Here is a 144,179-nt window from a genome sequence, read left to right on the forward strand (position 1 = left end):
GTTACCTGCCAAAGTCTTCTGGTGATAGCGAGGTAGTCTGTGATAGTTGTAAGCTTAAATCCCCACCAATTAATGAAGCAGAATGGTGTTATATGCCTGCAGAGACTTAGAATGGAAAAGAGCCAGACATTCGCTGCCAAACAACAAAACACTAGGGAAAGGCTGTTGTGCATTATCTCCAAATTCGAGCTGACAGATGCTGCTGTTACATTACTTATCTGAACACTCTGTGGTATCTGCATGCAAAATTGCTGCATGAGTGTAGGTGAGGCACTCACTCCTGGGAAGGAACTGGAGCCAATCTGGCTGAGAAATAAGCATCTTAATCTTGCTACTTTGGAGAAGCAAGTGCTAGGCCCCCAGGCACAAGGAATCCCCTAGCAACAGTATGGAAGTGCGGTGCAAGCTCAGCTGCTATTATCTGTGAGCAATGATAGCAAGTCTATTTTCCTTGCTTGTTGATACCTCGGAGTTGGCAAAGACCTCACATTCTCTCCAAATGCATATGTAAACAAAAAAAGAAGAATCAGGATGTGCCACTGAAGAAGCATGGAAGAAGGTATGGGAGCAAGGTGTGAAGTCTCAGGGTTCTACTTACTGTGGTAGAGCTTTTGTATTCCAGTAGGTGTAGTTTGAAGTTGCTGGAGTGATCTCTCAATATATGTTGATACAAACTTGCTAAGCTGAACATGAAGGCCAAGCGGAGCCTTCTTTGCTGCTTTTAACCCATTCCACGTCAGCTTTACATGGGGAAAAGCTCAGCATGCCTGAGACATCTGGGGCAAGGGGCAGGGAAATAAAGAAGCTATTAGTCTTCTGTCCACACTGTGGGAGGGTCACTGCTCTGTAATGGCACTGGAACAGGTTAGCCAGAGAAGTAGTGGATGCCCTGTCCATGGAGATTCTCTAGGTGATGTGGGACAGGACTTTGAGCACCTGATTTAGCCATAGGTACCCTGGTTCAATTCAAGGGAGTTGGCGACTAAGGGTCACCTCCAGCTCAAACAGTTCTATGATTCTATAACAGCAGAGAGGCAGGGAAGGTATGAGCCCTGTAAGGCTACAGGGTTTAAGAAGGTTTTTGCAGCTATCTGTATACAAGTGTGTTTTAGCACCTTAACTCACTTTGTCACTGCAGTGCTGTCCCTCATCCATTATGGTCATTAACCAGATAATAGTGATATGACATGCTGGGAGGAAGGCCCTAACTAGTAGGGCAGTATTTATTCCCAGACGTCAGCTAGTGCCATGTCTGAGACCTTGGGATATTTTATCCTTATATTAAAGTTCTTTTTTGTTGTTGTTGTTGTTCTTGTAAATCTGCACTTCTGCTGGCTTACGTGGGGAATCTGATCTTAAATGGAAACTTCTGGTCATTTAACTGAGTGTGACAGGAGGGGCAACTGGGGATTAGGAAAAGGTCCCGCACCAGGGTTTGGTGGGCATGGAGTGGGCTGCCCAGGGCAGTAGGCACAGCCCCAGTGATGGAATTCAGTTGGACACCGCTCTCAGATACAATGTTTAGATTTTGAGTATTGCCATGTGGAATCAGGGATTGGACTCTGTGATCCTTGTTGTCTCTTCCAACTGAGGATATTATATGATTCTAGGATCCTATGACTAAAATACAGAGTAAATACTAAATAGTTCAGAGAACTTTTTGATTTGGAAGAACAGCTCGCTGTGAGATTCTTTACATACTGTCCCTGGTTGAGGGCTGGTTGAACACCTATGTAACATCTGCAGAGTGTCTTGATCAGGCAAGAATGTCTTGCCTCAGTATCCGAGAAAGGAAATGAGATCAAATAGAGATTTGTTGACTACAAAATACTTGCAGACTCTGAGAAGAAGGAACACGAAATGGCTACTCTATATCCTAGCTTTGAAGAAACTTAGGTCAGTTCATGTGGGGAAAAATAAATAAATAAAGCATCAGCAGATACATTTTACCCTCCCTGAACATTTAATTGTAGTGGAGTGGTTATGTCTCTTCTGTTTGCTAAGCTGCTTAGAAGGCAGTTAGCTGCTTAGGGAGGCATGCCATGTGCTCCACTTATGTAAGTGTTTATATCAGTGTTTATATCAGGCAAATTCATTTCCACCTGAACACTAAACAAATGTCTGACTGTCTCTTTGGCTGCTCTAATTCTTTGTTGGTGTCATAGCCTTTCATTAAGTCACACCTTTTTCATTTGTTTCACCTCATTTCCAAGAGTCAATCTGCCATGCATTCCTTAGGTAATGTTGAGATGTGGGTTGCAGGAGTCTTCGGGGAAGGCTGCAGAGATAAATAACACACATAATTTTGCAGTACCATTCATTGGGAGGTCTCAAAAAAGCATCAATATCATTATCCTCATTATCCTTACTTTACCCTTGAGGACAAATGAGGAGCTCTGTAGCTCTGACTATTTCTTGGGTAAGTGAATGGGAAAATAATAACTAGACAGTGTGCTCCCTTATTATTTGCATGAGGTTGGCTCTCCACAGCCTGTTCTTGTGCATGATTGTAGTGTTCCTGTGGTTGTGAGCTGTTCCTCACAACCTTGATGAATGAGAAAATTTGTATCCCCTGCTCAGGAAATTTCCATTAAAATGTTCTGTTCTCATTTCCCCTCCTGTCATGGTTTTGCAATGTTGTAATTTTGCTATCAGTATTCCACATCATAACATCATGTTAAGCATAGATAATTTTGACGAATCTGCTGCTCACAGAAAGAAGACTACATGTCCCAGGGAGCACCACAGTCAGTCATATGACCAGGACTATATAATCTCACTTCAGTGCTGGACTCGCTCTCTCGGATCCTGCCAGCCATGGGGGAGTGTGTGGAAGCGTTCCAGCCGTTTCGCCTAGAGTTACAGTAGGCCTCTCAGTTTCGGGACTCACTTTCTCTTATTTTACTTGATTCGTTAGCCTTAATTCCAATTATATTGCATTATATTGTGTTATTCTGCATACCGATATAGTATTTAGTAAAATAGTGTGCCTCCTTAGATCGTTGCCGCTGTATTTATTTTCTCTTTCTCTATTTTCTTTTCCTCTTGGGATAGCGGCCCTGCAGGCCGTCTATACCCCTGTCATGGGTGCAGGTAGATTTTAGGGTAACCTATGACACCTCCCTTGAATGTAGAGCAGTGCAGTGCTGAGCTGACCTTAAAAAGCAAAACAAAACAAAACAACACCAAAAAAATAAAAAAACCAAACCAAAACAAACAAACAAACAAAAAAAACAACAATGAGCAATCACCATCTGCCAGCCCATGATTTTAACTGAGTAGTGGTCATTTTATTTTTCCTCTCTTTGTCAGAATCTGTTAAGCTTGTCTGGCTCATCTTCTCACTAAAAATGGCTGCAGTACCACAGAGGATGAAGAATATGTCCTACAGGGAAAAACAAGAGATCACTAAGAGCTTCCTAATAATACTCTGTAATATTACATGAAAAACCTCCACATTCTTTGTGCCTCATCCTCATTTAGTACTGTAAAATCCAGTTGTTTATTCAGTCATCTAAATAAGGGCTCTCAGTCTGCAGCCTGACTGTCCAGAAACAGTCAGTAATAGACATGCTAGTGTGTCTTTAACTATGACTGAGGAAAAAAACAAAAAACAAAAAACAAACAAACAAACAAAAAAACCACAAACAAAAGTAGTTGATTTTTCTTCCCAGTTCCCAGTTTTTCTTCCCAAGCAAGGGGAAGGTGTTCTTTTGGCTGAGGAGTGAATATAATATAGAGAAATCTGGAAAGGTTTTTCATTTTCAATGAAAATGAGTTAAAAGCCCAAATGCTAGGTATTGGGTCCTTCTACACAGAAAATTCACAAATTATCTACTTAAGAAATCAGATTAATGAAGAGTCCCATAGCTGTCTTGTGTGAGCTTCAGACATCTTGTTCAGTGATTGTAAATATACTGTGATTATTTTCAGCACTGGTCAAGTGGAAATTAGAAAAAACCATAATGTTTTATACCTAAATTCCATTTCAGAACATACTTTTCCTTCCAGCATAACCTGGCCTTTGCTTTGTTTTGACTTATACCAGAATCACTAGTTGAAAAGGTTGAAAGATTGAGTTCCATTTCGTGTAAATTTAAAAATAATTTTTGACTAAAAAAGAAATAAACTGAAATACATTTTTGATCACACAGTTGTTGCATACTGTGCTCTAAATCACTCTCAGTCCATCTGAAACATTTGACACATAAGTTTTAAATAAGAACTTTTCTGACTCAAAGCACCCTTAGTTTCTGCAGCTGATGTCCGAACTTGCCTATTATTCTGCTGTCTATGCCTGACCCCCTCACAGAAAAACACTGTTTTAAAGGAAAAAAAATAAATCTGGAAAAAAAATAAAATAAAAATTGCAGTCCCACAGACTAAACAGAATTCTGTTCCCCTTTAAATACTGAAGGCTTATGAAAGCATGGATATTTGACATTACATACTCCAGAAATTTGTACATCTTAGTTATGGTTTCACCACCTATCTCAAACCATCTGTAAAATCACTAAGAGAGGGTCTAGCAGGGCTATCTTAAACAAGGAATATCTCAATGGAATTGTAGCCTTTTTTTCACCTGAAGAGATGAGGAAGAGTTTGGAGGGAAAAAACAGAAAGTCTTGGTTGAGAATTTTTAACTGGCATGTTGTAACTCATGGTAATAACCACAAACCTCCTGGGGTGCTGGTAGGTAAAACACATCAGTACAGTCCAGTAGCCTTCATTCAAGTCCCAGTTTCAAAGACAGCATTATGAGGCCTAGATTGTCTGTGGTACTTCATGAAATGAATCTGTGCAATGATCTAAGACAACCTATCATGGGGATTATTGCACTCAGCTTTTCATTTAGTAGTTGGGTATGTTCCCCCAACATGTGGTCTGTGTCTCCATTGTTGTGAATGTTGGAAGCTTATAAGAAGGCCGATCCTTACATCCTGAAATGCAACGATACCTAAAGCAGAGATCATGACTGACACCCTTGTAACTGTTTTGTTTGTTGTTGTTGTTTTTTTTTTTTTCATTATATGAACTCATGATGTGCATGATGATTTCTTTGTCTCATTCCACTCAAGAAAGTTTCCCCTGACACAATATACTTTCAAAGAGGAAAAAAGTAGAATTATTTTATTTTTAATAATAAAAAGTAGAAGCTGGTTCCAGAAATAATTCACCCCTATTACAGAATGAAGCCTGTCAGAATCCTGCTTTCTTTCTTTGACATCCAAATCCTTTCCTGTAACACACATGTCTGATATGGTTATTGTGACTCCACTGATTTCACTGCTTCATAGGGGAGTCATTGGAAAGTCCCTTCTTCCCTTGTTACTTTCTTTAAACACAGGTCATGAATTGTGCTTAGAGCAAATGAAAAGCCTGTCCCTGAGCACACAGGTGACAGTGACATTGGTGTGTACTCATTATAGCAATGCTGGGCTCAAAGTCTGGGTAGGTATTATGGGATGTAAATAATGTAGGTTGGTGCCCTGTAAAGCAGCCTTGTGCTTGCTTTTCCTGATAAAAATAAAATAAAATAAAATAAAATAAAATAAAATAAAATAAAATAAAATAAAATAAAATAAAATAAATAAAATAAAATAAAAATTGTCGTATATGCAGTAGTCTCAAAGGAGAGCTTTCCCAGGGGAAAGACTATCAACATTTCTTACATGAGATGTTTATTTCACTTTCTTTTTCTGTTATGATGCAATGCATTTATGTACAACATCTCAGATTCTGACTCATCCCTGAGGAAGTGAAATGAGGACTAGCTGTGTTCAGTTTGTCAGTCTGTGAGTTCAGTGTATACCACATGTTCTGGATCCAATGATAAATTTGATGTCACTGCAAATCAGCTTTTTACTCTTTTGCTGTTAAGATTCAAATATGTTTGCACATTGTTAGATGCCTGTAGTTTGTTCCAAGGAATGGTGTTCTGTTCTGTTCCTCATATAATTCCTAATAGCAAAACTTAACTAAACTTTATGGTAATCGTCTCTGGATGTCAGCTCTTACTGGTATTTAAATAATCATAGAATACCCATTTTTTTCTCCTCAGATAGGTTTCCATTCTACCTGTAACCTCAAACAGCATTACTTCTGTTTCCCAGTGTAGGAATTCCATAGGAAAGCATTGGGAAAAAAAAAAAAAAAAAAAAAAAAAAAAAAAAAAAAAAGTATGAAATCATATTTTTTTTTAATTTATTGTCTGTGACTCTATTTTAAAAGAACATTAAACCATTTACCTACATCATGCAGGAAAAGTAGCAGGCAAATAACAAAATTTACATTCACAAAGTTTCTACTTTAAATAGTCTTCTGGCTGGTCAGAGAGTACTGCATGCATCTTAAAGAACACTGGGAAGCATTTCTACTAGAAAATGCATTGTTAGATTGAGTTTTGCTCTGTACATGTGTGTGGGCAACAGTGGAGAACAGAGAGAGAACACAAGCAATATTTTAATGTCAGTATTGAAACATTTTACTAACTCAGCACATGAAAAACAGAATCTTGATAACATACTCAGATTGAATACAGACAAGTTTCAGAAGCATAAGACATTACTTTGAGGTCACAACAGCAGATTTCTAACAACGCTTATTCTAGCACAGTAAGCTTGGCAAAAAAGATGTACTAAGCAGCATTGGTATGGTTTTTCTTGACGAGGCAAGGGGGTGAGGAGGGACATAAGCCAACGTATGGTACTAGAAACATAGACTGAGGAACTCCAGAGTGATCTAGCACATGATCTTGTATCTCATTTTATTTATTTTAAACATGAGTATCATTCATAATTAATATTGCAGTCTGATTTCATATGGCTTTCTCTAAAGATAGGTATGAGTTTGCAAAGGGCAGTGGCAAACTAATTTGTCCTCCAAAAGGTGGAGGCCCTTTGGCTTTTGTTGGTAACTAGAAAGGTCTTGGAGCTGCAAAGGAAAATGGCTGCAGTGTCTAGCCACCAACCTCTCTGTGTAAATTAAAACTAATCCACACCTGCCACCTGAAAAAAACCAACCAAATAAATTAATAAATAATTTTTTTGGGGGGAGGAAATGGCGGGAGAAAAGGAAAGGAAAAGGAAAAAAAGAGGAGAGGAGAGGAGAGGAGAGGAGAGGAGAGGAGAGGAGAGGAGAGGAGAGGAGAGGAGAGGAGAGGAGAGGAGAGGAGAGGAGAGGAGAGGAGAGGAGAGGAGAGGAGAGGAGAGGAGAGGAGAGGAGAGGAGAGGAGAGGAGAGGAGAGGAGAGGAGAGGAGAGGAGAGGAGAGGAGAGGAGAGGAGAGGAGAGGAGAGGAGAGGAGAGGAGAGGAGAGGAGAGGAGAGGAGAGGAGAGGAGAGGAGAGGAGAGGAGAGGAGAGGAGAGGAGAGGAGAGGAGAGGAGAGGAGAGGAGAGGAGAGGAGAGGAGAGGAGAGGAGAGGAGAGGAGAGGAGAGGAAAGGAAAGGAAAGGAAAGGAAAGGAAAGGAAAGGAAAGGAAAGGAAAGGAAAGGAAAGGAAAGGAAAGGAAAGGAAAGGAAAGGAAAGAAAAGAAAAGAAAAGAAAAGAAAAGAAAAGAAAAGAAAAGAAAAGAAAAGAAAAGAAAGGAAAAGAAAAGAAAAGAAAAGAAAGGAAAAGAAAAGAAAAGACCTCATTTACCTGAGACTTAACAGACCAGCAACACAAATGAAACAATGGCATGGAATGACAAAGAGAAATTCAGAATCCAAACAATGAACCATACTTGTCTTTGGTCTTGTTCAAGTGCTTCAATGCCTGCTTGTGTGCTGAGGGGGACAGTGTCTGTGACATTGCTTCTCATACCCATACACCAGCCAAAGGTGTTGCACTATGTTGGCAGTGCAGGGTGAGATGGGGAAAGAATGGGTACAAGGGAGGGGGGAGTGCCTGCTTTCGAGTCTGTTCAGAGTGGCTTAGGCACTTTGGAGATAAAGGAATGACTCAGGGAGAGGCCCAGAACTCATGCAAGGTGCCAAAGGTTATCTGAGACAAAACCAAGAAAAATCTGCCAGTACCTGTGATAGGTCTGTCATGTTTCTTTATTGAAAGAAATTGAAAGTCAAAAGGAAAATTCATATCTGGCAGCTCACAACTGGCTGAACTCTACTATTCATGGAGTAAGGTTTACTGTGGGCTGGGAGTGCTGAGGTACAGAAGTGATGACATGGCTGGGCTGGAAAGCTCCCACAATGAAAAATGCTCAGCAAGTATTATTTAATAAACCACTTCCCCTTTTGATCCTGCTCTGTGAGCCTCGCTTGTAACAAACTCCACACAGTGTTCCCACAGCATTTTTCAGATTTTGGATCTAGATGTACACACCATTCAGGGGCTCAGCTCACAAAACAAAATACCTTTTATTATTATTATTATTTTTCTTCTGAGCATGGGGACAATACTACCTGCTTATAACATCAAAGCATAGGCCACACAAGATCCTGACTTACACCAGTCAGTGATGCAGCTGTTGAGGCACAAATAGAAAAAAAAGATACCAAATATCCATCTGTTCTGACCCTCTGTTGGCAGTATTGTCCAACATGGGGGACAGCATGCAGCAAACCTTGCTTCTGCCCTATGGACAGTATTTGACTGGATGAAGAAATGAGTCCGTGGTGGGAGCTAGGGATAGGTCAACAAGCAAACCTTAGAGAAATCCAAAGCAAAGCAGTATGTGTTCATCCTCTTGTCTGCTTTTTTTGTAGACTCCTCCAAGACGAGAACAAGGGAGAATATAAATGAATGAGCATGTCTTTTTTAGCATGGGAGCTTTTGAACTGGTTTCTCTTATGCATTAGGGAACACAGACCAACTCCTCACATCAGTCAGAGTGTTTCAGATGTGGTGGTAGTATCAGCAGATTTCACTGCCATTGAATGGCTGGAGCAAAGAACCAAGCTTTCTGTCTTTTAGCTTTCAGGAGTGTTGAATCTAATTCTCTCACAGAGCATCCAAAAAAGCTGCCGCCTTTGTGACAGGAGAGTTTTCAGTTTTTTGATATCTACTTAAATAAGCTTTACTTAATTTACTTAAGCAAGTTTTACTACCTTAGTAGTTGCTGAATTTGCATGGAGTGAGTAGGACACTCTCCCCAGAAGATGATAATTGCTCAGCACTACCCAAGCATTGATACAGAGTTAAAAGAGTCTTCTGGGTCATTGAAGTCTTAGTGGGACAAACTCATCTCACTCTAAATGAAAGAGCAGAAAAGTTCTGATATTATCTGAAAGACTAAAACCCGTCTTCTTCTCTTGCAAAATCAAGGCATTTTGCACTAGAATGAACATATCTTGTCTGTAGATCCAAACCAGAACAAGTTCCCTTTGTATCAGCTGGTTTTGACTTGTAGATCAGTTAAACATCTTCAGCTTCCACCCTAGATGAGGTAGAAGCTTGCCACTGAAGTTACTTGAGAAGAAGCAAGGACTGCTGATATACCTGAATAATAATTGGGTGAATAGGACAAAATGGATACATTTATTTTCTTTCACAATATTTTTTTTTCTACTGTATGAGATGCTGCTAAAAAAAACACAGAATTCATGTTAGTTTACATAGTTTAGGCCTGTTGACTTAACTATGATGCTTATACTTACTTGAAATGATGACAGATGTCTTTTTAAATTCCATACCCGGAAAAGTACAGGAGCATTTGCCTAAGGTCAGTTATGCTGAATAAGTGAATCAGATAAGTTTCAACCAATTAAAATGCTTAATCTTAGGTACCTGATATCTCAGATTGGTTTCCTTTCTGTTGTTGTTTCCACTGTTTCCATGACAGGGACAAACTTCTGTGAGACAAACCCTGATTACATGGAGATGGTACCTTTCCACTGTATGCAATGCATGCTGATGAACTACAGATTCTACACCTGTTTTACTCAGTAGATTTATACTACTTTAATATGGGCTTTGAAAAGGGGGAGGCCAAGATTCACCCTTAAGGAAAGGAAACTACCTTTTCTAAAAAGAAAAGCCATGTTATTGAATTATTATGTTATTGAACCTGTTTAAATGTAAGAAAAACCTGGGACAATAGTGGAACAGGAGCTGAACTCGATGATCCCTTAAGGGTCCCTTCCAACACAGGATATTCTATGATTCTATGGTTCTGTGATTATCCTACAGTATTGTTGAGACTGAGATGGCATGATGCTCTTACAGCAGATACTACAGTGATGTAGCCAAATACAAAAATTCTGTGATCAGCTTTTCAGATGACAGTCCAGAAAACTTAGCAAGGGATTGTGTTCAAAACAAATCTGTTGAGTGTGTGTGTACTAGCAAATCAACACCTCCAGAAGAATTTGCCTTTTCTTATTTAGTTACTTAATGCTTTCTGTGCTGTAGTGGAAAATATCTGTGCCTATGTCTGGCTAAGTTATTAAGGACAAGGTTGAGAGAGATTTTGTCGTACTTTTGTAGAACCAACAGATACTACATACTGCTATATTATTATCTCCTGCAAATGACTGAAAAAGAATTGAGCAATTCATCCTTACTACATCTTTTTACAGTAGGTGTAGACTGAGAGCTCAATTTAACATCTGGAGGAGCTGAATCAGAAAACTAAATTACCTCTCCAAGGCAGCAGAGCAACTTAGTATGAGACATAGGAAACTTAGAATTTCTGGCTCTCCAGAGTCACGTCTAACTTTCACTTTCTCTCACAACTGCATTGAAGGATGGGTAGAAAACAGCAGTAATAATATACTGGAAACCAAATGCCTATCCTGCAAGCACTGCTGGGAATGAGACTGTCAAATATGGCACTGGGCAGAAAGAGGAAATTTAGTTAATCAGAGAGGCCAACATTCTTAGTCACTGTCTTCCAAGGAGTGGAAAGGTCCTCTAACAGTACCATGTACCGTAGTGTAGTTCTGGTTCTGTGCATGGCACTGGTCAGACCAAATCTGCTCTTTCAAGTTAAGTGTATGGCTAATTCCCAAAGTGACATGACTCTTTCTTAGATTCTGAGGCATTTAACTTCTATCAGCATCCGAGGGCAAATGACTCACTTCTTCTGAGTGATGTCAGCTGTGTAAGTCATGCATGATTTAGCTTCCAAATGATTATTTTATTTATGCCAGTGATGGAATTAAAACTGAAAACCTCTGCTTCCATGGGAGAACTGAGATATTCCTTCCAAGGGTAGATGTGCTCAACAATTGGCTAGTGTGACCCAATCAACAAGAATGTTAATAAAAATAACTAATAATTATTATCGGTAACAATAATTTAAGAAAGCTGAAAAGGATACTGTTCACACTTAGTGAACACTTCTTCCTGCTTTGGGTCAAAATGCATGTGAGGTTGTTCCTTTTCTATGCTCAATGTACAGTTGCCTTATTTAACATACATAGTACTATGGCTTATAATAAAAGTTGTGTAGTCTGCAGCTTTTTAATCTTTACATCCATTCAGAGGCATCTACTGGATGTGACTATGTACAAAAAAAAGGACTGATGAGTCTTGGGGTAGAGGCAAAGGGAAGAGGCAGTAGGGAATGGGAAGCAAAAGGACTCCTAGTGAGCATTAGAGGGCAGAGGTGCATGATGGATGGCAAGATTGTAAATCCCCATTGGGCAAAAGAGAAATCCTTTGCAGTACTGTTTATGCCCATCTAGCAGTCTGCAGTTATTACTTCTTGAACATGTCCTGCAGGGGACCCGGTAGGTATTTGATGACTGTGTCTAGAATGCTCTCTTCTTCCTCCTCCTCCTCCTCCCCACAGCCAGGAGGAATAGCCTTCTTTGGACGAGTCAGGCTTCCTTCAGCATTAGCTTCCAGTGCAGCCTGGGCCTCTGCTTCTTTTTCCTCCTTCTTCTTTATCCCATACTGTAGGGAAAAGATAACACATTGTCAGTCACCCACTCGACATGTTGGCCTATTAAGGGAGCCATCACATGTAGTGCCTAATATTTTATAATATGCACACCACTGCAAATGTTCTGCTTTTGCTGTTCCACAGATACTCAAATTACCATTCCTAACAGCTCTCCCTTAAATACAGCCCAGTGGATAGATAGCTCTCTCAAGACAAGATGATCAGATCTTCGGATCATTCAGAATCTGGGAGATCTGGGAGAGGATCTGAGACCACAGAGCCAAAGGCCTAGCAACGACAATACCGGTTCTGTGTTGTCAGTCTCTGAATGGTATTCTACTGTTGTTAATCCTACCCTTTTATCTAATAGGTCTGATGCTCAAGGTCATCATCCAGTACTTGAAGGGAACATATTAACAGTAGGGGCAATGGCTTTTTATGAGGGTGGATAGTGATAGGACAAGGGGAAATAATTTCAAACAGAGACAGTGGAGATTTAGGTTAGATATTAGGAGGAAGTTTTTCACACATAGGATGGTGACACACTGGAACAGGTTGCCCAAGGAGGTTGTGGATGCCCCATCCCTGGAGGCATTCAAGGCCAGGCTGGATGTGGCTCTGGGCAGCCTGGTCTGATGGTTGGCTACCCTGCACATAGCAGGGGGTTGAAAATAGATGATCTTTGAGGTCCTTTTCAGCCCAGGCCATTCTGTGATTCTGTGATCATCTGAAATGATTTTGAAATTCCATCTGCAACATTTTATAATAAAATAATATGGATGAGGAAAAACCTCAGGAAAAGCTAATTATCAACAATGTAGAGTAAAGTGGTTAAGACAGACAGGTAGACTGAAATGAGAATGACAGTTTTAGGCAGTCTGTGAGCAAGTAAGACCTCTCTGAAAATAAACCTCCATAAAACAGCCTATACATATTGAAATAAAGCTGACACATACTGTCTGGAGAGAAACATTCCTATGCCTGCAAGCATAATGGATACCTGAAATTCACCACTTCCATTAAGAACTGGAGGCATGGAACTAAGACTTAATGTGAATAACCAGAATTCCATTTTATTACTTTGTATTAAAATTTTTAGATTTAATAGGGGAGTAAGAATATGCCTGAGTGAATGAGAATGAAGAAAGAAGTGCTGTAGCATTTCTACTCCCTCAGTGATTCAGGTTTTCTTTCCAACTTCTATTTTGGAGGCATGCCCAAGGAAAATAATTCCTGTACCTCCAGCTCTTATCACTCCTCAGCCCTCATACATTTCAGCAATTCTCATTTTTTACTGGTATTTGCAGAAGTCTTTGCATAAAAATTGTTGAGATAATAGTGATAGTTAACAAAACCAAAATCAGTTCAAACTGTCACATGTAAATCTTCAGCAACAAGGATATCTTCAAGCTGCCTTCATCATTACATAAATCATTTCACTTCAGCTACAGTAGAGAAGCATTTAACCTTTGTGACTAAGGGGAAGGGCATTCAGGTTTGCTGAAGCAGTGGTCAGCTTCAAAATTCCTGCTGTGTTAGAGCCCCTCCCTTACTTCTGCTTAAACTTTAACTGAAGTACCAAAGGGAATTAAGATTACTCTCAGCACATAAGAACTGTAAATTAACTAACCAACTTAAAATCCTGCAGAGGAGAGCAAAACACTTGTCTTTCTGAAAAGAAAATTAGGTATGATTTCAAAAGGATCAAAGAATTGTGTGGGTACAAATTATCCACTATTTTCTCAGTATCAATAATACAGAACTGCTGAACAGACATGAAGTAAATGTCTTTTTCACAATTTTCACTTTTCACTTCTCCCATAAAGAAGGGCCCAAATCATTTACAAGTGAAGCTAAGAAAAACCCTTGCTGCTGTCATGACTTTCTGACTTCAGATACTCTGGGTTTTAACAAGAAACTTCTAAACATTTCTGAACAAATACAATATTTTTGGTTCATTTCTCCATCATCATTCATATTTGGGATGACAGTCTGCAAGACTGAAGCCAGTAACTTCAAAAATATCTAGTGAATCTCTAAATCAGTCCTTCAAAGGCAAAATGTTCACTAATGACATCTTATGATTTTTATGCCTAGTGGATGCCAGTCAAACCAGACTTCCTGGGAGAGATGTTCACAACAAATGGTGATCTGAGGCTAAGGAAGTATTTGACTCACAGCCACAGGGTTGAACTGGAAAAGAAGATCCAACATAATGTAGCTCGCACTACAGGGAAAATGACTCACATCAGTGTTCCTCCTAAGTTACATGTAATGTCTGCAGGTATTTCCCTCCATCTTTTATCTGCAGACCTGACCTTGCTTTGCCAGTCAGAGGAGACGAGCGGTAGTAAAGACCACACAGATCACAGTAACCCACCAGTCATCTACAACTCTTTCTTACTACAAGTATCATCTCATGTCTGGTGGATTCCGTAGCTCACGAACTCACTGAACAAACATCCAGAGATAAGGGATCAGAATCTATGGAACAAAAGCAATCACTTTACTACTGTGTCCACTGACCAAGGGAACCCTAAAAATTTATGAAAGAATTAGGACTGTACTTGTCAGCCTGTTTTTCTGCCTTTCCTTGGGAAGTTCTTACTGATTGTTCTCTCTGAGTTCCACAGTGTTAGACTGACCTTAGATTTTTACAGTGTATGGCCAACTGTTGCAGTACAGGGCAAGAGAGGGCTGGGAGAGAAATCTTCACTTTGAAAGAGCATTAGAGAAAACTAGATTCCATTGTACCAAATTACTGGCAGAAACTAAAAGTACAAAAACGTGTTTTTCTTGTTTTCTGCTAGTCATGATGCTATAACATGAAGAAAAGCAGCTATTAATTCCCAGTTCCTACTTAATATCCAAATGTAATTTTTGTTTTGGAAAAAAAAAATATATATATACATATTCTTCCTTGTAGAAAGATGTAATTTCAGCAAAAGCATTTATTTCCCAGGATGGGTCAGTTTTGATTATTCAGTGTTAAAATTTACATGCTCTATGATCAAAATGTAATGCTGTAATGTTTTACATTCTTTAGGAATGAAACTGCTTCAGATGAAGCTGAAGTATGAAAAGGAGTCTTAAAGTAAGAGGAACAAAATAATGAAAACAAGCATCTTAGTTTCTTCACATTAAAGTTTTGCATTAAGTCAATTAAAAACTTTAAAAATATGTACGTAACTGAAAACTATAGTGGCTCTTTTTCATTCTATGGCTTTGCTGAAGATGGGAGAACAAAAACTGCATTACATCCAAAAGATGTGAAGGATGAGAACTATTTCATTATTTTTTTTTCCTCAAAGTCTAGCTCCACAACATTTAGTATCTGAGGCTGTGTTTGTGTTTGCCAGCTCACCTCTCCAATTTGTTGAGATCTCTAGGGGTGGCAGCATGAACAACTGATGAGTCGGTTATTCCCTCCAGTTTTGGTTTGGTTTGCATTTTTTACTCTTTATTTATTTATTTATTTTCACTACCCCATCACCCAGATCACTACTGAAAGCATTGAACAGGATTTGGTCCAATACTGACCCCTGGGATACACTGACCACTGCCCTCCAAGTCCAGCTTTTCTGTCAATTTTTGATTCATCCCACTCTGCTCATCCTGCCTTTACTTCAACAGCTTCATTATGATGAACTTGTAGGATACAGTGTCAAAGGAGTTACTTAAGTCCAGGAAGACAATAACCACTGCTTTTCCCTCATCGGTCAGGTTCATCTATCCATTTCATTACAAAAGTTTATCAGGTTGGTCTGGCACGACTTCCCCTTGGTGAATCCATGCTGGCTACTTTTGATTATTTTCTTCCCTTTCAAGTTCCTGGAAATGATTTCCAGGATTAGCTGTTTCATCACCCTCCCAAGCATCAGTGTGAGTTCTTCTGGTTATTCTTCTTGTTCTTTTTGAAGATAGGAATGATACTTGCTTTCCTCAAGTCTTTGGGCAACTCTATCCCTTGCCATCTTTATTATCCAGATAATAAAGAGTAGCCTTGAAATTACATCAGCTTGTTCCCTCAGAATTCATGAATACATCCCACAAAGGTCCATATACCTGTGAATGCTCAGTTTGTTTAAGTACTCCCTGACCTGCTCCTCTTCCACCATTCAGCCTGGCCTCTGGGACCTGGGTCTCCCAAAGACCAGTTTTGCCGTTAAAAACTTAGGCAGATAAAGCATTCAGTACTTTGATCTTTTCCTTGTCCCAGGTAACCAGGTTTACTCTTTCCTTTGGGAGAGGGCCCACATTTCCCCTACTGCTCCTTTTATTAATGAGATACTTGAAAAAGCCCTTCCTGTTGCCCTTGGTGTCCTTGGACAAATTCAGTTCAATCTGGTCTTTAATTTTCTCAACTTGATCACTAGCTGCTTGGACAATGTCTTTGCATTCATCCCACGATACCTGTCCTTGCTTCCACCCTCTGCAGGGTTCTTTTTTAAATTTTGAATCTGGCCAGGAGTTCTGTGTTCATCTATGCCTGTCTCTTGGTGTATTTGCCTGACTTTCTTCCTTCTTTACTGGGATCTTTGAATATTAACCACGTTGGTTAAGCCTCTCTTCCTTCCGCAGCCTTATCCCACAGTACTCTACCAAGCAGATCCTTGAAAGGGTCAAAGTCTGCTCACATAAAGTCCAGAGAAGTGATCCTGCTTGTTGTCTTTCTCATTGTTTTAAGGATCTCCACCATTTCATAATCACTGCAACCAAGATTGCCTTAGAGCTTCACGTTCTCCCCAAGACCCTCCCTGTTGGTCCACCACAGAACCCCTCCTCATTGGCTATTCTGTCACTTGGGGAAGAAAATTATCATCAATGCATTCCAGGACTCTCCTGGATTGCTTATGGCTGGCTGTGTTGTCTCACCAACACATGTCTGGGTGAACAGAATTCCCTCAAGTTCCTACACTGTGTTTACATCTGGAGGGTTGGTATTTGGAGACATGCATAAAGACACCCCAGAAGGCAGTGGTAACCCATGTTGTTGAGAATTGTTCATGGCTGCTTGCGGTCACTGAGGATTACTGGCAGTGTTGCTATTCTCTCATTGAGTAAATAGCTCTTCTTTCCAGGGTTCTCTGAGAAGCCTGAATTTTTTTATTTTTATTTTTTATTTTTTATTTTTTTTAATTTTCCTGAAGAAAAAATGCTGCATATCAGCTAACAGTTTCAGTTTATAGGAAAAGTCTGGCATATGACTAATGAATGGTTAAATTACTCTTTTAGGGGATTTTTCTCCTCACTGGTTTTGTGTCGCCACAAGGTGGAACTGAGCCTGTGCCTGAACTTACATAACAGATACAGCCATCTCTGGAATTATTAATTTAATTAGAAGGTGAGCATTTAAAAGTAATCTGAGAATTTTCAGTGCCTGTTTCTTACCTGCTTCATATGTAAGTTACACGATACCTTTTCTTACACAGTCCTGTCTATTAAATTTCATTCGCATTCCAAACCATAGCAACAACAAAGGAAAGTATTTATCAGCCAGATTTGAAAATATACATTTAGAGAAGTCACTGAGAGCACCTTGCCCACCTTAATATCTCAGTGGCTGGCTTGACATTAACAAGTCCTCTACTTAAAGATTTTTGCAGTGAAGAATTCTCACCTACTCTTGAAGTTTACAATTTAGTTTTCTAACTATGTTATTCACTTCTACTCAGTTATTCATGAGAAATAAATTAAACTTTCCTCCTGAAACTAAATCTGTTTTGCTTGTGATGGTAATTAAACGCATGAACTCCCCATCCTAAGGTCAGCCCGCAAGCTTTTTCATCTTATTTTCTCCTCATCTTGTTGAGAAAGGGGAGCGAGGTGAACACCTGGTGTCTAGACAAAATTAATCCACCACACTAGGCCTAATACAATTTAGAGTAAAGTCCAAGTCTTAGAATTGGTCTTTAACTCCACAACTTTGAGAGCTTGGGGAACAGAAAATAATTTCTTTTGAAAACAGTGGAAAAAATAAGTGTTCTTCTGGCAAAATTGAGTAAGTGTTCCAAAGAAGGCTACAAGATCTTTCAGACAGTAGAAAAAAATGATCTCCTTTGCTTCACCTTCAAAATATTCTATGTACTTTGGGGCAGTCCCTTTCATTAACACAACATTTGGTGATTTTTCTTAAAAAGCACTTATGAACTTTATGAACACGTCAGCAATGTAAGTTCCAAGTACACCAGGTTAAAATGAATATAATACTGATTTAGTTATGCCTGAGAATCTCCGTGCTGATTTCCCTTGCCATGATTATATCAAAGATCTTCACCCCTTAGCATCTTTTCTATTTTGTTGTTAAACCTAATTTGTAGTTCATAGCTTATGAAAAGCAGAAAGCTAACACTCAAGATATTTGTCTCCACAAAGCAGTGAGCAAGTTCCTTTTAGAATTTCAGAATTATAGCACATCCCAAGTTGGAGGTGATCCTCTTGGAAGGGCATATTGGCATGTGGTACATGGACACAGTCTGAGGAGGTCCTGGTTGTGACATACTAATACTAGCAGCTTACATTACAGGAAACCCAGCATTTCTCATGTCTTCCCTATGTAAACTTGAGCTGGCTCAATCACATAAGTCATCCTGAACATTTCTGCATTTTCTTAAGAACACAAAATTTCATATGTTTATTTTGTTGAAGAAAATAAATATGTGTTATCTTTGGTATAAATAAAACTATTCAAAACGTCTTTGACTTATTGTCTTGCTTTTCAATCTCACAGCATTTTATGAAAGGTCATTAATTAATCCTCAGGTAACTCTTGTGAAATTGTTGTTTTCCTTAGGCTACATTTCCTCCAGGTAATGGCATTGGAGCTCATAGATGTATCCAGAGAAGAAGTAAGGCCAAGCTTATTCAGGCAGTGGCAGAATTCTCAGTAGATTATCACATCCAACACCCAAGGCTCTAACCTGCAAAGATCCCCATCATACTCTGAATATGCTGACCCCTTCTTTCAATGGTGCCAATGCTTACTACTTTGTCACAAACCTGCTGTTCACTCTGATCTTTATGTTCCTCACTTTTTCATTATAAATTGCTACGCTGAAGTGAACAGTGAAAAATCATGTCTCCTCTTATGTCAGAAAGGCTTCCTTTCTGAGTGGGATACCAGGTAACACATTTATATAGCTTTGGTGAAGGCAACATGCAGAAGAGTGCTCTTACACAGACAAAAGTTACCAATCCATCTACCTCAAAAAAAAGAGGACACTAAGATATTCTTCACTTATTCTAGTCATGATGTAAATGTTTTGCTCTTTGCTGACCCATAATATCTTTTGTGCACAGATGGGATGCGTACAGCACTTCTCCAAATTTTTTTTTTCTTTTTTTTCTTTTAATTTTAATTGACTATTCATTAGCACAAAGGGAGGCTGTTTGCAAAAAAGATGTTTATGCTTCATGCTTTCGAACATTTTTGGAAATGGGAAGTGAAAAAAAAAAACAACAAAAAACAGGATATGACAGTCCTCTAGATCAAATTTCAGTTTTTATTTGAAATAGTCTCTCACATTTTTTACTTCATATACAGTAATAAAAGATGCAACTTTTCAACTGAAAACATTAGAATCATACATAAAAATTTAAACAAATGTTGCACATTAACCAGTTTGAAGATCTTCTCCCTTGACAATCAAATTATATTAGATACATTATTGTCAGAGTTGAGATTCCTGAGAATTTTATCCTATGCCAGGACATGAAATTTTTCATGGACAGAATTAAGAGAAAAGAAAAAGAACAACTTTTTCTGTTCTTAAAAGTTATTTCATGAATTGTTAGTGTGCTGTCTAAAGTCAAGAGTCAAGATGAAAACTAATTGAGGGCATTTGTTGTAGAACTGAGGGAGCACTCGGGTTCTCTCACTCTTTTTTTAATTTATTTTTATTTTATCAGTGACCAAGAAATTGCTTGACCAAGTAATTCAGCTTGTTCAAAAGATTTAGTAGAACTGTCATGAAGGGAATGGACATGCTGAGGGGATTACTGCAGGCAGGTGTCAACTATTGTACATACTGGCGAGCTGCCTCAGCAAGCAAGGCTAATGAATGACACCATGTTTGCAATTGTTTCTGTGTTTTGCAGAGGCTAAAAGACCTGAGCAGAAGCTGTGCAGAAAGGCTGTTAGGATGAATTTGGTTTAAGAGTCCAAAGCAAGAAACGTAAATGACAGCACTCCACAGATGCCTTTAAATGGTAATGACAAAGTTCTTCTATCAGTACACATTGCAATGTCTGAAGGAGACAGGTTTGTACTGCTGAATACCTGCTTTCCCAGCTTGCTAGGGAAACAGAGCTGACAATTGCCTGTGTTCACAGCAGGTGAACTGAAATAGTCTTCCTAAGGTTATTTCTTCTGTACTGTGTTCAGTCCCAGATGATTCTCTGTGCTATACAACAGCGTAGATGAAAAAGATGGTTCCATTGGTCATAATGCATACACAACTCTGTAACTGTGTAGAAGCTGAACCGGGCAATAGATCTCCAAATTATACTTAACTCACCAGACTCCCAGTATTATAATATGTCTCCATTATTTGCCATATCATAAACTGTTAAGTGTTATCCCCAGCTCCACTTGCACAGCAAAATGTTCAGAAAAACACGGGTCACCTTGGAGGTACGCAAAGGCCTGCTGCAATATTATGGCCATGCAGTCCTTGTATAAAGCAGCTTACTGCTGTTTTCTCCCATTATTTCAAGGCTGACTCAGCAAACAGAAGTAGAAGAATGCAGAGGTCATAGAGCACAGCAGGCTGGCCACTCAGCAGTCTGCAGTGTATCTAGGCAAAACAGGGAGAGCATGATTTATGTATTGTTTTTTATATAGACTGTGTTTGGAGATGACAGAGATAGAGGAAGATATAAGCCGAAACAGGCAAATAGAGATAGTTGCACTGCTTCTAGAGCAGGGGATACATATCCAGCATATTTTCCTCCTCAGCTGCACAGTCCTCTCAAAAAAACAACTCTGTAGAAAGCCTAGGGCAATGACAGAAGAACTGATCAGGGTAACAGTGATGCATAGACTAAGCAGTGGTAAAGAAACAGACAGGTATGTTTTATGAGATTGTTTCTGTCCTAGTAAGATGAAGTAAGAAAAGCTGCTAGCAGCTATAAACATGATAGTCTTTCATAAGGCCACATTTTCAGTGGTGTAATCTGGAGTATCATTCTGTTTTGTGTAGAATATTATCAGTGAGGGCATTTCAGCCTGCTGAACTTATTTCCTTTCCCCTCTCCTTTCTTACCTTCCCTTCTCCTCCTCTCTCTTCTCTTCCCTCTTGTCTGCTTGTCTTTCTAATCAATTCATTTATCTCTGGCTTGAGGTTGAAGGAGTTGCTATGGTGAAGGAGAGAGATACAGCCTCCAGAAAGCTTCTGGGGAGGTCTTTTAACACACTTGAAAAGAGAAGACTATTTTTCCCCCTCAAGCAATCCATTTAAGTCTAAGCTCTGTCATGCAGTGTCAGTTAGCATGGGCAGCTCAGGCAGCACACCCATCTGTCTCTCTGTGCTTTATGACTGGTGATACAGAAAGCATCATAGCCTGACACACAGAGAGCAGTGAAACCTCTGCACTCTGAGAAGTAAGAGAGGAGTGCTGGATGTCTCAGTCTACAGGATTGTGCATCTCTATGTGTGCATGCATGTATCCAAGTATTCTTGTCACATAGATGTGCTGCTGCACAACTATGATAACTAGGGCTTTATCACCATAACAGTGGAAGAGGGCTGATGAGTAATGGAAGAGAACAGAGCAAAGTCAGGAAACTTCAGTTTTCTTTGTTTAGCTGTGTGTGAACCACACAGGAAAAGAACCAAGAGGAAGGAGGCACACAGAGGAAGGGGAATAAAATTTTTGGAAGGGAGCACTTAAGAAGAAATGTTGACCTGTTAACAAAACCTCAATTCTTCTGGAGCAGATCTACTCAGGCCACGTCTTTGAGATGCAGCAGACTCCTTCAGCCAGCTTTTCCAAGAACAGAGTATATTTGTAGACATAACTTCTGTGAGTTGACTGCCTAACTTTCTCCAAGAGCACCATTTCTCCAAGAATTCCTTGTGGATGCACTACCTTGCTCCACTCAGCTAGCTCAGGTGTTCAGCTATGTAAAAATCACAGCAACTCTTCATTCATACCTCAAATAATGTCTTCCACCACAAGTTCAGACCCATCTTTCTCTCATGGCACTCAGATGTGCCTATACATCAGGGAGCTCCCAGGACAGATACACAGAGGTGTACAGTTTTCAGCTTCCACCACATGCACAGAACAGACATGGATGTGGATTTCAGAGTTCTCCCTTGATCTTTATAGTGCCCCATCAGCACCTCCTGGATATTCTAACAGCAGGGTGACCCTGTGGTGATCTGATGGTCACTTCCTTCTCCTTCTCTGCACAAGTTTCAACTTGATCAGCGGTGGGTGCTTACTGTATAACAAAGTGAACTGGCCCTTCTGCTTAGTAATACACTGCCTGGACTATGCTACCTTGTCCTAGCCAAAATACTTCTTTTATGTTCTCACTCTGAGCTGGTATGAACTGCAATTTGTGAACAAAATTATTCTTCTTTAGGAAAAAAAGAGGAGCAGGCATAAATATCCAAAATACATATAATGATGTTTTCTAAAAATACAGCAGGAAACACTTTCTTTTTCCTTGTGTCTGCAAACATATTAACTTGCTTCTTCTTATATACACAATGCCAAGTATAACAATACCTTTCAGTAACAGTGAGAGGGAATGAGATGTAGAAAGTTTCAGAAGTGAAGGTAATTAAATTAGTGTTGAATAGCAATGAATTCCATATTGTAATCAGAGAAGAAATCTCCAGAGTAAGCAGAGAATATCTGACTCACGAAGAAGAATACAGGTCTCCAAAATATTGAGTTTTTGCTACCTGGATTTTGCTGAAATCAAAACAATGACTCATGAACACAGGGCCAAGATGAATACTGTACATTTTCTTATCCTGAACCTGTTAGGTGTTTTGGAAAATCTGTCCTCCAGAACCTACCTTGGGGCTTCCATGTAAAAAAAATCTAGTTCTATTATATCTTTCAAAGCAGCCAAGATAGGATAAGAAGGTACATATTCCGTGCTGGAAATTATAGGCAGTGACTGTAAAGCACTGTCATAGATGAAGCATTATGAGCTGACTGCAGCCTCCATACCTCATTTCCCTGTACCACTTATGTTGGAGGAGGTAGAAAAAAGTGGATGTGAGGAAGGTGTTTGCAGCTTGCTCTTTTTCTTCTCACTGTTCAAGCCTGTTAGTAACTGGCAATAAATCAAATTAATTCTCCCCAAGCAGTGTCTATTTTGCCTGCAGTGCTAACTGATGAGTGATCTCTCTGCCCTTAACTTATGAGTTTTTCCATTGCATTTTCTCCCCTGTCCTACTGAAGTGTAGGAGTGAGAAAGTGGTTAGGTAGGCACCTGGTAACTAGCCAAAGTTAACCCACAACAATAAGACATATACACATATATGTTTACGTGCTCAATATCAGGATGTGGTGTAGAAGATGTTCCTCCTTCTTGCCTCTTGCAATTTTTTGTTTTGCCAAATTAAAGCTTTCCTTTTAATAAAATCATATAGAATCATACAATGGCCTAGGTTGAAGGGGACCTTAAAGATCATCCAGTTCCAACCCACTGCCATGGACAAGGCTGCCACCCACCAGTTCTGGTTGCCAAGATCCCAGTGCAGGCAGGCCTTGAACAGCTCCAGGGATGGGACACCCATAGCTCCTCTGGACAGCTGTGCTAGGGCCTCACCAGCTTGAGTACAAAACAATGCAGCTCATGATATATTTGGCCTTCTGGGCTGCAGGTGTACACTCCTGGCTCATGTACACATTTTTGTCCATCAGAAATCCTAAGTCCTTTGCCACAAGGTTGCTCTCAAGTTCTTCTCCTTGAGTTCTTCTGTGCTTATATCTGGGATCACCTCAATGCAGGTGTAGCACCTTGAGCTTGGTCTTATTGAACCTCATTAGATTCTCATGTGCCCATTCTGAGCCTGTTCTAATGATATTCCTTTCCTCTGTTGTGTTAACTGCACCACTTAGCTTAGTATCATCAGTAAACTTGCTGAGAGTACATTTGAACCAACTGTCTATGCTGTTGATAGAGGTGTGGAAGAGTACCAGTGCCAAAATGGATGCCTGTGGGACACCACTTACTGTCACCAGCCTCCAACCAGACACAGAGCCACTGACAAGGCCTGTAAATTTAATGCCTCAGGATCCTGCAGTAATGTGAATTAGATAAAACTATTTACTAACCATAGCTTCTGTTTATTGTGTGCAAAAAGCTATTTGCATGTGTGCTTTTTTTCATTGTTTCATTTTATTTTCAGAGCTCTAGTCCAGTCAAGGTAAGCACAGGCTTGGGTTTCTACAAGAATAAGTGCCCCACTGGATAAAAACTGGCTCACTGTATGATGTCAACTTTGTCTTTCTGTGAAGAATATAATGAAAATGCGTATAATGAGCAAAAGTATTGCTTATTCTTTTCAGAGGATAGGGAACTCACCCACTGTTCATGAAGCTTCGATAAGATTACGATTCCATGTTATTGGCTTTGTGCTTGCTGGGCCAGATCTCATTGCCTTATTCATCACAAATACTTTGGCAAACCAAAGGTTGAAGCCAGGTAAAATTCAGAAGCTGAACCAGAATCTCAAGTTCAACTCTAAATAGATAAAACACTTAAGCTCTTTACATCAGATCTCTAGAGTGCAACTAAGCACAGCTTATATTTTCTGAGAGCTACTTTTATTTCTGGCATACTATATTCATTTTTCTGTGCACATCAACTTTGATTGAATGAAATTCAATCTAAACAAATACAATAGATCATAAACTCGTGGCTTAATAACTGTTACACAAGACTAAAATTTAAAAAATAGTAATTCAAAACATTAGGAGCAAAGATATTCAGAGGGCCAACTGACAGTCACAGTTTAAAAACACACACTCATATCAGCACTGCAGAGAATCCTGGCTGCTAACCTGGAGGAAAGACAGTCCCCTTGACTAACCTCTAGGCACTCATCTGTATTTTTCCTAGGTTTCTAAGTGGCATCTAAGACAGAGGATTCATTCCTTTTTCGTGGACAGAGAACTCCAGTAAGATTTATCCTACCAAAGGAGCTGCAATGAGATTCTGCTCAGAAACAGTGTCACAGCTTCTAGTGAAGCCACACTAAAATACAATAAATAAATAAATAAAATAAAATAAAATAAAATTAAATTAAATTAAATTAAATTAAATTAAATTAAAAATTACTTCCACACTATATTCAAAAGGTTATTCTGTCCTAACAATGTCCCCTGACTGAAAGGACAAGATTTACAGGACATTAAGCTCCCCAGATTTTTCACTTTTTTTTTTTTTTTTTTCCTTTGGTTTCCTATGCCAATCTTTTCAATATTGACTGCACTGAAAGCACAGGAAAATGTAACTCTGCAATAGTAAAATCTCAACAATGATTGGTTAGATTATTATCTTTAGTCCTTGCCGTGAGACTGTTTTGTCACCAACTCTTCATGTATTCTGTGTAGAATAAATCCTGTCACACGTGCTGTTGCTAGGATGTAATTAGTTCACACACCCTGACAGTTTATTTGTGTGACTCCAAAGTAATGCTCTAAGGTAAGAGTCAAGATCCAGAAAAATCAAAGGTGGTTAATAGTTTCAAGCCATCAACTAACAGTCCTGTTTGAAATACAAGAAGTACTTCTCAGACCTCTCAACAAGCAATAAAGAAGAGAACTTCAACATGAAGATGCTTTAAAAATGGGTCAAACATTTCTGCCATCTAAAAAGAGCAAGAAAATTTAAGTGTTTAGTCACAGGGACACTTTCCACCTTTCCTTAGACCTTTTTCTTCTGTCACCACAGTCTTCTTGCTCCTCCGTATGCTACTGAAGTCATGTTTGTAGCGAATGGAAGTTAGTGAGAGAGAATACCTAGTGCATCCTTAACAATGAACTGAGTAATATGAACAATGTTCCACTTCTAGAAAGACTAAATTCTATAGTGCTGCGTAGCAGGGTTGCTATTGCAAATTCAGAAAACTGATGTTACCTGTGATCAGCTACTGCAAAATAAAGCTCCCACCATTCCAAGAGCCTGCAAACAGTGTAGACTGGTATCTCAAAGACTGCACTAGAAATCAGGTGCTTGTTCATCTATTTCTTCTGGTGGAATCACCTGCTGACCCATTCTCGTCACTTCTGTTATTTGGCCATGATCAGAGAACAGAAGTTTCTCACCATAAATGCTATGTAAGAGCAGGTCCCATGAAGCTCTGTCACTCACATCAAACTAAGAGTTGTAGAGCTAATTAGAGAGAAATCTGTCAAAGAACTTGCTGGTTTGCTCTGATGACTGGACCCCCCTTTTCCCATAGAAATGCTTTGTTGTATGTCATTAAGGCAAAGGAGCTTCCTCTCTCTCCAGTAACATGAGGAAGGAAAACACTTCTGTGGAAGAACAGCTTCTGTATGTATTTTCTGGGGCTCTTTAGCTCCTTTGTGGTCCCTCCCCTTTTTATTGGGCTCTCTGTCTGTTCAAGACCTCACAGTAATCTAGAGAAAAGGGCTACATCTCTAAAATGCTTCCTTCCTGCTGATTTGAGTCATTCATCCTGTAGACGGTGGATCAGGACAAGAGACATAAGCTTATTTCCCTTCTCTTTCTGCTTCCAAATAGATGTTTGTTTGTTTGGTTATTTTGTTTTGTTTTGCTTTGTTTTGCTTTCTGGCCCAGCAATGAATGAGATCTCTTGTTGTGACACTTAGACTTTTTTGGTTTATCAATTTCAGAAAACAGCGGTTCTAAGAAGTTCTCACTTGTTGGATATCTATACCTGGCCAAGCTCATATTACATCCTCCTAAAATAGAAAAATGAAAACTAGCTCTGTCTTTTAGGGACTTCCAGTACTCCTGAAGGATGTGGGGGCATGTGTGGGAGAGACTGTACAACCAGACAGAAATGAAACCATGCATAACATAATGTGGGAGTATGTGGAAAGAAACACATCAATAATCTAGCCTACATTCACAGCATGACCATGCACAACAAAAGCATGCTTAGCTAACCATGCTATTTCATGTCTTCAATTGCTATTTAGTACTTTCCCATAGTTTTCCCTTCATAAAGCATTCATCTATGCCTAACAGAGTAATGAACCAATAGGAATGCTATCACTTCAGAAATTGTCTTTCCATCTCTTCAGGCTATTAATGAACAGTCATAACAGTCATTCTTAAAATGCAAAAAGAATAATTAAAAGAAAAACGTGCTTTTGGGGATCAGCTGAGACTTTTTTTTTTTCTTTCCTTTTTTTTTTTCTTTCCTTTTTTTTTTTTCTTTTCAAATCCTCACTATTATTGAGTAAAGGCCCCGGTAATTCAATCTGCTCCTTAAACTTGGAATCTTTTCATGAATGGTGTTTACTGAGAAGCAGGAAGAAAACCTCTTTAAAATCTCAGTGTCTTCTGCTACAGAAGAAGACATTTGTTCATGAAAGAGATTTTTTTTTTTTTATTTATTTATTTTTTTACTGCCAGTGGAGTATTTTGGAAATTACTACCATGCAGGTACACACAGAAGAACTAGAACAAATGGAATGAGGAAAACAGAAACTAATGTCAGTAGAAGAAAAATCATTGTCTCTGAGAAACACTAGAAAGGAAAGGACTCTAAGCACCAGAAGTCAGCAAACAGCTTAGCCTGGTGGGAGCCATAGAATTGAAAAAGTCAGGGCAGGACAAGTAAAATAGACAAATAGAAAGCAATAGAAATAGACAACAGATTATCAGTATCTGAGCTGGCTGGATTTGCAGGACTGGAAAGAAGATGGTATGTCATGCCCTTTGATGAGTGGCTCCTACCACTCTGTCAGCAGGTTGAGCAGGTATGTTACCTCTCTGATCTTGCTTAGCAAATGCTGAGAGACATGTGTTTCTCTTTTGGCACTTGTTACTCTTGACTTGACAGAGGGACAGAATCCCTCATCTACAGGATTTTAGCCAGATTGCTTGGGTTGGGTGTAAGAAGGCAGTAGGAAGTTTGCACATTGACAAAAAACTTGCGTGTAGATTGCTATGCTGGGCACAAGCTTCTAACTCTGAAGTCTTTTCAAAGAGAGTGGGAAATGTGGTGTGCATTTTCTTGCTGATAGAAAATTTCCCTCCTATTTATATATTCATATGTTCTGGGCACCCTTACCAGTAACAGCTTGCCTGTCACTTTTCCAATGTGTCAAGTTCCTCAGTCCCAGTTCCTGCTCACCAGACTCAGTTCCCTCCAAGACATAATCAGCCTCCCACAGGTGTGCCAGGAGAAGAAAGTAGGAGCTCTGGAGATGCATAGTCTTTTACTGTCTGAAGACTGAGTATTTCCCTGACAGCACGATCATAGCTGTCTCTACACTACCTATCAGCATTCCATTTCACACCTGCTTTCCAGCATGGCACAGCAGGCCTGAGCACACTGTGTTATTATACAGTATTGCTGTGTGGAAATGTTATTTGTCTAACTGTTAAGGCTGTATTTGGAAAATGACTTATCTGGGGTACTAACTTTATCAGCATTTATCAGAGCAGGCATGGAATTCTAAAGAGGAGGTGCTGGCTCATGCTGAGGGTGGGACAACAACACTACAGTTGAAGTATACAGAAGAGCATGAACAGCAGGAAGCTGCTTTGTTTCAATGAATTTAGTTAGCTGACATTAACATTTTTTCCACTTTTCCCTGTGGCTTTCCCTTCTGGGATATGAATATATGATATTGAATATATGTTCAAAACAAAAGGCAAGAACTCCAGGCAAAAAAAAAAAAAAAAAAAAAAAAATTCACCCCTGCACTATGATTTAAAATTGAGGGACATTTCCAAAGCCCAAAGGAGAAAGGCTGGTAAGTCACAATGTATTTGACAGTGTTTTAATAGTAGAGTGGACTGCAGGAGCAGGGCGGGAGGCACTTCAGGCACAGAGCAGCATCTTCCTGCAGCCCAGGAAAGGCTCATGGAGGAATGGGCCTTCCAGCTGCACTCTATGGCAGATAAGCACAGTGGAGCAGAGGAAAACTCTGAGAAGGAAAGAAAGGAAGAGAAGAACTGTTAGGGACTGCCTGCAACACCCCTCACCTCATCTCTCTGTGTCAGTCTTGTTTGAGGAGATAAGAAGAACTGGTAGTTGAAAGAGAATGGCTGAGAAGGAGTGAGTTGTGAGGAAGATGTCTTTAGTTTTGTTGCTGTTTCTCACCATCCTACTCTTATTTTCAATTGGCAATACATTAAACCAATTCCCCCAAATGAAGTCTGTTTTGCCCATGACAGGAAATGCTCGTTCTCCTGTCTCTGCCTCAACCAAACAGCTTTCCTTGTTTTTCCCTCCCGTCTCTCAAGGAGGCCTTGCACCATGCCCAGCCAAGGTTAAGCTCACTACACAAGCCAGTGAATCAGAAGGAATAATGTGGAAAGATAGACACAGATTGCAAACCGGTGGTTAAAGAAGCCGTGATTCTTTAAGAGGATTAAGAACTAAGGAACTACTTTTTAAGATGTTCTTCCACTTGAGGCTCTGCTCTCCATAAAGACTTTGCAATTAATCTGGTAATATTAGAATGAGCTCTCTTAGTAGTATAATATAACTTGCTCGGTTAGAAGCAGCTGTGAGTTAAACATCTGTTCTGAGATTTTCTAGTCATTGAGAGAGAAGGAGAGTGCAGATAGCAATACATCCTGTCCCAGGGCAGGTAACTAGGACATTGCCCTTTGAGATGCATTCCTCCCTGCTGAGTACTTAGGAAGCATTTGACCACCAGCTTAGGTGGAGACAAATAGATAGCTACAGCTTGATAAGGCAAGCTCCTTAATGAACTTGTTTATCTCTAAAGTGATAACAAAATACTCCCAAGGTTCACTTCTCAATTGATTTCATTTCCCTCTGACTCCTAACTCTGTGGGTGCCCCTTGTGAAGTTCTTATTCTGACTGATTCACTAAAATTAGAAAGCAGCAAGGTTCCTCTTCTTTTCTCTCTCCCCCTTCCTCATGTTACTTGTAATCAATTCCTTCTGCAGAAATGGAAACAGCCTGGGAATACACTGGGTTTCTCCTAGTGAAAGCTGGCAATAGCTGTGAGATTCACAGTTATCCCAATTGGATCCAGTGTACATTACAGAACACATCATTTCACAGCTAATAGCAAGCACAAAGAAAAAGAAAGAGAGAGGAGTCTTACAAAATCAAGAGCAATCTACATTCATTTAACGCTGATTTAGTAAATTTCTTGGCGTACTCACACATGGATTCATTTTCAGTTCCAGGATTGTCTTCAAGCAACCTTCATTTCTATAAAACATGACTTCTTGCTGCTTGCCAGCTCTTAGCTCTTTTTAAATGCAGAACCTATTCCTTTGAGGAAGCATAAATCAGCTTTACTAGATTCTGTTCTTGCACTCCGACAGAAAAAGGAAAATGCCTCCCCTCACATTAAATATCTCCTACAGAGTTCATGGTTTCCCAGTCAGTCTAATAATATTTGTTACCTTCCCCTCAGGTTAAGGGATAATGTATGGTATGATCATTTCAAGGTGCAGCAGGAATAAATAACATCTTGAGATGTCAGGCTTGATACCCCACCTCAGTAACTCAATCTATCGCCAGCAGTGGCCTGTGGACCTTTTTTCAGTGATGCTGTTAAGCAAGAGAGCTTCTAGAGGTAAAAGCCCAGGGGAAAAGCTTGAACTTTCTTTTCCTCTGCACATTCTGAGTCACACAGAATCACAAAATCACAGAATCATAGGGTTTGGAAGAGATCCCTAGTGATCATCCAGTCCAACCACCTGCTAAGGCAGGTTTCCTATGGTAGGTTACACAGGAAAGCATCCAGGTGGGTTTTGACAGGGACTCCAGGTCTGACTCCCTGAGGACAAGTCAGTTAACTGTCTTTTCTCTTTTAAAGCTTAAGAGCAGAGTTGTAAGAACATATTGTTAGAGGAACACTTTTGTATATGATCTTTCCATTCTGTGCCATTTCAGTTTTCAAAGCTCTGAAAACAAACAAACAAACAAAAACACACAAAAACCACAAAAACCCACCAAGTGATTCGTCAATACTTTGTGAAATCCATTTTTTTTTCCCAGAATTCTTTTTTAGTGACTGTGTCTTTATTTTTTAAGAAAAACTGAGATGTGCTATGAGTATTTTTCCAATGTGTGCTCGTAAAGCGCACTGCTCATTTAGTATTGGCATACAAAATGCTTCGAAGTCAGAAACATATAAACTCTTTGCTGTGTTTTTGGAATATGTAAATAAAGAATAGAGAAAAGCTCTTAAATCTTCCTAAGATGCACATCAGATAAGTATGAAAACACTCTATGTTTTACAATCGTATTCCTTAAGATAAAGTGCTGTCATCATGAGACTTAACTGAGATTAAATACTGATGTGAGCTTATTGATCTAGACATACAGATAAGAGATGACTTCCTAATTTTCCATTCTGGGTAAGACCAGATGTGCATATTTCCAGTTGATATGCTTATCCTTTTGTGTGTCAACCACTTCAATGCCCTTTACCGATTTACATTTTATAATTCACAAAGGCACTGGAATCGTTTAAAAGGTATTATTTGGAAGATGAGAGAGAAGATTGGTCCATTACTTGGTGAGGAGGGTCACTTCACAAATAGGGATGCAGATAACGCAGAAGTATTTCACACCCTCTTCCCCTCTGTCTTCAAAACCACGATGGACCTTAGTACCCCTGAAGCCCTAAACTGGAGGACCATGGCTGTAGTAATAAGTGCTCATACTAAGTAAGTTTGCCACTGCTAAATTAGAAAGAGTTGTTGACATCTTCAGAGGCAGAGAGGCTTTACAGAGAGACTCTGGCAAACATGACAGTCACAAGATCAAGTGCCAGATTCTCCATCTCAGATTATGCTACCTTGAATACATGTACAGACTGGGGTATGAGAGGCAGGAGAGCAGCCCTGCTAAAAGGGATCTGCAGGTTCTTGCTAGTGGCAAGCTGAACATGAGCAGCAGTGTGCTCTGGTAGCCCAAAAGGCCAACTTTACCCTGGGTTGCACCATCAGATGAGGGAAGGGATTGTCCCCTCTATTCTGCTCTGGTCTCACTTCCTGTGCTGGTGCAGTGCATAATATAAGAAGGAAACAAAACTATTAGGGAGAGTTCAAAGACTTTAAAGGGTCTGGAGGGTAAGATGTGAGAGCACCTGAGGTCCCACTGTGCACTCAGCACAGAGCAGAAGAGCTGAGGGGGCCCCTCAAGGAAGCTGCAGCTCCTCATAAAAAGCAGAGGGCAGTGCTGAGCTGTGCTCTCCTGTGGCAGCAGTAGGACCCCAAGGGAATGTCTCAGAGTATTTGCACAAAGTAGACTATTTTGCCTAATCTGCCAGGGTATAAAGCTCATGACTGTGCTTTGCCTTTGTTCATACCAATGAATAGTGTCTCCACTGGATTTCTTGTTTTCAGTATCGGAAATCAGTAGGATTATCTTCTAGTGTTGAAAAGCCACACAGTTAAACAGATCCAAAAACTCAGAGAACTTGTATTTTTATGAGCTTCACCATGAAACTGCTGTGTCACCTTGCTGATCTCATTTAACTTATTTTGCCTTCTTTCTTTTGTCTTCTCTCTGTTGTCTTGACCTCTTTATGACCAGCTGTTTACATTCTATGCAACACCAAAGAAGTCAGTGGCAGTTTTACTATTAGTGTTAATAAAAAATCAAAGGGTACAATAATTTGCTGTTTTGGAATAAGCTCTGCACATTTCATTATTTTATCCCTCAAAGCAATTGCTCTTTATTAATAAAAATGAAGCTGTACTACCTGGAAATGAGTTCCAAACAGAGGTTGAATCAATCTGTCTTACTAAAATTAAGGCATTCTTCTACAGAGGTCATTTTACTTGCTCTCAATGATGAATCCTCTTTTGAAGAAATGTTAAAATATTAAAGAAAAATACTGCCTGAGAAAGGACTGTTTCATCATGACAGAAACATACAGTTCTTCAGTAACTCAGTGAAATGTCTTTCAAACTAATGCATTTTCTTCAAAAGTCTTCAACGTCAGTGTTTTCAGCAATGCTTTATTCTCTGACAGTCAGTAGATAGGACTTTCAGAGTCACACTGACCAAAACAGAGATGCCCTTTAGGCACTCAGCATGAAATGTATCTTTACAGATGAAAACTCTTTGGGAATAATTTGGTCCATGGAGTTTCAAGCTCTTATATCCTTCCCTCTTCTTACTCCTCGCTGGAGAGAGGAAAGCACGCTATCAGAAATCCATTTGTATTTCAAATTTGATAGTTCAATTCTGCTATCACCAATGGTTTAGGAGTAGTTAGGTGCAGTGGAATCATGAGCAAGCAAAGCAATTTTCCTACCCTACCACCATCCAAAGCACAATTAAGTGTTTCTTTCCTGCCTGTAATTGTGTGAGAATGCAGAGCAATTCATGACTGTACACAATATATTTTTACCATGAAATGTCTTTTTTTTCTCCTTTCTAAATTTAAATTTTATTATTTTAATAAATTTCAACAATGGTTGTTAGTAGAGCTGCAGTTTTTCACCACTGAACTACAGGCTTATTGGCTGAAATGAACTCTGCCTACAGCATTGTGATTCATGATGATTCATTGCATTTTTTATGGTATGTTATTTCTTGCTCTTCATCTGATGTGTAGTAAAGAGGTTTGCTGTACTTTCTATAGCCATGGCTCTCCTTATCTCCTTAGTGTAAACATTCACTGGTCTTGACTAACCATTCACAAGACACAGCAAGAAATACAGCTTTGACAGTGATACTGTTGGTAATGTATATTAAAGGCTAACAATTCAAATGTAATATTGTGCCAAGCTTAAGAACATCTTGTAACATTATGAACTAGACTTCTAACCACATGTAAGAATCAGTCAGCCTTTCATCCTAAGACTGTCAAATACTGACTCACTGGTACTATCTTACCTACATTTCTTTCTTGAATATATCAGTCTCACTGGCCCAGTTCCTAGTATCTACAGCATCAGTTATCTAAGTGTTGTGGGTTAACCTAAAATCTACCTGCACCCATGACAGGGGAAATAGACGGCCTGCAGGGCCGCTATCCCAAAAGGAAAAGGGAAAAAGGGAAAAGGTAAATACAGCGGCAATGATCTAAGCAGGCACACTTATTTACTAAATACTATATCGGAATACAGAATAACACAGTATAATACAATGGAATTAAGGCTAACGAATCAAGTAAAATAAGAGAGAGTGAGTCCTGAAACTGAGAGGCCTACTGTAACTCTAGGCAAAATGGCTGGAACGCTCCCACACAGCTCCCCCCTGGCTGGCAGGATCCAAGAGAGCGAGTCCAGCACTGAAGTGAGATTATATAGAGTCCTTGTCATATGACTGACCGTGATGTTCTCTGGGACATTCAGTCTTCTTCTGTGAGCAGCACATTCGTCAAAATTATCCATGCTTTATCATGATGTTATGATGTGGAATACTGATAGCAAAATTACAAAATTGCAAAGCCATGACATTCCACCCCTTATTCTACATCATTACATTATGCTTATTACACACACACACATATATATAGTTGTGAACAATCAGCAAACTTATTGTTTTAACAATTTATATCTATTTTCATGCAAATCCCTAAGCATGAAAATAAAACTTCATAACTTAACACACTATTATTTACTAAGTCGAGGAAATGGCAAAACTGCCGGAAAAAGGGAACATGACAGTGGTGGAGGGAAAGGCAGAACTAGCAGGGCGTCCCCCACACCAAGGTGCATTCATCCTTTCCCAACCGCCACGGATTCCCTATGAATTATACTTCTTTCCATGTGTGCTCTACAGATGCATGGCCAGTGCACGATATAGAGCCCAGATGGAAAACTTGCTTATTTTATATTATATATAAAACTAGCATATATTATGTTATATATGCTAGACATATTTATGCCTAGTTTAGGTATATGGAAAATGTTTTCTTAAAATTAATCCATCTATCTTAAGTTCTGCACCATAATTGGACATTCATCATACATCTCTGAGGCTCTACTTATATATACAAGAAATTATTGGCTGCACTCCCCCAACATCGAATTCCCTTGTGGTACACATTGGACATTCCCATTTTTGTGCATCACCCACCAAGTGCATCCAGGTCCCTGGGCAAAAATAGTACCTCAGAGAGGTTTGCCCTTTTCAGACGCTGAAAGGACCCAAACTGCTTTTCCCAGCACGCTCTTTACTTGTACTACAGGAACCTTATCTCCCTCTATGGTACGTAGGGAGCTGGATTGGTTAGGACCATCATGATTACTAGATGCTCGAGTGTTGACCAACCAGGTGGCTTCTGCTAAATGGTTTTCCCAATTTTTATATGTTCTGCCGCCCATTGCTTCCAACATAGTTTCTAACAATCCATTGAACCGTTCAATTTTACCAGACGCCGGTGCATGATAGGGAATATGGTAAATCCACTCAATGCCATGATTTTTGGCCCAAGTATTTACAAGGGAATTTTTGAAATGAGTGCCATTATCTGATTCAATTCTTTCCGGAGTGCCATGCCGCCACAGGACTTGCTTTTCCAGTCCTAATATGGTGTTTCGGGCGGTAGCATGGGGTACTGCATATGTTTCAAGCCACTCAGTGGTCGTCTTCACCATGGTGAGTACATAACACTTACCATTGCAGGATCGTGGCAAGGTGATATAATCAACCTGCCACGCCTCCCCATATTTATTCTTTTGCCATCACCCTTCCCCCTAAAAAGGTTTCATCCTCTTGGCTTGTTTAATTATGGTGCATGTTTCACTGTCATGAATAACCTGAGCAATAGCATCCATAGTTAAGTCCACCCCTCGGTCTCTGGCCCACTTATATGTTGCATGTCTTCCTTGATGACCTGAAGTCTCATGGGCCCACCAAGCTAGGGATAATTCACCTTTATTCTGCCAGTCCGAGTCCATTTGAGCCACCTCAATTTTGGTTATTTTGATGTTCTTCAGTAGGCTTACTTTTAGGCACATGAGCATCATGACGCACAACAATATTCCTTATTTGGGCAGCAATGTCTTTTAATGCTCTTTTAATGTATCAGAGCTGCTACTGTTGTTGGTTGTGACTGACTTTTTTTTTTTTTAAACAAACAAACAAACAAACAAACAAAAACCACTTTATATACACTGTTTGTGTCTCCACTTCCCAGGAAAAGAAATAAAGAAAAAAAAAAAAAAAGTATTGACCACTGCTGGTACTTTCCAGTATTACTAGTAGTTTTACAACATTCACTTTATGGCAAATCAGTAATAATGTTGTTGGGGTTATTCTTGCCCTATATATATATAGATATATATATATATGTGCATGTATTTATTTATTTATTTATTTATTTATTTAATCACCTTATTATTGCCCAATTCTACCAATTCTAAATTTCTGCTTCTGCTCTTTTTCCCTGTTGGTAAAATTTGGCACATTTTATCACATTATTCTTTCTCAGTTTCTTCACTATTATTCCTTAGGCTAGGAAGATTTTTCCTATAATGCACGCAAACTCTCAGTAAAACTTTTTTATTAGTTTCAAATGGTTATGTTTCCCTGCTCAGATTGTGATCTTTCAGCTTATTCATTCCATTACTGCTTTGGACTTTCTAAAGCCACTCATCGAAGGTAACAAATAATCACTATTTGTTTACTTAAAATTAGCATTGTTAATACAGTCTAAGCTCTGCTAGTAGCACTTAATTCCTGCATACAACAGAACCCAGCAGCTCGTACCAGATGTACCTGCTGTCCAGGAATGCACTGAGAACTAGGAGTGACCAGCAGCTGCTGGCCTCAGAAGTAGTTGCCAGGTGTCTACCACCCTTTACACACACACAAGTTTTCTTTTTTTCTTTTAAAGGAATGCCTTTAAATCTTAGCTTTTTATTTTTTTTATTATTATTATTTGATTTTTTGTGCCTTGCATAGATAATGCTTTTTGTAGTGAATGTTTCTGATCATGTCAGATATAATAGAAAGTTCTAAAATTTTCTTTGAACAATGATGCTGTTTCAAGAGCAAAAAACAAAATGCAAACTTTGAAAAGCAGAAGGGCTGACATCTTAGTTAAGGAAACCAGAGATGACCAACTCATCCACACAAATGCACACAGAAAGAGTTTAAATATTTACATGGAAAGTAATGCAAACCTTCTTTGCAGTGTGTGCAATATACATGGTAAAACAATGCTGCATTTTTTTTTCCAGAAGGACACTTTCCTTGGTTAAGAACAAAGAATCGGAATGCTCCAGATGGAAAACCATCTTTTAGTGGAAAACATGAAAAACGTTGTGATTAGCATAACAATATCATAGCTCCTGTACTAATCCATAAATTTGCATTTAAATAAATTAGATACTGTAGGTCACTTCTCTGAAGTTTCAGATTTCTAAATAAAAATGTAAGATACTCTAATCTGTAGCTAGTATAATATGTTATTTGCGTTTGTTTTTTCTTTATATTTGTTTCTTTCTTTTCTTTTCTTTTTTTTTTTTTTTTTTTTTTTTTAAGTGATAAATCCATGCATAATCATCTTGTTTGTGCTTGTAATCAGCAACCTTCTGTGACTTTGAATTAATTGGGATTCTACATTTTTTTCCTCTAGGAGTGGGAGGCAGGGGCTGCTGTGGGATACAAAATTGATAAAGGACATGGACTCAGAAGAAGCTTGTATTTGTTCTTGCTATGCTCCAGTAGTCTTCCCAATGAGATAGCTCCTTAAATGAACACTGTGTGCATGCGAGTGATGGGAACTGTGACAAACTTAAGTTCTGCTATCTCCATTAGGACAGCAATCTGTAGCAGAATCAATAATGACACTTCTCTCACACAGAGTGCTTTGCTCTTAGTTGTAGTATCATCTTCCAAAAACGTTCTGCCTCCCAGCTGAAAGCATCTGACTAAGCAAAGGAGTCAGACAAGTCCTTGCAGTATCATAAACCAAATTTTCAAGGAGAATGGAGGAAGACAAGTTCTGCATATAGCTAGTCCACACCACACCTCTTCTCTGTATCTTCTCCTTTCACTTTGGCACACCTCTATTACAGTGCCATCATGACAGGGATAACACTAAAACCAAGTGTATGGTACACTTCCCAGGTGGGACCAAAATTCTCCTGCTCACTCCTCATAACTGAATTTCTTGCCTTTGAGTTCTGATTTTGTTCTGATTTTGTCTTATGTTTTTGCATGGTGAAGAGAATATTGCAAGCAACACTGACAGGTTTTACAAGAAGGAGAGCTGTACTTGAAATGATGATCACTAGAAAATACATAGATTACAAATTTCATCGTATTTATGAAGGTAAACTGTGTTTTTTTAATTAAAATCATGACAAATCAATCCAATGCAGTCTTTTGTTAGTTCTGAAACATTTATGAATTAGTCTGTTTACACAGGCATCCCATGATGCATCCTCCAGTTCAATTTTTCATTCATCTAGTGAAGTTGTTCACTGTGCCTTTGATTACAATAAAGCTTCAGAGACCTGAATTCTCCTAGCAAGACCCAGGTGCTTTAATAACTATTACTTTACTTTGTCAATACTTCAGAGCTTTCAGGTCTGATTTTAATTAGAGGAGCTGTGACATTTTTAGTATCTTCCAAGAGATCGTTTTACTTTGCAATCATGATGCTCTGATTACAAAAGGCTTTGGGAAAGTGCTGTTGCAAGACAGCTTCACTAGGAAAAGACAAAGCTTTGTCCCATGGAGTTCTTCCCAAATTCCTTCAAAGAATGCTTACCTAGTTTTGAAGGTTTAAACTTTGTATTTCAGGCTTCTTTGCCAGAATCTTGTACAAACATATGCACATAATAGTGCAGAGCTTAACAAGGTTGCTTGTGAGCCATCACTGAGCAAATGTCAAGAAATTCTTCTAATAAAGCAGTGTTATGTTGTGTATTCAGAGCTTACTGCGTGTACATGTGAGATACGGGAATCAATTTCATACTGTTTGGTAATATCAGGACAGACAACATACAGTAGCCTCAATACACCTGACTTAAATACCCCCCTGTAAATTAATAGCTGGATCCACATCAGTGTTTTACATAAGGCTATGGGGAAGTTCAAGGATTTCAATAATTATGTTTTGGAAAATTAAAATTTCTTCCTACTTCAGGCCACTAAGGGAAAACAGTCTATATCCATCAAATGAATCCTTTCAGTAATCCTGAATGATATGTTCCCAGTTCTGGATATTCTTACTAAGAGCAGATGGTAAACCATAGACATCCTTGGTACTGTTCATAAAGCCACTTTCATTATACCAGTACTCTCATTCACACTGCTTTGTGGTTAAGACACTTGCTAAGGTACACACTGTAGGGAGGTGGCTTGAAATGCCATTGTCTCTTGCCACGATTTCACTATATGCCTTAATTATGTGCAAGGAATGGCACAAAAGTAAAGCTTCCTATTTTATGAGGTTGGCTCACAGTGTCAGAAGTGGATGCTGGTGGCATGGCAGTAGAGGCTGAACTTTCCCACAAATATTTCATTACATTATATTGCCATGTGACAGATGGCAGCAGAGGGGGAGTGTGACACAGTGGCATCTGACATGAAAATGCATATGAAACAGAGATGTGTTACTGAGTTCCTCTGTGTGGATAAAATTTCACCCACCGACATTCATCAATGTTTGTGGAATGTTTCTGGAGAAGAAACTGTGGCTGTGAGCACAGCAAAAGTATTGAACAGTATTGAACTCCACCTGGGGGAGAGTGATGTAGCAGTCGAGAGCTTGTGGGTGAGAATCAAGGGCCAGGCTGGTAAGGGGGACACTGTTGTGGGTGTGTACTACAGGCCTCCTGATCAGGAGGAGGAGGTTGATGAGGCCTTCCGTAACCAACTGGAAGTAGCATCACGCTCCCGGGCGCTGGTACTTTTGGGGGATTTCAATTATCCAGATATTTGCTGGACGACCAACATGGCCAAGCATGCGCGGTCCAGACAATTCTTGCAGTGTGTTGAAGATAACTTTCTAATGCAGATGGTCGAGGTACCGACGCGGGGCGGGGTGCTGCTGGACCTTATTCTCACCAACAGGGAGGGACTCGTTAAGGAAGTAAAAGTCGGGGGTAACTTGGGTTGTAGCGACCATGAGATGGTGGAGTTCGAAATCCTGAGTGGAGGAAGCAGAACAAAATGTAGGATTCCTACCCTGGACTTCAGGAGAGCCAACTTTGATCTCCTCCAGGACTTACTTGGGGCCATCCCGTGGGCCAGGGTGCTAGAAGGCAAGGGGGCCTGTGAGAGCTGGCTAGCATTCAAACGGCTCCTCTTCCATGCTCAGGATTGGTGCATCCCTGTAACTAAGAAGTCGGGAAAAGGTGCCAGGCGACCTGCGTGGATGAGTAAGGAACTCATGTGCAAGCTCCGCAGAAAGAAGAAAGTACACGATATGTGGAAAAAGGGTCTGGCCACTTGGGAACAATATAAGAATGTAGTCAGGGACTGCCGAGATGCGACCAGGAAGGCTAAAGCCCACCTGGAGCTGAATCTAGCTAAGGAGATAAATGATAATAAAACGGTTTTTTAAGTACGTTAACAGCAAAAGGAAGGCTAGGGAGAATGTGGGCCCCATACTAAGTGAGGGGGGTGTTCTGGTAACGGGGAATGCCGAGAAGGCGGAAATACTGAACGCCTTCTTTGCCTCTGTCTTTAGTGAAAGGGCTCTCCCCCAGGAATCCCAGCCCCCGGTGGTTGATGAGAGAATCTGGGGAATGGGAGATTTCCCTTTAGTCAGGGAAGAGGTGGTCCGTGAGTGCTTAGGAAACATTAATGTCCATAAATCCATGGGACCTGATGGGGTGCACCCGCAGGTGCTGAGAGAGTTGGCGGAGGTTATTGCTAAGCAGCTCTCTGTAATTTTTCAGAGGTCTTGGAGAACTGGGGAGGTGCCTGAAGACTGGAGGATGGCCAATGTCACCCCGGTCTTCAAAAAGGGCAAGAATGATGACCCGGGTAATTATAGGCCAGTCAGCCTCACCTCTGTCCCAGGGAAGGTGATGGAACAGCTTGTGCTGGATGCCATCTCCAGGCAACTGGGAGTAAAGGAGGTTATCAGGAGTACTCAGCATGGGTTCACCAAGGGGAGGTCGTGCTCGACCAACCTGGTGGCCTTTTATGAAGATGTCACTCGCTGGGTGGACGGGGGGAGAGCGGTAGATGTAGTCTACCTTGATTTCAGTAAGGCTTTTGATACAGTCCCCCATGACATCCTTATAACAAAGCTGAGGAAGTATGGGATAGATGAGTGGACGGTGAAGTGGATTGAGAATTGGCTGACTGGCAGAGTGCAAAGGGTTGTCGTTGGCGGTGCAGTGTCTGGCTGGAGGCCTGTGACTAGTGGTGTCCCCCAGGGGTCTGTACTGGGTCCAGTCTTGTTCAACATCTTCATCAACAACCTTGATGAGGGGTTAGTGACCTCCCTCAGCAAGTTTGCTGATGACACGAAGTTGGGAGGATTGGCTGACACGCCTGAAGACTGTGCTGCCATTCAGAGAGACCTGGACAGGCTGGAGAGCTGGGCAGTAAGAAACCGGATGAGGTTTAACAAAAGCAAGTGTAGAGTCTTGCACCTAGGTAGAAATAATTGCATACACCAGTACAGGTTGGGGGAAGACCTGCTGGAGAGGAGCTCTGCTGAGAGGGACCCGGGCGTCCTGGTGGACGACAGGTTGGCCATGAGTCAGCAGTGTGCCCTTGTAGCCAAAAAGGCCAATGGAATACTGGGGTGCATTAACCCTCTACTCTGCCCTGGTGAGGCCTCATCTGGAATACTGTGTCCAGTTCTGGGCTCCCCAGTACAAAAAAGACAGGGATCTCTTGGAAAGAGTCCAGCGGAGGGCCACAAAGATGGTGAAGGGCCCTGGAGCATCTACCCTACAAGGAGAGACTTAGGGAACTGGGTCTGTTTAGCCTTGAGAAAAGAAGGCTGAGAGGGGACTTGATCCAGGTTTATAAATACCTGAAGTGTGGGAGCCCTAGTGGCGAGGCTGGTCTGTTTTCACTAGTGCGTGGGGACAGGACTAGGGGAAATGGGCTGAAACTTCAGCATAGGATGTTCCGCACGAATGTGCGCAAGAACTTCTTTACAGTGAGGGTGACGGAGCACTGGAACAGGCTGCCCAGGGAGGTGGTGGAGTCTCCTTCTCTGGAGATATTCAAGACCCGCCTGGACGCCTACCTGTGCAACGTGTTGTAGGGAGCCTGCTTTGGCAGGGGGGTTGGACTCGATGATCTCTAGAGGTCCCTTCCAACCCCTACAGTTCTGTGATTCTGTGATTCTGTGAAAGCCAGACTGCAAGGACAATATTTTCCATTGTAGCAATATAATGGAATATTGCCATCATAGCAGCTGTGAAACAGAGGGTTACCTCTGCTGGTGTAGATTGTTACAAGCACAGAATGTAGGCTCCTGTTCATTGCTGGCAAAAATGCGGAGGTGATGAGTATGTTGAAAAGGAATGTTTTGTAGCTGAGCATTTGCTTCATCAACTGGTGTTATTATGCTCTTTGTAACTGCTGTATTTCCATGTAAATAAAGAGGAGGCATTACTTTCAGAGTGACCTATCTAAGAAAATCAACACAGATGACAAAATCACTGGAAATGTATGTCTCAGAACTGTCCAAATAGTGACACACATTGAAAACACAATGTTATTGAGCATGAAAACTTTTGCCTAAGTTTTATCAACATTCTGGTTTCAAAATTATGTTGAATAGATTTAAGTCAATATAATGGAATCAAACTGTGGGCACTTCTTATATATATTTGGTTATGAGTATCATTAAAGTATAAAGAAAAGACAAAGAATTTTCAGGCAGGTCAGCTCTAACTCAGTCTGAGAATGTTGAAATTGCTCTCAGTATTCTAAATCCCAAGTTTACACATGAGGAGTCTTTTGCAGTGGGAAGCTGCCCTTTGGAAACTCAGGATCAGTCAGTGGAAGAAGAACAGTCTTTCTTTTTTATTTATGTTCTAATCCTATTTTGCATTTGTGAGGCAAACAGAGATAAAAAACAGTGCTGTGAACACAAATTGACCATGCAAAGTAAATAGCACCAGTTTTCAGCTAGAGGGTGGGATAGAAAAATCAATAAAAATGTTGGTGTCTTGAGTAATTCTCAACTCCACTACTGTGACTGTACTTGCCATCCAAGTTTACTCAGAGACTCTTGCCAAAGATCTCATAGAAAAGATCTGTGATCTGTGATCCAGCTGCAAGGGTGCAGGGTGGCTCTTAGACAGGCTCTAATGTGACACATCAGAGTGACAGGCAGACTACAACCAGCATAAGTGATAGGCCTTTTTCCTTGACACTTAGTAAGCCTGTCAAACTAAGCTGAACACTAAATCTGTGAGAAAATGAAAGTTTGAACAAGGGACTACATACTTCTGACAAGGGAAAGAGCCTTCAGAGAAGAGCAGCCCTAAGCCAGCTTTCTCCTCTTTCCCTCACAGTGTCAGATACCCTGCTGGAGCAGAAATAGCCCTATCTATCTGGCAATTTCTGATTTGAGGTTCTCCCACTACCGTTATAAAGTGAAGCCCCAGAGCTGCTCCTACATTCCTCAACACCCACATACACTTTTAAAGCGTGTGCAGCACAGAATCACCTCCAAACCATTTGCCGAACATCCAGACTGAATTGCAGAAGAATGGCCATTCATCCAAAAGTAGTTAAGTCCTTATCACCATTCCTAACAAATGTTTTTGACAATGACTAAATTTTTCACTGTGCATTGAAATCTAACAATATAACATTATCTTCCTTTGCAACAAACCCTAAGAAATAGAACAGGAACATGCATCCTATCCGTACAGGGAAATGGAATGAACCCTTTTCAACTGCTTATAGAGAGATGAGAGCCCATGGTCCTCTCACTGCTCATATACATGAGACGTCCCAGCAAGACTTCAAAATGAAGACTCTCTCTGTGCTCAGCTTTATCTGTGGTCCTCAGCTTCTTCTTTGGAATCTGCCTCCTCCTTCAAGACATAGGAGAAAGGCACATGAAGAACAGAAGCACACAGCAGAACTGAGAATACATATTATCGGCACTTTTATTGAAGGAAGTAACACAAGAGTGAGAATTGTCTCTCTAAGTTAGGAAAGACTGGAAGACTAGTTGGCACACTGATAGAAGACATTGGTGTTGTACTTCTTTATTTATAAAGCACTATCAAACTTTTAGGAGTTAATGCAAGCTTATGGCTAATAAACCGACTCAGATTTAAATGTCTACATGTAAGGTCAAGGAACAGTTCCACTCAGTTTCCCGAGTACTCTGCACCTTGTCCAAGGCTTTGTGGAGATCTGTGCTTGTTTCATAAATATCTCTCTCTGTTGCTGCTTTAAATTTTCGCACTTATCCCTCCTGCAGAGATTATGAGGAACACAAACACAATGGAGAAGGGCTGCAGTAGTGCCAAGTAGGTCTTGAGGTATGAATAGTCACCAAGCAGATGGAGAATATCCCAGATGTCTTGCTCTCAAAAATCTCCCAACCTCAATTGCATAGTAAAATTCAGCTAAATTTAAGCCACAGACTCGAAAACCTCAGCTGAACTAAAAGCCCATGTTTTGCAAGACTGATGCAAAGTGTTTAAGGGCAGAAAGGTCTTGTTTGTCATTTGATTTTAGACTGACTGCAGAAAGTGGAGGTGCACTTCTTCAGCTCACTGATGGCAGTTTGCTAGCTTCCTGCTGTCTCAACAAACCTAATAGCCCCTCCTAATTGCAGTGCATGGAAATCTGTGATAACAACATCACAGCACAGTAAATGTGAAGATAGCAAGTGCGAATTTTCTAGCCAGATAAGCAGCTGGAACAAGTACACAGACATAATGAGGCTGAACCCCTGCTTCTCTGCAATATTTTTTTGCTACTTTTATTACAGAATATTAGGAGTGACCCACAGGGATCACTTAGGCCCTGCACAGGACCACCCATGTCCATGCTCTGAGGAACCTGTTCTACCCACCTCTGGTGCAGCCACTTTCCCTGACCCCCAGCTGCCCCTTTCCCTTACACAGCTCCATGTTGTTCTCTCAGGCCCTGTCACTGTCACACAGAGCAGTGAGGAGCTGCAGCCACCATGAGAGCTCCCCTCAGCTCCACTGTTCTGCACTAAGCACACCAAAGCATTAGACCTATTCTTGACGCATCTTGCCCTCTGGACCCTTCAGTATCTTCATCGCCCTCCTTCTGACACTCTCTTGTAGTTTCATGTCCTTCATATTTGTGACACCCAGCCTGCAGGCAGTGCTGGAGATGAGACCGCAGATCACAGTAGGACAGCCCCTCCCCTCACCTGGCTGACAATGCTGGGCCTGGTGCACCCCCGGGGTACAGTTGGTGCTTTCCATTTCATTTCTAGCTTTGTGTATGGGACATCTAGTTTCAACTGCTTTATTATAAAGGTTGGGCTGTTTGTGCCTTTCCTTCTGGTATGCTGAGAAGCTGAGTTTGTGAGGTTGGTTTAAGCAGTGTGCCATGGCTACTGGTGTAGTCTCACCTCAAGCACAGTGCAATTTTGGGCACCACAATATAAGGACAAAAAAACATTAGAGAGCGTCCAGGGGCTACAAATGTGGTAAAGGCTCTGGAAGGCAAGAAGTGAGGAGAAGATGAGGTCCCTTGGTTTGTTCAGCCCAGAGCAGTGGAGGCTGAGGGGACATGGTGCTACTTCTCCTGCAACAGCAAACTCTGCCTTCCACAGCATGATTTGAAGAAGGCCAGAGACCTTCTCCTGCATCAGCAAGAGGGTGGGACTGGTCTGCACCCCCGGACTGGACATCTTGCACTTCAGGACTGCCTCAAAGCTGATCAGTGAGGAAGGGAACTCATATAAGGCCTGAAACCCTCAAAAAGGCGTTATGAATTGGCAGTTACCATGAGAGGGGTACGTAAGAAGCTGGAACACTTTTTGTCTCAAAATTGTTCAGCAGCACCCATCCAAGACAAAACCAGCTCAATAAGCTTCTGGGGTTAATGGTTACCATGAGCACAGCAATAAGAGAAACATATGTGCCTGGGTGAACCAGAGAAAACTTTTCAGCTCTTGCTTCTTTTGGTCATTCAAGCTGACTTACGTGGGCTGTCTCAGAGCAGAGGACCACCATGCCATGAATGTGCTCATCTAGCTGCCTACCACACAACAATCATGTTATCAGCTGCTGATTACCCAGTGGGCGGGGGGCATGTACTGCAGACATACTTCTGCCCCTGATGAGCAAAACATAAGTGCCCCTAACAACTAACAACGCCCCTGATGAACAAAACATAAATGCTCCTGACAACTAGAGCAAGCCCTGATGAAACAAACAGAAGTCCCCCAGGCAACAAAATGCTACCCCTGGCAGCCATAAAGAGGACAAAAACCCAAAGATTTCCAAGGTAGAATGGGAATCCCACCAAACTGCAGTCATGCAGGTCAACAAGATGACCCTGACCATCTTGCTGCCTCCCTATGGACCAACAAGACATTGCTGAATCCTCGGTCGTGATTTTCCTGCTTTGTAAACCATTTACTAGGATTTCTCTCTTTACTATCACTAGCTTCCCCATCTTCCCCACATTCTTTAGATGCTTAGAATTTGTAATAAATCAGTTGGTTAGCATTTGGCTTCATTTGTTGCCGTAATCTTCCTCCAGGTATATATATGTTGAACCATCTCCTCCAGTAATTGAGACAGGGTATGAAAACTCTCCATTTTTCCTCAGTTTAATTAGTAGCAGTAAGAGTCCATGGGGAATTAAGAGTCATTGCAATGGCAGGCAAAGATTATGCAACTGCCACAAGCAGAGCATGTCCTAAACTTCTCACCCAGTCCCGTGCCCAACCATCTGGCCTTCTACCAACCATCTTCTATCAAGCACATGAGGTGACTAATTCTCTCTGACAGTCTTTAAATTCCATGCTGATGAAACTCCGAGCAGTGCCAGAAGAGATGCATAGCTTCGCAGTGAGACCAGCATAAACTCACATCTTGCTGTAAGGAAGCAGCTACATTTCAAAGCTCTGATAACTTTTAACAGCAAAGAATGATGTATCCATTATCCTGTGAAGGCATCAGGCTGATTTCTCAAGCAGGTGTAATTCCACTAGCCTCATTAAGTCCTGGTAAGTTATCTGTTCATTCAAAACTCAGATAACAAACTGACAGTATAAGAGACATAATGCAGCTAATATCTGATTTGAAGCAGCAATGGGAACCCTTTGGCTGCAGCAAAAATGGAACAGACCTTTATATCCTCTTTCACCCCGTTTCATGACCTTGACAGTCCTTGAATTAGCTTGACATTAAAAAAAAAAAAAAAAAAAAAAAGGCAACCCCACAGGTGTCAAAGGGAAAAAAAAGTGTTGTAATGGTGTAACTGTACATATTACAGGCAATAGTACTGATTAAATTACCTCCATACCATCTGCATTTTGAGGCTGACACAAGCAGCATGACCTAGAACAGAACTAACTACATTAAAAGACCAAACAAATAAAAAATATGAGGGGGAGGTGCTGGAAAGGACTGAGAAGTTCCTCCAGTCACCTAGCGAAATTTTACACCATCCTGATTACTTTCTTACTGAAGAAAGAATATATTCTCAAAACAAGAAAGAAAGAAAGAAAATGTTCTGCCTCTGGGTACAAAGTGATGTGTTCACATCCTTGTTTTGATTTACTCAAGAGCTAAATTCCAGATGGTCTTGGCTCTGCTGGCTAAGAAAGTTCCAAGTGACAGCGTGTGGGCATGGCAGCCATTTCCAGAGACCTGCAGAAAAGGTTACAAGGTCTGGGATGCTCTCTGCTTCCACATTCTAAACTTCTTTCATGAGTTGTTGCCTGAGGAGGTGCCTAGGTTATAAGGAAGAGAAGAAAATCCATTTTCATAAAGATCAGACTACTCCCTAGGCATCCAGCTCTGGAAATCTATTTCCAAATCAGCCACTGCATGGTTTGGGGCAAGCTGCTTCCATTTCCATTACAGGTTACTCCACTTGTAATTCACCAACAGTAATGCTATACATATACTTAAAATACATATATTCAGGAGCTGTCTTGAGAAAAAGCCATTCTGTGCATGCTGGCTGGTGTGTGTAAGAAGCACCATGTTGCTACTCTTGCATTCACAAAGAAGCATCAAAAAGGCAGAAATAGAGCTACCCAATATCTCTGAGATGAGTAATATTATTATGTTTTTCAGAGTGAATGCAGGTAGAAATACACTGAAAAGACCAGCCATCGCTTTCTTCTTAGCTTCATTTTTACAGGCTTGAAAAGTTTTTGCCTTGGAAAGCCAGCAAGAATGTGTGACCAAAACTGAGGCACACAGTGGGCTGTGCTATCATGGTGGAAGACTGCAAATCTTGCAACAAAAGAACAGTGGATTCTGCAAGCACATAGTCAGCTTTCCTTTCTTCTTCATGCAGATATTCTGATCTGCCAGTGACAGGATGGCTGTAAATGCTGCCACCAAATTAGCTATAGTTGAATAGCCACTTGCAGATCATTGCTAGTCCTCTGAACAAGGGTAGGTCTCCCATGCACCTTCTCAGGCTATGGACTAGACATGGAAAAAGGTGAATGAATACTGCCACTCAAACTGGAGCAAATTAAGATTTTGTCCACACATTCTGCAAACATTCCCATTCTGCTCATCTTCCATTTGCATGTGCAAAGAAAAAGTATCTTTCAAATTATATAAAATATATTCAATCTCTTCCTACATACATATTTCTTTGTGTGTATCTGCACTCAAATCAAGCAATATATGATGGATGTGCATACAGTTTTCTGCAATGTAACCAGTTTGCTCTGGCTCTGAAGAGAAAAACAAACAGCCCAAGAACCTCCAAACTAAACAAACTCCTTAAACAGCAGCTTAACCATCAGAAAAAATGCACAAGAGAAACAGAAAGAGGTTGTACTGTGTGATGAGACAAAAAGTTACAAACAGCTACTGCCTTCCCCCTTTTCCTCTGGAGGTAATGTAAGTAACCGATGGGTTAATGGAGGTCTGAGGAGCTTTTTGTTATGAAGACAAAAGAATTTGTTAATTGAAATGCTGGATATTTTTTTCCGAATAGATCATATGGCAATGAGGTATGCTGGCATGCCTTCCTGTTGTGTAATGGATAGTGAGGTGACAGAACAGCTCCTCCAGTGGGGTGGCTGGTCAGACACAGATGCTCAGTTAAAATAGTACTGGAAAAGAACTTGCAATACCATATTTTGGGGGATCCACTATTCTTGCTTTTACAAGCAAGTGAGACAAATGTCTGTAGCTCATATTTCAAGAAAACACAGCCAGGAGGTATTGAGACACCACTCAGAAATCTTTGCAGCACCAATCACTGTGTGTCTTCTCCATGGGCTTATTTTGCACCCAATCCAGCGATGGTGAAGGCTCATACCCGCAATGCGCATGGGTTTTTCCAGCCAGCTCAGTAAGACAGAAGTAGTTTGAGTGAGGATGTCAGCAGAATGACTCCAAGCCAACCCAACTAGTGCATAATGGTAAAAAAGGCTGTATTTCAAGAGACATTTCAGTATGTTCAGAAGTATCATCCAGTGGGATCTAGTTAGAAAGTATCCAAAGTGACATCTACTGGTGTAAATTTGGATTAGCAAGAAATGTAGGAATGAAGTTACAGTAAACGTGCACAAAAAGAGCTGCTGGGTGAACCCCTCAGGTATTAGTGGGGGAATATGCATCTGGAAATGGAACCTGCTGAGTTCTTCTAAGTAACCAACCCCCTAAGTATTACTGATGCAGAGGAGAAGATGTCAGTTTCCTTTTGAATTGAAATGTTCCTCCCTTTTCCTTATGTTAAAAATGGCCTACACCTACAACACAGAAAGGAGTCCACAAAGCTTTTTCCACCAGGGAAGAGCAGTTATTTTAATGTTAAGAGAAAAGGCCTTGCAAATAAACCTTCATTCAAACTTCCTCAGGAATTCTCTAAATGTGGCTGGATTCATGAAGACAAAGACATACTGCATATCCTGGAAACTTCCATGGAAATATAAGGATGAAATCACAAGGGTTAGCTAAGTACAGATTCCTTTGAATCAATCCAAGGATTACTATGTTTGATACTGTCCTAGAAGCTCCTTGTCTGGGACATCAGTCACTGTTGAAAAGCATATCTGGGAGGTCAGTATTCTCTCTTTCAGCCTTCAAGAGATGCTGCTGAACTAAGGAATATCCATATAACTTTGCTAACCTTCAGCTTTCTAGTTGTGCTTTCTGGTATTGGAGATTAGTTTGTCAGTCTTTTTCCTAATAACAATCACTTGCCTCACAGCCAAGTGAGACTTTTACGAAGCAGAAACACAAACCTGGTAGGAGTATTTCCAAAGGCTGTGAGTGATAGAAAAGGGAAATAGGTAGTTTAGCAAGACACTAGAGGGCTTTACTCTGAAAAGTTCCATACTAAAGATCTTTATTCTGTGTTATGGGGAAAAGTGATATGAGACTTTGAGAATTTGGCTCAAAGACAACACAGACTGGCCAGGACAGTCCTGGCAGAAGGGAAGTCTAGAAATGTTCAGATCGTATTTATTATCTTTAGTGACTCCAAATGCCAGTATGAAAATGATCTGCAGTGGTATGGTTCCCCCTCAGACACCTCACCCTGCAAATGTCCTTTCCTTCCTTTGCCTGGGTTTAATCAAGCTTCCACAGTCCTCAATAGTCAGTGAATCAAATCTGTCTTGATATGCACTGAACACTTAAGGACATATCCTTGCAGCTTATAGCCAGAGAAACCCAAGATTAATTTGTTGTAAAGAATGCAATTCTTCTTGATCATCATCATTAGTGATGTTATGATTGTATTCAGTCACCCAAGAGCTTACTTCCACAAATGCACAATACAATCCATTGTCCTACACAGCATCACACTGGGAGTATTGTAGTCAGGTCTACTGCTTTATCATAGTCAGAGCACTTGTGACGCACTTGTAAATATTCTTCTGCCTATAGCACAGATAGTACCAGCACTAATCTAAACTAAGCGAGGAATTTTGGGGGGTTTTTTTGAAACCATCAAAAGCACAGAAAGATTCAAGTGAATAAAATCTCTCCATCTATGTAGTACATTGATATTTTTGAAAACCTTTTAATATCCACACAATGAACAACAGTAACCACAGCTTACGTAGATCACACATGCTGGGTAAAAGTTCACATCACTGGTTGAATACCAATGATTTAAAAGGGAAAAGATCAAACAGGTTGTTTCACTGAGATACAAATGTTATCATTTGAACTGTAGAACTGAGGAAAATCACTTCTTCATCTTTTGACACCCAAAGAACACAATTTATATATTTTTTTCAGTTGTTGGTAGCCTCCAGTGAAAAATGTAATATATGTTTCTTCCTCCCAAGGAAGACTGAATCTTCAAAACTGGGTTTTCAGGCACTGAAACTTCATACCTTTTAACAGGAACTTTTAAAGCCCTTGGCAATACCTGCATCTTCAGCCAAGAATGAAACATTGCATAGATGCACTAACACTGGAGAGTTTAGCTAACACTGTGAAGCTGTTTTATAGCAGCAAAGTTTTGCCAAAGTTAAGTTTGCACTGATGAGTTTGCAGCCTATTTCTGGAATTTTGAAACTGCAGGAAAACAGAGACATTTCACATTCTAGTTTCCTTCTTCCCTGTGACCAGTCACAAATGCAAATATGCTAATGAAATATAAAGTAAATCATTCTATTGCATAGTTATGTTGCATGTTGATTATATCAAACAAGAATCTAAGGCTATTGCTAAAAGTTCTGATCACCTTTTTGTCTGAATGATTTATCATCAAAAGCAAGTTTCAAAAGCAGTGAAAAAATAAAAAGAAAGAAAAAAGTATGATGGGAATACTTTCCTTCCGGAGAGTACAAAAGACAGTTGTCAGTAATCCAAGTATTCCAACATCACCTACCTTTAATTGTGGAGATACTGAAATTACAGAAGTCCTAAATATCTTCCAAGAACTGGAAATTTTTCATGCTTTTCATAGGATATGGACTTTTCCAAATACTGCAGAGAATCTTACTGCCTACGGATGAAAATTTCTAAGCAGTTGAGAGCATTTAAGAGACCACATGGGAACTAAGAATTAATGGCTCTAATCAAGATACAGATGGACTTACACTTAATCAGCATATTTTCCTATTGTCTGATATGCTGCTGGTAGGAACAAACACCAGAATTCTCAACACCATTCACTTATTGCCAGCCAACATTGAGACAGGCAAGTTCCACAGACTGGGGCCAGCTGATGCAAAGAGATGTCAACATTGTTTTGCTGCCAAGGCTTTAAATACATAATATATTTTTTTAACTCAGTATATAGAAAGCAAACAAACATATTTTCCCTTCCCAAATAAATCTCAGAAGAATTAGGGAGATAAACATGTTTACCTTGCGTAAAGGGTTTATGGGTGTCTTCAATCAACTGTGCTAAAGAAAGCATAGCAACAACAAGAATTCAGATACTGCCTAGTAAGTGAGGCTAGGATGGCAAAGATTGAGTACTAAACATCTGCTTATTAAACAAATGCTCATTGCATGCAATAGAAGTGTGGTTTCTTGTAGCACAAACAGAATGTGACCATGCCACTAAGGACAGCGTCACAACTATTAAACAGCATCCAGCAAGTTAAATTACATTTGTAGAGGCAACTGAAGCTCTTCCAGATTTTGAATTTTCTCTTTGCCACATTTGTACTTCCCATGCAGATTGCAGGCTCAGCTTCAAGGGCAGAAATTCTTTACAATATAACTAAACTTTACTTTTGTTCTCTACAGCATATAAGGCTAGTCAAAGGCAAGCTAGGTCAGAGACACTTCCTCCATTTTACACTGAGAACTGAGCATACAATTATCTACTACAAACGTGAATTCTATCTTGAAGCCAAGCCATTTGATCAGAGGACCACGCTTAAATACTTTCTCATTGAAACCCATCACTGTGAGGACTGTCCCAAGCTCTTCCTAATTTTCAGCATGCACTCAGCAATACCAGTTTTCCAGAGCATCAGTAAGACTTGCAGGAAGTGTACCACAGGCATTGTCTCACTAGCAGCCTAGATAGGTGGAGCATTAATTACAGAGCATGTCCTAGGGCTCTCTCCAGCCTAAGTTCCACCACAATGGAGGAAACAATTAATTATGTAATTAAGTAATTGTGGATCCTTACACTGAGAAAAGTTAATAGGTTTCACAGCCTGGGTATGCAGGTATATAACACAAGGTTGTGGAGCAGGATATTCAACCCAGGAGCACTGGAAACAAGATGGTTGCTCTTGCATAGAATGCTGATAGTACTGGTGCTTGGCTCTGATCAAGCTATAAGGGATATTAGCTATACACTTCCCCTGCATCAGAACCTGACTCATCTGCCTCATCAAGGCCCCTGAACAGTCTTGTCTGTGGCAGTCAAGTGTGACACCTCTCACCACAGATGGCTGTGGAAGAGTCCAGAAGATGTATGAAGCAGCAGCATTCAAATCAAGCCTGGGTCAGACTTGCATCAGGCCAGAAAGCAAGCTCCATTCACAGGCATTGGAGTAGGAGGAAATTCTTCACAAGCTATCAATCCACTTTTGCAAAATGAAAAATTTTCTGAACTGTAATATTAGGTTGGAGTTGGCTTTAATGTCAGGTAGGAACTAATGTCAAAAAAATAACACCATAAAAATCAAAATGTCATCTCCAAATGTCATTCTTGAAAATTATTTCCAGACAAATATGTTCTGTATTTTTTAATGAAAAAATATTAGGTTGTGGCATAATCCGTTCTTTCCTTACTCTAAAGATCTCTTGTGTCTGGCTGCCAAGTTGGCTGAGTTCATATGTAATTTCAGTTTAACAGACTGGATTAAAAACCTGAAGTTAGCTAGAGCATATGTACTACATTAATTCCCTTCAAGCTCTACCACGGCTCTCACATTTTCCTGAAGCCATAAAAAAGAGATGGTAATCATCACACTTGCTGAAGTACTGAGGTAAAAGGTCCAAAACAGCATGAAAAATCAGTTGCTTCTGTTAACATTGCTTAGAGTAATACCAGCTGATTCATGAAACCATTATGCTCTGACCTATGTCTGGGCCACACTTAAGGCTGTGTCTTTGTGGCTGCGAGTTTGTGACCCAGGTGCTGTGCTTTCAAACTTTTCTTCTGAATAAATAACCTATTTTTACTCACACTCTCAATTTACTTGCTCATTTCTTGCTCCTTTGGATAAAAATGATGAAATCATCTGAGAGATGTTTAATATTTAAAACTTCTCGGATGTAATTCATACTTCCTAACAACAGATTCTGTTGTCTAACATAGAGACTGTGTTTTGGTTTTCCACTCCTTTATATTTCTGTTTTCAGTGAAGTTGATAAAGAGCCAAAGGTCATTTCTAAATGAACAAGGAAGGAAATAAATCAATTGCTTTTTTTCTTGTCTTTTAAAACTATTTTCACAATTCTAGTCACAAAGTTACAATACCTGATCAAATCGATCTCCGTCAGGATACAGTAATCTCTCTCTTTCACATCTCTCAAGCTGAAAAAAGAAATCCCAAGCTGCTGCTTTCTAAAGCCTTATCTGTCTTTTCTGATTCTGCAGAAAACAGCTTCCTCTTTCAAACAACATGCTACCTGAGATTATCCCCATGAGAGTAAACCATAACAAATGAGGATCCAGCATTTCACAAGACACTGCTGCTAATCTGAAAGGTAACCCATCACATTGCTATAGAAGCTGCAGTACAGAGCTTTGACTGAGGCCAAACAACATTCCTCCAAGTGTCCCTATTTGCCCTCTCTACACAGCCAAAAATTCACCTCTCAAAGCAATGTTGATCAGGAGTCAGTGTATTTCCAAGAGACTTCCACACCCAATACTCAGCTTGACTCAGCAAAGTTGTCAATATCCCAGGGAAACCACTATTGGCTAGTTGTTTTAGCCAAGCTTAAACTGCCTGCAACCTATTCTCCAGTATCCACATGGTGGTCAAGGTCACCTTTGATTTGTAACAGTGACTCAGTTGACTTAAATGCTTTCATTACAGTCTACCTAACATCAAGAAAAATGCAATCCTCATCTATCTTGTCACTTCAGTGGCATAGAAGAACAGACAGTGACTATCGGAAAAAAGGCATTAGGTACCTGCAACTAGAAATTCATCACACTTATTAATGACAAAATAAGACCCGTGTCAATGCTTAGAAACACACAAAGTACATTAAGCACACAGTGCACACATTAACATATTTATATTAAAATGTTACATTACAGGCGTATATATTCACTAAATATGACCCCAAAACAACAGATTTTAACAAAGTTAAAGTTCTGAATCTGTCTGCCTTATAACTAATACCCTCTTTAAAAACTGTATGAATACCCATGTCTGTCAGAAGCGGAGTCAGAGCCAGATGATTCACATTAAATTCTATGTCTTCTTAGAATCTTAAGCCCCAAATTCTTTATTTGCAGAACAATTCTTAATACCTCTTTCCAAGATGTACTGCAACTCATGAACAACTTATTCACACTTCTGTCCTGAATCATAATAGTTGTGTCTGAAGTTCAGCCTCATGTTGTCAATGTTTTGTTTACGCACAGTCACTCTCAGCACTGTGGTGAGACCTGAAGCTTTCTCCCAGATACATTCCTAGTGCAATGTGAGCTGCACAGAAGTAGGCACAGAACATGGTGCATCTCTTATACTGTGCAGGACTTCTTCATTTAGTGCACAGGTTTTGGTCTAAAATTGTTATTGAACACACCATGGGATCTGAGCCACCACACCCTGTCTTTATACTCAGCCTCTACTCCCTTCCAGTCATTTTATTCCTTGATGAGTAATGTAAACCATGGCACAGTATTTCACTATCAGGATCTCCTCCATCAACAATTAGCCATGCTTTTTTCCAAGTTAAGTTTTTCTAAAGAGACTGTTCTGATTTGGCCTTAAGGATGAGGAAGCAAAACTGCCTTCTCTGCATAGACACAAATCCCTAAACCCAGTGCATTGTAACAGTGGGTTCAGATATCTTAGATTATGCTAATTTCTCTTGTAAAGTTTTGTTTCACACATTTCAGTCTCATCCTAAATCTTCACAATTATTCATTTGCTTTTCACACTAGATTGTAGCATTCCAAGAATCAACCATTAAATCCAGATTGGCTCTCAATGTTTAAGTTCCTTGGGTAACTGAACCTCTCTTTTCTGAGTTGATTTCCCTGTGAATAGTGGAAGCCTAAATATAAAAAGTAGATTGGTCCCATCTCAACCATCAACACAAATAAAGCCTCAAAAGCAATATAGACTTTATCTCTCAGAAGCACAGTGAATGATGACGCTACTCATAATTGCAAATGTAAGCTCAGAGAGCACATGTGCAGGGGATAAAGAAGTCTGTAGCATTTGGAATAATGTGGGCATTTAACAGAAGATGAGAAAAAAGTCTTCACCCCACCCCTTCACTCCCTACTTCAGTAGTGCAGTGCTTCTCAGTATGGGAGGCGTGTTTAACCAGGGACAGAGATCCACAAACAGTGCACAAAATAGAAAGCTCATTCTGGTAATCACCTGGCTTTACCTGGGTGCTCAGGGCACTGGTTACAAAGCAAATGAAAACAGCAGTTCTCCACTGAGCACTGTAAGTCACTCAGTGCATTTTGAAAGCCAGATCCCTACCTTGTCTCGAATCCCCTGTCTCATAACTTCTCTTTCAGCCTCCATCTTGGCATACTTGGCTTTCCTCTCCTCCTCTTCTTGTCTGAGGGCTTCCTGTCGCTCCTCTTCTTTCTTGGCAGCATCAGGATCTTTCTCCTCATCCCCACCCAGCATCTTCCCCATGTCCTTGGTAGCCCCTAGAAAAAGAACAGGAGGAAGACAGACTTGTAAAAATATAGGAAAACCATCATGATGCCATGTCTCCCCATTTCCCCCACTCAGGAAGACTTAGGCTGGAAAGAGACATTGGTAAAATCCTTTCAAATAATTGTTCATTGGCATTCTTAGAAATTAAGTGTGGGGAAGAGATTTTCAGTCTTTACAAGTTATTCTTCCCAGGATGGAGATGGTTTAATATTAGTTCTTATGTGTAGAGACATCTGCAGTAAGTCAGGGTAACTCCTCCTGAACTGCCCTGGCAAGGACCAGTTGTCAGAATAATCAGTTTTTCTAACAACCAACAAGGACTTTGTAAAGATGTGAGCTTTTCCATGGCTTTTCTCTCTTTTTTATTCCACCTGCATTTCTTTTTCCTGAGCGTTTATTTTCCCAAAGCTCTAAACTGAAAGCAGCCTTGAACTGAAAGCAATCCTCCAATGACTCCAAAATGTGAAAGAGAATGATGCTTTTACATCCCTCATAGAGGAGCATGGGCAAGCTGATCATTTTATTCCTAACAACATCCAGCATCTATAAATGGTTTTTAGAAAGGTGGGAAATAATAAATATGACTGCCTCCATTCAGCTAAGCTAATTGCAAGCCTCTAGATACTTCCAATACTTTTGGAAACCTGTGGAGGAAAAGAAGGCACTCAGAGATCCAGATCACAACAAATCAGCTCAAATTTTTGTGCTTCCTTGCTACCATCAGCCCGTGTTTATTATCATTTTGTCTCCTCAACATTTTGAGGATAAATTTACTCAGCCTAATCAATATTTTCTTTCCTTGGATGCAAGAAAGGCTAACTGAAATTGCAAGCAAGATTTGTTAAAATTTGATAGAAAGCAGAAAAGCAATGCAGCCTATCTGTGTCATACATTTCTACAGCAGGTACATCACAAAGGAGCTTTTCTGTGTATAAATTAAAATAAAGTTTGAAATTAGCAGTACTTTCAGTATCCCTAAGTAAGACTGCAGGATGAACCCAGAAGTGGCTGAAGCTCCAGGACACATTTTTCACATTTTTAATACTTGCTTCTTAAGAGATGTAAAACAAGGGCAAAAACTGTCATCTTTCTGGCTCTTGTGAACAATGCATCCACAATGCACGTCAACGGTCTTCTGGGCTCCATTAGAAAGAGCACTACCAGCTGACTGCAGGAACTTATTTTTCCCTCTACTCAGTACTACCAATTACTCAGCCCTCTACACCTTACCTGGAATGCTGTGCCAAGATTTGGGATCTCCAATACAAAACAGATGCTGGAGTGACCCAGCTAAGGGTCAAGAGGATGATTAAGGAAATGAAGCATCTCTTGTACAAAGAGAGATTTAGAGAGCTGAAACTGTTCAGCAAGGAGCAAAGAAGGGTGAAGGGCCCAGGGAGTTTCTCAGTAGTATGCATAAATATTTTGTGAAAGAGAATGAAGAAGAAGGTTCCAGGCAACTATGTGGTGCCCAGGACAAGAGGAAAAGGGCACAAACTGAAACACAGCAAATCCCATTTAATCATAAGAAAAATATATATTTTTTAAGGGTGCACAAAGAGGAAGTAGTCTCCCTCTGCAGAGATGTTCAGAATTTCACAGGACTTTTCTATGCCACTTCATGAGAAAGGGATTAGACTAGACAATCTCAGTGGGTCCCCACAAACATCAGCTCTGTGATTCTGTGAGATCTCATAAGTACTTGATATAAATGTTAAATGAAAGTGCAGTTTGCAAGGGGAAGGTTGCAGAGCACATATCCAAACAGATCCTGGATCAGAACTGATGGAAAATAAATTCTTAGTCCTTCTGACCTTAGGCATAGGAGCACTATCGCCTAAGATCCTTCAGTAGTTTTTAGTATCTCACTAACATCAGTCAAGCTTTTACGCAGGAAAAAGAAACACAAAATCAACCAGCAAAATCAGTGCCCAATTTGTTACTGGTTCAAAAAGAGAAAGAATAAAAGGAAAAAGTTCTCCTAAATATTGTAATATAAAGTTATTTTCTGCAAAAGCCTTTGAAGAGCATTTCTAACAATGACTTGCAAAGAAAGATTAATAGGAACGTCCCGGGCATCCTTAATCAAGCAAAGAATGATGGAAATTTCCACATCCCATTGCTTCAGGTAAAGTAATTAAGTCAAATCAGCAGAACTTCTTTAACACAAAATTCATTCCGTAATGCAGATAAATAGCACTTCATGCGTGTCTTCAAGAGGGCTACATAAATATGTGTGCTTAGATCTCAGAGGATGTTACAGAAATGGGGAACCCTTCTAAATCACAGGTGTCAGAGGCAGCAGTGAGAGGGTTGTTTGAAACAGTCATGCCCTGAGGAAATTCTGCAGGTAAAAAGTTTTCTATATAGGCCAGAAAAATGGCTTTAAAAATACATTTCTCTCTTAAACATTCAATAACTACTGTCAAAACAGCCTCCCTTTTAGAACTGTACACTTTGAAAAGAGTAAAAATGGCAACTCATTTTGCCCTGCCTTACACGACAGGAAGCTCAGGAGATGGATGTTTTTGTACAACTATTTGTTGCTGAATCGTATTTAGACTGAACAGGTAGGGCAACTGACGTTTCAGGGTTTTTAAACAGCAGCATGGCTTTTATGCTATTATTTAAACACCTGCAGCTAATCACACTGGAAAAGAAATGGCCACTCATTTTGCAGCATCACTTCAGAACCAGAACTAACATCATATTATTGATACTGTTGGGGAGAAACTTCTTATTACGTTGGCCACAGTGGACATATTTTATGGCTGGTTGACCTCTGCCATTTTACTGAATGTTGTAGTGCTTAAAAATAAATAAATAAATAAATAAAATGGTGAAATTGCCATTGAGAAACAAACAAACAAACAAACGTTGTAGCAAATACCGTGGGATTCCTTCTTCTGCCTTGAAGTCAAGACTCTTAATCACTAATTTGGCAGGAAAGTTTGGACTAGTATTTATCTGAAGTCTTCAATAAACAAAGTACTTTCATATGCAAATTTTTATTGCAGTGTGAATCAAACCCAAAGGAATCAGTTCTTATCCAAATGTTTCTGGTCAAATCTTTTTCATTTTACAGAGAAACCTGCAGATTACTCCTTCTGGCTAATGTGACACACACTTGGTCTTCTGTTGCAGCAAAAATACATGCCAGTATGTGAAATTATTTCAGACAAAATACAAAATACAAACTGAGCTTCTGTTTTCCCACTCCCTCATCTAAATATGAAACTGCATCTCCAACCTGTTTACTTTCCTCCAGCAAATTAATTATGTGTAAAGTGTAAAATGAGCTAGACAGGCTGAAAGAGCAGGTATCATCACTAGGATGAAATGCCAACAGTGTGGCTAAATTCAGATTTGAACTCAAAGTTGTTTCAGTGTTTGATGGCTATCTGGCTTCCCATTACACCAAGCAGAAGCCCACCATGATCTTCAGTTCCCTCCATCTACAGCCTCATCGGTGACATTTTCTACAGTGCCTGAATCACAACCAAGAAAGTCCAAAATTGCAGCAGGCTGCAAGGAAGGCACACACCCATCTTTGGTGAGCTTATATAGCTGTTTCAGACATCTATACCTCATGTAGACTCCTTGCCTTGTCTTACACTGCAAGCTCCTTGTTAACTATTCTGATCTAATAAAGTCACCTAATCAGCAAGTTAATATCCAGATTTATCTTGATTTGGAGACAAAGTAGACTGTGTGAATTGTGTTTTTCAAGATGTCTGCCCAGGCAGATCTTCTGTTCTCCTTTCTGTGTTTTCTTCCAAGACGTATAATCTGTATATTACGAGCTTTTCAGACATAACATGCTACATCTCCCCTTTTCTGTCTCTTCATCATTGAAACAGCAATGAAAGTAGATGCCAATATTGTTCAAGGACTCTGTGTTTTCCTGAAGTACATAATGTAAGAAAGTAAGAAAGCTTTTTTTTTTTTTTTTTTTTTTTTTTTTTTTTTTTTTTTGAGTCCACCTTAACTAGGAGATGCCTATTCCAACGTAGTTTGTTATAACTCAACATAAAGTTATCAAAGTTGTCATGAGCAACAGATATTACAAACTACAAAATCAGTGCATTCAGCCTAACAGAAACTTTGGCCTTTCTATCAAACTGATGGAAATGAGAAAGGCAGAGGTGTATCTGGCACACAGGAATCCAGCTAGTCTCACCTGTTTCAGAAGCAAAGATCTTATCACTACATCATATCATTACAATAAGAGAGTACCCAGTATGATCCTGTTTTTTTTTTTTTTAAAGTAGACCTACCTCTGCTCTTGATCCACTTGAAAGTAGAACAAAACAAAACAGTTTCAGAATGTTTTTGGAGTAAAACAGTACATTTCTCACTGTAGAAAGCTGCTTTCTTGTTGATGTTTGTGTATTTTATCAATGACAAGGACAAAGATTCCTCTGATATCTGCCTTTCACTCCTTTAAGTGGAAGATAAAGGTGCAGGCTCTTCTCTTTCTGCAGTTTTATTAGACATGCTATGCCAATTCCCAGTCAACAGGTAAATAACACATCAGTCCTTCCATCTGAGTAAAAACTGGCTTTTTCCCACTAAAATTTGAGTTAAAATGTAACAGCCTTTCAGAAAGGTGTCATATGCTTTACCAAAACAGCACCTGTGTAAACAAAATATTGTGTTTGTGCATTAGTACTGAATAGCTCCTAAGGAGCCATCACAATTTATCAACTAACACACCTATGGAAACACATTAGAGATCTCAATTCTGTAAACAAACCACTAATGCTAAGTTCACTTAAGAAGTACACTTGAGAAATCATAACACCTTTGGAAAGGCCAGTTTTCTCTCCTTCTGGTACAGTGGGGATCTTTGATAAAGATAATTATCATTGCACTAAGTGAAAAAATTCTTGATGCAATTCAACTCTCAAAGCTCAAAGCAGACACTTCTCCACATCCACTCAGTTGAAAAACCTTAGACAAATGAGACAGAACGTATTGATTTGCATTTTTGCTCCCTATAGCTTGAGGTATATTTTTGGGTCAGTGAGATGCCTAACATTTTCAGTGCTTAGTTTTCTGAAACATGACAGAAAAATGAACACTCAGAGCGGCAGCTTACTTTGTTTACAAAGTATAGACTTGTTTTCTTTTTATTTTGTTCTTCTCTCCCACCTTACCTCAGTGGATAGATTACCTCTAAACTAAAAGAGAATGCAAGACACCACTCTCACCTTTGCCCCAAGGATCTGACCTTGTCATTGCTGCCAGTCCTCTGTGTGATCTGCTATCAAAAGAATATAGAGGTGAAAGCAAGACAGTGAACAAATCTGCAGTCAACAGCTGGGTGGTTCTGAAATACAGTTTTGATTTGCTTCCAGACAGAATGACACAAAACCATAGAATCATCGAGGTTGGAAGGGATCTACAGAGATCACCAAGACCAATCCCTGATAAAGCAGGTTCCTGACAGTAGGTCACACAGAAAAGAGTCCAGATGGGTCTTGAATATCTCCAGAGAGGGAGACTCTGCAGCCTCTCTGGGCAGTCTGTTCCAGTGCTTTATCGCCCTCAGAGTAAACTTTTTTCCTCGTTTTCATACAGAACATGGATATAAAGAAAAAGTCTTTTACAGTGTGGGTGGTGAAACACTGGCACAGGTTGCCCAGAAATGTGGTGGATGCCCTTCAAAGAGACCTTCAAAGCCAGGCTATATGGGGCTCTGAGCAACCCAACTGAGCTGTAGACCCTGTTCACTGCAGTGGAGTTTAACTAGATGACCTTTAAAGGTCCCTTCCAACTCTAAGGATTCTATGATTCAACAATTTCTTCCTTTGCACTGGTGCTAAATTCTTTTAATTCTGCACTAACAAGAATTTATTAAGTTGTCTCTAACAAAATCTAAGCAATGTATACAGAGATAGCCATTTTCAGGTGACATTGGTCTGATCTTCTCTCAGATCCACAGTGAAACTATGAGGCTCTCTCCTTGTTTTATTTTTTTTTTTATAGCAAATCACAGATTCTATTTTATGACAAAGTAGAAACAACCACTGAGCTAATAAGTATCTATTATTCAGAATAACCTGATAGGGTTGTTTCCATGCTGGAGCATGGATCTTACTGCATCTTACAATCAGATTGTGAAAGATCTCAAGAACTGCTGATGGCCTGTCAGTGGTAATTCATTTGTATGCATTAGACTCAGTGTTCCTTTTACCTGTTTTGGAAAATAAGGGACTGCTTTAAAATTAAGCACATTTCCTAGTTGTATCATTTTATATTCCTTGACTGAATTTCATTTGCTTTCTTTCTTTCTTACTTCTGTGATCTGTCATGAAGCCTACAAGGCACCATGAACAATTGTGTTCTGATACACAAGTGTCTTGTATGCCAGATGGTGACTGACGTCACAAAACAACACTATTGCATGTCAGCAGGCACAATGTGGTGGTACGAGCTCAGATGAGCTCAGATTAGATGAGGGGAGACAGAAGCTGTAGAAAGGTCACCAACTATGTTTGAGCTAAGTGTAAGGTTTCACAGCAGAAACAAACCAAAGGTTAGTAGAGGTCTATTGATTCAGTCTGCTGCAATCTACAAACATCTCACATTCTACAGGAGAGCAGTTTATTTTTCATCTGAGTGCATCCTTCTGCAACACTCAGACCAGAGTGAAGCCCTTTTTCTATTGTCTCAGTAGGTATGACAAGCCCTTAAAATAGGGTGACGGTTATTGTGTTCACTGGCAAATCTTACATTCCTGATGATTATAGATAGAATGGCTGGAAAAGTGGTGAGCACACCAAGCAGGCGCTATTGAAGATTTAAGCAAAAAACCTGTGCAAATACAGTTTTTCTGCAGCCCTTCACACACATTTTATACACAAACATCATTACAAAGAGTGCCTTTGTGTTTACAGAGCACACCTGCATCTCCAGTCTGTTCAGGGATCAAGAGAGAGGTTGAAACTGACATAAATAACAAAGATAACAGAACAGGAGGTTCTGCTTTCTCTGTTACAGAACTGCTATATACAGATTTGGGAGGGAGCTTCACAGCACCCTCATGTCCTCCTTCTCAGGGATCTCAGTCTTTTTCACTATCTGTATGATAAACCTTCCAGTGATAGGCCTTTTTGAGCTACATCTCTATAACCTCACTTGGAAGAGTGAAATTCCAGTCCTAGAGAACACACTATAAAAGTCCCACAATTGAAAAGAAGGAGCAGTTCTCCCATAAATGAGGTGGCAAGGCTTCTGTCTCTGTTCTGGTTCATAATCCTTGGCAAATGCTTGTCTTGTCCACTCACCTCACATAACGTGGTGAACACACAGCTATAAAGAATAACTGTTTGTCCAGATGCCACAAGCTGGCTGTCCAGGGTCTCTTACTAGCCAAGTCTAGTTCAGGTGGTCAAAAAGCATGGGATGAGAATCATTTGGCCAAGTAAAAACATCTGCTTTATGGGAAGAATTATCTTCTAGACATGCTGTCTGGCTCTCTACTGATGTAAAAGAGGACAAAGGCACCCTGTTTACATGAGGCCACCTGCACTGCATTATCCTAGCATCATTCATATGCAATTCCTACTTCCATTAGAAAAATGAACCTGAAAGCAGGCCACAGTATATATTTGCCTGGGATTTATGATTGTTTCAGTCTCTTTTCACTGCTTCATAGAAATTATTCACTTTAGCACAGGCAATCACAATTAGCTCAGCAGTTTTCTTCTGTTTCAGTTTATTTTTCCATTCACTTCCACTCACTGTGCAGCCCCCCAAGAAAGAGCCAGAGGGAAAGAGCAACACTGGAAAGTGTGCAAATCTCTGCTGATTTAATAGGTTTCCTAATGGCAGGCTGAATATTATTCTGGTGACAGATTCCAGACCCTCTCTGTTGCCTTGGAAAATCAAAGTCTTCCCCATGGCTTCTGATTGATGAGGATGATGAGCCTACCCAGGAAGCCCAGACATCAGCCTCTTAGACAATCCTGCTGATAGGAAACACCCTGTAGTTTTAAAGAAAAGCCTGCAGAGGCTGGAGCAATACAACACAGTGAGACCTTTGGTGACATGTTTAATAGATATACATACAATGTTTCATAATAGGCAGCAGGCTAAAGCACCTCTGAAGAGAGCAATGAGACTGAGGAAATAGTCAGAACAGCATCCTGCTGTAATTTCTCCCTCTGGTGGGAGGTAAGTAACATTTATCTGCTGCCAGGAAGGGGTGTTAAATATTGCTCAATATGTAGACGTCTGTGTTCCTTGGTACTCAGAGCACACCTGTTAGGTTAAAAAATGTTACGTAGCTCCATATTCCTGTTAGCTAAAGTCTGATGAATTTGTTTAACAGCATGACAGACATGAAAACAAACATTTATTTTAAATTAAAAACAAAACAAAATGAAAAAAAGATCAGATAAGTTAGAAAGATGTTAGGACCACATCAGTTGCTTCCCCAGTAAGTGGAAGATTGCAAACCATTCACCCTTGCCCCTGCAGGCTTCCCAGGAAGCCACATCTCTTTGAAAAAGAGATCAGTGAGAACATATTGGCAGGAAGAAGTGGTATTGCATAAGGGAACTAGGAAGAGAAGGATTGGAAATAAGCAAAACCATCACTGAAATATAACATCCTCCCACCATAATGTTTTAAAGGAACTCTGGCCCAGATCTTCAACACAATGAGCCTTTCCCAGATGGCTGAGCTCTTCTGATGAGGTTTCTCATAACAGAAAGACAAGTTTAAGCAGGTGTTACACATTCTAACTGGAGAAATTATCAGAAGACATTGTAAAAGGCATGAACTTACTAAAGGTATTAAGTACACCATTATATATTTTCTTAATACATTTCAGGAAACCTAGATGCTTGCTAGTAGAAATTCACAGGTGTTGGGGTGCTTCTTAGCAGGTGCATTGTTATCAGTGGGGGGTACTATATCAAATAAATAGATAAAAATATTTGAAATGATCTGTTGTTCTGATGAGGTGGCCATAAACCACATATTATTACACACAATCAAATTCTACTTGAAGAAATGTTATTATACGTCTTTCCTGTTGGTGTTTTTTGTTGTGGTTTCTTTTTTTATTGATGTTTTGTTTGTTTGTTTGTTTTGCCACAGTCTTTGCTGGCAACCACTATTTCCACATTTCTTAAGTCTCTTAAATCTCTGAACCTTAAGACAGCAACTGGGACCGTGAAGCCCAGTGTGAATGAAGATTTGTTTGAGACCACTCAGTGAAACTGAACTTGCATAAGTCTAAGGATGACAGTGAGATGCATCTAGGGGACCTGAGGGAAGTGGTATTGTCAAGCCTCTCTCCATCATATGTGAAAAGGCATGTCGGTCAGAAAAAGTTCTTTTAAATTAGTAGAAAGACCCTGAGAGCTACATAATGATAAACCTCACCTCTGTGCCTGTGAAGATCATGTAACAGATCCTCCTGGAAGGTATCTTAAAAAATATGCAAGATGAGGAGATGAACTGAGAGAGTCAGCACTGATTCACCAAGAGCAGATTGTGCCTCGTGAATCCAATGGCTTTCTATGATGGAGTGGTTCATCAGTGGACAATGAAAGACAGACTGATGTAATCTACCTTCAACTCTGCAAGGCCCTTGATGTGGTCCACACCACATCCTTACCTCCAGACTGAAGAGGTATGGATTTGAAGGCCAAACTACTCAGCAGATAAGGAGTTGATGGGATGACTCTATCCAGGCAGTTGCAAGTCAACAGTTTAATGTCTAGATTAATGTCATCAACAATGGGATTGAGTTTACTCTCCACAAGTTTGTAGAAAACATCAAGCTGAGTGCTGCAGCTGCCATAACTGAAAGAAGCAATGACTTCCAATGGTTCTGGACAGGCTTAGTAAGAGTCCTCCACATGAACCTCATGAAGTTGAACAAGGCTCATTGCAAGCTGCTGCACCTGGACTGGAGCAATTCCAAACATAAGTACAGACCCATGAATGAAGGGATTGAGAGAAGGCCTGTAGAGAAGAAGTTGGGGACAACTGTGGATAAAAAACTGGAGGTGGACTCTCAGGCAGTGCATGCTTGCAGCCCAGAAACCCAGTCATACCCTGGACTACATCAAAAGAGGGATGGCAGTAAGGAGACAGAGGGGATTGTCTGCCTCTGCTCTGCCCTTGTGAAGTACTGTCTGGAGTACTGTGTTCGGGCCTGGGGCCTCCAGAACAAGAAGGATGTGGAGCTGTGGGGGTGGGCCCAGTGGAGGCTGCAGAGATGATCAAAGGGCTGGAGCACCAGTCCTGTGAAGAAAGGTTGAAGCTTGCTCAGTCTGGAGAAGAGAAGGTTCTGGGGAGACCCTACTGCAGCCTTTCAGTACTTCAGAGGTGTTCATAAAGGAGATAGAGAAACTTTTTACAAGGGCTTGTAGCAATAGGAAAACAGGCAACAGTTTTAAACCAAAAGAGGGTAAATTTAGATTAGATACAAGGAAGAAACTATTCTCAGAAAGTGTACTGAGGCCATGGCACAGGCTGCCCACAGAAACTGTGGATTCCCAATCCCTTGTAAGGATGGGAAAAGGAGGCCAGGCTGGATGGGGCTATGGGCAGCCTAATCTAATAAGAAATGTCTCTGCCAACAGCATGGGGGTTGGATTAAATGAATTTTAAGGTCTCTGCCGACTCAAACCATTCTGTGATTCTGCGCTATGATTTAATTATGTGGCAGGTTTTCACAAGCCTGAAGGTCAATAGGTCCAAGTTGCAAGCTGAAGAAACAGTTTTCCAGAGAAGCAGTGAGACTTACACAGAAAAGAAATAACAGTGATTGCAGACACACCAGTCCCAGAAGGAATCTCTCTTAATTTCGTTTGCTCTCATCAGGTTCTTATACACCCACAGGCAGAAACATAACATATATATTCACACACACACAAACATTGTATCTGCTAGCCAGACTAACTCCATCTTCTCCCTGCAGCTTGGGCTATTTCAGGTTTACGTGGGAGTTTTATCTAGGATGCAGCACTGATGGAACATAAATAAAACCCCAGACAGATAAATCCATCCAGAAGGAAAAAATCAGACAGTAAAAGGCAAAGTGTGCCTCCAGGACTAACAGAACAGAAGCTACCAAAAGCCTCCACATTCCTTCAAATAAAATAAAATAAAATAAAATAAAAAAAAAAAAAATCACTTCAGAAATCTCCAGCTTCTGAAATCATCCGTGTCATAGCCCCAAGAAGCTCATTAACAGATATGATAACATTTGAAATGAAAGAATTCTTTGCAGTTTCTGAAAAGTTCCCTAAGCAAAGGCCTCTGTGTGAAATCTTTTACAACTCTTGCCCTTGCAAAGCTCTGCCAAGGCTGGACCAGAGTCAGCAAAAGGATATATATCCCTGACATATATCCCTGAAGAACAGGGACAGCGTATTTTGCAGTGTCTTTTGTATGGAGGTCCAAAACATGACTTCCAGGCTGCAAGAGCTTGTGGAGGTAGGGGAGCGTGCTTTTTGGCTTCATAGAAGAGGTGCTCCTAAACCATGCTCTCTGAGTGGTATCTCTTGCAGGGGACACTGTATCACCAACTGCACAGCCCTAGGCTGTTCCCTCCTCTGAGCTCACTTGACAAAGCCTGCTTTCCTCTAGCAGTCATGCCCAGGCTGACTCCCCCCTGCAGCTGATCCACTGATCCATGTGCCTGCCCATCACTGTGGCTTGATGGACTTGCCACCATGCTGTTATGCTGTTGTGTCATAGAAACTCTGAAGTTGATCTCAGCCCATTCTCATCTCTTTCTGCCCTTAGCACAGCTGTCTCTGGTCCATGTTGAAGTTACACAGCACGTACTGTCTCTTCATTCCCCGCAGAGCCACACCTCTCATAACCTTTACTCTGGGGCAACAGTGAAACTTCAGCAGAAAAGTTTTCCTGAAATGTGCTGATAATGCGCTGCTGTGTGCAGGCAAGCTTAGAATGCATCACTGAGTATCCCAGACCACTAAAATTCAGTTGCAGTAAACTTGCTTGTCTGCCCACCTGTCTTCCTAATTTTGGGCTAATAGCAACTGCAGACAGAATTAGTTCATGAAAGAACTAGCACACTGTGCCCAGCATTTTCTAAACACAGTTCGATCTCCCATGGCTTTGGTTCTGGTTGCTGCTATTTAACTGAGCAAGGGGTTCTCCTGGCCTTTCAAGGAATCCATGTAGGTCACTAAGCGGCCTACTTTCAGAAAGCTGGGAGGAAAAAAAAGAAAAAAAAAAAAAAGAAAAAAAAAAAAAGAAAAAAGAAACAACAAAAGACTCCAGGAATGCAGGAATGTGGAGAGAAAGCACTGTGGAGCAGCTAGACTCAACAGAGTTCAAAGCATTCTGGAGATCTAAGATGACAAAATTCAGTCATGAAATGCTAAGATCTGAAGTATCTTTCTGTTTGAAACGACTTAGTTTATAAAAAATAAAAAACAAGAAGTCTCATAAGGCAAGGCAGTCATTAGCATATTCCATTGTTTCATACTGTAAGAGACTGGAAGTGAAAACAGAAGGCTGAAAACGCATTCAAATCACCAGAGGTTTTAGAGGATGAGAATATAACACAAGAAAAGTAATTCTGTCAGATTAATCTCTAATTTAATGTTTGTTAAGTGTTGGTCATGCTTCAAGTCTAATAACTCTGCAATTTGTGTAAGCTTATTTTCTAAACTGTCACGTTGTTTTTAATAACTCCACTCTTGTGGAGTTATTCTTTTACTACTGTATTTCACTTACATATTTTAAAATACTTATCCTGCCAGGACAAAGATTCAATATGGAATGCTTGATCTACAAGTTCTATGAAGTTGTAACCAAGCAAGAGAGGCTTGAAATTCCTAGAAGAAGCTAGAAAGTGTCAGATGGTGCATCCCTATTCAATGTACACAGCTGCTGCCATCTGGCCTGGCTATTTTCTCTTTTCAAATGCACCAGCCATGTCCTGCTGCAGAATTTAGTGTAAATCAGGAATTCTGCATTACTATCTTCCTTTCTATCAAGGTGACTTTATGCTTTTGTCAAGAGTTTCAAGCATCTCATCCCACTGTTTGCAAAGCTGACCTCTGAGTAACACACACACACACAAAGCCAAATTTTCCTGCCAGTTTTTGAGTGGTAAGTCTATTCTGACTACCCAAACACTGTATCTCATGATTAAGAACATTCCAGGAAAAGACAATTTACTTAAAATATCTAGGAATAGCAGGAAATATCTTCTGCTCCCAAACTGAATCACATATATTCCTATTTCTTATGTTTATCCCAGTGAGGTAAGGCCTTTTCTTTCATTCCAACATTTATGTTCATGGATCTTCCTCTTTTCATGTCAACAAATGTGACAGTTCCCTTAGAAGGTTGTTGGGATTGCTTTATCTTGTTTCCATTTGCTGACAAATCTAAGGGCATTCCATCTATGTGTACTAACATGAGGTTTGTACCACAGCCTTTTCTGAGGATGTCAAAATGAAGAAATCTCCCTTTTTTGAAAAATAAATCATGAAAGCAATTTGACTGAGAAAGATTCCTATGGTCACCTGAAGTGCTAGACAAAGCCTGGCCACACGGTATAATCAAATGCAAAGGAATTCAGTTTTCTTCTGTCCAAAAAACACAAGAAAGGTAAGAGAAATCCAGGGGAACTATTACTGCATTGAAAGGAGTATCCAGTTTTAATACACTCTAAAGATTTACACTGTCTGAAAGCAAAAAGGAAGGATTTGCCTCTTATGTAAGCAAACATTAAAGGACTCCATGAATCAGAGATCTATCCCTTTGCAAGGCTATCAGGATGAGACAAGACAATGACCACCCCATTTACTTCCATGGGATCTGCATTAAAATCTGGCTGCGTAAGTCTGAACATTATAAACAACCTGATCTGGCAGTGCTGTTAATGCATTATTCAGAAGAGAACATGAATACACAAAATAGATTAGAAGGGTCCGTATAGGTTTGTTCTTAGTGCTTCTTTAATTCCATGGCATCTCACTCATTCTCTCTCAGAGTGAGACCTACATAGCCCTCCTGGAACATGCAGATCTCAGCACGAGTGCTCTTAAAAGAAGGGAAGTAAAGATTCTTCCAGAATTTTATAGTAATTTACTTCAGGAAACAAAACACCTAGACAGTAAAAAGCTCTTGCAAGTCACCTCACAGCCTCAGCTGTAGAAGCTGTGCTTGTTTTATTTTAGGTCTTCCATCGGCAGCTTCATCTCTATCTCTTTTTAATATATAGGCCACGTCTGCTACTGATCCATGCATTTCTCAGCATAGTATGAAGCTACCTTAGTCTATAGAATTACTCAGAAAAGCTCAAGGGATCAGGAGATAATTGGGCAAGAAAAATAATTGATGTCATTTCTGTACTATCTTTTTACTGCAGTAAAGTCAAAACAGAATTGAAGGGCATGAAATAATTTGGGGCTATAAAAATACCTTTCTGGAACTTTTTGATTGAAGTTTTTGAAATGCTGCCCAATTTGAGATTACAAATTCTCATCCAAATATGAATAAAGCAAGATTTTAATGTCTCACAACTCAAAATTTACCTCAGCTCACAGAAATATTGAATAAAGGGAAGAGTAAAGATCCTAAATCAAAAAATCCTAAAACAAAACACTTCTATTAATGCGTATCCAGGTATTAGAAAAGAAGACCAAAATTATTGTGTAAGACTATAGCTCTGACTTCTTGAATTCATGTGGATTTACAATGGAACAGCTTATTACTTAAATAACACAGAATTTCAACCCTTTACAGAATTTCTTGAGCTCTGGAGCAAGTATTGCAAAGGGTGGTCAAGACTACTCAACTGTCAAACATACCTCATAGCCTAGCTTAGGACTCAGAGGAAGATACAAGAAAGAACATCAAAAGGGCAGTCTCAGCATTGAGATGTTTAACAAGTGCACTCCAAAGGAATTAATAAGAAGTACTGTTATTCTGAATCTATCTGAAATTCCAAGTGCCACTGGATTTAGTCTCATTATTGCAAACAGATGGGCTGCAGGATTGAGAAACTGCCCATTTTCTTCTATGAAAAGCAAAAATTACACCATCCACTCTGTGCAGGGAAAAGACAAAAAAGTTTTAAAGAGACTACATTCCCAGCTGCAACTGGTGAATATCTGTCAAATTAAGTCAAAAAGCACTTGATGATCAAAGGCTAGAAAGATCTTCTAGCAGTAAATAGGGCTTTTTCATGTCCACTAACAGAAAAAGTCTGAGTAAACCTATGAAAAACCGTGTCTTGTGTTGCAAGTGTGCAGTGCTTCTCATGAATTGCAGTAGGTTCTTGTAGATGTGTAACTTAGACTCAATTTGTTGGACAATGAAGAGGAAAGTTCCAAAGAATAAACAAACTTTTTTTTGTTCAAGAAGTTCCTGAGTCAGCATTTCTAGATGCTGGGAAAATGCTTGGAATAAAAAACGTTGCTAAATTACTGTGAGTTCACTGTGGACCAGAAGCAGTCTGGGGGACTAAAGTGACCTATGCTCTTATCCTGTTCGTCTGCTGCTATGATGTTCTAACAGTATGTGATGTCAAGCTTTGGTTGGGATAAAGATGAACTGAGAGTTAATACCTGTAGATTACCAGGATTCAGAATAGGGCTGGGGTCAAGGAGGAGGAGTCAGTAGCTTTGTGTGAGAGTCCTTAAGAAAAGAAAAAAAAAAAAAAAAAAAAAAAAAAAAGAGTGACTTTACAAATTCTACGAGTTTCTGGAAGGCTCATCTTCACTGATTTCTCATAAAAAGATGATTTTGTTTGCAGCTTTTTATTCCTTGTGATGAAGGCAATATGTGGGTGCGTGTGTGTATTTTACAACATTACTACATGGGTACATGAATTACTACATAATCTTTTGGTTTTTGAAAGTCTAAAAAAGGCTGTTACCACCAGAAGATTTAGACACATTAAGTCTGCTCCACAAAGAAATCTCCTGATAAGTAAAATGAGATATCACTAAAAATAACCTACTAAATTACTGTACTCCATTCCATCCCATTCTTAGCAGGAGGGGTAATTCCTTCAGGCCATAGGAATGGACTCTACCAAGGGAGATATGCCTGAGCTCATGCTGACATCACTTTCACATGTTAACTCACTGCTGAGACAAATAACAAATCCTTGTTTTCTTGCTGAAAGGTGAAGTAGTCCTTCTGCCCCCAAATACACAGCGCTTCTAAATGAATGATTTTGCACTTTCAACATCCAACTCATTCTAGGTTCATAGGAAACAATCGTAAACCAACACTACGGATAAGGATGGAATGTGAGTAAGATTTATTGACACTTGACTTTAGGTTGCCAAGATGGATTTCCATTTTATCAGCATGAGAGAATAATCTGTTTTCTTTTTTCTCTTTCACACACATTGACAGCATCTGTGGATGACTAAATAGAGAAATAGGCTGCAAACCAGGTACTAGGCACAGAACCATGTAAGTGAAGGAGAAAATAAAGCTAGACCCATTAAGAATGTTGTTCTTTAGCAGGTGGGGCCTGTCATAGTGAAGAATTGGTCTATGAGGTCAACAACACAGAGCCTACCACTCTCAACAACAGGTCAACAGCTCTTTGGTTACAGGCATCCAAATTAAGCATTCTGATATTTACTTCTGCTTGTAATCTTGAGGATACGAACAAGATTTTTCACTTCAGAAAGGTGTTTGGGAGATAATATTCTCAAATGCAAGTACAGCCATTTTGCAATTTCACATCATTTTGTTTTGCTTTGGTAGCTAACACATTGTCCTTTCCTGCTACATGAGAGATGCTCTTTTATCAAACTAGGAGCTTTGAAATAGCTAGATCAGTGAGATCTCCAAGCATGCTTCAGAGTTTTGGAGTTCAGTACACAGACTAACTCTGCATTTTAGTGTAAAATTGAAGGTCAAACTAACTAGAAATCAAAATGATCATCAAACATTACAGCAGAAAAAGGATTTCCTACCAAGCCCTTCATCAAGCACTATTTTCTAACATTATTTATTAGGACTAGACTTAGATAATTCCAGTGATGTGTGATTACCAGTCCCTTTGGCCCAGAACTGTATATGAAGTTGATGGAAGCAGTGGGAGTTCTATTTGTTGTATATCTTTTAAATATTCTGCCTCAGAAACATAATGGCATGCACACTCACAGGCAACCACACTCACTTCTGTATGCCCCACATACCTTACCTCTTGTCCTTAAACAGAGCTTATAATTGAACAGATAAAAGACCTATTGCTTATTCATCACATCATTTTATTTCAAGAACATACACATACTCTCTTTAATCTTTAAGTCTAGAAGCTTGAAATTTGTTCCATTAAAAAAATTTAAAAAAAATAAATAAAAAATCTTATAATGGAAGCCTGCTGTTTCAACAGGAAACACTTTACTTCATCAGTATTTTTCCATTAACAGTTGTCAAACTTCAACTGTGAGGATTTAATCTGTGATGGGCAATGTGCTGTCTATATGAAATACATCAAGCAATAATCTTTCATCTCCCCATCTGCACAGTGATAGAATTAGAGGGCGCCCCACTGGTCATGCTTTGTCAAACACTGACACAAGTACTTTTCATCTGAATTGCAAATTTCTGGAGCTATTTATCTAATGCAAATATTCTTGCTAGTGGAGACTGTGAGAAATAAAAAGGAAAACAAGTAAACTGAGGAATTTTACACTTTATTCAGTCATTTGCCTAAAGTTCTATCCATGCCTCTGTAAGTGCATGAAACCTGACTTCAGATCTTGTTGTACAGAATGCTGCACCCCAGTGCAGCTGAGATATATGGAAATGTAAGCATTTGCCATGACAGGACTAGTGCTTGGGCCTCACGCTCTGCCTTCACATGTGCCCTCAGTCTGTAACTCCAAACATCTAAGAACAGATTTTTGCAGCGCTCCTCTGACAGTGGATAGAGAAGTACTACAGAATTTTTTCAGCTGAGAAGAAACCATGGTTGTGGTTTGACCTCAGTAGGATGACAAGCATCACCTCCTACTCCTTCTCCTCAGGAGAACAGGGAGAGAAAATATGAAAAAGCACATGTGTTGAGGTAAGGAAAGTAAAATTACTCACCAATTATCATCATGAGCAAAACAGACTCATCAAAAGAAAGATCGGTGTAAATTACTGTCTAGTAATAAGAGACAGAGCAGTGAGAACTAACAGCAAAATAAAACCACCTTCCCTCTATTCACATACCTCCTCCCCCCAGGCAGCACATAGGAATGTGCAATGGGCACTGCACTCCATCTCTGCCACTCCTCCCTGGACCCTCTGTGCTGTGGTCCCATGAGGGTCCTTCTCACAGCTGCTGTCCTTCTCCAGGCAGTCCCCGTGCACTTCCATTGGCACCACTCTGACACACACTTAAGGCTGAAGATAACACCAGATCATCTTTCAAGAGCCTGCAGAATCACATAACCAATATCCCTTAGAGTCTCTCCAAAAAACGATCCCCTTTACTGGTTAGAGACAACACACATATTGCTGGTACTCTCTATATTCAACCATTAATTCATGTCCCTTCTTTTTCTTACCTGAAATTAAATTACCTTCCTAATTTCATTAATTCTAGACATTTTTTAGTGATCCAAGATGGATCTGTGAAATGAAACTGGCCACATTTTTGTTGTCATGGAGGCCTCAAATGTCTATGACGCAATTTGAGCAACATTTTTCTGAACCTCCAATATTCTCAGCTGCCCAAGGAACCCCATCACAAAATGGACTTTAGTAGAATGGGATTTGAAGTCCATTGTTGCATACTTCCATGCCAGGTAAAGACAGGTTAAAAGAGTATAAGGCACACCTGTACAAAGGCTAATTGTTATTTTGAGTAATATTGTAAATATTACCCAAATTTACTCATTTACTCATATTATATGTAAATGTAATATTAGCATAAGTATATAAATATATAATAATATAATTATAAAGGTATCCTCTTGTACACCTCAAATTATTTTTGTTTGATACCACACTGCCACACCACCCTACAAAGACTACACAAAATACAATTCTCTAATAATAGACTTCAAGTTAACTTTGTTGAACAGTCCAAGCTACAACAACTAGAGACTCTGGCCTAGTATTAGGTGACTACTCAGGAACAGTTAACACTGCTAGATGTAGTGAGTTCGTGCTGCCCCAGGCACCAGAAGCAGTACCACCATGCCACAGAAGGATGCCAGATTACTCCAGAAGACCATTTTTGTAACACACAACTGGTTGTCCAGTCCTGCTGCCAGCACTACCACAGATCATTCCTGGTGGCATTCTTTTCCTAGTTTAACGCAGCCCACTAAATGGTACCAAGCAGAGATTTCTACAGGTAGCCATGTCCTTTCTTCTACCATGCCAACAAAGGGGAAACCATGTAATCTGTTTCACCACAGAAGTATTTACAGAACAATATTCAAATCTGCCTGTATAGTGGTAGAGTTTGTACAGATCCTCTCACAATGGATCTTAAAGGACAGCTGGTGAACAGAAATAAGAAGTAAAGGATTTTGGGATGTACTAGGACAATCTTCAGAGGAAGCAATACAGACCAAAATGAGAATGCACGATAGTAAAACTGACCCATGCCAAAGCAGAAGTTAAATCAGCGAAGAGACATTCACAGGGAAGCAGGTTACCTATGTGACCACTAATTAGAGCAAGGGCTTCCCAAGAACAGAGAGACTGTGCTTAAGGTAACTCATCAGCTCAATGGAAAGCTAAGGGGAAACAAGAACTTGTTTGTCACCCAGGTGGCTCTACAGCCCAAAGTGCTATCTGTTGACTCCTCTGCTGCATTTAGATCATTGAACTTTCATTCCCTGTTCTTTCATGCCTTCATTTTGAGTTTAACTAGATTGCTCTTCTTGTCCAAAGAGCTGCCACTATAAAACTCTTCCATGACTTCTTTGGATACCAAAGAGATTCAAGGAGAGTTTGGCCACAGCTCTTAGACACCCAGGGAATTCCCTCCTGCCTTCAGGACACTGTCTCTGGACAAGTTCCCCATGCATCTCATTCAGCATCAGAATACAAGACAATCATCAGATTCACGTAATGTTGAGTATTACTTGAATTGTCTTAGTCTCTTTGGACTACCTTCTACATCACCATGGGGTGAATGCCTTGTACTGGTCTGGCTTTTACTCTTCTGTTCTATTACATTTGCTGCTGCTAAAATACACAAAACCTTGAACATCTTCCAGGCCTGACATAAAGGCACTTTTTATCATTCCTTTGCACATCTCAAAGCATACTTGTCCTTAATAACATTTAGCAAAAGCTCACAACCTGACCTCTTTGCCCAGACTGTGTAGTGAAGGGATTGTCCTAGCTCCCTTTTCTAACTATAACATTGTTTCCTGGATCATTTTGTTTAGCTGACAAGCTCCATCAAAACTTTTTGCTGGTCCCTCTGCATTGTCAGCTTTCTCTTTCTTCATCTGTCATGAAAATTTGATTTGATTTTTTTTTTTTTTTTTTTTTTTTTTTTTTTTTTTGTGTGTGTAAAATATAAAACACAAGATCTCAGAATGACTTGATAGCTGCCTTATTTACCATGTAGGTAAAACTGTATGCAGCCATCAGAGAAATGTGCTGTATTAATTTAATGTTGCTAAAAACTAATTTATTGGTACAGCAGCTTTTAAAGCTTTGGTACATACTGCATTCAGAAATACATGCAATGTACTTGTCAACATTTGCTACAGTAAATTAGCTGTCAGATCAGTTCTAAACATAATCCTCTCACTGGGCTTTACATTGCATTCAAGGCATCAATCAATGAACTGCAGCAGCTGAGCACAGCCTGGCCTGTCAATGGCCAGGTTGCAGATCACAATTTACAGCATTAAATCTGAAACCTATTACTGAGTACCTGACGTGCAGGTACAGATCTTCCGTGGTTCTTTGCTGTTTCACGGTTGGGTCACAGGGCTAGTTAGCTGGCAGCATGGTGCCCTTGACCATGATATCTGCTTCCAGTCGGTTCAGTATGCCAACCACACGATTGTGCACATCGTGAGCACTCCAACTCTTTTTAAAGGGGCACTGGTCTTGATCTAGGAATCAACTTTAATCTGGTTAGTATGCTCTGCGTAGATTTTCTAAACGTGAAGCTCTTCTCTTTTGCTCCACATGATGTTTGATGTGGAATACCAACAGCAAAAATTACAAAACCATGACAACATGTATTTTAAATATCTCCAGGGTTGAAGTCTTCCTTCACTGTTTCTCTGGGCAGCATGTTCCAGTACTTCTTAACCATCCTCTCTATGAAGAAGTTCTTCCTAATATTCAACCTAAAACCCCCTGTCACAACTTAAGACTTTTTCCTTGCATCCTGTTGCTTGTCACCTGAGAAAAGAGAACCACACTGTTGACCATAACCCCAAGTAATTTTCTGCCAGGCAGCTGTCAAGCCACTCTTCCCCTAGCCTGTACAACTGCTGGGGTTGTTGTAAGCCAGGTGCAGCACCCCACAGTTAGCTTTGTTGAAAGTCATGAGATTGGACTTGGCCCATCAACCTCACCTATCCATATTCCTCTGGAGACCCTTCCTACCCTCAAAAGATCAACATTCCAGCCTAACATGGTATAATCTGCAAACTTACTAAGGGTGCTCTTGATCCTTTCATCTGGGTCACTGACAGAAATGTTAAATAAAGCTCACCCCAGCAGTGAGCCCTGGGGGTGCCACTGACATCTGGCCACATGCAGATTTTTCATGCCTCTCTTGGAATCTCCGTTTAGTTCCTCTTTGCTGTGTCATCTTGTTTTATTTGACTCACACACTCATATAATTCAATCAAATTTATTGCCTTGCAAATATGGTTTCACTGACAGTTTCTGCAAAGTGATACTTTAAACATACATGACATTTTTTAAAATAAGGGCAAACATTAATCAGACTAGAAATACAGAACTGATAATAAGAGGAGCACTCATTTTCCATAATAAAATGTTTTCTGAACTGCTTTGCAGGACAATTTTTACAGTGTTATTAATATTTAGACAGTTCTTTGCATAGACACCACTTTAAAATGCACACATATTATCACTCTTCCATCACTAGAAAGGACCAGTTCTATTAAAATAAAAAATAAAAAAAAAATAATGCACACACACACACATGAAACAAAATCAAACAAAATCTAAAACAAAACAACAAAAACCAACCACAGCAGCAAAATATATCATCTTAATTTTCCACAGCTTCTTCTGATGACAGTCAGAAACAGACCTACTTTTAACCATCGGTATGAATTGTGCATTATTAAATCTAATAGTCTTACAAAATGCAACTAGCTGTTTGGAACATTTTCCACAACTTCTGTCAGCTTAAGGGAAAAAGCAGCATCCTTGAAAGGGAATTCAACTGCTCTGGATTCCGTCTAGATGGTAGTCCCAGATGAGATCTTCATGAGAATAGCAACATGCAGATAAATCTTAAGGTGCACTTGATTGTGTATCTTCTAGAGAATCATCAGTTTGTAGAGTTTACTCTAAGACACCCTCCTGAGCATTAGTCCTAAAATTATCAGCAGAGTGGCAAAAACCATTGCTGAAAGCACAGCAATACTAAACAACCTCAGGAACCGGAAACAAACAAAAAAATCTTATGAATGAAAGCTTAAGATCTACTGGAAATACAAGACAGTGCTATATTTGCTCTACAGAAATACTTCATAGTAGAAGTATGGAATATGTCTACCTGAGCACATGAATCATAACTGAAAAGAGGAACAACTTGGACCTTTATAGTCCTTATGTTGACAGTCACATCCTTGAGAGTAACCAGAGTTTTCTGGGTGACCTGTTAGAAGTCATACAGTGAACACAATATCCTGATGAATAGGATAAGCCTCGAGGGTGGGAAGAAGGAATGAAAAAGACAGATGGAAATCAAAACTGCGGCACTGAAGTTAAATGTCCACTGAAGCAGCACCAGACCTCGCTGCTTAAAAATGATTTAGTTTACCCCCTTTCATTTTCCTTCTCTTTCTCTCCTTCCTTTTCTCCCACACATAAATGTAGGAATGGTGCAGTAGGCTACTGGAAAATATCTGGCACCAACATAGAATTTTGGAGACATCTTTTGTACTAATTCCCACAGCCTGCAAGGTCTTCATTTTTCATCTGGCCTACCTTGTTTCACACTCATATAACAGAGAGCACTGGCAAAGCTCAGGTCTGGAGCACAGGCCCAGGGAATGAGATCAGAAGCACTTGAAGATTCAGTTGGCTTAGTATCATTTGGGTGTGGATACAAACTACTGTGCTGAACATTTGGGAGCTCAACAATTTTGATGTGTGCGCGGCACAGCCACAAGTGCTCTGAAGAGATTGTGATGGGCTGCCATGAGTGCTTGCAGTTGCACAATTCCTCATTTGTATCCCAGTGCAACCACTTATTTATTTATTTATTTTTGCCCAGAGATTTCAAAAACAGACAGAAGATGAGTTTTCACACATTCAGCACTAAGCAGAAGATACAGAAGACATGAGCAGAGGACCACATGTTGTCCCACATTTTTTAAAATGTATAGGGGGAATTGGAAAGCTCAATTAAAGCTTTGTAACTCTTCTCTCTCCAAGCATTCAGGCTCTAACAGATTTGATCATCAAGGTTTTTCAGTTTGCTATTAATAAACCTGTGCAGTCCCTTGACTTTCAGCAGTTTATTGTCAAATTATAAAACCAGATGTGTCTTCTAGATGCCTTCCTTACCTGCTAGCACGCTGATTACAGCCCACTAAGTAGCAACCTTTCTTGTCAGACAGTGTTTTACTTGTTTGATCTGAAGCACTCTAGGCAATCTAGGCAGTCAATATGTTCTTGTACCTCTGGGTAGCAGGGAATCTAAACACTGGATGTCCAGCTTGTGGGACGACATAGATAAGAGGAGATGCAGCCACAGCCCAAGCTCTGAAGTGATAGAAAGAGATTTTTTTGTGTGGGAGAAAGTGTAAAATATCTTGCAATATACTGCTGTATTGCTATTTTGCTAAATACTGCCCTTCAGAGCAGCAGGGCACTGAGCAAGGCTGAAACTTAGGCTTGAGAGAAGACGCATCTTCTAAGCAAAGAGTCAAGGGAAACATGTTTATAAGTTTTTTTATTACTTATTTTCTTTAAATACTGTTTTAAAAGTTGTTCATTTGCATTCATACTCCAGTTCTTCAGAGTTCAGAATATTATATGGAATTTTCTGAGGGGGAAGGGAGAGAAAGAGTTGCTGCCTAAAGGAACAAGAAGACATTCCTGTATTTAAGTCTTGTGATCCAAATCTAAAGAGAAAAAATACTTGAATACACCCTGTATTTAAAAATCCCATATCAGTCAACCCCATGGAGCTGAAAACTATCCTCCAAAGGAGAATTCAAGTTTCAATATGTTTTGCTTGTAACAATAAACAACCAGAGGGTGATCTCATCTCCGTCTGAATTCAGGGCTACATTGCCACCAGATCAAAACAACATCTAACCAGTATTTACAGTCAAAGGAGCGTATGACTGACAAAATTAAGTATCATTTAAAAAAAAAGAAAAAAAAAAAGAAAAAAAAAGTTCCTGGCCTATGTTTTCAACTGCAGAGAAATATGAATGTTTTGCAACATAGACAGCTCCTGCACTCTCCAAAATACTTTGCGTTTTTGAAGCTTCTGATACCCTGTTCATTAAGCAGGAGCTAACACTGTAATTTAAAAGCATTAGAACTGATGATTCAACACAATCTAAGTTTCTCTGATAACCCTGTTTTAACACAAGTAAATCACTGCCATGTTCAACAATTTGAGTCTTCTGCATTTTCCTTGTAATTACTTTTGAATATGGACTATGCTACCTCATAACCTGACAGCATCCACTTTCCATCAAAGAAGGTAAATGCATTGTTTGTGCAATAAGTTCCACTGTGCTGCAACACGCCTGCTTTTTTTTTGAGCCAAATACATGAGCTCAGATATAGTGTGGTACTAAAGTTTCACTTGATGACACATCTTCTGTGCTTTAGTAAGTTTCCAAAAGCCTTATTTCATGGTCCATACAAGCGTGGTGCAGCACCATTCTCCTTCCCTGGAATTCAGCAGTAGCAATACCGCATTTTCAGTGTATGTCTGCCAAGAAAGAATGCCTGGCCAATCTGTTAAGCCCAAACTGGATCATACTGATCATGAAAAGAGAGGCTTTTACAATAGGTCTCTCTTGGCATTGATGCTATTTCCCAAGCACTTCCAGAGTCATATGATAAGAGTTTGGAATTTTAAAAATGAATACTGGAAAAAACACATTCCAAGTAGCTCTTTAATTGCTCAGTAATTAATAAGCACAGTGAAACAAAAGTTACCTTACTGCGGCTTCTATGCTACCCTCACAACAGACTGAGCTTTGTGAAAGCTTTGCGCAATCCTCAGCTGCCTGCAGAAACAATTCAGCCCTGGAGATCAGGAACCACCTGCTCTGCTGCTGTCACAGCTTATTCCAGAGCTCCCACAGGACTCTAAAAGAGGGTTAGATATTAGCAAACCATTTCCAGCATAGCTTAACATTGAGATTTCTTCTCAGTACAAGGGGCAGTCCAGAAAACTTGGGATGTAGTAAGAACGGGTTAATTAGGCCAACCACATTCCCTCAACCCCATTGCATGAAGACTGCTTTGCAGCCACATATAACTCATGCAAAGCTGTATCTGCGATTTGGTACTACAGAAGATCTATTGAAAAAGGACAAAGTCACTGAATTTGGTCTCCAGCATGAAAACAGCAAATACAAGTCTTGAAGCCCTCATGCTTCACCCAGTGATAGAGCTCTGACTAAGCCGAAGAACTTTTATCTTAAGTTATTCATTTCCATGCATCTTTCTTATATTACTTTTATTACTTTCTTACAGAAATAGTGACTGAACAGCCTTCACTAGGGAATAAAATACAAGTGTTATGTCAAAGCAGAGAATATCCAAAGTTTACGATTAAGCATCCAGTCTGAAAAAAAGGTCTATATCTCATACAGTTATCTACTATGAAAGCAGAGTGAGTCATTTCAAGACTCATTATAGCTTAAGGTGTATGTGAGCACAGTGGGTTTCAACATACCTCTACCATTTAGTCTTCCATATAGATGAAACTTACATTCTAGCTGTGAAACCCCAGATAGCACGAGAAAAAACTGACTTTTTTATTAACGGGAGACCTCACAGGAGATCTCAGAAGAAAAGTCTTTCTAGTGAAAGCCCATCTTCAGAGAACCCCATGCTCATCAAAACAATGGCAGAAGAAGCTGAGGAATTGCAGTATAACCATGAAAAGAAAAAAAAAAAAAAAGGCATTAGTATTTTGCAGCAAGAACCCACATGTTCCCATAGCTGCCAAGCAAGGAGGCTCACAACAGCTCTGGTCTCACTCAACACGACTCCCTTGAAAAACAGAAATGAAGGTGGTGGGAAGGCTGTGGCTCATCAAAATCTTCTGCAGGGGTTACATGGACTGTACTGAGAATCTAAAAGGGTTGAGCATGGCTGTGACCATACAAGCGTGAGTGCAAATGAATGAAGATACATTTCTATGCAAGACAAATGTCCAGACTGCCAGGTCTTTCAAGTTCAAAATAGAATCAAGTGTCTGACATTAGGTTGGTTTGATGTTAGATATTTATGGCTTATTGCAGAAACCAGAAGTAAGAGTTGGATCTATTGCTATCTCTGGAGATTACAACAAGCACCTTCTTTAAGTTTTCCTAGCACAGGAGGCCAGTAGGACCTTCTAAACCTCAGAAGATAAATTGCTATTCTCTACATACAAAGAAACACAAACACACACAAAATGAAGATGAAAGTGACAGACAGCTATAATTTCTGTAGAATCTCATTTGTTCAGTAGTGCAGAGCAGAGTTTGGTGTTATTTTGACATGAAAGTGGATAACCAAACAGCCTAGAGCTCAGCTTTTTCCACATTACTTGAAGTCATAACCAACTTAATCTCTATGCTATTAGCAGGGCAACACACCTAACACTTTCCCATTTTCTGCCTCTATCTGTTGGAAGTCACACATGCCTCTCAGGGGAGACACCCATTATCCCCATCTTCTCTACATCTTGGACATAAAAACATGTTTATGCTGCTATTTCTCTAATGGCTCGTGTTAACCTTTGACATCAAGCAAATATTAATTAGGCAGAAGAACCCTTTTCTACCAAAGGCCCAAATGACCCTCAGCCCAGTTCTTCAGACAGTTTGGGACTAAAATCCATCTCTTAACAGTGCAAGAATTCATTCTTCAAAGTGGCATTTGATGCCCTTAGAAGGGAACAGGGAGACACAACCACAGCGTCATGTATGATGACTAAATCAGTCCTGTCCTGGCGGCCCATTTTTATACAGTCATTTATCCCTTAATTTGTGTGGCAAACCAAGAAGCCATTGTGAAGATGAACTCAGCAATTTTATGGCCAGCAATAATTATTTTTTATTTCCTTGAGCATGAAGGCTAGGAACCCAAGCTTTGAACAAAAAGAAATGATAATATGTCAGAGACCTTAGATCAGTCCGTGGCAGGAAGCCTATGGGAAACTATGGACCAAGACTGAAGTTCTCATTCTGGTTGCAACCTCTTCTAACTAACAGGACCAGACAGGACATTTTTAATTACTCAGAAAAATACCTACTACATTATCTGCTGAATCATGTATTTTTGTAAGTTATTGTCCCCTGATTTTTAAGTTTGCTTCCTTAAAACTATATGTATATGCTACCTCAGTATGCAAGTCGTATGTAGCTGCCTCAGTGAACAGGTGAATATGCACTACTTCAGATATCCAGTAAAAAACAGACTGAATGGAGTGCACCAGCTTGAAAACTCTTGACACGTTATAAGAAAATCAGAAGACAGGGAAGGGGAGGCAGATTGAAATCAGCAGCTCCCACCGGTGCTGATCTTCCCAATTCCAAGCAGCAACAATCAGTCAGCATTTATTTAGGCACCAATGCTTGCCTAAACAGATGGGATGCATATAAAAGAACAACAATAGCAACAAAAAAACAAACCCACAACTGAGTGAGGGCACAAAGTAGAAGAGAAATAGCTGCAATACCACTGGAAACCTAGGGATAATGGTGGTGAACTGAGGGCACTGCAGAGAGGCAAAAAGGGACTCGGGGATCTTGAAAACAATAAGCCAAATCACAACTGCAACAGTTTTGATGCAACTGTTCCCACAGAATAGCACCAACTAGGGAAAAAAAGAAACAACTCCCAACTAAAAGACTTGTAAGGCTGGAGCAACTCCACTGTGAAGACTGACTGAGAGAGCTGAGGTTCAGCCTACAGTAGAGAAACCTTGGGACAGACCTCATTAAAGCCTTCCAATACTTAAAGAGAAACTACAGGGGAGATGACAGCACAAGGGGTAGTTTAAAGTAAAAAAGTGTGGATTCAGGTTAGATATAAGGAAGAAATTTTTCATCATCATGAGCATTTGGAACATGTTGCCCAGAGAAGCTGTGAATGCCCCATCCTAAGAAATGTTCAAGGCCAAGTTGGATGGGACTTTAGGCAACTTGATCTAGTGTCCACTATACTACATCAATTGAAATGAGATGATTTTTAAGGTTCCGTCTGTCTCAAACCATTCTGTAATTCTGTAATTCTATGTTTAAAGAAAACAAAAACTGTGCTACATCAAATGCATGGTATGATTGGACTGAAGCTAACACTACATTCAGGATAAGAAATTTCCCATTCACAGAGACCCCTAAGCAGAGTTTGAAAGGCAGTCTGTATTTATACAGTAAATCACACATCCACACTGCCTTGTATCCATTACTAGTTCTATCAGAATAAGACTACTGTAACGCAAACATATGAGGTGAAAATGCATCATCAAGATGAGAACAAGAAATGCATCGGAAGAAATAAGATTATTGGCAAACAAACATCTGCAAAAAAAGAAAAGAATCTTGTAATTCCCAGTGAGTGTGCTAATTACTACTAATAAAGTAATTAACATTAAAAAAAAAAAAAAAACTCAAAAAAAAGAAGAAGGAAGGAAGGAAGGAAGGAAGGAAGGAAGGAAGGAAGGAAGGAAGGAAGGAAGGAAGGAAGGAAGGAAGGAAGGAAGGAAGGAAGGAAGGAAGGAAGGAAGGAAGGAAGGAAGGAAGGAAGGAAGGAAGGAAGGAAGGAAGGAAGGAAGGAAGGAAGGAAGGAAGGAAGGAAGGAAGGAAGGAAGGAAGGAAGGAAGGAAGGAAGGAAGGAAGGAAGGAAGGAAGGAAGGAAGGAAGGAAGGAAGGAAGGAAGGAAGGAAGGAAGGAAGGAAGGAAGGAAGGAAGGAAGGAAGGAAGGAAGGAAGGAAGGAATTGGCTGTGCAAGCTCTAATTAGTACAGTAATAATTTGTCACAAACTAAAATGAGAAATTTTTGATCCTCACTAAAGCAATAATCTAGAAGAGTTATATCGGGGAAAAACAATCATGAGAAATGGGACTCAAAAGAACTAAAAAAAATCATAAACTCCATTCTGTTATCATGACTCGTGAACTGTTCCTGTATCACATTATCTGATGGATCATTTTTTGACTTGTTTTTAAACCTTCTGATGAAGAAACACTTCAGCCAGCTCCCAAACAAGAGTTTAGCCTTTTCTGACAGAGATCCAGACTCCTGCACTTCCCTCCTCTCTCTTCTAAACTCAGCTTAAACCAGTACTCTGTCATTGTGATATACACAGAGAATGGCTTCTCTCTTACTCATTTATTAACTGTGAAACACTTGAGAAGGAGGCTTGGACTAGATGACCTCAAAAGGTTTCTTCCAAGCTCAGTGATTTTGTGCTTCTGAGGGTACTCCTGCTAACATCCTGTCTGCCCATGGTCTGGATGGGTGTACGCTCTGCTGGGTGAAACACTGGCTGGATGGCTTGGCCCAAAGAGTTGTGGTCAATGGAGTTAATCCCAGCTGGTGTCCAGTCAAAAGCGGTATCCCCCAGGCTTGGTGCTGGGGCCACTTCTATTCAACATCTTTATTAATGATCTTGATGAGGGCACCCTCAGTGCACCCTCAGTAAGTTTGACACCAAGTTGGTAGGGAGTGTTGATCTGCCTGAGGGGAGAAGGGCACTACAGAGGGACCCAGATAGACTGGATCAATGGACGAAGTTAAACTGATGAGTTTCAACTGGGCCAAGTGTCAGGTCCTGTATTTTGTTCACAACAACCCCAGGGAACCCTACAGGTTTGGGGACGAGTGAATGAAAGTTGCCTGATGGAAAGAAACCTTGGTGTACTGATGGGTAGTCAGCTGAATATGAGCTAGCAGTGTGCCCAGGCGGCCAAGAAAGTGAGTGGCATCCTGGCTTGTATCAAGAATGGTGTGGTGAGCAGGACTAGAGAAGTCATCCTGCCCCTGTACTCGGCAGTCTATCTCTTGCTATCAGGAATTGTCTCACAGGTAAAGGTAGTGATAGGCTTGGTTCTGGACAAAGCATTATGCTTTTCTGAAACTGAAAGAAGATATAAAGATTCATTTTCTGACAGTCCTTATAAATTCAGCATGCCAGGTATGTCATCATGAACATTTTACCTTGGCATCTTTCTCCATATAAGATATTGTGAAGAGACACACACACACACAAAAAAAAAAAAAGAGGTCGAGAGAGAGAAAGAGCTCTAAAAGGCAGCTATCATCTCCATACCTCCTTTGTGCAGTAGGAAGTGCTGCCATAGCTGTGAAACCCCACCTCAGAAAATGAACACTGCACATGACATATATGACAGCTTTGCTCAGTGCATGCAAGAGAAAAGAAGGAAAAAAAAAAGACTCACAAGGCATTTTCCTAAATGCTAAGAAAATTCTAGGATGTATGTTGCCACGTAAATACAATTTGCTGTGTTACTGCTACCACAGTCCATTCTCAATTCATTCTCCAGGCTGTTTTCCTGTATGTATATGTATATATGGCCAGTCTATAAATTGTATGGGGAAAAGTGACCAGAAATGGGAACCCTGAAAGTGAAAGATAAAATTCTTTTAAAAAATACTTAAATGTGAGTTTGGGAATAAGATTTGTATATATGTATATATATGTATATATATATATATATTAAACACAATGTAATAATGTAGAATAAGGGGTGGAATGTCATGGTTTTGTAATGTTGCTGTCAGTATTCCACATCATAACATCATGTGCAGTATGGATCATTAAAAGGTTCATACTCCAGTTCCGTGGAATAACAACGTCCTGAATACTCAGCTCTCAGAAGAAAACTACGTATCCCAGAGGACTTCGTGGCCAGAGATAAGTCACGGGAGGAGGATATATATAATCTTGCTTCCAGGCTGGAGCTCTCTCTCTTGGACTTTCGGAGAGTGGGAAGCGTGCCAGCTGTGTTGCCTAGAGTTCACAGTAGGCCTCTCGGTTTTCGGGGACTCTCTCTGTTTTGTTCGATCTATTAGCCTCAATCATATTGTATTATATTGTGTTATCTTGTATTCTGATATCATATTTAGTAAAATAAGTTTTCCTCCTTAGATTGCCGCTGCTGTTCTCTTTTCCCATTCCCCTTTTCCCTTCCCCTTCGGGCCGGGGGCCCTACAGGGCAACTGCCCTCCATCATGGGCACAGGTAAATCTAGGTAACCCGTGACACCTGATCTCAGGATCTCTGTATGATAACTCTGTTACCATGAACAAGTCAAAAGCAAAAGAAAAGCAAGCCTTTTCCATTCTAGCACTATTTTCTTCCTTGACTTCTTGTACAATAGTTTTTCCCTCCCTTGAGAGAATTATGAAAAATTATCAGTAATTATTTTTTGCATGTGCAAACTTTCTGCAGGAAAAGCTGCAGGTCTGTATAATTTGTAGTACACATGAGAATACCTATATAGTAGGCATGACCAGAACAGTCACTCTCCTGAGGCTCTCCACAGTTCAGCAAGGGTGAGTGTGGGCTTCACCCTGTATCTCTTTTACAGGCAAATACCATGTAAGTTGCCATCAGCAATGAACAAATTTTCATCTACCAGCATTTCTGTGGAACGGGTTTCTCATATCTGCTAACTTCACTACCACAAAACTTATTTAAACTCAATACTTCTGTTCCCAGTGGCAAAGCATACCAGCCTTTGGGAAACCCTCTCTAGTATATCTCACCTAACGGAAAGCAAGAGCAGTTAGTTCTACAACATGCACAAAACACAGAGTCCTGGTGAAAAAACTCACATGCTTTATATTATGTGTTTTCATTTCTAATATCAGGAGTATTCTTAAAGCTAGCTCAGGCAAAAATACAAGGCTTATCATATTCCAGATCCCATCCCATCCTTATTCCCAATGCTTTCAAAGTATCTTCTAATAAATTTGTTATCACTGAGCTAGAGTTCAGAGGAAATATAAATTCTCAGCCAGAGGAAGATTTTAGTAGCCCCATGCCTACCAGTGTTCAAGAGGCAACTGTACAATGCCCTCAGTAAAGCATGCCTTAGCTCATGGGTTTCCAACCTATTGTCTTCCCTAGGTCACATGTAGTGAAAAGAAGGTCTTAGGCAGCATGTGTATAGGTCAGTCCAAATGTAATTCCTCATATTTATTTCCCTAGAAAAAATAGCTACAAAGAACACAATAGCACTATTTGATAGAGCAAATTCCCAGCTACAAAATGCTATTTTTCAACACAGTCACAACCATTACCTGTTCATTTTTGCCAGCAGTGAACAAGAGCCTGCATGCCACACTCATAACAATCTGCACCACCAATGATGACCCACTGTCATCACTGCTGAAACACACCACCCACCAACTCACTGTGATCACATCCATTGTTTGGTCTCCACAGACATTCAGCAAGCATTGGTGAACAAGGGGGAATTCAGTGGCACACCTTTGCTTCATATGCACTTCCATGTCATACACCATTTTGTCAGACTGCCTCTCTGCTGCCATCTGTCACACAGCAATAAAACAGGAAGGTTCAACCCCTACTGACAATGGGTATCTAATTAACATCAACATCCACCTCCAATGCTATAGGCCAACATAATAAAAACAGGAGGCATTATTTCCAGAGCAGCCATTGCAAAATATACAATACTGTTAATATATAAGTAACAATGTATTTTGATTTTCAATATTTTTCTAAAAACATTAAAAAAAAAAAAAAAAAGAAAAGAGGAATAAAAGCATAAGACTAGTGGGATATTTATTTCACCTTGTTTTTGTTTTTGGTTTTATGAAGCTGATGAATACAAACGTTCTTGTCAAATCCCCAGTCAAGTTATTTTTAGAATCTCCTTTGCACTGAGACAATCATCATGATTATCAATTAAATTAGAAGTATAACATCTAGATCTGAACTCACAATTGCTGGAGGTTGGAAACTGTTCTGGGAGAGATTCCTACTGTACTCACCCATTTGCTGCCTTACCAACATATCCACACAAAAGTGTTATATGGTCCTTTCATTTGATCTGCCAGAATCCTGAAATCTAGGAATCTTCTGAATTGACTATAAACAGCAGAAAATTTGATTTCACAGATTTACAGCATCCATAGTTCAAAAGGAAGGATTAAACTCACAGAATTGGGAAGTACAATAGGAAAGAAATATTAGGGGAATTTCAGTCACAGTAGCCACAAAGCAGCTGCTATGGAATACCATGAGCTATGGCCCCAAACCCAACTCTAATGTATTAAGATTTCTGCTCAGTGCTCATTTCAACCAGATTTGTAGTAAATGTTTTCATCTCACATGGCTGCCATCGTGCCACTTGGGATGATCCAAGTCAATTCTGCTGCATACTAGCAGAACCAAGGACTACAAAGCAGAAGCTTTCTTTATCAGCCTATTTTTAACCGTGGTCTGTTCCTAACAGGATTCCCTTTGTGTCTGTCCTCAGTTTATTAACAAAAAAATGCTTTCCTGGAAGCCTGCTGGCCTGTAGGACAAACACAAAGATTGTTCCAACTTACCGCAAGGCAGAAATTCTGTCCCTTTGTAATTTATTCTGCCTTTACATTTTCAAATTAGATTACAGAGTAGGTCAAAAGCATTTGTAGCCTTTCATCGTTTTTAAATCCATGTGCATACAGAACTCATCCTTTCCCATATTCTCCAGTCAGCTTGCACTACTGGTAAAAATGCATGTTAAGAGGACACACAAGTTACTTATTCTGAGAGCTACAGGTGAAAACTGAGTTCTTACGTGATGTGAAGTACCCTGCAATTCTGGTAGTCAGTATCAGAAAAGAGAACTGCAGTCTTGTTCCATGTCATTAAAAGTGTAGGATGGGCACCTAAAAGCACAGGATAAGTCAAAATTGCACCTTATTCTTAGAAATAGACATATATCCTTATTGCATAAAATTTGGGTCTGTTTCTGCCTCACTAATAACATAGTTAGTGCCAGATGAAGATATTGTTGATATGCTTCCTGGGATAATCTTCCTGGCCATTCATTATAAGTAGTCATTCATACCCCTTCTAATTACTTTTTTTATTTTTACTTATTTCTAATCCTTCCCAACTAGAGTCTGAATGTTGTCTGCTCATATTTACATATGTTTTACTCTTCATTGCTTTTAGTTTCCATAAGAGAGCTAGGTAACCTTCCGAATCCACAGCAAGCTATCTTCAGAATCCAACCACAGAAGTCTTGAGCTGAGATCACTTTGCATCTCACATGAAAACAAATCACAGTAGTGCATTTCTCATATTTTTATCAAGATCCTGCAAATGCTACAGAAGTCAGTGTACTGTTCCATGCATTGCACTGGGCTTGCAACTGGGAAGTCTCTACAGGATACTGATAGAAAGCAACAGAAGATTCAGGTTGCTACCTGCATGTAATCCTCATTTTCATGAGTGATAGGTCAGTGTGGAGGGATGAAATAATGAAATTGCAAATGAAGTTAAATTGGTTGTAGAACCACAACTTTCCTTGAGGGCTGAAAAAAAGTGAGATAATAATGATACTGTCAGAGCAGGACTTCTGCACAGGTATGTCTGCCATACAAAGTGCACCTGGAAAAAGGAAATCTGAGAAGAGGAATGGACCCAAGCTGTACAGGGGGAAGATGAGAGGCAAGGAGGCAGCCACAACAACCATCCTTCCCAGTTCACCCTGGCCCTTTGGGGCTATTCCTGAAGTGCAGCCCTGTAGTAATGCAGTACTGCCAGTGCAAGTACAAAAGCACAAACTATGCAGTGAGTTTGCATGGTCTCAGTGTAGAGGCTTGTTAAACTTTCTTTATCTCATGAGATTTTGACCTCTGTAACTAGCATTATACTGGATTTAGCCTCTTTTCTTCTTTTCTTTTCTTTTCTTTTCTTTTCTTTTCTTTTCTTTTCTTTTCTTTTCTTTTCTTTTCTTTTCTTTTCTTTTCTTTTCTTTTCTTTTCTTTTCTTTTCTTTTCTTTTCTTTTCTTTTCTTTTCTTTCTTTTCTTTTCTTTTCTTTTCTTTTCTTTTTTCTTTTTCCCTGTTTATTTCCTAATGACCAGAATGGGAAGGAAAGGGAAAAGACCAAGTTCCTATAGCTAATTTGTTTTACTTTTGTTTATCTTTCTATACTAAGCTAATCTTTTGAGAAGGTAGTTCAAACAGGCAGTGTTATTCAGTATGGTCTTATTTAAGACTGTAGCATAATTTGGCACAGTTTAGAAGAACATAGGCTTAGCATGATAGCAGGTACCTTGACAGCTAGAGGCACTGGATGTAGTAAAGAGGAGCGTGTGACTGAAGACTGGGCACATGTTAGGAGTGGAGCTCTTACAAGACTCTAATGGTCAGTTAAAGAAATGCAGATCTGGAGACAAAACAGTAATAGAGTAACAAAGAGTACAAAGAACCAACACTCAACAGACTTTATATAGAAGGGTATCACTGAATCATTTGTGTCAGAAGGGACCTCAGAGTTCTCCACTACAAGCTCTACAACCTGGGGTCAAAAGTGAAATTTTCCACATTGCATTCCTTTAAGGCACACTTGCTTAATTTGAGTTTCCAGCAGAAGAAATATCAGAACATACTAATTCTTGTCTTCTTTCCTTGCAGAATGTACCCATTGCGTTCCCCACTGCCTTTTGCTATGCTGCAAACTCGTCTCCTGTATCACATACGCCTTGGTGATTGAGTTCATTTTAAAGACATACAGTTTACTAACTGCTGTTTGAAAGGTTAATACCTGAGGCTAAAAATCAGAGCAGAATAAAATCGTATTTCATGTTTTGTCAGCCCTCTATCACTCCACTCATATGGCAGCAAAGATGAACACTTGGGACACTGCTAGTTCTCAGTCAAGATGACGGGTTCACTCTACTGGCATCACAGGACTTTGCCTTAGCTCTGGATTCTGCAGAAAGCAATACTTCAGTATTTTCCTGTCCTTGAAAATAATGTAAATTCTAGCAACTTCTGAACAAACAGGGTTCACTATTTTTATGAAAATGTATCCCAGTGCATCCAGGAGGCAGAGAACCTTCTGTACAGCTGGGAGGGGTATGAGAAATCTATCTGCTTCCTAAATATGTGGTTTGTTTTGCTACTACTTAGCAAACCAACAGAAAAACTGGCTTCTTAGCCCTACGGGAATGGGCAGCTTTCAAACATTATTATTGTTATTATATTATTGTTATTACTGTTATTATATTTGGGGGGAAGGGTCTGGATGGGAAGATGTGTGAGGAGTGGTTGATAGCCCCCAGTGCATTCAGCACAGAGCAGAGGAGCTGAGGGGAGCCTTCTTGGTGACTGCAGCTCCTCACAGGGAGTGGAGGGCAGCGCTGAGCTCTGCTCTGTATGACAGTGACAGGGACCGAGGGAACGGCATGGAGCTGTGCCAGGGGAGGAGCAGCTGGGGGTCAGGGAAAGGGTCTGCACCAGAGGGTGGAGGACATGGAACAGGATGCATAGGGCTGTGGGCATGGCCCCAAGCTGCCAGAGTTCAAGGAGGGTTTGGCCATGGCTCTTAGACATACAGTCTGATTTTTGGGTGGTCCTGTGTAAATCCAGGGATGGGACTCTATAATCCTTGTGGGTCCTTTCCAACCTGGGATATTCTGTCATTCTATCATTCTATTACTGGTTATCATAAGCTCCCCTAAAATGCTTGTGGAAATGTAAGTGTCCCTGTGAGCTAATCACTCCCTCAGCTGCAATTCCAACTGTCAGCCACTTATCTTGATTTTAAATTTGCCGTGCAAAGGAATCCAGAAGCATTTCCATACCTGAAACAATGGTGTAGATGGAACCGATACAAAGAAATATGAAACATGGCCATTCTAACGTCTGAATTTTTGACTGCACAATCTTCAAACAAAACATACAGCAACTGTTTAAAATTGAGGGGCTAGCAGGACTTTCTGCTGACAAGAGTAAATGTCAGTGGCTACAAGAAGCAAGGCTTGGAGACTGTCTTTTAAGGGAGGCATTCTGGCACTTGATAACTGTAGTTTGGGGCTTCTAAAAAGTCTCAACGTATGGTGGCATTCATTGATGTAAGACTTTCTGTCACACAAAGATCTCAGTCAAAGCCAAAATAACAAGAGCATCTATAAAGGCAAAACATTCAGTTTTCTCATTCTGTATAAAAGATGATCAAGTCTTAGCATAGGAGCTATACATATGATTATGTTTCAGATTATGCCTTCCCTTACTGAAGACAAAGGGTCTGCTCATGTTGAAGTGTTCTTTTCAGATGGACTGGGCATATTCTGACAATCATTAATTTAAGGTATCTCCAGAATGAAGTTACAGATCATCAGTCAAGATCACAGGAATCCCACTGATCTTCATCCTCTTATGCTAAACATCCCAGTTATTCAGTCTGCTCAGAAAGTCACGTCTCAATATTAAGACTTACATTATTAAGGCAAGAACCAACACATCTACTAAAAGCTAATACATTTTTTTCCTCTTTGAAATTTGTCTATGGTAGGATTGACAAACAGTGTCTTCAAGTCTGACAGAGAGATGTGGGAAACCAGTCAACAGTTAGCAGCACCAAAATAGCTCAAGTTTTGTTTTTACTTGGAACTGAAAACAAAGCCACAACTTCAAATACAAGAAAGAAAGAGAGAAAACCACTAAAGTAAATTGGTTTGAATGTTCTTGAAGTAAATCCTTGTGGAGTGCCACACCATAACTATCATTAACACTACAGGTAGGACAATCTATTCAATCCTTTAGTTGGATCAATTTCTTTTTTTACCTTTCACAAACACCAAAAACTAATTTCCAGTTATTCAGTTCTAAAGGATGTAAACAGGTTTGCTTGCTTTGTGAACTCAGTGCACTGTTCATAGTGCAGTACAGAATGAGAGGTAACAGATTTTTTCTTTGTCTCCACTCCTCCCTTCTTCTCCCAGTGATACATACACAACATACACAAAAGTGGATGTTACAGTGACCGCAGCTTCTGGGAAATCATACCTCCTTCTGATAACTGGCATGCAAAGAGAGCAAAAACCAAAGTTGCTATAACAGTCCTCAAATGTGCTCTCAGACTAGCACAAATCTAAAGTCTGCCATGGGTTTCATGTTTCTGCAGAATGGAAGACTGAATTAAGAAGAGCTGCTTGCCTCGTTAGGCTGTAAATCTCAAGAGCTGTTAGTCTGATAGGCATATTCAAATTGAGTGTGTCATGTTAAGTTTATGTCATTTAGCCCATTTTAAGAAAAGTGGATGGATGGGCAAAAAGAGAGGCAGTGTATCTTGCAGCAACTTCAGGCACATTTCATTGAGTAGACTACCATTGCAAGCCCTTGAACTCTTTTTTTTTTTTTTTTTTTACCATGTTCCTATTTTAGTTTGTGTGTTAAAATGGAATCTCATCTACATTCTTCCATTTCCTCCTCTCCTCAGTGTGTTGCCTGTGCATAAAAATAGCCCTTTTTTTGGTTCTAGCAAGGGTTAGAATTTGTACTGGAAGCACAAGTAAAGGGCAGAAACAAAAGAAGTATCACCATTGTCACTCCCACAGACAAACTACAGGAACGTTTATGCTCTGCTCATCTCAACAGATAATCTGTCTTTGCATTCATACAGCTCAGAAAGCCACAAGTAGTCTACTGCAGGATTTCTGCCCTCAAGTTTCAACTTGCCCTGTCTCTTTGCATGGCCACAATCTTAACGGGAAAGTTTAAGGATCAAGGAAGGAGAGTGGAGATAATGAAGATATAAACAGACTTATGGGAGCCATATCCTCAAACTGCTTCCAGTTTAACAACTCCAGTTCTAACTTCACAGCGGCCTTCCTGGCCACATTATGATGCAGAAAACCTGCTACGTCTCCATACTTTCATCCTGCCACTGGCTTGCCCAAATGATGAGACTATGGAGGATAATTCCCACAAGAGACTCCAGAAGAGAAAAGAAAATTGTCTGGTATCTGTCTGACATTATGAAAGCTTCCTTCCAGCTTAGGAAATGAAAACTACTTTAGAAGATTTTTCCTCCCACTTCTCCTACATCAGCTTTAGAAACATTCTTTGTAGTCTTTCAGAAAATGTTCTCCTGCTTGTTGCTATAATTCCACCAGGAACGTGCTGCACTGAAAAAATTAAATGGAGCCACAGAACACTGAAATAGCTCATGTTAATTAGGTCCTCCCTTTTGTCAAAATATAAAGTAACACTCCTGAAAGATGTGAGAGCTTCATCATGCTGGGCTCACATAATCAACCATGGCTCAGATGTCCCCCACTTTAAAAGCCACACTTTCTGCACAGTACTACTTTGAGAGAACTTCCATGGTGCTAGAATGCACTTGGGTTGTTCAAGAAAAGAGGATCAATATCTGTAAAAACAGTCTGAAGAGCACACAGACACAGGGAATAGCTGTAGTGCTAACATGCAGTAATCAGTTTCTTCCACAAAGGATGCAATAACTTGGAATATATAGCACAGACAACAATTTGGCTTAATTGGTATAACACCAATCACAAACCTTATGGCTTCTTTGCCACCATTATTATCTAAATTCCAGAATATGAGGAGCGTGTTTTTTACTGAGATTCCTGCAGCTCTATTGCAGCTGGTAACATAAGACAAGTCAAACTACAAATACTGCTGTCAGAATAGATCCTCATTCCTATGAGACCATTCTTTAGTTTCTCTGCAGCCCTCTTTGTTCCATGTGTCTGTTGAGCATAAACAGGGATGAAAGAATAAAAGGGAAATGGTCATCATGGAGCTTTAAATCTAACTTCTGGTTAGTAGACATGAAAGCAAAAGCAGATCTTTTTTGTGCAAATATTTCCAGCCAGCCTGATTTATATCTCTGGCTGTGACCGTTTGGAGCCTTCTTTTCTGCCAGGGAGATGATCCCAATATGATTCACCTCAGCAAATACGGCCATCTGGCAGATATGGAAATAACATTTTGCCTGTGCCCTCTCCAAATACCTGAATGGAGTCAGTTGTTCTGGGAGGTCCGTAAGCTTCTCTGAGTGGACCTCAGATTCCTCTAACTGTGTCATGTGTGTTCATCAGACTGCAGAAACAGGAACAAAAATGCTCCTGGAGACCACCTGTCTTGCTTTGGTCAGTCTGGAATCCCATGTACTATTGACTCATTTTCACTTTGGAAAGATATGCTGCAGGGAGAGTGTTATGCAAAGTCTATACCTCATTTTAATTAATTATTTTAATGACAGCATGGATTCTTATACTTTGTTATGGCAGTGTAAATGTAATTTGTAAGCTGAATAGTGTAAGGAAGTATGAGATCTGCTTGTTTGTGACAAAATAGTTTACATTACTGGATGAAAATAAAAGGAGGTGGAGGTGGGGGGTGGAGGGGAGAGTAACCCTCAAGTGCACCAGATTGTCTACTGTTCTTTATCTGGATGATGGCAAGCTAAAAGGGGCTGCAACACAGGGCAAAATTAGCATCACAAGTGCTCTCAAATAATAGCAAGAAACAGACAGGCTGCAAAACCAAAGCTGTCTACCCAGAGAATATTCAAGTGAACAAGCACAAGTATACTCCCCAGAAGAGAGTGGGGACTCAATAGCAATTCTGCAGAAAAAGAGGAGACAGAGATTTAAACTACTGTCACAGCTACAGCATGGAAGACACCAGAAAAATGAGACTAGCTGAAATTCTGTCCTGCCTCTGCAATTATTATAAGATCATGATGAGATGGAAATCAATGCGATGTGCCAGGAAATAGCTCATGTTGCAAAATGAAGAGAAGAGCTACTAAATACAGCTCTCTCAGTGTAAGTACAGCAGGCAATAAATCATCCCAATGTTCTGAGTGATTGTGATGTGGTGAAAATGTTTAAATGACCTTCACCCTGTTCCTTTTATTGCTGGCCAGAATATACAATGATGCTGTATTTCATCCTATGTAGCAAAGAACCACCATAGATCCTGTTAAGGACTTCATTATCACCTTTTGGGCAAGAAAAGGAACACATACTTACAGGAAGAAGTTGTAAATGTTCCCCAGAGGTACTGAGATGAACTTGAAGAAAGCACATTTTTTAAATGTTACATAATGAAACAATCTTTAGTTAAAATGACTTGTGTTACTTTCCACTGTCAAGCTGGTCTATCAGTTTTAAGCACTGTAATGAGCTTGTTCGGGAACTTAAACACTTCAGCTGGAAAGTTGCACAGATGTGTCTGTCACAAGTTAATTAAGCTGAAGCTTAGATAATGATGAACAGTTTTCATTACAAATTTGTTCTTCCACTGAAACCAGTTCCACTCTCCACAGTCTCTGATGTTGGGTAGCAAAGTGGCTTACAGCACACAACCACATATTTCTTCCTGTGCTAACCTATCTGACATAGATCTCACAGCAGTGAAACCAAAAGACCCTGTTTTTCAGACAAGCCACTCCTTGCTGAAGCCCAGCTAATTCTGCTATGACACTGCAACAGAAAATAAAGGCTATATCCTAAAAAACATTAACAGTGACACTGTCTGTCCTGCTTCACGTTTCTTTCACTCACTTGTGGATGCAGCTTCCATCTTTGAAGAAAGGCTTGTGGGTTGAGGCATATACTCTGAACTCACCAAATGATAAATTAGATCATCACCAAATGATAAATTAGATCATCAGGCTTGTTCAAACTGAGAGGTCTGCTGGCAGTGTGCACAAACAGTGTTGGGAAGATACCAAACAATTAACAGGCACTGTGGAACTGAAGTCAGTGACATCCTGGGAATGAGGACTTAAAGGATAATTATGCCTGCTCCAGATAGGGGGCTATGGTGATGGTGGACGGGAAGAAGAAAGCTTCCTGCCCCTTTGTGCCCTCAGACCTGTTCAGGTTCCAGAATATGCCATGAAACTGCTGGGATTTCCACATTCACTCCGAAAAATGAACTAACCCAGAAAGGGAGAAAAATTCTTGGATAGGCACTTCTTCCTCATTTACCAAATAGGTAAGAGCTCATGACTACAAAGTCAGCCAAAAGTCAGCCAGGTGTCCCAGTAGCTGATTACAAGTGCTATGCTCTTGATCAGCAGAGGCTGCAAGGGTACATCAGCTCCTCCAAGGAGGAGACAAACTATGTCATTTCTTTTCTTACTGCCCCAGTGTGTGCTTCTTGTTTTGCTTTTAAGGTAATAAGACAGGATTTGAGTGAAAGTAATAAAATAAAACAAACAAACAAACAAAAAAAAAACAAACAAAAACCAAAAAACAACAACAACAAAAAAAAACCTGCTCTGCTGAGCACAACTAATTTCTTCTTTTTTAAAGAGCAGTTATTACCAGTTTTAATACCATGTAAGACTGACTCATGAGGCCATTCCCTTACAGCTTTGCAGTTAAAGAGAATGGGAAGAGGAGCCTTGTTAAAATGAAAGCTCTACAGAGTGCTCTGCATTTCCAGTCAGTTACCTTTTACTACTTTGGCTCTAATTAAAAGGTTAACAAACATGAGCAGTGAGCATTTAACAGAGAATAAGAAAGCTCAGGTCTCTCTACTTGAACCATGAACTGCATTTAACTACTTGAATACTGCCAGTGATATAATCATGGCTAGCTTTTGATTCCCTAGGACAAACTTGCATAAGGATTACAAATTACAAATAATTCCTGTGGACAACAGGGACTCTTGTTCCTCTGAAGAGATCTGAAGTTATATAATCAATGCTGTGAAGGAAGGGTTAATTTCTGCTCATATTAAATTATGTGCTAAACAGTAACACCTCCACAAATGTGTGGAAAGACATGCAGTCATGTAAGTTTTACCGTGTACAACAGAGTACCCTGCACATCAGCAGTATTCTGCAGATATTATGAGTGCACAGTAGTGAAAGGCACAGGGAGGTCTACAGTAAGGCTAGTGGTTTAGCAAAGCCAGTGTGGTTTTGTAAGTGTGTGTGTGGCAGTGAATGTATCTAACAGATGGATAGGGAGACAAAATGTCCTCTTCCTCAGAGAATGGCTCTTCAAAGTGTGCAGTGTGCAGGGCTTTCTGATGCGGAGAAATCTGATGGACTTGAGGATGTGAGCAGGTTCCACCAGCTGTGGACAACAGTCCAGCACACTCAGCAATATTACAGAGTACACTGCCACCACATGTACAAGGTCCTGCACATACTGGTGAAAGATCTGAGAAATGCCTCACTTATGGAAGAGCAAACTCATGGACAGACATTCTTGCCAAAGTTCACCATGTTTTCTCGCTATAGACAAGTCCTGGCCTTCTTCAGGGAGAGATGCACACACATTGCAGCAGTACAATTGCTACAATTGCACTTTAAATCCAGTTCACCACCAAATTACTATGTCGTCATGAGCAGAAACAGCACCAAGTCTAAGTGGATGGAAGACAATCTCTGACAGCATTAACAGTGACATGTATGCTCTTCTGGCAGCTCATACCAGCTTTTCAGCAGCACCATCTGAACATTAGCGCTGTTATCCACAGTACTGTGTTGTACAGTTTCAGAGTATGATCTACTTGTCCCCATCCTGACTGCTGGCCACAGCAAATCCCTGACTTTAGACAATGGCAGGAGCCAGAATGGAGGCACATAGCTGCAAGTGAACAGCATTGCAAAGAAAGATCACAGGGCCTTCTGTTCAGTGGTGGATGACTAGAGTGCATTGTCTTCAGATGAAACCAGATTTGCTGTTTCACTTCCTCCCTTCCATCACTGTCCTAGTAAGAGGTGACAAGGAAGAACAGCATTTCCATGAAGCACAGACAGCAGCTTTGACCTGAACAAATAGCATTAGCAAAATGTCAGTAGATTCAAGAAAAATACCATGTGAACAATCTGAGCATGATACAACCACCTTGAGAGCCTTTCGAAGCTCTGTTAAGTGTATTGAATGCTACCCTGGCACTGAAGTAAAAGAGAGAACATCCTGATAGCAAAGCACTTGAAAAGGGGAAAATAAAAAGACTGCAGAATAGACCAGTGTCCACGCACTTGTGTGTTAGCTACTGAGAAAGGATAGAAAGTTAACCGTGAAAGTCAGTACAAAACACAACATAGAAGAGATACAAAAAGTATATTGAAACATTGCACAAGTGTGTCAGTTGTTTTCAAATTTCAAATGGCACTCTGACAATTCAAAATCAAATGTGGCTTTCCCCTTGATGTCAGCCAGCTTTGAGTCAAGGCCATCTAGGCCCTCAAATTATCACACTGGCTTTTATCTTCCGTGATATCTGATGAATCCCTCCTGAAGGAGGAAAGTTTCCCCATGTAGATGAAAAACACCTCATTCTTACAAAGTGAAAATAGAAGAGTGCAATCTTTTTTATTTTAATCTATGTGAGCTGCACTTGGAGAAGATCTAGCTCTAATTACATAAATTAACTCAGCTATCATCCTGCTATGGTGTTTCTTACCTTACAAGCACAGTTCTCCTTGATGGAGAAAAGTTAAGCACAAGAAGGTGATTTTCCTTGGCCCTTCTTCTTCAGGCCTTCTCTTATCCCTGAGTATCTTCTGCAACTGCTGGGCCAGTTTCAACACAGGTGGATAACTCTTTTCTCAGTTGCTAAACTGGAATCCAGGCTGGTGAGGACATTACCCTTCTTGCGCTCTGTAGAATAGACTGCAGTTCTCTGTCAGCCTACTTTCAGAGGCTGAAAGAGCCAAAGAGACACAAAGTGCACCTCCCTCCGCTTATAGTCAGTGAAGAAATTTGGTGCTGGATCTCATCTAAAGCTCAGTCTCTGCTGCAGGTATACACCTACACCACAGATACCCACCTAGGTGTGCAATTTGACTCTACCTGTCTTTAAGATTTAGAAATCTTATTGGATCATTTACCTCCATGAACTTGTGGAAAGAGGAATTTTATTTTCCAAGTTGTCCTGCTCAGCTCACAAAAAAACTCTAAAACAGCAGCTGAGGGAACAAATAAGACCCTGGCCAATGTCAGTTTTCCATTAAGGCTTTACTACCTGGCTTTTTGTTTACTTCCACTGAGCTATCATGTCCTTAACCTAAAGGATAATTTTTTTGACTGCGTCACATGGATTGTTTTCAGCTGGAGTTCAGTCACTCAATATGCTCTTTCTTCCTGGATCACTTATGTGCCCTTCTGATACCTCTGGTGATTTGTTAGAGTATTTGCAGATGCATCAAAATTATAAATAGTGCATGAGTATCAATGCATTTCATGGATTCACTTCAAATAAAATGTGAACCAGGCTGCTGCTTTATTTGCTGACTTAGGGCTTCTTTTGGATTTAACATTCATTTTAAATCTTTTATAAATTAGACTGGTACCTTTTTTTTCCTCACCTTGAAATGAACAACTTTCTTTGAATTGCATTCCAGCTGAATGTGATCCACATACTGCCAGCAAAAGCTATTCTGAGATGTCTGTCACCTGAAAGCTACTAGAATTAATGCTTAATGTTGATTTCCATTTAACAAACAAGGCAAAAAGTAAATGACTTTATCAACTTGTCTCTTTACATCTGCTTCATTCCCAATTGTAACACAACCAGTTATAATTGAGTTGCAGTTTAAGCAACTAAGTGGGCCAACCCACTTTTTCCGTGAGGAAAAAGGAGAAAAAAGAAAAAAAAAAAAAAAAAAAAAAAAAAAAAAAAAAAAAAAAAAAAAGAAGAGAGAATCTAGGTCGCTCTGCTCTTAAGTCAACAAAATAGATAATTGCTTGACTCCAAAGCATTGATGCTGCACTTGAGGTATGTCTGAGATCTTATATAATTAATATCATCCCTGCGTTAGCCAGCATCTCCCTAGGAATGGGCCACAAAGGCCTCTTCCATGTATTTGCAGCAGTGGAGATGGTCAGATATGATCCATCCTTTTCAGACTGCATATTATTCTCTTTAAATCTGCAAAAAAAAAACAACACCTGGAGAAACACTGGTCTTTAGCTGCTGTACAGTGACCCTGTACAGTGATCCCTGACCAAAATAACATGTTTAAAATAGATGGCATTTGTAACTTTTGTTATGCTGCATCAGAGTAACGCCCATAAAGGCTCAGGACCTGTAGGAATACAATCAAGGCCGGGATTTCACAGTATCACAGTATCGTGTGAGTTGGAAGGGACCTTAGAGATCATCGAGTCCAACTCCCGGGATTCGAGCCTTTCTGTGTAGCAGAGCAGCATTTCTGCCACTTGCGCTACAGGGGGGATTTGAACCCCGGGCCTCTGGTGTTGCAAGCAGCACCTTATACCACTGCGCCACTGGAGACACACTGACTTATGCAGAGATTGTCTCTGCTGATCTAGATTAGCTATTCAGTTATGAGCTAAATTGCTGTATTTTAATTAGAAGTAGTTTCGTAAGCATATAAAAAGGACCTAGTATTACAGAGAACAAAGCAAAATGCACTCTGAAGTGAGTCCAAAATAAGTATCAGACAAATAACCATGTAAGAACAATCAGTAAGGCAACTGTCCACAACTTAGAGACAAAAATAATGTGTGTCCTTAACTCTGGGCAGGCAGTTCACAGTTATTGGCTACTGTTGGAGTTAAAACAGCACTGAAACTTACATACCCTGCATTAAACTTGGGGAGACAACATGAGATGTGAAGCAGTTAAAACAATAGCATGTCTGTCTTCACTTTAGTCATCATCTTCTCTGTGTTTGCGATCAAGAGGAAGCATTTCATCACCTATTTTAAAGAAAATGCCAGCACAGCTGCATGCACAGCAAGAACCCATGTCTTGGATGAGAGGAACTGCAAACCAGACAAACACAGTCACCTGGAACATTTAATCAGTTGACTACTGTAAAGCAAAACTATCACACCCTTTTAGCATAAGGCAAGCAACTGTCTCTACCTCAGGACAACTCCAACCACAAGAGCATCTTGACACTGGCTAAGGGAACATGGTGTTCAGAGAAATATGAATTGCTCTGGGTTCTCTGCCTGGTAAGAATGCTCCCAGGCAATACAGTAAGATACACAGACAGCTAAGAGGGATGGTACATTCCTCTTCTATTCCAGAAGCCAATGTCTTACTATGGTAGTGAGTTTGCTTCCTGCCATCTTCCATTGTAGCTTTGAGAAAGGCTGTCTTTGGCCAAGCACATCTGAATTAATCACACAGTTTGCAGGGGTCTAGGGTGGGAAATTACCAAGCCATGAGGACAGAACCTCACAGTACAGCAGGATATGCTTGAGCCCAAATCATTCAGTCCTGCAAACAAAATGTGCGTCTGTTCCTGGGTGCAAAACCAGCACACAGAACACACTTCTAAAATATCTACTGGGGCAGACATCTACTTGAAACAGGGAGGAGGTTCCATAGGGACACTTAGCTCTGAAATAATTTGTTTCTTATATGTAATGTAAAACAAACAAATGAACAGATATGCTGAAAATAACATTACAGAAAAACTTGCCTCCATGTGAACTTCATGATGAAGTAATAGAACTATACAGAGAGGAAACGACATAATGGAAATGGAAAAGGAGGTGACAGGTAAAGTGATCTCATTGGCATAGTTTAAAAACGTGAAGTGTGATTCTGTTTAGCCAGCCAGAAGGGCTCACAGTGAGTCCACTTCACCTACACTTTGCCTCCAGTTGAAACTAGATGATCACTGTGGTCTTTTTCAATCCAGGCTATTCTATTATTCTACGATACAGTACCAAAGATCCCGATGCCACAGGGCATCAACTACAGTTGATTCAAGCTACAGCTGTTTACATGAGGCCCAAAAAATCTCTGCTTGGGCTAAAATATCACAACTAGAAAACTACCCAGAGGAGATATGAGCTTGTTTTACTCAGGAAAAACAAACAAACAAACAAACAAAAAAAACTAAATTACTTTCAATTTGAATCTGACAGCTGATTTCAGACCATCCTTGAACCAGTAAGATGATAGAAATGGCATAACGCTCCTTCTTGATAACATGGAAGTTTTCAGAAAGGGGAAATCTAACCACAGCTCTGTGGCACGCTCACTCAAGGAGCATACCTGTGACCCGTTGGTCAGGATTCCTTGACCACTTCAGAGACTACCATGTACTGGAATAAGATCAAAATGGAGTATAAAAACTAAACCTCTTTTAAAGACAACTTGATTATTATGGAGCTTCTTATAAATGATCATGCAGAGGCTGTCTGTTCTGTACCTCTGCTATGAAGGTATATAAGTACTCAAAATAGAAAACAATTTCCTGTCTTACTGGCCCTATATGTATAGCATGCACAATTACACTGATACAATTTTTGAAGCCCATCTGAGAACTGGTTTCTATTTCTCCCTGCTTTGTCCAGCAGTGGGCTCCCCCACCTCCTCTCTTCTCTTTCACTAGACAAAAACACTCTTAATTCCTGACTCAAGTATGCTCATGGCCAATTTATTCCCATTATTCTTTTACCGATATTGTCCTTCACCTTAAATAGCTCTTCCTTCACTGCAGTGTTCACTTCCCTCGTGTATTTAGAGAGAGCAGTTGTGTCCCCTCTTAACCTTTTTCTTCAGCATTTTAATGCATCGCCATGCAATTATAATTTTCCTCTTTCATGCTCCTTTTAATCTGTCACCGTGCAGACTGGATGACAAGGAACAGGAACAGCTGATGTTTAAACTGTGACGTAAGAAAAATACACAGGAGAAAGTTCAATTGACACAAGAAGAGTTTTAAGGATGCAGAATGCAGGGGGAAAAAATAATTAAAAAAAAAAAAATTAAAAAAAATGCACAGACCTGTCTGTCTCTGACACAGGTCAGAGTTTGTCTAAACACACTCACAAGCAGTTTAATTCCCAGACAGGACTGTGCACAGACATAGGTAATGCAATAGCAGTTTCTGCAAAATTTCTCCCTTTCCTTCCTTGTTTTTTTCCTTTTCTCTTTTTTTTTTTTTTCTTTTTCTTTCTTTCTTTTTTTTTTTTTTTTTTTTTAAGGAAAAAAAAATAATCTTTAATGTAAAAATAATTCTGCAGGAAATTACCAAACACTCAGACCAAATGTTCAAATTCCATGCCAATTACCACCCTAGATCTACACCCTGTGCTTGAGCATCACTTGGAATTGCAGAGTGCTCAAAAGACAACAGAGCAGTCTCACCTGCAATAGTAGTGCAATTGGACAAGAGTACTTTCAGTGCTGCAACTGATGTATAACTGATGGGGAAACAAAGACGTTGACAGCTGCAGCTGATTAGGGAAACTGTGTTTTAAAAGAAAGTGAAACAGACTGGATGAAACTCAGCTATTTCAAAAGGCAAACAGAAAATTGCCATGAATTCTCACAGGACGCCTATGTCCTAAAAATGAATACTGTCATCGCCATCAAATACTACAAGCTGGATTTTTTTTTTCATTTTTTTCTTTTTTCTGGTGTCAGGGAAGAGTGGCACACATACACTTAACGCCAGAATAAAATAACGGGCTGTCACAGATTAAAACCACAGCTGTTTGGGCACAATGTGTTTTTCTTGCATAGTCTTCCAAGTTTATGCTAAGCCTTTCTCTTCTTGATTGCAGAGAAATACAAACTGTTTATAAAGAGCATTTATTTATTTATTTATTTATTTTAAATAAACTCCTTTCAAAGTCCTTTTGCAAATTAAATTCTAACACCTGCATTTTCAAGGAATTTAGCAGATAAGTACATTTCGGACAGACACTGGAAAAGAGACCAAGCAAGCAGATCCACAGCTGCTTCCCCTTCAAGGGACATGCAGAAGGTCTCTCAGGATATGCAGTAAAATAGTGGAAAGTCATATTCATCACAAATATCAAGTCAAGGATAAACATCTAAGCCCATTAAGTCCACAAGTTCAGGTCTGCCAAGAACCAAGAAGCAGAGGAAGATGTACCAAAATAAAATGAAAAGCTATTGCCTTCCAGTGAAGAAGTCAGTGTTCAGGTGCCCAGGTCACACTTGACCCTGTCCTGCTCTTGGGATAATGAGCCCACATACTGTTTCCTATACAGGGGTGCTGAGAGAGCCATTGTCTAACACAGTGAGCAAACAACCTTCCCAAGGACTCCCAGTGTTCTCCCACAGATGAGTCCAGAAGCAGTATAGTAGTTATAACCTAACTAGTTATAGATATAGTTATAGTTAGGTTATAACCTAGCAGTTATAACAAGTCAGCAGTATAGCAATTGCTATACATATTGAGACCCTGCTTCTCTACACATGGCCAAACATCACTTGCTGATGGAAAGTAGAGAATAATTGTTTTCTCTTTGCTCCCACACAGCCTTTGATTGTTGTTTTTTTCTTTAATTAAATTATCCTTATCTCAACACGTGAGCCTTTTGGTTTTAGCATTACATTTTCCCCAATCCCAGCTTTATTTGAGGAGGGAGAGTAAGTGAGCAGTGTAGCCATCAGACCACCACACTTGGTTTCTGCATTTCTTTCATTATATTCCAGAGAAGATATTGCACAGCCCTTTCAATCCTGAATTTCTGTTGTTGCATGTTTGACATTCCTGCAAGGTCAATAACACTGTAAATAAGCTGCAAGATTCAACTCATGCTGCAAAACAATAGCTGTTAAGCTGCTTCATTATTGTACAGTAATGACAAATTCATATTTCAATAAGATGCACAACAGAAAGTAGATTAAATTTACTTGTTTGTATTAATGTTTTTCTGCAGTGACAGTGTCTAATTTCAATCATCTCATTTAAAACTGCACAAAAAAATCAATTATCGAATCGCACAATGTGATCATCGATTTGCTCCCAGAAAAAGATATACACAATTTGCTTAAGCTATTCTGTCTCTAACATGCACTGTGATTCATACCAGTGATAGGAAGATCACTAGTAACCCCAACCATGCCTGTAATTACAGCTGCTACCTTAGCAAACCATTGTCCACCCAGCAAACTGTGAAAATTCTAAGCCTTCTCAGCAATGCCCTACACCACTCACTAATACCAACCTACTGGAGACAGAACTGACTATAACCAAGCTTTTGCAATCATGTTGTAGGTGAGAGAGTAGGACAGAAACCAACACAGTTCTCAAAGCCACAGCTTAGCTAATGCTCTAGGTTTTGTGAAACCTTAAGCAAGCACTTGACCCCAGCACATGTAATGAGCACGCAGGCAGTGAAGCACTGCATCCTCCCAGAAAGGCTCAAGGCAGAGTGCCCTCTGCCTTACCACTGGAAGAGAACAGAGCTCACAAGAGATACAGTATGCTTCACCTACAGCTCTTAGAAGAAATTTCTGCAGTATTGAAGGACTCATATCCCATAGACACCACACTGAAAACTGTATTACTTCTCTTAATGCCTGAAACACTGATGGATTTCCATCCTGGAGGCCACTAAAACTTGCACCTTAACTTCTTGCTCCCTAAGGATCAACACAAAGGCAAAACAGTGGCTTGCAATTCAAAGTCCCATTGTTACCAGGACAGTCAGAATAAGTGTAACATGACATGGGCCAGACTTCCACCCATCACCACATCTGCTACTCCAAGAGGTGTTTTCTATGCAGCATAGACCAAAAATTCAGCACCGACAAACTCAAACTGAGCCAGAAGTATTCCTCTGGTAATTAAGTCCCACACTCCAAGATAGCCAACTTTCATTGTGAAAGATATAATAAAAGTCAGAAAGATTCAGACATATGGCAATGGATGTTTAAATGAAAAGTGTGCAGAACTTCTGCCAAAGAGGACAACACTGAGGAAGTATGTTTAGTTCTACCATTAACAAATCCTAGATGAATTCCCTAGTGCATGTGACATTTCCTCATTTTCTCCCTCTCTGTGAAAGAAAGCTTCTCACCTACCCATGTCACTCTACTCCAAGCTGACTCTTGGCAAGCAGATGCTCAGTCTGAGTTAAGCCCGTCATGGCACATCTTCTACAATCAGCAGGACAAAGGCTGCTCATTTTGTGCAAGAATACTAAGTAAGCACAATCTTTGTGCCATTTTACAAATAAGGCAAACAGATGTAAGAAAAGAAACATAGGAGCATTTATATGATTCTAAAACCAACGGACACAACAGAAGCAAGAAAATACAAAATAAAGTTTCCTGAAGAAAGACACATGAAAGGACTTTGCCAGTATTTATTTTTCTAATTTGTATAATAGATAAGTCAGCTGGCCCTCACTCCAGTTATTCCATCAGATCATCTCCACAGCCAATGATTTGCTTCCTTGAAAAAACTTCTTTCTCCTTGGCTTTAATGGGAATTTCTGAAGAACAAATGTTTGCAGGTTAGCACAGAGGGATCTGCCATCAAGAAAAATGAACAAGGAAAACTATTATCTGCTATAGATTAAAAGGCCTTGAACACTTGCAGGATCTATGTTTACTTTGTTTTTCTGTTGCCCCCATCTCGGCAACAGACATCATGACTGCACTCAGCATAATCCAATTTCTTGAAGAAAATATCTTTGCCAGCAGTATGCATTAAAAAAAATCCAATAAAACCATCCCTTCTGAAAAATGTATCCATCAGATATCAATGCTTACTCTTCTTCCTCAAAATGTCATTAAAATGCAAGTAGTCAAAGCATTAGACAAAGAAGAAAGGATCTAGAAGACAGTGGATCAACAGCACAATCACATTACAGATTGAAGTTGCAGCCTTCATCTCATGCTCTTACTCACTTAACAGTTTAGAAGTTGAGAACAAAGGCAGTTGGGTCCCCAGCACCCACCAAATGCCACAGTGTGGTGAGGTCTCCTACCTGAGATACATCGTGTGTCACATACATCAAGGATTACAGGCAAAGGAGGCCGTAGCTGTAAATTCCAGCACTATGTTTGGGCACTACAACTTGAAGTTCTGCATTGCAGTTTCAAACCCATTCCAGGACCAAACATTAACATAAGCAGTGGAGCACAGCTTATGTGATGCATGAGGTCCCAGAGCAGGAAAGGCTCAGCAGAGAGCTGCAAATGTGAGAAAAAGGGTGAGTTGGAGGAGGCAGAAACCACTGTGCCCATTTCATGCCCTGTGCCACCCTAGACAGGTGTCTTTCATAGTGCTCAGTCTTACTGACATCTCCAGAAGAAATCAAGGACTTAATCTGCCTATCACAAACTAGTGAAGTCCAGCAGCAAAGCATGCATTTCAGAAGCTTCAGAGAAAGAAGCTGCTAAAATGTTAAATGCCAATAGTTTCCTCCCAGGCTTATCTGCCCTTTGCACACTCACATCTTCACTAATACAAGCTTAGCTTAGGGCCTGCTTTTTCAGAGCTTATGGGCAGTGACTTAAATCCTGTTATCTTTGAGAGGGTTTAAATCTCTCACTACCTTCAAGAACAAGAGGATTCCTGCTGGACTGAGATTTGTGATATACATAATGGAACCAAAGCAGCAGCTGGGGGACAGAAAGCAGTCAGTCCCACCTGCTGACATATTCCAGATGGCAATCCACTTGCATTTGTTTTCTGCCTACTGTATTTTACGAAACCTCATGAACAAGTCTTCACTGAATCTTGATAGATAAAGAATTCAGTGCCAAGCAGTAGTCCTCTCTCTAAGCTGCTGCCAATAAAACTGAAAATCATGCCTGTATTACAGCCCAGTGAATGTCTAATCAGAAACACAAGTCTGCTCTTCCTCCTTCATGGGGTTTAAACAGTGAATTCAAGGAATTAGGACAGTATGAAGAAAGAATTTAGACAGTAGCCTTTACATGCATCATTATATGAGGTATGTTACATGACTAATACAGTGGCTGACATTAAGAAAAGTCACCATTTAGGATAGGGATAGCAGTTATATGTTTCTCCTGTCTGTTGATAAAAGGAGCACACTAAAAGGGGCCAGCAGTACACTATATAAAGCAGAGTAGGAGCTATTCTGGCTGCTCTGTAATTTCCTTACCTTCATAGCTTTCTGGCCTGCACAGTGCCCATTCTCTTAGTAAGAAATTCTATTCAATCACATGGTGATCACATATCTGTGAAATCTGCCTCACCTTTCCTTTTCTTTAAGAAAATGCGCAAGACCCTTGACCCTCAAGTCTTCCAGTAAAAAGAGGTGGCAAAGCAAAGCTTAATGAGAGTTAACATCTGTTCTCCTTCAATCCATTCACTCTGTTTGTCCAGTCCACAGTGATAGAGGAAGTGAGCCAGTACAGTGTGACTAGCAGTTGAGTATTAAAGCATGCCTTGCTTTCACACAACCGATGCAAAACTAAGTGATGTTCATTGAAAAATATCATAGTTAAATTCTTCCAGGGACCGTATTAGGTCCTTCACTGCCAACATTTTCCTGAGAAGTCATACATCTTGGTCGATAAATCATGATGACAGTGCTACAGGGCTCTGACCTGTCTTGCTAAAGAGCGCTTCTAATGTGAAATGCAATCATGCAACCACACTGGTTGTGTTCACTTAGTGAACTGTCACAGAAACAGATAAATGACCAACAGACATCTGTGTTGATATTGGTTGGTGTGGAGTGGATCTGACTACGGGCAGAGGTAAAAATACCTTTTTGCTGTCATTGTCACTTCTCTGGCAGAAGCAATGATTTTAAGCTCTCAAGTTTCCCCTTGTTTTCTTCTTGTCATCCCACACAGCAAATCAGAATCATGACTGCATTTCAGAACTGTGGTGCTTGCACTGCCACATAAACAGTACAAGGGGGCACTTTATACAGAGGGCAATGAAATGTCCTGAGTGGAGAAAAAAGTAAAAGTGCCATAGAAACTAGCTGGCCAAGTAAGGTAATATTTTGTAGTGCTTTACTGGATCACAGCCCCCACTACTTATGAGCGGGTCAGGAATTTTACCTTGAAGGGGCCAAGAATTTGCTAAGACATCTCAAGCCTACTAACAACCAGGCAATGACTGCTGCCAAGACTAGCAGCAAAATCCCAGTGCTGGCAGCACAGCAGAGGAGAGACGTTCACTGTACAGGCACAGCAAGCTTCTGCAGACTCCCTTTAACTACAGGTCAGAGGATGAACATATTCTGCTTCAGAAGAACCTGCCAAACTAATTTTGTATCATCCCAATCCTTGAGAGTCATACAAACTCACAAACTCCTACACCACATAATGTAACTATCTTTCCTTGCTTGCTAACTCATCTCAATCTCTCTAAAACACCTTCCTGCTTTCTACCCCTCTGACTAGCAAGGCTCCAAGGAAATGCATATCTGATTGTCAGAGGCCACTAGAGACCCAGGAAGCATGTTCAGAGACTGCCTCAGAGATGGGAGAACTCCCAGAAGGATCATGAATGCATCAGTTGTGGCTTTACCACTGGATGGGAAACCAGTGTCCAAAAGAATCTTCACTTCCTATGATATGATACATCTGCCCTGGAAGTAGCTGTTTTCCCTCTTTAAAACCATTTCTAAGTTAAAAATATGCCTCTGCATAATGAATGAACATTTTCTGTTTTTGCCAGTCTGCAGAGCCTTCTCCTCTATCCAGCAAGGGGCAAATGTCAGGCACAGTTTGCTAATATACTATGTCATGTGGCAGAGGAGCTGGCACCCTGGGCAGCATCTTGCTGCAGACATGAGATACCCAGACTTCACCAACAGATCCTTCCTGAACTTGACTTCTCAGCAGCTCCTATTATAATGCAAATCCTGACCCTGCCACGCAGGATTATGTTAGAATGAATGTCTGCCCAGATTAAATGTTGTTTGGTGCAAGCACACACTGCTCCCAGCTCCAGCTAGTCACAACCCCATAATAAGAGTATGCATCTCAGCTGTTACTCTGCTTCTGCAACCCTCCACCCCTTGCAGTCTCCAAGCAGTTATTTCTCTTCAGTGGGCTGCCTGATCTCCAACTGCACAGACTGTTTTTACCATGCAGATCCAGGTTCATTTCCATGTAAGCAACCTTACAGTGTAGATAACCTATATAAAACCTGCCCTCCTCAGGGGTGTTTCTCCTTCAGATAGGCACAATCAGAGATGAAACACAGCACTGTTACCACAAGAACATTTATTTTCTTATATAGGATCAAGTTTGATCACACAAAATAGAAGGATATGAAGATATTTTTCTTCAATTTGGCCTTCACAGACAAAACACCACAATGAAAACTTGGGATATCACTCCATCCTTAACTATGAGATTTGGCTCCCTTGGTGAGAAAATAGTTCATTCCTTGCAAAAATGAAAAACACATTTTCATACCACAGAAAATTGTCCTGCAGGAAATGTCTCTACCATGTACTGAAGCATATGATATCAGCAACACTACGCATAAGCCATCTGCTCAGTCCCATGGCTACAGTTTACCCACACCCCTCCACTCCCCCCCAAAAATAAAAAATAAATAAAAATTAATGGAAAATGCACACATCAGGTATAGTAAAATAGAGAGAATGATCAGGAACACCTCATGGCTTCTTCCAAGACCAGCCACCTCTCAGAGACAGCCTGTATTCAGTATCGTTCCAATGACAATCTCACTTTTTCTGAACATTTGGGACAAGCAGCCCAGTAAGGTAATGCAACTGTGGCAGAAAAAAAAAAAAAGAAATCTCACTCCAAAACACGTTAGTGTTGGATTCCATTTTTTCTCCCTCACTGCTGTTTTTTCTGTTTCTCACCACTGAGTTAAAGAGACTCATCACACATGGAAGGAGATATATTAAAACCATACTAAAGGTCTGTCCCATAACTACATCAGTGGTGAGGGAACACATTAATTTTTTTCCTGCTTATTGCAGCAATATTATTAACAAATATCACTTCCCAAATGCTAGGTCACAGATACCAAATTTCTCTTCAGTGCCCATTGGTCAGTGTCTGCCCTAAGTTCAGGGGAAGGATGGAGGAGAGGCTCCCATACCCAAAAGAAAATGTCACTCTTTCAGAGTCCCCTGATTAAATCTTCCTACTCTCTTTGCCATTGCTGCCTCAGAAGACAGCACAAAGCAAGACAATACTTATGTATGGTACAGCAGGACACAGCTGGTAGGGTCCCAGCACAGCCCAAGTCCTTCCAGCACATCTGCGGTGGGAGGCATTCCTCCCTTTCTAACACGGGCTTCGGTGTCTGCTTGTTGCTGCCCTCTCCTGCTCAGATTCTTTCAGCACTTAGCTCTGGGATCACGAATCTGGCTGGCATGTCCCTCTGCAGCCACCAAATAGCTCTCCCGGCCGCAGCCCCACCGGAGGCTCTCAGCGGTCCATCACCTCTTGCACCGAGAGGGAAAGGGCGATGCGAGGCCCCCCAAGTGCCAGCTGCGCTTACCTCCTAAGGCTTGCTTCATCACAAAATCCATGGCGATGGCTCAGGGGCGCTGCCCAGCTTCACACCTCGCATGCACGGAGACCGGCAATCCGCGGCGGACAGCCTGCGGGGAGTGGCACAGACACCAGAGGAGCGGTTTCTCCCGGAGGAAAAACGGCGGCTGTTTGCTACCACCTTCCACCTTCCCCACCGCCTTCCTTCCCAGCCAAGTTTCCACCCGCAGACCCTCGGACTCCAGCCCTATAGGACAAGGCAGGGGAATGCCAGGCAGTGCGAGGGGTGGAGGGGTTGTAGGCAAGAGGGCAGGGGAGCGATGATGGCCCGAGAGTGCGGGTGGCCGGGAGCGCGCCGGACAAGAAAGCGTTAAAGCTCCGAACTTTCTCTCTTCCCCGCCCGCACCTCCCGCCACCTGGCTTCCGGAGGGGGCATTTGAAGGTGAAACGCTCCGCGTGTGCCCGGCGGGGCGAGCGGGTAGGATGAGCGGCGGGGATGCAGCCGTGGCGGTGGGACGCGGGGCTGCGACACCTCTCGCCGGGGATCCCAGCGCACTGCCAGCATCTCCCCGGAAGATGCTCCACCAGAACTGAGGACGGACCGGCGGCGGGCACAGCCCGGTATCCCCTCCGCGGAGCCCGCTGCCTCCCTTCGTTGGCCTCGGCGCCGGCTCCCAGGTGCCACTTGGGCTGCACCGACCGCCGCCTGCCCACAGCCTCCTCTCCTCGCTGCCCTCCCTCACGCCGCCGGCACGCACCCTTCGGCACGGCACCCTGCGCCCCTTCCACCCCGTGCCTGTACCTCGCCGGCTATGTGGGCGCTGTGCGGTGCTGGACAGGTGATGCGGACCGTTCCGCTGCTAACGGCTCCAAACGGCGCCCATGTGCCAGCGGGCAAGTTGTGGACGTGAAGTGGAGGAGAGAGAATGAGTCCGAAGCTTCTCCCTACTTTTCCCCCGCGCTCCTCTTTTTATCACGGGATTTCCGGACCATCCCACCTACACGGTCCCTCCTTCCTCCTCCCCCGGCTGCTGAAGCCGGGCTCTCGCCCTCCCCCTGCTTCCCGCTCCCCCGCCCCTTCCCTGTACCGCCCTCGCTCCTAGGCTCTCGCCGCGGAGGAGGTCCTCGGCTCTGCCAGCCCCGCAGAGGGGGTGCGCGACTCCATGTGTACACCCCCTGCCTCATCCCCCGCCGTCTGCGTGCGCCAGGGACCCTGCCTCTTCGCCTGGAGGAGATGGGGGAGGGATTAGCCCGCTACTGTATTTTGCCAGTGCTTCCTTGGTTATCCTCAGGGGTGTGTGGGAAACGTCTGAAAATACGCCTTCCTGCAAAAGGTGGGAATGTGTGGGAGTGATTCGCGTCTTTCGCTCTGGGTCTTTCCCGGACATCTCCGCTCGTCCCCTAGGTCCTGAAAAGAGTTGTCAGGCAGCGTGGAAGACAGGGAGGGAGCAGCGCCTCGTCCTCTCTTCTCCTTCGGGTTGGATTGTACTGTGGCCGGACGGACCGCCGGCTGAGCTCTCCGTTCCCTCCCTGACAAGGTCCGTCTGTATCTCGAGAAGATGGGGGGAGGACGGAGGCAAGGAAGGGAGGAGAAGGACCCTCCTCCTCCCGGTCGCCTGATGAAGAGCGTGAAGGCTGCGGTCCGCTGTCCAGCCCGTGTTCAGAACGGATTTTGAAGGAGGAGGGAGCAGAGCAATGCTCCACCCGCGTATTGGGCATGCCGACAGCCCTCTCAGGGTTGGGTGTAGCGGGCACGAATTCTGCAGCGGATCGGTCCTCCTGTCACCAGCAGGAGAGGTGGAACGCTACCGGTGCAAACTGTATGGAGCCAAAGTGGTTGGAGGAGGATGGGGACGGCAGAAGGGGGAGCCCTGGCTGGGGGAGCAGCATGATGGCGTAATCGGGACACGGTAAAATAGTCTTACCGGTAGACTTCATCTGAAAGTCAGGGAGGGCATCGTGGGGAAAGGCAAGCAGGTCTGGCAGGCACGGCAAAGAGCCTGCTCACTGTCCAGCGATGCCGGCTACCGTAGCTTCTCAGTGCCTGCTGCAGGCTAGCATCTTCCCACCTGGGTCTGACCCAGATTGCTCCTAGAAAATCACCTCTCAGACAGACCCTAATATCAGCCTAGGAAGCTCAGCTGGATAGAGATGTGCTTTGCTTTTACTGACAGTTTTCAGAAAAGTAAAAAATAACAAGCAAGGATGGGGTAAACAAGTAAATAAACCCTCATTTAATCCCTAACTCACATGCTTTATCGTGGTCTGGTCTCAATACTACCTACTTTTTCCAGATAATACAGCTGCCAGAGAAACACAAAACACCTGATTCATGGCACTCACCACTACACAGCTTGTTTTTCCTCATAAGAACTAGGCACCAAACTATAAACCTCAATTAGACGCTGATATTCTCAGTTTCAGGATTTCTCTGCCACCCCACATATGAACTTCCAAGCAACTCTTAACTCTCACACAATGTACCTTCACAACAAAAATTCAGATGCTTTTAAGCCTGATTTTGGTGTCTTCTGTTCGGAAGGCACTCTAAACTATCAGTCAGGAAAGATCCCACCAGTATTCTCACCATCATCACACAGGTTTCAAATACTGAGAAAAGGAAGGGCATAGTAAAAAAGAGGTGACATATTATGTAGAACTTTGTCAAATAACAGATTCAGAAAGAATTCTGGGGAACTCTTTTGCTTCTGAAATGGAACAGATTAGGCCTGACACAACTTTTGCTCAGCATGCTGAGACTTTTGGGGATCCGATATATGATTTATCAGAGATACATGCCTTTGGCAACAGGAGAAATAACATCTTGCCGAGCCATAACAATGATAAGAGCAATGCTCCGTGGATATTTTTTTCTGATGGCATAGATTATGGCCGTAACTTTTTATGAATGTGAAGCTGGCAATAATGCAATTTTAGTATGTTTAATGGGCGGGAACAAACCACAGAAATAGCAGTGATTTTTGGGCAGGGAAAAGGTGCAGATGCGGGTTCTGTTTCAGCACCATGGACAGAGGAGCGCAGCCGCGTGTGGAACGAAATTGGGTCTACTTTGGACTGCGACTGCTAAACATCACGCTTCTGATTTTGGGCACAGTCTAATTCTTCCCTTGCAGAACCAGAGCATTAGGCATCCGCTCTGCTATGTCATCTGGTGCAGATGAAGGACACGGAAAATTACAAGCAAAATTCTCCGTGTAACTTTATCCAGAAATCTTTCTGTTTATGGATGTCCCTTCAAGAAGTAAGCCGATAATCAGTTACAGCCACATTACTCATATTATATACATATATATATACATATACACATATATAAATAAAATACGTACATGTATATAGATCTCTAAAAAGAGAAAAGCTCTGCTTCAAGGGACAATAAATTTTTTTTTCAAGATATTTAATCTCAACATCTTTAAAATAAATCTTCGGTTATTCAATTCCATATGGTGTTTGACTGCTAAATTGAAATGAATAGAAACAATACTACCAATAAAGCTCACAAACCAAGTATAAAGGTTACAGAAAATAGTTGACTACACCTATATTTTTTTTTCTTCCCTTCCCTTCCCTTCCCTTCCCTTCCCTTCCCTTCCCTTCCCTTCCCTTCCCTTCCCTTCCCTTCCCTTCCCTTCCCTTCCCTTCCCTTCCCTTCCCTTCCCTTCCCTTCCCTTCCCTTCCCTTCCCTTCCCTCCCCTCCCCTCCCCTCCCCTCCCCTCCCCTCCCCTCCCCTCCCCTCCCCTCCCCTCCCCTCCCCTCCCCTCCCCTCCCCTCCCCTCCCCTCCCCTCCCCTCCCCTCCCCTCCCCTCCCCTCCCCTCCCCTCCCCTCCCCTCCCCTCCCCTCCCCTCCCCTCCCCTCCCCTCCCCTCCCCTCCCCTCCCCTCCCCTCCCCTCCCCTCCCCTTCCCTTCCCTTCCCTTCCCTTCCCTTCCCTTCCCTTCCCTTCCCTTCCCTTCCCTTCCCTTCCCTTCCCTTCCCTTCCCTTCCCTTCCCTTCCCTTCCCTTCCTTTCCCTTCCATTTTCTTTCCTTTTTTTCTTTTTCCACATTATTATCAGCTCACAGTGGTATAACTGCTGCACTGTTCAGTGCACTGTAGGAAGCACCTGGTCAGTGGAAAGATGATTAGCTGGTGGCAAAATGATCGATAGCTACTGAGACAGAAGAGTTGGACTGTTGCTAAGGGTAGTTTGTGCACTGGTGTTCTAGTCCCACCAGCTATTTAGCTCACTGAACACAAACGTTCTATATGTTCAGGCTTACTCTTGAGCTGTCAATAGTGGCTGCTTGTCAAAACATTTCAAAATTCAAGCAATTTTTCACTTCAGAAATATTGCTTTGTTTATTGCTGTTCCACTCAACTTATAGAAAATATTACATTCTTTATTTTCCAACCAAACAGAAAAAATATATATTTCATCTTGTAAGTAGCAGAGTTTCCCTGTAAGCCAAAATTATCAGAGGACTTTTCAGCAATTTCTGCTAGCTCTTAAGAAAAAGACACTTCTGATTTCTAGGTAAGTATTTGCTGCAAATATCACAAAATCATTTTTTAGGTGCTTTGCTCATAAAACCTGAAATAAACATGTATTGCCTTGCCTTCTGTACATACATAAACAGGCCTGCATACAAGACTTCCTTTCTGGGCAAAGAGTGACAATTTCTATCTCTTTTTCTGGTTTTTTTTCCTCTGATCCCATTGTCCCTGTAGCTCTGCTTCTTTTTCCATGTTCTACCCTTTCTCCAAACAAATCCTCTTCTTCCTATCTTGTCAGGCACATTAAGAGTCATGTCTCAGTAGGGCTGTGATTCCTGCAGATAGGCACAGTGCTATAAAGGTCCTGTAGATCATATTTCCCAGCTTTACAGCTCTATATGATAAGGTTTCTTTTGCAGGCAGAATTTGGCCACAAAGCTGAGAATCCATCTGCATCATTTTGATGATCTACACAGAGCATATCAAGCTTTTGTTATGAGATTAATATTTGGGTATTTTTTACAGAATTTTTTCCATCTGCACATAGAAGTAATCCAAATCTGTATGTTTGACCAAAACATGCCAGTTTATGCATAAGTATAAAGGCAAGAAATCTAAAAAAAAAAAATATTTTGACTTGCTTGTATGCTGTTGAGACACAGCAAAAAATGCTGCAGTTTTTCACTTTAGTTTTCTCTGCACTTCTCTAGCAAAGCAAGTCTGTATCAAAAGCAAACATTTCACCATGATAGAGTAGCTCTTCACGTTATATTTTCCTTTGTTGTTACAGTTTTGAGTGGAATCAAGATTTAAAATGTCGAACATGCTTTCGAACAGAATTTCCATTTTTTGCCAACTAGATCTATGCCTACCATTCTGTCATTACTCTTCTTGGCAAAGGAAAGATACAGAGGGAAACAGTATGCTCAGCTGTGACCCTAGATGGTATCAGATGCTGTGACCCATAATTCCTTACCTGTTTAGAGAAAGCTGCCCCAGATTCTGAGTTCAGCTTGGAAGGGAGCAATTCACGACAGTAGGTATAATTTTCCAGTCCACAACAAACATCTTAATTGTTTGTTATTTTTAGCTCTTCCCTAGGCACAAAGTGAATACGTGAATATCTCTTTAGATACTTTTAGCACAATTACTCTTAGGCACAAGTGAGACACTGGCCAATTCAGCTGTTACTATATCATGCTGTTTACATGCATATCTCTCCAAAGGGATCCTAATAACAAGATACAGTATAACATGCTGAACTCAGAAGTCTTCATATCTTCCTGTTTCTGTCTTGATCTTTATTTTCCACAACACCACTTCAACAAGGAACTTAAGAATGGGATTAAGAAATCTGCTATTTAGAGATATTTGCTGTGTCAGTATGAAGGAAATAGCAGCAGCTGGAATAACAAGTCTATATAATTTGCAAAAAGTATATATACATACACATTTCACCTTAGAATATTTTTATCCTCAGCATAACTGCAAGAAGAGACTTTTAATTTCATGCAAATAACCAAATCCAATCAATTTATTCCCTGCTGTTACTGCCCTGGTATTTCTTCCATTGGTCCTTTCAGTGTTAGACAACTACAGCTCCATTGGTCTTGTAGGAACAAGGTTACATAAAGGTAGAAATACTGGAAACCACCCCTTCACAATGTACAATCAAGCACAAGGTCCATGCAGTGAGGAAAACCATCTACAAGGGCTGCCACAGCCTTGTACAACAAACTAATCTTTCATCAAACTCTTTTCAAGAGACTCCAACAATAACCACAAATATCCTTTTTTCCTGAGTCATTTTTGTCTTGTCAGTGTCATGGTTTTTTAATGTTGCTGTCAGTATTCCACATCATAACATCATGTGCAGTATGGATCATTAAAAGGTTCATACTCCAGTTCTGTGGAATAACAACGTCCCGAATACTCAGCTCTCAGAAGAAAACTACATATCCCAGAGGACTTCGTGGCCAGAGATAAGTCACGGGAGGAGGATATATATAATCTTGCTCCCAGGCTGGAGCTCTCTCTCTCTCTTGGACTTTCGGAGAGTGGGATGCGTTCCAGCTGTGTTGCCTAGAGTTCACAGTAGGCCTCTCGGTTTTCGGGGACTCTCTCTGTTTTGTTCGATCTATTAGCCTCAATCATATTGTATTATATTGTGTTATCTTGTATTCTGATATCATATTTAGTAAAATAAGTTTTCCTCCTTAGATTGCCACCGCTGTTCTCTTTTCCCATTCCCCTTTTCTCTTCCCTTTCAGGCCAAGGGCCCTACAGGGCAACTGCCCTCCATCACGGGCACAGGTAGATCTAGGTAATCCGTAACAGTCAGCTTATGATAAATATCTTCATCTTTATTTTTTTCTCTGTGTGTGATATTTTCTGAAATCTCTTCAGTACCTGCCACACTCTCACAACAAGACTGTAAGTTTGTATTCCATCAGTCTTTCCCTGAAGGTGTCCACATGTGCCAACAAATTAAGATAGAGATAAAATGTTTAATTTGGCCTTAATTCTTTTCTCAGAAGTGTGGTTTTTATATTGGGTTTGCTAGGTCTATTACACTATTTCTTTATTTTCTTGTGGCATAGCAACAAGCAAATTAGACCTTAGAAATTTATCCTGATTTTGTGATAGCTTTTATAGTTAAAATAAATCCAAGAAGAGCTAATCTTCAGATTCTTTCCATTTCCACATTCTTCCCATGCCCAGTATTTGTAAATGAAAAGGAAAAATGTTAACTGTATTATACTGATTCTATATCTGTGGAATGCATTAGCTGTGATTCTATTAAACCATCATGAAATGGCTGACTGACTACTGACTAGCAGAAATAATACTTCAGTAGACATTTTAAAAGCCTTTAAATCTAAATGAGATGAGTATTAAAAAAGAATGACCAAAACACAGATCCCGGTTTCAGCAAAAGCACTACAGAAGGTTTTTGACTTAGGGACCTCCCTAGGCTACACTGAAGTAACTGGACATAAGTGCACACTTTCATTAAAGTACATGTGTAGATACTTTGCTGAATCCGGAATAGCTTCTGTAGACCTGAACATCTCAACCAATGAGTTTTCCTGAATACAAATGATGTGATTCAGAAATATGATCTGTCATTGTAACTCTTACCCTAGGCCTTCCTTTACGATCAGTCCTTGCTAAAATTAGTTACAGAGTAAATGAGAAAAATCGCTGTGTTAGTGAATTTTCAAGAGATGCAAATGTATAGATGGAGATGTTCTATGTTGAGGGTCAAAGCATTTCAGGATTCAATGACTTGAATGCTTAATCACTAATGTGCCTGAATCTCCGTGAAATAAAAGCATTGTTCCGTATACTTGTCTGCCTTTTAATTCCACATTACTTGCCTCTAATTAATTACGTGCCTTTTCTCATCTTATCTTCTTTAGTAAAATCCAATCATCAAATAACAGCATTTATCAAATACACAAAGACAGCTGATGCCCATCAACCAAAGCAGATAATTATTCTTGCAGATAAAAATGAATGCCTATCTGAGAGCTCTCCCTTGCTGCACTAGTTACAGGCTAGCAGTGTGAGATGATTTATGCACTTTTTGAAACTATCCTTGATGCTGGGGCAGGGCAAGGGGAGCTCAGCTGGAGAGGCCTGGTTGATGCTGCACTCATTCTTGGCCCACACAGAAATTAATATTCAAAACAAGCTTCAGCAACCACACAGAAAACTTTGTTTTCTGTTTATAATTATTTCTTGTCCAGGTTTCTAATATTCCTGGTAATGGTGGAAATTCCCTCAGTGCTGTTTCAAAACTAACCCAATAGTTTTTGCTCTTCAGTTACTGATTTTAATCTTGCTTTCTCACTCACCACAGTTCTCTGTAGGCCTAACAGATGTATAGGGTCCACTCTTCTACTGGGTACTGCTATTGTACAGGAGTGTTTCCATAGTCTTGCTAAGCCTGTTTTTACAACAGATTTGTATGCCACACTCTGCGCTCATTCAATGGGATACCACGTTTCCTCAGAAACTGACCTCCTTCTCTGTAGTACTTCTCACTGAAGAAGTAGGAGGTACAGTGGAAAAACGTAGCCATAACCTTGATACTGACCTACAGCTTCATTCTGTCTGCATGTTGATCTGGGATAAAATTATCCATATAAGTACTGAGGGAGAGAGACATTGGAGTCTGGTGAGCCTGGTGAAACTTGCCTGGTTTGAGTGCAGGAACAGAAACAGTCACTCTCACTCTAAAATAATTTCTTGACTATGAAAACCTGCTTTATGTTAACTCAGGGAATCCTTCTCTGAGTATGTAACCAGATGAGTCTCGTAGCAGAGTGGCTACATATGTGTGTGCACATGAACATGTTTGTGAGCCCATTCATACTCCTGTAAAACAAAAGGTTTTCCATGATTTTCCACGTAGCACTCTGCAGAAATTACTGACTCCCTCCAGTGCATTTATGTTCTCTGATTCCAGCCGTTCTTGATCTCCATCAGAGAATCGCAGGAGTTCAAATGCTGGATGGGGCCTCTTGAAACCATCTAGCCTAAGCTGTCTGCTCAAGCTGAACCACCCAGAATAGGTAGCCTGAGAATGTATTGTCAGATTTTGAATCTCTTTACAGGTAAAGACCTCCCAGTTACGATGGACAACTGGTTTGATTGCTCAAAAACCCTCACAGTAAGAAAAAGAGATTCTTGCATTCCGGTGGAGTTGTCTTTTTCACTTGCCTCTTACCCTGTCACTGAATACCACTGAGAAGAGTCTTGTTCTCTCCTCCTTAAGCCATCTCATCAAGAATTTATACACATTGATAAGATTCCCCCGAGTCTTCTCTGAAAAGGCTGAACAGCCTCAGCTCTTTCAGCCTGTCCTCATTCTGTAGAGTCATTTAGGTTGGAAATGCTCCAGTCCTTTAATCATCTTTATGGTTCTTCAGTGCAGTAGCTCCTATAAGACCATGTATTTCCTTGAATGGGCAGGACAGATCACTCCATGTGTGATCTCCCCAGAAACATCACCTCCCTCAAGGGGAAGATAGCATTCATTCTAATACAGCCCAGGGTGTTACTGACCTTCTTTGCTACAAGAGCATACTGCTGGTGTAAGGTCAGCTTCTTGTCCACTAGGTTCCTCACCAAATTGTGTGCCCCCGGTGGCGCACGGTGTTAGAATCTCTGCATAAGTCAGTGTGTCTCCAGTGGCGCAGTGGTATAAGGTGCTGCTTGCAACACCGGAGGGCCCGGGTTCGAATCCCCCCTGTGGCGCAAGTGGTAAAACTGCCACTCTGCTACACTAGAGGGCTCGAATCCCAGGAGTTGGACTCGATGATCTCTAAGGTCCCTTCCAACTTGCACGATACTATGATACTATGATGAAATTCTTCTCCATCAAGCTGCTTTCCAGCTGGTCAACTCCTAGTGCACAATGCTATGTGTAATGTGTTTACTTGTCCCCAGACACAGGATTTCACACTTCCATTTGCTGAAGTTTATAAGGCCTGACCATTTCTGAAGTTTGAACAGTAGCACAACTATCTGGTGTATCAGCAGATCCCTCTAGTTTTTTGTTGCCTGGAAATTTAATGAGTGTGCATTCAGACCCAATCAATACCGAAAATGTTACAGTATTGGCCTCAGTACTGGGACTCACAGCCCAGCGTGATGGGCCTCCAGCTGTACTTTGTGAAACTGATCTCAGCTCTTTCAGTCTGGTAGTTCACATAGTTTTCAGTACATCTAGCCTGTATTCCATCACCTTATCTATGAGGACAGGAGGCATTAAAATTCCATCCAGAAGAATAGCATATACTGCTTTGCCCTCACACACCCCACCAGTCACCTTGCTGTAGAAGATTGCCAAGGTTGGTTAAGTACAACTTCCCCTTTGTAAGACTCTGCTGACTGCTCCCAGTAATTTTTCTATCTGGCATGAATAGAAATGGATTAGTACTTCCATCACCTTCCCAAGAGCTGAAGTGAGACTAACTGGTTGTAGCTCCCTGATCCTTCTTCTTGCCCTTCTTAATCTTGGGGGTGACATTTGCTTTCTTCTGGTGCTTAGGAACCTCTTCCATTCACCATGAAAAGCATGGCATGCTGTGCAAGGGACCCCATGTTGGAGCATGGGCAGAGGATGAAGTGTTACGGACTGACCACAGCCCCCATTCTCCTTTGTCCTGTGTAGCTTTTTGGGTGGAGTTGGAAGAAGGTGGATAAGAAGAAGATGTTTTTAGTTTGCTTATAGATTTCACTGGTCTAGTCTGTTAGTAAGAGGCAGTAAATTACACTAATCTCTCTTATGTTTAAATCTATTCTGCCTGTATTGGTAATGGGTAAGTGATATCCTTTATGTCAACCCATCATATTTTATCATATGTTATTCCTCTGTTCTTCTGAGGAGGGGAAGTGAGAGAACGTGGGAGGCATGGTGGAGCTTAGCCACCCATTAGTGTTAAAACAGGGCACAGGCTATTGCCCTTGCTATGCACATAGTTCTGAATGATGTTCCTAAGCTTTGACAGTACCTCTTGTTTTTCTTGCTGATTCCTGTATTTAGGATAGATAGACGGTATCACAGAGATGTTCCACTGAGTCATGATTAATGACAACATTTAAAACAGTTTCCCCTCATGTACCACAAGAACACTGATCTGCTTTTGCTGTTTAATAACTCATCCATTCAAATGCAGGTCAGACATTGCTAGTTACTTTGACAGACTAAGAAAAGACAGGGAAAAAAAAAAAAAAAAAAAAAAAAAAGTCATGACTTATTTAGGAAGTTTGTTAGCAATGCCTCCTCCAAATACATAAAACTATCCAGCAGCTGTGTTCTGAGAAAGCTGCTTGCAAACAGATTTGGGGAAAAGATAGTATGGGCAACTCATTTTTTTCTTTAAGAATATATCATTGGACTGAGAAAACTGAGTGGTGAGATGTCTCCCCACATTTCTACTCTTAACATGTCAGTGGAAAGCATGAGGATTGACCAAGCCCCCAGGCAAAGAGGAATTAAACTGTTTACAAAATGTTCCTGAATGGGACAAAAATCTGTGATGAACAGCTGAAATTCCCTTTGTTTCTAACTCTTTCAAACCTTTATTTGATCCTATTTGCTTTGGTTTTCTTGTATTTCTGTCCTTTCTGCGTTCGTGAATTCTACTCCCATTCACTTCCTTCAGATAAACAATTTAATGCAGGTAGTTGCTGACAGTCAATGTATGTGCGCAAGTGAAAAAACAAAGCATGTGGGCCTGGAAATAAATCAGAGGTTGCTGTTTTCTTTTCCACCCAAGGGGAAAGATTTTCTCCTTAGCTACCCCACTTTCCTTGCAGTCCAGAAACATTTCCATACTCTTGAGTAGCAATTCCCTTGAACTCTGTTGATTGACTGTCTCACATTCTTCTCTTCAAACATAGTACAAGGAAAGTGACCTTTTCTTCTAGCTTAATGCAGATAACAAATAGCAAAGATCATCATCCAGTTGACCAGATGGAGCCAGCTGAAATATGACTAGCAAAGCATTTTCATTCATTTTGTATTTATTGGAGCTGGAGGACATGCAAAGCGAATGGCTGCTTCCTATCAGTTTTTTAATACTGCACTGCCAAACAGCTTCCATGTGAGATACTTCATGGGGCAGCTCTAATATCCAATTAACTACAGTTAAAGAGGTGAGTTTTCTTTTATGAAAGCCTCACCTTTTATAAAAACAAACAAAAAGAATGCATGAGATTTTTTCAGCTCTTTATAAAGCTCATTAATTCTTGAAAGAACAATTCATTACAAAGCTGGGACACATAAAGAATAAATACATGAAGCTTTGATCACTGCCAAATTACTGAGAGTTTTGTGAAGCTGACCTTTACTCTCAATTTGAGTTCTCGAAAGTCTGTATTAAGACAACTTTTTGGTGTCTGTGAACTAAAAATCTAATTAAAACAAAACTACTTGTAGAACTGAAGGCACCTGGCTTTGCAGAACAAAACAACAAGTAAGGTTTTAACACAGCAGGAAAGAGCTGTTCTGTGACTCATCCTCAATTGTTTTACAATATTTTCACTTTTTGTTTTGTTTTGTTTTGTTTTGTTCTGTTTTTGTTTCATTTAAGGCTAGTAGTTAACAGTATTCTTTCTGTGTTTATCTCAATGAACTTCACCGAGGTAATTCCCATAGCATTCAACTACATTCTGAAAGAGTATGTGGAAAATGAACGTCTGCCCTTTAAGGATATCTGGTAATCACAAACAAGAACACACGGAGATAAACCTAACTGACAGATGATAGAGGAGGTCACAATAAGGCCAAACTAATCAGTTCCACTAATTGGGAAGGATATGTGGAATGTGAAGATATTTATAATGTTTATTTTCCCTCTTGGGAGGATGAGGAGGGAGACAGAGTTCCTGAACCTGTAAAATCAGAATAAACAAAGACAATAACAACAACCAGCCCTGGTCAGATACATAAACTGACTGACTATCAAGAAAGTGCATGCAAACGAGGACTTTGAAGCTGATAAGGATGCAAACCCAAGGCCTGGGCTGCTGGAGGGCCCGTGGAGCTTTGGGTTGGGAAGGGGAATCGTGGTGAGCAGAGGGTGGTGGGCCGAAGGGGGTATAAAGGAGTTGGTCGTGTGCAGCCACAGTCAGTTGATGTGCCCCTCTGTCTGAGCCTCGTGTGTGGGCACTGCAGCTTGTCCCATCTTCTCATTACATCCTTTCTTAACAAGCTCTCCGTGTGACCTCACCCTTATCTTTGTGTATGTGTGCGCACGCACATGTGTGTGCTGCATAGACTGAATGCACGCTACTGGTGAGACTGTGTTGAGTGGAGACAAGGCCAGAAGCCTGTGGGACCAGTGTCCAGAGCACCAGGGTCTATGCGCCAGCCCCTGGGGCTGTGACCTCTGGCCCTTCCATTGTATTGAGAGTCCCTAGCCCTGCTGTGGGGCCAGGTGAATGCAGGGCTATGTGTTGGTGACTGAGCAAGAACAGACATCACAGTCTCTAGGTCCAGTGCTGGCTGCTGCGGACAATGCCTGCCTCTTCTTAACCTGAACACATATGGGGTACATGAGTAACTCACTGTCGAGCTTGCAGTAGGACCAGCAGTTGAGCAGGGGCCCTCAGGTTGGGTGAGAGGCCTGGGGTGCAGGCACTTCTTGACATGCCATACCGGGGGTGGTGGGTGTGCATGTACTGGTGAACCAGGGATGTAATGTGTGGGCCTGCAGCAGGGTTTGGGGGCTCTGCCTCCTGAGTGCAGGGTCCTGTGTATGGGGGATGCACTAAGCAGCATCTGGGCTAGGGCAAGCTGTGGGACTAGCCCTGCCTGAGTCCTCTGGGTGTGTGCATGTCTGTAACAGGAACAGTTGCTCAGCTTTGCTGCTGGGTAATGCTGCAGAGAGGAAAGGAGCAACAGCATCCCCCATCCTGGACTTCAGATCCTCAGGTACCACACTGGGCCCCAGTAGCTGAGCAGAGTGGGCCTCATCTGGAACAGGTGGAGAAGCTGGCCGTGCTCATTATATCCCTTCACATCTGGAGTAGTTAGCAGAATCATTCACACTCAACACATTCTAGAGAAGATAATATACATCTATTTTAACTTTATATTAAATATTAGCTAACAGCTTTGTGTCAGAGAAGAGTGGGAAGGCTGCCCTTCGAGGGAATGTGGGCTGACAGCAGAGCACAGTCACAAGGCGGACATAAGCAGAGATCTCCCCAGTGGGGAGACAGATACAGGGCAGCAAGTGTGAGGGTAAGGGTCAGAGACACTAGTTGACATCAGTCCATGGATTCATCAGCATATCTGCAGTGAGGAGACAGGTCTGAGTTCTGTCATGTTTGCATCTAGATCAGGACAGAGGAAGTATGAGACCACATTCCAATATAGCTGCTGCACAGTTGTGATGTGGGACAGGTAGTAAAGCTTCAACTTGAAACTAACTCTCAAGGAGGGGCAAAACTGCCAGTACCATAATCACTTGGAAACAAGAAAATCAGCCCTAATTTGGATTCAGTTGAAAAATATACAGATGGGTTCTCCATAACACTAGGTACTCTGATACACTTACCTTTGCATTTACCTATTTGCCAAGTAAATTTCCTCCAGAGCGTGTCCATCCTTATCTATCAGCACTCTCCTAATCCTCAATCTTACTGCTAACCCTTCTTTTTCCAGTTCCTTTGTGTAGTAGGAAAGTATTCAAATGCTTTATAGCATTTAACTAGCCCCACAGCATGAGTCTCCAGGAGAATCCATGTATCTAAAACCTGCTCTGAGACAGATGGGTGTGAATTTACCAGGAAGAGTGAGCATCAAGGTTACAGACTTGAATAAGGACTGTCATGGTCTTTCTGGGCCCTACAATCTAAGGAGACAACATAAGCCATGATAAAGAAGTGAAATTTCAAGGCCACATATATGTCTGGAAGAAGAATCAGTAGTTAATTTTCGTGTTTTGTGGTCTGGACACATACACCAGCTGATTTTTGAAACATGTGAGAGTCCCTTCTTAGCAACAGAAGAGGTCTGGCTTTTCTTTGTTTTCTCCCCTTTTTTCCTACAGAGGATGACAAAATTCTTAGAACAGAAGATGGCAGTGTTGATGATGCCCCATGTCAACATCTGCCCCAGCAAGACTTCTCTCTGGTCCAAAAATCCTGCAGACAAGAGGCAGAGGGAGGAGACTCAGTATGCTAACACACACACTTGCGCTCATTCTGCTCACCCTCATGGCCTCCAGACACACACTGCATAAAAGCCCAGAGTCTCCAGGGAGCGCATCTTTGAAAACCTTACCAGCTCCTTCCCTTCCACTCATTCTAAGTAAGACGGCGGAGAGAACACTGTTCTAAAAACAGGCTAGACTCAAAAGCAAAGGAGAAAACCCCTCAGATTCACCAGAGAAGAGATCTGAAAAACCTAAACAGACTAAAAAATGGGAAAAGGGAGTTCTTGCTGCCTTTCAGTCAGCTTTGGCTGACTAACAGTGTGACAAGGACTGAAATTTCCTGCCCATATAACTTCTTCACCTGTCCATATAACTTCTTCACCTGGATAAAGCTGAGACAGCTAGATGTGTGCTATTCAATTAATTATTGTTTAGCTATCAGCTCAGAAATCTCCTTATTAAGAAAGCTTTATGGGCAGAGTTTAATGAGGTCGCAGATTACAGACTGAATAAGGACAGCAAAGCTGCTGCAGAACCTGATGACCCTCAACTTTTCCTCCAGCTGGTAATGAAAACTGATGTGGACAGTTACACGCTGTACATCAAAGGGGCTGCCAGTTAGTCAGTTCTTAGATGTGTGATGAGTTCACATTAAGCAGATATAATGATATTATTTCTCTCCTGAGTTAGACAGGAGCAAGAAAGGAGGTTGGAAATACTCCAGTTCCAGAAGTCAACAAATAGGATAAGTACTTATAGTGGAAATCATTTTAAAGTAAATGACGTGGAAACTTCTCCAGAGTCCTACATTAGTATCCCCACTACTTAGGCACTAATATTTATATGTGTCATTTGTATGTAACACATGCAACCATGGAGAAGGAGAAAGGAAGTGACAAGCTTAGAAAGTGTAATCAAATAAGGACAATGACACCAAAAACATTCAGATTAAAGCAGCTTAAAATAAATAAATTAATTAATTAATTTAAAAAATGGGGAGAATGGTTTAATGTCAATTAAAAGTGGCCTCAAATGTATTTCTGACTCAGATTGTTGGAATATCTCATTGCAATTCTCGAAGAGCAATGGGGAATTTCTGTCTTGCTGTGTTAACTACTTAGAGTATTGCAGATGCATAAAGTTTATATTTTGCTAACAGAGAAGCTTTTTCTTCCATGATCTTCAGTAGAAGAAGACCTTCAATTCTTCATGAGAACAGTCACATTCAACATATGAGATTTATTTTCCATTTCCTCTTGCCTGTTTGTGAATGTGACAGACCTTGTCATGCACTTGTAAGTCTTATCTGAAAACCATAGAAAAGGAGTTGATTCTTCTGCTTTTTATCATTGTGATTATTTGTTTAGACATGATTTCCAGCAACAAGGAGGCTGAGATTTGCATACAGAAGGCTAGGAGTTTTCAATAGCTCTTGGGCAGTCAAGAGATTCCCATCTCAGATATTTCCTGCAGGAGGCTGGGTGTACATACAGGAATGACTGTTTTGCAACAAAAACTCTCTGTAGCTTCCCTATTTTAAATTTTGAAGAAGAATGATTTTTGTGTAGGTTGAGAAAGGAGAAACGTGTTCGGAGGTCTTGGGATAATTATTATTTTATAAATTATTTCTGGTTATTCTGGCACAGGAATGTACAGGTGAAAATATCAGTGCCAATTCCTGTGAAGAGAGATGCCAACATGACAGCCTGTAAGTGCTGTCACCCACCACCTATTCCTGACAGGTTGACAAGGATGTTAAGCCTGACTGATTTCAGCTAACAGCTAAAAGAGATTATATTTCATCTGTGCTGTTTTATAAGTCATAAATGATGAGGTCATACAGTTAATTCAAAGCAAATTTTCAGTGTACTACTTCAGGAATGACCTTCCTAAGAAGTACTAGGTTAAAAAGTGAAAAGATAAAGAGAATAGCCCACAGCCACCACATAGGAAGACACAGTTTACTCACCACAGGTGTTCTGTCCTCCAGGCTTATAATAGTGATTTTGAGTGTAATTGCTTTTGTGAAACACACAATCACATGATACAATAATCAAAACAGTAAATCAACTCAATAGTGATGTACCTTATAATTAAGCAATGCAAGTAATCAGCCAAAACTCAGGCTCACATAAAATTGTACTGTCATCAAGCAATAACTCAATCACAGCTCTGCATAAAATTAGGTAATCACAGGGAAAAGGTTGTTGAACTACTAAAGTTTTCAATTTTGGCATTTCTAGTAAGAGCTAACAAGTGTTAAAATATAAAGTCAGATGTTAGAAACATTTTCCAGGTGAGTCTCAGGTCCCCTCTTACTATTGAACTGGTAGAAAAAAATTTTATCTGAAATCTGATGATAATTAGATTTTGGATAGTGTCTTTGTCTTTGCTCTGGAATCTTTCATTTTAAAAGAGTTAACAATATGTTCCTGTTCCTTTTCCTTCTCTAGAAGCTAATTGAGTTTCAGAAGTTTACAAAAGGTTCCTACATTTATATTTTTGCAGTCTTTCCTAGGAAGAAAAGATATCAACTTCTTGCCTTTTGCTCCATTGAATTCCTTTGCAAAAACAAAGGGATTCTAGTTTTTATGATCAGAGAACATACTTGTAAGATTGAGAACCACTTTACAAAGGGAACCTATTTTTGTGCTTCAGAGTGTATTTTCTCTTTTATAAACCAGAAGCAGAAATGAATGAGAAATTTCTATGTCAGCCTTTTTCCTGAAATATTTTCTTTTGAAATCTTTGGTATTTCAGTTTGTTTTGATAGAAATACATAAGCTTAGGAATTTTGAATGATGCTTTGCTTAATATATCCTGAGACTTTACTCATTTACAAGAGAAAAATCTAAATGAAGATTCTGGGAAAAAAAAAAAAAAGAGAGAGAGAGAGAGAGAAAAAGAGGAAAAGGCACATCCAATCTAATGTAAGAATCTCTTTCTATGTAAACTCTCATGAAAAAACTACCCTCTATGGACATTTTTCAAATCCTGTTTTCTAGGACTCGGAATTAACACTGTTCTTGCAAATTCCATTCCTTTTATTTAATGTTTATGTCTCATTTGTGCTTGCCTGGTATTTAATTTCATTTTCTGCTTCCCATGATATTTTAAGCTGGAAGAGTTTTTACACCTGTGGCATCACAGGGAGCATTCTTTATATCCAGGTGAATATAGCAACATGACTTGGATTTTTATTTGTGAAATAAATGGATGGGATTCTCCAACCCATCCAGACTTATGACAGCAGAGAAAGCTTGACCTTTACTGGCAGAATACCCATTTCATTCTGGTCTGAAAGTATTTCAGTCCCAGAACTGTAAGATGGTTTTCTGAATGCTAATTGCAAAGTTCAGTGCCATGTAGGGAGTCAAGAAGGGAATAACCCACCAGTTATGTATGACATTTATGTCATTTTCCTGTCTCAAAGTGATCTGACATGTCCCAGTAATCTTATCCTTGAACGTTCAGGAAGTCTACATGATATTATACTGTATTCTTCCAATCATTCACACTGTAGGTTAAAGATGCAGCAAATCTCACTGCAAGATTGAAGGGGGAAGGGATTTCTATTTAAATGATCACTAAGCAGATTAATGCTACTCATATGCATTTTCATATCTACTCATTAGCACCAAAATGAATGTGCCCAGCTTCTCTCACTAAGACTCATTATATCTAAATAAATGATATCATATACATACATATATATATATATATATATATACAAAGTACATTTATATATATATATGTATGTATATACATATAAAACTCTAATGAGTCTTCGCTGCATCTCATATTTTTCTAGGCTGCTTTTTGGACAAATTGTCTTTTGGAAAGGCCTTCCATACAATTCAGAAGTTATTGATTATTTTGTCTTCAGGCTTGTTTACTCCATTCTTCTAAATATTAAACAAGACAAACCAACTGTCCTTTTTTGGTTTTCTTTTTTTTTTTTTTTTTTTTTTTTTGCAGATTTACAGATAACTCAATAGTACATTCTGTCTTCTTATATGCTGAGACAGGTGGAAAAGGATCAGCATCACATGTATCGCTATGCTCCATACAGCATTACTGTAAATCTTACTTTATTTTTTCTTCTGGTATTCTTAATTGTATGCATGCATGTGCACACACACAGGCCTCTGCTTCCCTAATGATTTCTTTGAGAAAGAGGTCTCTTGAACATCAGTTTGAATAGAGTCATCTGCCCTGATGCTGTGGAAGCTATTAGCTTGTTCTAGGACTCTTTTTGATGCTCCACTAGCCTTCCAAGCCATGGAAGATAGCAAGATGAAAATATCCTACCACATGATGTCATATGATATTGAATATCCCTTTGGTAAGTTTAAGTCAGTTGTCCTCATGCTGTTCCCTCCCAGTTCCTTGGACCATTCCCTGACAATGGTCTTGGCTCTGTACAACACTGCTTAGCAGCAGCTATAAACAGTGGCAAGTTATCAACATTGTTTTTCTCCTAGAACCTAAATCTAGCATCATACCAGACACTCAGGAGGAAACAATTCCATCCCAGCTGAAATTAAGACAGAAATATAGGACAAAATGCTTGTCAGTGGTACCAGTGACTAGCTAAGAGACAAAGGGTACAAATCATGAAGAACACAATTTCATCCAAATGCAAGAGTCTCCTTTTCTAACTGTGAAGGTGTTGAGCAGTGGAACCAGTTGTCCAGAGTAGGTGGGGAGCAGAAATATTCAAAATCTGACACCACAGTCCTGGACTGCATTCTGTGGGTGATCCAGCTTGATCAGGCCTCTTAGGCTAGCTGACCTTAGAAAACATTCCTTCATCAGCTGCTATATTAAATGTTGTTGTTTGTTTTTTTTTTTCCCCACCTTACCACTAATGTTGTACAACATACATTGGATGAGAACTACAGTTCTCAAAATTTCTTTCAAGATTTGTGAGTCAAGTAAACATTTTCACTGGGGAAAAGTCACTGGATTATTCCTAAGCAGTGAATGTTCCTTGCAAGTCTGAGGAAACTCTTAAAGCTCAAGTTTTCATTAATCTGGAATCAGGATCCACATGGCTTTACAGATGGGGTTTTTTAATCTATTTTTGTAAGTCATTTTCAAAAATCCACATTTCCAACATTATAGTAGTTCTAGTCTAAAAAGATTCAGTAATCCCAGTACTCCTGCTAAATGAACATAGGTAAAAATAAACACCGCCCTCCTTGGTCTCCGTAAATTTCACTTTTGCTTAGATGAACATAGTAACTACTGATGCAAGACAAAGAGTATGTATGTTTTCTTTTAAAGAAAGGGACTGAATCTTCAAAAAATACACTATCACAATTCCTAACTGCACTTCAGAGCCTTCCCCAAATATTGGGTATAAATTGTTCAAGTAGCTGGAAAAATTGGCTGGTGGATAACATTGCAGGTTAAGACAGTGTGCAAGTAGCCTCAGATACAACAGAAAAATTTCTTACCTTATGCTATTTGCTGATTCATGGCACTCATACCATATTCTGCTATATACTAACTATATTAAATACTGTATCTTTCTCATGCATATCATATATGTACATAATACATAAAAAGCTATGATACATATACAAACTATGGTATATTTTATGTATGTATCATATCCTACACAATACTGGAACAGGCTTCCAAGAGAGGTTATGATGTGTCCACTTGGATACCTACCCGCATGACTTACTGCGGGGAACCTGCTTTAGCAAGGAGTTGGACTGGATGATCTCTAGAGGTCCCTTCCAACTTCTATGGTTCTGTGATTCTGTGATATAAGTGGTAAGAAAAGGGTATTTTTCAGGTACCAGTTGAGAGAAAAAATATTTTCCTCTTAGTAGCTGCTATGGTGCTATGTTTTAGATTAAGGATGAGAATAATGTTGATAACACAGTGAATTTTTGGTTGTTGCTAAGCAGTGGTTAACATAAAGTCAGTGACCTTCCTACTTCTCTAGCTGCTCTGCCAGCAAGGAGGCTGAAGGTGCACAAGAGTGCACAAAACCAGGACAGCTGACTCAAACCAACCAAAGGGATGTCCCATACCATGATGCCCATGCTCAGCAATGAAAGCTAAAATAAAGAAGAAGGAAGGGAGGAATGTTCAAAATGATGGCCCTTGTTTTCCCAATAAACTGTCCTATGTGATGAGCTCTGTTGTCCTGGAAGTGCCCGAATATCTGCCTGCCAATAGTGCCCTTGTGTCCAAGAAGGCCAACGGTATCCTGCAGTGCATTAAAAACAGCTTGGCCAGCAGCTCTAGAGGTTCTCTTCTCCTTCTATTCTGCCCTGGGGAGGACACACTTGAAGTACTGTGTCTGGTTCTGGGTTCCCCTGCTCAATGAAGACAGGAAACTTCTAGAGAGAGTCCAGCAGAGGACCACAAAGATTGTGAGGGGCCTGGAGCATCGCCTCTATGAGGAAAGGCTGAGAGACCTAGGGCTGTTCAGCCTGAGGAAGACTGAGAGGGGATCTTATCAATGTTTATAAGTATCTAAAATGCGGGTGTCAGGGGGATGGGGTCAGTTTCTTTTCAGTGGTGCTGAGTGACAGAACAAGAGACAGTGAGCATAAACTGGAGCAAAGGAAGTTCCATACAAACATAAGGAAAATCTTTACTGTGAGAGTGACAGAACACTGGAACACACTGCCCAGGGAGGTTGTGGAATCTCTTTCTCTGGAGATATTCCTATGAAACCTAGTGTAGGGAATCTGATTTAGCAGGGGTGCTGGACTGAATGATCTCCAGATGCCTCTTTCAACTCCTACAATTCTGTGATTTTGTGATTCTGTAATTCCTTGCTTTATTTGTGCAGCTTTTGGTGAACATAGTAAATTGCCTTCATCCAAACACATGAGCACATTTACATTTCAAATTCTCCACCATCCCAACTGTGAGGTACTTAGCTGTCTCCAGAGGTTAGAACATAAGAGAAATACAGTGTTTTCTATTGCTACTGATGTGAACAGTTTCAGCTGGGGAAGCATTAGTATACACAATCAGGCGCCAAGCAAGGTAAGAGGATCCCAGATGTCCAGGCATCATAAAATCTCTGACGGGGATGTTATAAGTTATAAGAACACATATTCATTAAGGGAAAATAGTAGTGGCTTGTATTGGCATTCCTTGGTTTGAGACAGAAGGCAAATTTGCTGGATCAAGTATTTGTTGGACTTGATTCATTCAGCTCGTGCTAAATAGCTGAAAAACATGCTTTATAATAGGAAGGCTGACATTAGCACAGCAGAGCTAGGTACTGAGACAATAAATTATATCCCCACACCATTTCAGAGACTGGAGGAGAGACAGATATATCCCATATATCTGCATTTGTTGGAGATGCCTGAATATTTATTGCAAATATTTGTTGAAGAGCAGCACCAGCATAATCCACTTCACCTCTGACAGAGCCAGCAAATGTCTCTGCATTAAATGGACTTCTGTAAAGGCCCCTGCTTATTGTCATTCTTTTTTTTTTTTTTTTTTAACCTTTACAGGATATGTTTGGTTTTTTTTTCATAAAAGCAGAAAAACATTCTTTCTCTGGCACTTCAGGAAAGTGAAAGAAATGATCTTGTCTGGACTGTTTCTGAGGCCTTACAGCTAAGAGTAGTACATAAAATGTCACAGGGTAGAGCTTCCTCTTCAAAAGCTTACTGTCAAAGAAGGGTAGAGTTGCAAAAGCAACCTTAAAGTCCAGGCTAAAACACAGTTCTCCAAATCCTTTTTTTCATTTGATTCTCTTTTCAATAAGGCCTCTTTTCTTTGTTCTGATGGCAATGATAATTTTTATCTGCACTGTTTTCAGATCCCAGGCATGTATAGCAGCCATGTTGTAGTAATCTGAAAACTGGGTTGGATACTTGCCCAGGAAGAACAACAGCAGAGAGATTCTATCACTACACCAGACTTTAAACCAGATAATGCTAGGATAAGATCTACAGAGAACAGGAATCATTTGACTAAAAGCAGTCAGTGCTACTTCAAAGAGGAAAAGTCTTGGTCCCATTTCAGTCCTGTTTCATTGCATTGTATCTTCGTCACTGACAGTTCCCAGGATAAAGCTGCCTCCTCATGAGGGCTCTTTAGTAACATACTGTTTTCTCCTCCTTCTTAGGCTACCTAGAATAGTTCAGCACATCCACACAAATCACAGTAAGAATTCTGATTTAAGTTTTTAAATATTTCTGGGTTCCTGCCCCTACTGCCATAGCAGTGAAATAGCAGTTATTTCCAGAATGAAAAAGGTGAATATTTGGCTGTGGAAATGGAGCTGGCAATAAGCTTTGGGTTTCATGGACATAAGGCTCTGTTTGCAGCTCAACATCTGCCTGAGAGAGATGTGATTCACTTCTCTAAGAGCCAAGATATTTTCATCAATAAGATGGCAGATGTCATAAGAAGGTTTTAAACTAAGAATGACAAGAGAAAGAGACGGGAGCCAGTAGTTCTGTGACGGAGTGTCTGTAGTGATTGTGAGATGGTGGATGCGTGGGGCAGGGGAGAGGGTGAAAAGCAATCTCACAACCTTGGACTTCAGAAAAGAAGGTTTAGGCTATTTCAATAATCTACTAGGTAGAGTCTCATAGGATAAGACCATGGAGAAAACTGGAGCCCAATGTTTAATATTCAAGTATCACCTCAAAAGCAAAACAAAAAAAAAACAAAACAACACAACAAATGGAGGCCTTCAGATGTTGAAAGCAAGGACAACAAACCTGGGAGGAATACAGAGATACAGAGACATTCATCCAGCCAGCGATGAAGTTAGGAAAACCAAAGCCCAGTGGAACTGAATATGGGCTGGGATGTAAAAAGGGGCAGTACAAGAGACAAGGAACACAGACTAAAGCAAAATTTCCTCCTGAACATAAGGACACACATTTTCTTTGTGCAGATGACTGCATTGGCACAGACTTCCCAGAGAGGGCAACCTTAGAGATATTAAAAACAAAACAAAACACAGACTGGTACTGACAGTGAGCTCCAGGTGATCCTGCCTGTACAGGGCAGTTGGGCCAGATGGCTACCAGTGTTCAAGTCTAACCTCAACTATTCTGTAACTCTGTGATTCTGTGATATCTTGTTTGTCCTTTTAAAGGCCATATTCAAGTGACTAACCACCCAAATCCATTCCTGAATGTGTATTTTAAGTTAGAACACATTGGTAAGAAAGAAATCTTAAGTATGGTTTAGCATTTCATGTTTGAAGCAAGTACAAGAATGGAATATACAAATAAGAATGGATACAAATGGAACACATTTTTGGTGTTCGTTTCACATTATTATTATCAAGGTCTTCTGAGAGCCCCAGACAAACCTGGATCATGGGGCTGTCTGCTTACAGCCGACAAATGAACTGCTCTGAAGGGTCATTCACCACCTCTGACTTATGGGAAAGGACATGACTGCTGTCTAGAGAATATTTCTACTTAACCTACTATCTACTCATTCTTTGAGGGATGCTGGCCCATTGCCTTAATGCTGAAAATGTGTTCCAATTTCTCTTCTTCTACAGATCTGAATGCTTGCCCTTGTCCTTAACTGACCTTTTCTTCAGCTATCATTTCTGTGTCCTTGGTAAGGATTTGGAATTGTTTGTCTCCCGTTTCAACAACTGGAACATGAGGCTGAAGCTCTATGTGGGCCTGCAGCAACCCAACCCCAGCAGACTATCGGATATGCTGCTGCTGAGGCCAGTTCCTCACACATGGCTTCAATTTAACACATACATAATCCACTCTACCAGGATCAACCCTGGTCCAGCATGAAGAATCTTCAATACCCTTTAGAATCTGTTAGTTTCTTGTACTAAAGTGGCGTCTTGAGTCCAGTCTTTCTTTCAATAGAATCACCTCTGGTAACTGTACAATCTATTCCTCCATTCCCACAAAGGTTATTTTCTCTAAGACGTGAAAATGAGGTGGCTAAGTCTTTTCATCTGAAACTCACAAATCTTCTACTTCTTCCTCTTGACTGTTAATCCCTACATTATGAGAGCAATGCCTTATTAAAACTGTATAGAAAGTGGTGGGTTGTGACTAGTGTTACCTAATACCTGGGAAGTGAGTCTAGAAGTCAGTATGTGCCCATATATCTAATTGATGGTTCATCTTCCCGTTTGTGTTCACATATGTTCTCTGGATGAAGACTGCTATTACTGTCTTTGTCATGCTGTTGTGTCATGAACTGAACCCTCTGGTCCTTTTGCTAGATTTATATCAACATTAGGCTTTAACCACCAGACTACTCAGGAACTTCCCAATATAGCCATCTCTAGTGAGAAATGTTGGCAAATCAAAACTGGAACTTCTGCAGATTTTTCCCATGCTCAGTGAAATTTTCCAGGTTCTCAGTTCTAAAAGAAATCAGATATTGAAATGTTACATTTAAGTGCTGATCAAGAAGTGATGAATACCTCATGTTCCAGGTGGTGGGCAGTGACTTCTTGGTATTGTTCCGGTTTGCCAATGCCAGTAATAAAACTCTAATTTCACTAGTATCCATGTGAACAGAATAAGTAACCCAAGGAGAGATTCTTGCTTTCTGCTGTAATTCTTTCAGCTAGTGACTAGACTGCTCAAAAGATGCCAGTGGAAATGCTAATACTGTAACATTTTGCACACAGACTGAAAGTTGAAGTCACAACCTGGAGTGCCCTGTAATTATTTAAAAAAGGGGAAAAGCAGTCCTACTTATTTAAGAGATAATATTTTAAGTAATACTTTTGCCTTGATTTGACAGGACAAAGTAACAAATATTCCCACATCCAGATCTGTCCACCCAAAAACATAATAGAGGCATGCAAACAGGAAAAACTGCCAGTGACAAAATAGAGTTTTTAGCAGTGTAGAATTTCTGCAGGATGCTGCAGACAGGGGACTGGGTTATGGCAGGTTCTTTCTGAATGCTGTGATATTTACCCCACTGTAAATTGGTTTTCTGTGAGTAGCAGACTTTAACGCCTACCCAGTAGGTGCTATATTTGAATGCTGCACTTGAACGTGATTAGAGTCTCCTACAGTGCTTTGTGAGCAGGGGGGGTGTATTGCAGAACAATTTGTCACTGCTGGGAGAAGAGGATAAAGGCTGCAGACGCTCTTGTTGCAGATAGATGTAAAATGCAAGGTACTGGATGGTATAAGAAGGAGAGTCATGGGAGTAGTGTGGATACTCTGAATGAAGTAGGGGGAAAGTAGGGCTCTTGATTTCCTCACCCATTTCTTTTTAATTACAGATACTACTTCACAGTTGCTCACTGTATGCTGTTGCCCATGGGGCAGTGTCAGTGGCTGCTACAGTGCAGTTCAGCTGTCCTCCCTGTTTTTTAGAGTGCTTGAAGCATATTGTATTGGTTGTTAATATACAGATGGTAGCAGAGATGGTAACAAATGTACAGAAGTAATAAGCAAAGGGAAACTCACCAGTGATGGTGCCTTAGCTGAAGAAGCTGGGGCAGTCCTCACTGGAGAGTGATCTCCAAAAGATGCTGCCTCAGTGGGAGTCAGCCCTTAAATGAGGTCTCAGAGGAGGTGGAGTCGAGCTCCACCCCTTCCGGGAGCACAGCTACATCACTCTCACCTGTGCTCCCACAGCTGACCCCATACTTGCCTCAGCTGATTAATCAGAGGTTCAGGCTGTGATTACCAATCTCCCATACACATATACAGTGGAAAGGCAAGTGAGATGCAGAGCTTCTTTTTCCACTGATCTGTAGTGTCCTTTGCTGACTTTCCACTTCTCTTGAGCATGAGGTTGGTACCTTGAATAATCTGAGTAATATCTCCTTTTTCCAAGAACTGTGGGGTCACACGTCGGAAATCCAGTTACCTCCTTATGATTCTGGAATCCTTTAGCAGTCCCTAGATACAAAAATCAGTCTTGTTGCCTTAGACCTTCCAGAGTGTCATCTAATTATTCCTCCCATTTATGGTTTGTGTGCTTACTTGAGTTGCCTGGGACAGAGGAGCCAGTCCTTCCCAGTGAGACAGGGTTTTAATGGCTGTCTCTTGACTGGTCTTTCAGAAGCTGAGCCACTGAAACTGTGGCTTTTCTTTAGATGACTGGGGAAAGATGCTCTCCTAGTCAAATGCAGAATCCTTTTTCAAGTAAAACATTTGCCTAGATAACATGATGATCTGGATTCATTTTTTAGCTCTGCTGCAGGCTGCCTGTCAGATATATATTTCATCTGAAGTAGGCATGGCTATTTAACCAGCAGCTTGTATACGTCTTAATTTTTCCTCTCTAATGAAGAACTGTGCCCTTTTGTAGGGAGAGGAAGTGGGATAAATCTTTCTATTCTGCTCCTGCAGGCTTGAAGCTGTTTGATCTAGGGACTGTGACTGCACCTACAGTTTGCAACCACTGAGTTTATCTGAGTGGGACATATATGACTTGTGTAATGTTGACAGGTTACACCACCCCTTATTTCATACTATTTACATCATTCTCCGGCCCTACAGTTTCCTTACATTCTGATTAATTACACAGATATCATCCCCATATGATAGGGGTCATCCCTCTTAATCATCCAAGGAGTTCATTTAGTCCATTCAGCTCCACCTGTCAAAACAGACCTTCAGGGAAGGAGAGATGATGCACAGTGCTGTATGGTTGTTGCATGCTAAAGCCAGTTCTGGTTTGGATAATAAGGTCAGAATTCATTCTTTAATCTGGGTAATTCTTACTGCAATACCATTAGTTATGACTGTTCTCACTTAGTATCATATCCCTTTGAGGTATACACCAGAATTCTCCATCCTTATGCACTACTCACCAACTGCATCTGGATGACTGAACAAAAGTAATCTCATGGATGAGACTGTCTCTGCTTGAGGTGGGAATAACCTCAATACAAACAGAATGTCCTAACCAAAATGTTCTTTGCTTTTACTACAAGGACTTTTTATCTCCTTCTACATTATGCAACCGTTTTGACTGGACAGGACCAGCTCAATTGGCAGATCTCTGAGTGTTGACTAACCAGGTAGCTTTTGCTAAATGTGTATCACAGAATCACAGAATTGTAGGGGTTGGAAGGGACCTCTAGAGATCATCGAGTCCAACCCCCCTGCCAAAGCAGGCTCCCTACAACACGTTGCACAGGTAGACGTCCAGGCGGGTCTTGAATATCTCCAGAGAAGGAGACTCCACCACCTCCCTGGGCAGCCTGTTCCAGTGCTCCGTCACCCTCACTGTAAAGAAGTTCTTGTGCACATTCGTGCGGAACATCCTATGCTGAAGTTTCAGCCCATTTCCCCTAGTCCTGTCCCCACGCACTAGTGAAAACAGACCAGCCTTGCCACTATGGCTCCCACACTTCAGGTATTTATAAACCTGGATCAAGTCCTCTCTCAGCCTTCTTTTCTCAAGGCTAAACAGACCCAGTTCCCTAAGTCTCTCCTCATAGGGGAGATGCTCCGGGCCCTTCACCATCTTTGTGGCCCTCCGCTGGACTCTTTCCAAGAGATCCCTGTCTTTTTTGTACTGGGGAGCCCAGAACTGGACACAGTATTCCAGATGAGGCCTCACCAGGGCAGAGTAGAGGGGGAGGATCACCTCCCTCGACCTGCTGGCTACGCTCTTTTTAATGCACCCCAGTATGCCATTGGCCTTTTTGGCTACAAGGGCACACTGCTGGCTCATGGCCAACCTGTCGTCCACCAGGACGCCCGGGTCCCTCTCAGCAGAGCTCCTCTCCAGCAGGTCTTCCCCCAACCTGTACTGGTGTATGCAATTATTTCTACCTAGGTGCAAGACTCTACACTTGCTTTTGTTAAACCTCATCCGGTTTCTTACTGCCCAGCTCTCCAGCCTGTCCAGGTCTCTCTGAATGGCAGCACAGCCTTCAGGCGTGTCAGCCAATCCTCCCAGCTTCGTATCATCAGCAAACTTGCTGAGGGTGGTCACTATCCCCTCATCAAGGTCGTTGATGAAGATGTTGAACAAGACTGGACCCAGCACAGACCCCTGGGGGACACCGCTAGTCACAGGCCTCCAGCCAGACACTGCACCGCCAACGACAACCCTTCGCACTCTGCCAGTCAGCCAATTCTCAATCCACTTCACCGTCCACTCATCTATCCCATACTTCCTCAGCTTTGTTATAAGGATGTCATGGGGGACCGTATCAAAAGCCTTACTGAAATCAAGGTAGACTACATCTACCGCTCTCTCCCCGTCCACCCAGCGAGTGACATCTTCATAAAAGGCCACCAGGTTGGTCGAGCACGACCTCCCCTTGGTGAACCCATGCTGAGTACTCCTGATAACCTCCTTTTCTCCCAGTTGTCTGGAGATGGCATCCAGCACAAGCTGTTCCATCACCTTCCCTGGGACAGAGGTGAGGCTGACTGGCCTATAATTACCCGGGTCATCCTTCTTGCCCTTTTTGAAGACCGGGGTGACATTGGCCATCCTCCAGTCTTCAGGCACCTCCCCAGTTCTCCAAGACCTCTGAAAAATTACAGAGAGCTGCTTAGCAATAACCTCCGCCAACTCTCTCAGCACCCGTGGGTGCACCCCATCAGGTCCCATGGATTTATGGACATTAATATTTCCTAAGC

General features: G+C 40.7%; 1 protein-coding gene across 1 annotated transcript; it reads right to left on the reverse strand.

Annotated features, from left to right (window-relative positions):
- Positions 1–8,013: 8,013 nt before the first annotated feature.
- CPLX1 (complexin 1) lies at positions 8,014–115,496 on the reverse strand. Its single transcript, XM_072359982.1, has 4 exons — positions 115,241–115,496; positions 114,446–114,548; positions 56,672–56,847; positions 8,014–11,837 (listed from the first exon to the last, which is right to left on the reverse strand). The coding sequence occupies exons 2-4, from the start codon at positions 114,474–114,476 to the stop codon at positions 11,640–11,642; spliced, it is 405 nt and encodes a 134-aa protein (XP_072216083.1). The 5' UTR covers positions 114,477–114,548; positions 115,241–115,496; the 3' UTR covers positions 8,014–11,639.
- Positions 115,497–144,179: the final 28,683 nt, after the last annotated feature.

This window comes from Excalfactoria chinensis, chromosome Z (assembly GCF_039878825.1).
Source record: "Excalfactoria chinensis isolate bCotChi1 chromosome Z, bCotChi1.hap2, whole genome shotgun sequence".
Taxonomy (NCBI): Eukaryota; Metazoa; Chordata; class Aves; order Galliformes; family Phasianidae; genus Excalfactoria; species Excalfactoria chinensis.

What these genes read in the sequence shown, in the direction of transcription:
- CPLX1 (XM_072359982.1), bottom strand. Translation starts at nt 114,476, where the DNA reads ATGGATTTTGTGATGAAGCAAGCCTTAGGAG. An exon ending in GATGAAGCAAGCCTTAGGAG is followed by an intron (nt 56,848 to 114,445) that starts GTAAGCGCAGCT and finishes TTCTTTTTCTAG; the next exon opens with GGGCTACCAAGGACATGGGG. An exon ending in GACAGGGGATTCGAGACAAG is followed by an intron (nt 11,838 to 56,671) that starts GTAGGGATCTGG and finishes TTTTCCCTACAG; the next exon opens with TATGGGATAAAGAAGAAGGA.